Genomic DNA, 121,896 nt, shown 5'->3' on the forward strand with positions numbered 1-121,896 from the left:
CTTATCACAAAGCTACTGTATCAGGTGGGGCAGAGCAGACAGCAGACTGTGGAACCAGTCAAAGTGGAAGTTGCTCAGTCATGTCCGACTCTTTGCAAACTCATGGACTGTATAGTCCATGTATAGGAATTCTCCAAGCCAGAATACTGGAGTGGGTAGCCTTTCCCTTCTTCAGGGGATCTTCCCAACTCAGGGATCGAACCCAGGTCTCTTGCATTGCAGGCGGATTCTTTACCAGCTGAGCCACCAGGGAAGCAGAGGAACAGCCAAAACCAGCTCGCAAAGGAGATGTTCAAAGGCGCCAGGACAGGTGTCCGTCTATATAGAAAAAAAGTTAGGTTCTTCTGTCATTTCTCCATCGAAAATGAAACAAATCCCAGGTGGATTAGATACACAGATGTAAAAAGAACTCTGAAATTTTTAGAATATAGTAGAATATCAGCATAAGGAAAGATTTCATTTTTAAAAGATATCCAAAAACACAAAACTTTGAAAAGACAAAATGGACTTTCACTTCCAAGAAGATGAAGGAGGTGTATTTCTCCTTAGTTTCCCACTAAATACAAGGGAAAATTCTAGACACTATATAGAAAAAATAAACATGAGACTTTTTTTTAACATGAGACTCTTAAAAAAAGTCAAGAGAAGAAGGCAGAGCAGCTAGGGACCCCAGGATTCAAGGAATGATAAAAGTAGTGGACTCCCTGGGTCTTCTTTTTGACTCATATATCCCAGAATTGGGAGCTGAAGAAGCTGGCAACCCAGAAATGCCAACAGAGGAGGCAAAAAACATTCTAACAAAAGTCTGTTCTCTTTAGCCAAAGGAGCAGGAAAGGGGTAGGCTAGCAAGACAGAAAACATTTAGACAATAAAAGCTCTATTCGAGCCAAACACCACAGAAAAAAACCGTGGCCCTACTCCTACCCATGCTGGCGAAGGCCAAGTGGGGGGCCTAGACTTCCACCCTCAGGAGGCTGTAATAAGACCCCCCAATATCTCCACTGGGGAGGGCGCTGGGACTTTCATCCCCACTGGCCAGTAACAATGCACCACCCTCTTCCTCCAGCCTCACGGTATCAGTGGAAACTACTTGGGAACCTAGACTTCTATAAATTCCCACCCAAGTAAGAAGCAGCAGCCTCTCCCCTTCCCTGCTGGATGGTGTCAGAGGAGGACTGGTCAAAGTCAGAACTTTATAATCACTGCTCAGCAGTGGCGAGGCCCACAGAACTAGAACTCCAGATCTTTGCTGCAGTGTGCAGGGTTTTCTCTAGTTGTAGCAAGCGGGCTCCAGAGCGCATGGGCTTAGCAATTGCATTTCAGGGGCTTAGGTGCCCCATGGCACGAGGGATCTTATTTCCCAGACCAGGGGTCAAACCCAAGTTCCCTGCATCGGAAGGTGGATTCTTAACCACTGGATCACCAGGGAAGTCCCCATTTATGTAATGTTCTTGAAGTGACAAAATTTTTTAGAGAGCAGATTAGTGGTTGCCAGGAGTTAAAGAGGGAGTTAGGACATAAAGAAAGCAGATGTGGCTCTGAAAGGGTAGCGTGATGGATCCTTCTGGTGACAAAAAGATTCTGTATTTGACTATATAAACATCAATATCCTGCTTGTAAGATTGTAATATTATTTAAGATGTTATCATGGGGGGAAATATGTATGGGTAAAGGGCATAGAGGATCTCTCAGTATTATTTTTAACAACTGCATATGAATTTACAATTTTTTTTTTAATGTTTTAACCTGCCCCCGAAAAAAAGAAATCGGAATTAGAATTTTAAATTTCTGTACAATAAAAGGATACCATAAAGAAAGTAAAAACGACCAACCACAGCCTGGGAGAGAGCTTTTTCAGGGCATACAGTAGCTGAAGCGTTCCTATCGAAATGTATCAGGTACCCTAAAACAATAAAAATGGGTTGAGGAGATAACAAGTACTTTACAGAAAATCTGAACAGCAACAAACATACAAAAAGATGCTCAACCTCCCTAGTCATCAAGGAAAAGGAAATTAAAGCAACGTGAAAAACACGTCTGCCCACCAGATTTGCCAGCAGTATTAAATGCCATACTTCTTGAGGGGGATACCAAACCACCATGGACTTAGAAGCTGGGGTCCTGCAGGCACTGGTGCCAAGAACAACTTAACTCCCAGTGAGGTTCTCTACCAGGAAAGGCAAGGTAGGAACACCCAAACTCTCCAACAGCTGGTGTTCACTGCACCCTGGGTGGAGGTCTTCTCCTGAGACCCTTATAAACTGCCCCAAATTAAAAGCTTTTCTTGAAGCTCTTTTCTGAGTTTTTGTTTGCTAGTTTGTTTTTAACTATCTCCCAGTTTCTTAACTGTCTGTGCTTCTGTACCCCTTTTACAGTTTATCACTTAATTTTTAAAATTTTCTGGGTCTTCTGTTTTATACTATCTTAAACTGTAACATTAGAGTTTCTTTTACTGTCCCATAGTGCTTTCTCCAATGGCCTTTTCCTTTCTTATACATAGTAATTATTATTTAGTAAATGGTGCAGCTTCATCAACACCCCACAAGACTGTACGCTGTGGAAGGCAAGGGCGGGGATGCAATCACTGATGTGTGCCAAGCTCACACCTAATACACGAATGGAGAGGATACAAGAGGTGTTTTTTTGTTTGTTTGTTTAAATCTTGTTCCCATGTCTTCACTCTTCTGTGCACTTACTTTTCTATTTATTAGATCCAGACGATCTTTTACTTTTCCGATCCAATTCTCCATTTAAACATTCTCAGCTTATGTGAAAACAAGCCAACAGTATGAGACACACCCTTTCCTAGCAGGAACACAGGCTCAGTCTGCTATCTGCGGACATATGACGACACGGGGTATCTGGTTCATGAGCGTGACTAAGTGCTCTGCATTTAGCAAGCGGGCAATGACCAGGGCACAGCTCCAGCTGCTGCTATGTGCTGATTTTCCATGTTCTGGGGAGAAAGGGTCTTCTTGAAAGTTGGCCTTGCATCGTTCTGATACTGGCTTCCTATAAACAAGGGTCAGTCTCCCTGTGCTCGGAACTTGTCAGGCTGGATCCAAACACCAGGATTAGGACATCCCTCTGGGAGGTTTTTCAGTCAGTTCAGTGGCTCAGTCGTGTCCGACTCTTTGCGACCCCATGAATCGCAGCACGCCAGGCCACCCTGTCCATCACCAACTCCCGGAGGTTTTTAGACAGAGTCATATAGTAGGTCATCCAGAGGTGGAGGCACTACAGAGATCCTCCTCCCCATTCTTCGGAAGCAAAGCCTAAAGAGAGGTAAACACTCAACCATGGTCACATACAGCCTAAGGTCAGAACATGGTGGGAGGAGAAGGTGCCCAGGAGCCAGAGAAAGACTGTGGTCAGAGGCATCCAGCCTCCTTGACACAGCTGCTCATTTCAACACTGCACATGCACACTCCCAGGATACCCTCCGGACCAGGAAATGCTAACAGTAGCCCAAGAATACGTCTTAGCTCAACTCACCACCGTGTGGCTGATGGAGGCTGCCGAAGCTCTCCTGCTGAGACGTGGGTAGTGGCTCTGGGTAACGTCCTCCTCTGTGCCAGCCCCTAGTGCAATGTCCACCATCGAGTCTGAGCTGAGCACTGCTCCAGACCCCAGCAAAGCCCCTCTGTGAAGAGGGCCTTCCCAGAGCCCGGGGGAAGCCCCTGGCACTCTGAACACCCGCTCGGCCAGCCACGGCATACAGTGTGGGAAAGGGGCACACTTCCTTTCTCCAGCTGTGATGCTGGGGACTCTGCAGTGATGGGCAGAAACAGAAAGCCAAGTTTTCAGCAGCTGTCTACAAAGTGGTGTCCTTTGTGAACCAAAATGCGTCCAACCTGCCTTGGAGGCAGGTGCATTTCAAGTTGACCACATCAGGCAGCAGGGACACAACTAGAGAATCAACAGCAATTACTCGATGACAGACGAGGGCCCCAGACACCGGAGGCAGAGTTCACCAGGAATGAATACTTCTGGCCTCCCTCTTGTCACTAATCTCTATCTCTAGGCAAATGAAGCACGTGGAGGGGGCAGGCAGAGCATCCTGTGACCCTGTCCAGACACACCTGGATCCCTGCGAACTAGAGGACCTCCTCTGGAATTCCAGCCCCAGCAAGGAAGCAGTTCTGTTCCACTAAGATTATCTCCCAGACCTCCAAATACCGCCAACACAGAGGAGGCTCAGGCAATAGAAACTTTCCACTCAAAAAACTCGAGGAACAAATGCATACCTGGCACTAACACAGTTCATAGTGAACTCAATGTTTCCTCACATGCAGGAAAAACCCACAGAGAATGAAACTTTAAAATATCTTAACTAACGTCTCTGAGAGAATGGCTCCCTACTAGTTTTTACTTTCTAGGAATGAAGGAAAAGTTGCGGGATTCAACCCATTATTAAGCACACAAAATGAGGCAGAGGCAGCCTACCCCACCGCTGGCAGGAACCCCCACATCTCCCACAGCTAGTTAGTTACCTAAAAATACTGGCTCCACCGCCCAGTTGCTACCATTCACCACGGTAATTAAGACATGTAAGGGAAAAAAAAAAGACATGTAAGGAAAATGGGATTTGTCTTTTTAAAACCGAATGAAAGTAATAACATCCCATGACTTTACTTTAAATGGTGAAAAGGAATCATTTTAACTGAAACCACCACTTTAGGTTCCATCCAGCAAGAAGGCTTTTGCCCAGACACTCTGAAGTTAAAAGTAAACGTTACATGTCTATTATTAATCTAAAAATCTGGGAAAGTTAACCAGTCTAAAACCGCTCAATCTGACTGCCAGCAAGATGTACTTAACACAATGTAAAACAACAGTGTGAAGTCACTGTTTATTTGGGTTTTAAATACCAAAAAGATGGGCAGATTCCTCTGCTCTGAGTTTAAGACAGGCCTTTTTCACACCTTGGTCAGATAAGGAAGGCGCTGAGCCACGTCAGTGGTGAAGACGCAAGGTGTCACCTTCAAATTGTTCACAGCGCGCAGGAGGCAGGAGAGGTTCCCCTGACCCGAGGCAGGTTCCTGTCTGGCCTGTGCCATGGGAGCATCACCGGAGGTGTGGGGGCAGCCTGGCAAAGACACCAGCAGGGAGCTCAGGAATGCACCAAGCGTCCGGGGCCACATACACAGCAAGAGTAAAAGTAAAGAAAATGAGGGAGGAAAAAATGACCACCTGTGAGAAGCAAGCATTACTCAACAGTCTATCAAACACACACTACGTGAAGGCCTTTCTCACCCAGAGAACTCTTGCAGACGTTCAGTGATCACAGATACCAAAAGCGGAGGTCCAGGAAGGGCAGTGGTTTCTGCTGAGGGTGGTGTGGTTTTCTCAACAAAGGCAGGAAGGAAGTACAAGTCTTCTACCTGGGCACAAACCCATTCAGGTGCAAACACATCCCAGAGGAAGGGGAGAAAGACAAGGTTCAGAAGCCAGGGCCAAATGGCCATTTCTCCACTAGACTGTGATTTCAAACCTGGGTAGATTTTTAACATCCTATGTAATACAGCTCACGGAAAAACCAGCTCCTGCTATACTCCACTGAACTCCATATGCTGCAGTTAAACATTACTCAGTACTCAAGTGCACACCGAAAACAATTAGGATGGTTAAGTTTTATGCTGTTTATCACAATTTAAAAAAAGTTAATGGTTAGCGTGGCAAACTTTGTTATATATATTTTACTACAATTATAAATATTTTTTGAAACTCCACATCACTCAAGAGTTAAACCAATTAGACTTTAGGAAAAACACTTATATGAGCCTTAGATCAACTTTTAATTATTGCTTAAAAGTGCCTCAGGCAAACCCCCTGGAGGTCCAGTGGTCTGGGCTCTGCGCTCTCACTGTCGAAAGCCTGGGTCCGATCTCTAGCTGGGGAACTAAGATCCCATAAGCTGTGTGGTACAGCCAGAAATCAATACAAGTGCCTCGGGTAAGGCTCCGAGGCTGGAAAAGGGTAGACCGAGCGCCCAAACACAAGGACCAGGCCTAAGTGTCCGTTTGGCCGCAGCAGCTGGACTTTGCAGGTGGGCAGAAGTAGTGGAGGAAGTGTGAGAGGTGGGGGCCAGACCCAGCAGAAACAAGGAGTGAATTACTCCATTCACGTACCCTTGTGGCATCCAAGAACCCAATTAAATTACAATCATCCCAAAACAGCCCAACAATAATTAACACGTCAGTGCATGTTTACCGACTACCTACCCTGTACTATGTGTGAGGCTTCATTTGCTACGCACGTAGTCTTTCCAAGTTGCATACAAAAACAGTCAATTAAGATTTACATACATTACTAATAAGAGGTAATAAATGAAATACTTCTATGTTATACACAAGAGGCAATAAACTAAGCACAAGTGTTTTTCAAGTAGGTGCTTACTAGAAAACACAAGTTGCAATGATACCCCAAACTTCCTCTGGCTATCCAACCCATCTCAGGACAAAGGTAGGGCTGGGATAACATTGTAAGGGCAGGATGGCTGGGACCTGTCAGGTCAAGGCTGGACGCCAAGAGTTGTCCAGAGAGGAAAGGCAGGAGCAGAGGTCCCCCTCCTGGAGGGGTCTGGGGCCACGTAGGCTCTGCCGCCCTCTCCCCCACTGGCGCCTAGCAGGCCCTCAGCGGATACCAGGGTATAGTGACAAGGTTTCCACTGAATCCCCAAAATGATCCACCAAGCACAAAGCAAATAATCTTCTGACTTCACACTTTGAGGGCTTCCCTTGTGGCTCAGCTGGTAAAGAATCCACCTGCAATGCAGGAGACCTGGGTTCGATCCCTGGGCTGGAAAGATCCCCTGGAGAAGGGAATGGCTACTCACTCCAGTATTCTGGCCTGGAGAATTCCACGGACTGTATAGTCCATGGGGTCCCAAAGAGTGAGTTAGACATGACTGAGTGACTTTCACTTCACTTCACACTTTGACGTTAAAAGCTGAGCTTTCTGATATTTGTTTCCATTGTTCTACAAAAGACTAAAAATAAGTACCCTGGCTCAAAACTAACATGCTAATTAGGCTTCAGTGAATTAAGGTTAGAAAAAGATAGTTGACTGCTGGCCTTCCTAACTGGCTAATCAGATTTCAGAACAGAGGAGTGAGATGAAATATTCGGGAGACCCCAGCCACTACCAGCTTCCCCCTCAGGTCCCCCATTCCCACAGCCCCCTTGACCCCGCCAGCAACCTCTCAATACAGGCGTCAGGAGCCAGACAGGGGAATCCCAGCCCAGCCCCTGGGACTGGGAGCTCTTGCACCTTCACAGGAAGATGCCATTGTTCTGGGTGTTTATCTGGGCAAATACGCAACCTTCAGCATTAAAGCTATGACCTGGGTGGGAGGTAGGAGAGAGGTTCAAGAGGGAGAACATATGTATACCAATGACTGATTCATGTCGACGCACAGCAGAAACCAATACAATATTGTAAATCAATTCTCGTCCAATTAAAAAGAAATAATTATAAAAAAATAAAGCTACGACTTGCTTTAGACCATAATCTTTTGGGGGGCCACATTCTTAAGTCCCGACCATCAAGAACATTTGAATCACGCCAGAAATGGCCAGATCAACAAACCTTGTTTACAAAAGGACAAGATACAAGTAGCACCCACTCCGTTTGCTCAGACTTTCTTGCTAGCAGAATTCCTTCCCTCCCACATATGGCTCTGTCCAACTGGGCTTTCTACCTACCTCAGCCTTGCCACAGCTACAAAACTTCTCTGGTTGGTTTTAGGGGTATGCTTCCAAAGGCTGGAGCAAAAAAGCCAGAAGATGGCCTTGCAGACTCTGGGAACCCCTGCGCTGGAAAGCCACAGTGACTGTGTGACCAGGCAGTCAAGCAATGAAGAAGACCAATGCTGAGAAGGTTATGCCATGCGTGACCTCAGAATCAGGCCTGGAGTGGAACGGACTTACATCCGGGTTGAACACAGCTGAAGAAACCCTTGAAGACGCCCTTGTCCTCACCTCCCACTGCTTCTACCTCGTTCTGCAGGCTTTAATCCCTCCCTGAGCACCAAGGAAGAAGTGGGTGTCCACTCAGTAGTAATTATTTGGAAATTCCTTCCTGACTTTTAGAACTCAAGGCTTCAAAGTTAAAAGCAAAAACAGATAAGGAGAGGAAAAATGCAGAGGACCGTCTGTCTTATCAAAAGGGTGCAGACACAATTTACCTCTTCCCAAGTACTGGGGGGACAGTAGAGGCTACCCCGTATCGTACTTTTCAGCAGTGGCCAGCCTTTCCTAATGTACAAAGGTGTTGTTTTCTTCTTCCAGAGCCGAGATCTTCTAAATTTCCAAGCTGGGCCACCATCAAGCAAGAGTGGACTCCCACAGCACGAATGAACAGAGATTCCCACCAGCCCATAGCTTCATTCTTCAGATACTCTTCACATATTCTTTTCCCAAGGATCTTCAACTGGCTTCTGATGCAAGCACCAAGGCACCCTGCACCCTTCCCAGGCTCTAGGTAAATCATTTGTGCTGGGAGCTAACTGCCCCTTTTATAAATGACGTTTATTTCATGTCTTCTCATTGTATACCAAAACCAGTGAACCTTAAAAGTTCTGCCGGCCTTAAGAACAGAGCTAATCAAGAGTCAGGAACCTCTGCATTTATCTTACACAGGGATAAAGTGGACATTGTGAGGGATTCATGGCAACACAGTCCTTCTAACAGGCTGGCCCCTCAAAGAACCACAGGGATAGCTGCTGCCCACCCATCAGAACGTCCTTGGTCAGGAAAGGAGACAGGAAGGCAGAAAGGTCACAGGCAAAAGAGAAAGTGTGAGTAAACTAGATGGAGCTCTGTTTCTATCTTCTCAGACCCAAGCTGCCCCCCGTAGAGCCTGACTGATAAGTGAGGACTTGGTCTCTGCCTCTCCATGTGTCCCGTCACCTAGTTATCCCTTGGTAAGATTTCTGTACGGGGGAGTGGGTGAAGCAGAAACAGTCAGGACAACAACCGACAGGAAGCGGAAAGAGTGCCCTCCACACCCTGTTCAAGCTGTTTATCCTAAGGCAGCAAGCTAGGCTGGAGACACTTTAGTGAGATGAGAAAATGGCCACAAAGACCGCAGTCCTCACTCTCTAGATGACTCTTGTAGGGGCCTTTCTGGGATTTCACTGACTGTTACAACCCAAGTAGATGTCTCACCATCAGCGTGACCCAGAACTGGACATGGAGCAAACGGAGCCTCGAGCTCCTTGGAGATGCTTCTCATCTGAAGGGAGAGAGCAGCCCTCCAGTCCTGTGCCACAATCACTGCCTGGATCACTGCCTGCTGTATTCAGCAAATGAGTAGAGGAAAATCCTGACTTCTTTGTGACAAAGAACAACCGAGAGTAAATTCACCAGTTATCTGGAGCATTTATCTACAGCGTAGCTTTTTTGTTTTCAAGTCAAGCTCTCTTTATAAACTCATGCTCCTCAGACACCTCAAGTCACTCAAGCTCTCTAAAGCTAAGAAGCAGGAAGTCACCCAGCACGCTCTTGACACCAGAGTTGCCACCTCTCATACCCCAAAGATTAGTGCAGCTGCAAACTTGAGCAGCGGTCTCTGAGAGGGTCCACCCTGTAAACGACCGCAGCTAGTTCAAAGAAGAGCAATTTAAAGCGTGCATATGTTTTTTGGTTTACCTGCAATGCAACCAGGGACCTCAGCTATCTCTTGCTTTTACAGACGATTAAGTGTTTGATTTTGACACTGACTGTGGAGCCAGGAAATCAACAAGGCCTGAACCTCAACAGGCACCTGAGACTCAGTGAGCACCTCACACAGGACTGAGGTGCACCTGCCTGGTACTGGTTACTCTTCTGCAGCTCACATCCTGCGGGATGACCCACAGCAACGAGTAGAGGGCCTGGGCACTGAAGCCTGTAAGGGGTTGCTTGCTTGCTAAGTCGCTTCAGTCGTGTCCGACTCTGTGCGACACCATAGACGGCAGCCCACCAGGCTCCCCCGTCCCTGGGATTCTCCAGGCAAGAACACTGGAGTGGGTTGCCATTTCCTTCTCCAATGCATGAAAGTGAAAAGTGAAAGTGAAGTTGCTCAGTCGTGTAGCTACCCCATGGACTGCAGCCTACCAGGCTCCTCCATCCATGGGATTTTCCAGCCAAGAGTACTGTAGTGGGGTGTGGGAAGAGGCACAACAGGCTTTAAAGGAATCACACCTGAAACATTCTCAAGGAGAATGAACATGTTCTAACTTCATCTACACCTCAACACCGGGGATGGGACAGGAAAGAGGTCAGTGGTTACCAAAGGTCGTAGCGGTCCAGAGTGGAGAGCTGCCAGCCTCCTAAATGCTGCTTCCTCGAGAAACCCACCCATCTCAGTCCTCCCTTAACAAATTAACCCTCCACTATGGTTTCCCTTCTTTATTAAATCCTCAGAATAGAGACAGCCCAGGGGCCGTATGTGATTTGTCCACATTGTCCTAACGATGGCACAGGAGGAACACAGGCTAGATCCAGGTCCTCCCACGACACCAGAACCCACTTGGGGGACTCTGTCATAGGCCACCTGACACTCTAGGACACACGGGCTTCACTGCCTCGATGGACACCGCCGTTACTCCAAAGCTCTGACAACAGGGAAGGGCACAGCCTCGTGGGGCTGGGCTTCAGGCAGCCCACAGCCCGGAACAAGGCTCCCTAGCATCGATGTTCAGGTATATCCTTCCTCTTCAGAAATTAGCTCAGTGGTTCTGCTAATTTCTCTAACAGTTAAGCAGAAATATATTATTTTTGAGCAGGTGAAATCTTTTATTTTGTTGCTAAAGTCCATCTCACTCTGTTAATGTCGTGTGTTTACTTGTTCCACTTACAGCAAAAATCAAGAACTGGAACTCTTTTATTCAGTTTGTGAAATGCCTTTATTGAACTGCAACAAGATTAAGTAACTGAATACAAAATTAGACTTATTTTAAAAGACTTTAGTAAATAAACATATGTACCATATGTATCCATATCCTGGTTTCTAACTGCTACTTTAACTAAAAGAAACCAAGGCTCCTTGTGGAAAGGGTTGACGACAGGCCAGGGAAAGAAACCTGAAACATCTTGCTGCACTGGAAAATCAGGAAGTGCTCAAACCATGATGAACAAGACATGTCAAAAGAACACAGGAGCCAGCCTCTGTGTTCCTGCTAGCCAAACCTGGGACAATCTGGGCCTCAAAATGAATAATGACAAGAATGGGTGATATCACACTAAGTTATCAATGTGAAATCACATACACAAAGCAATGAATGGAGGCGAGAAGGCTCTTCGAGTGAGATGACAATACAGAAGGAATGATGGTCTTAGAAGCATCACTGCATGCTGAAAGCAGAGGGTCCAAGTCTGATAAGGAACAGGATATTTACATAGTGTCCTCCCATGAATTACTTATTAATTGCAAAGGAAAAAATGGCAACTTTACAGAGGAAAAAACTGTTAGGTACCTTCCCAGCCAGGGCTGATCATCAGGACAAACCAGCATTGTGTACCTACTCACATGGGGCTGGTTATCAAAGACACTGTTGGACAACTGAGGAATCTAAACATGGAATGTATTAACAGATTAGACACTGTACCAATATGATATTTCCTCATACTGACAGACATATTGTGGTCATATAAGAGAAGATCCTTATTCTTAGGAAATACATGATTAGGTATTTAGGAGTGAAGGGGCATGGTGTTTGCCAATCACTCATAGATGGTTCAGGGGGAAAAAATGTATAGAGAGGGAAAAGAAAGACTATGACAAAGCAAAAAGGCAAAATAGAAACAAATAGCGACTCAAGGTAGCATATTTAGGAGTTTCCTGTACCACTCTAGCAATTTTTCTGCCAGTCTGAAGTTGTATCCAAATTTTGAGTTACAAAAATATAAGCTATGTGACATGAACATAAGTGCTAAGAGAAAGGAAGGTGGGGCATGGTCTGCCTCTCATCTCACGACCTCAGTTCTTCCCCGACAAAGCAGCAATGTTCGTCAGCAGTCGTGAGGCAAAGTCAGCAGTAGATGCGTTCTGTGAGCACTGAGGGCCTAAGCAACCCCCATCCGACCACTCACCTCACACCCTTGCACTCTGTCAACCAGCGCCCCAGGCCCCAAGCTCCGTGACTACGTGATTCAGAACACAGCCCACCAGGCCCCTACGTCCTCCTCTGTGAGGCGAAATGGGAGTATCTTAAAACCATTTCCCTCTAGAAACACCACAAATACAAAGTATACCAAAAAAGGACTTTGTTTATTTGTTTTAAAAGTGACTCGGATGATAATGGAAGAAAATGTCACACTGGGGCCTGAAATTACTACACTGGGCTATGTTTGCTCAAGATTAAAAATAGTTTCATCCTTCCTTCCCAGGAGCCTTCCCTCCTGGAGAGAAAAAACCCCTGACCAGACCTTCACCAAGTTCAGAGGCCCCAGAGCTAAACACAAGCTCTGGGCAGGCTGAAACCAGAGATTCCCAGTATCAGATTTCCCACTAACAATCCCCGGGCATGATAGAGAAGACACACAGTAAGCCTCGCAATGACGCCATCAGCTGTCAGGTCCTTTGGACTTACTGCAATAAAAGTAATTCACATGGAGGTGAAACAGATTTCACCAATATCCTACGACGTACGTACATGAGAGGCTGGGTTTCTTCAGTAGCTTTCCACAAATGACACATTTAAAGTATCTCTAAACACTTAAACTAGGACATCTCTTTTTATTTCATTCTTACAAAGTTCAAATGGAATCACATAGCTCCTAAATAATACTTTTTACACTTTACTAGAACTGGAAGACCTCAGCTCGAGTAGATCCACCTCCTCACCCTCTACTGCTGCTTGTGGCACAGACCTGTCCAAGTATCCTGCGTGTTCTGGTCTGAAGGGTGCTCTCTCCCTCTCAGACATGCATGCTTCTGGCAAGAAACTGGTGGATAAAATCCTAGATGTAGAATTGCTGGGTCAAAGGTTATGTACCTTACTTAGAACTGCTAGAGACTGGCAAAATACCCTTCTATGTACATTCCAACTGAAAGAGATGAGTAACTTTCCCCTTACTTTCACTAAAACTGAGTTACCGTTAAACTCCTTTATTAATAACATGAGATGGAAGAGGAAGGAGGGAGAGACTGGTTGAAAGAGCATGAGACGGCCTGCCCCCCTCATGCTGTTGGATTAATGGGCAGAGTGGGCAGCAGGTGTCATAAATTCAAGCTGGGAGTAATGGTGCTTCATAGTTAGCCAGTGTGGAAACAGGGGAGTGTGAGTGTCCAGATGACTAATGAATCAAAACATGGCACTGTTTTTCTAGTCGGACTTGACTACCTCAGGAAAATTGCTATGGAAAATTTACGAGCTAATTACTCCCAATAATAAGGTATCTGTGGTGCTCTCTGCTCCTATTGTGGGCCAGCCCTGGGCCAGGGTGCCTCTTGGGCCCATCCCAGAACAACTCTGGGCTCAGGGTAGTGGGGACACAAATACTAGTGCTGAGCCCGAGGAGGACAGGAGAGGGACACTAGAGGGCACTTGGGGGCTCCCAAGTCTAATCATCATACTGTAGCTTCACTTTTCTGAAAAACATTAACCTTTTCTAAATCGTATCACTGAATCTAAGTTTGACGCCTGTTGTCTTTCAACTGAGGGGCAGGGTCTCGGAGGAATGCTGGAGCCCAGCTGTCCTGGGAGTCACACCCTCCAGACTCTAGCAGCACTGCGGAAGAACCATCTGTCCCAGACCGGTGCAGCCATCTGGGAGAGGCAGTTGTGTATCTGAGCACCAAAGAAGTACTCACCAGTCCATTCCCACCTTCCTCTTGGATCAGCCTAACTTGTACACATGACAATTAATCCAACAGAAAGTGGTGCCCACCACAGTGATGGACATACCAACGTCCTAAGATGACCCTCCCAGCTCTACACCATGCTGGCTCCCGGTTCAAAAACTGCCGGCAAAAGCAGGTGACACAGGCAACTCGATCAAGATGAAGGGTAGACAGGAACCAGGAGCCACACTCTACCGTGAGGACAGAGAGGAGCAGGAAGCCCTTCAGCAGCTGCTGTGGCTCCATTACCTTTTACAGGAACACATTAAAATACTGAGGGATGAAATGACACGACGTCTGAGATGTGCTCCAAAACAGTGGCGGCTGCAGGGAGACGACAGTCAGGAGTGCAAACGCGCAAGACTGGCCCACTGATGAACGGAAGCTGATGGACGCTGGGGCTGGTGACAGGCCCATGGGATTCACATTACTCTGTCTTTGAGTGCACTTGAAATTCTCCACAAGACCACAAACAGGGAGAAGGGAGGAGGGTTCAGGATGGGGAACACATGTATACCTATGGCGGATTCATTTCGATATTTGGCAAAAGTAATACAATATTGTAAAGTTTAAAAATAAAATAAAATTTTAAGAAAAAATTTTAAAAAGACCAAAAACAAAACACAACAAAGGCATATCAAGAAAACTCCCAGCAGTTTAAATGTGAAGTGTACCTAAGTCACTCTTAGGTGTTAGAAGCCATGGAAAAGGATGGCTTTTTATCAGTATTATTCATGATAGCCAAAAGTTGAGACTACCCACATGTCCACCAACAGGAAAAGCAGTAGACTGTGGTATATTCATGTGTGAAATACTAAACAAAAGAGAACAAACTGCTGTACAGACCCACAACGATGTCAGAGACCTAGCATTCAGCAAGAAAAGACAGGCACCTCAAAGTACATACAGTACATACATACTCTATACCATTGACGTACATAAAGGTCAAGAAAAGTGTGAGACTTCACTGGTGGTCCAGTGGTTACGAACTCATCTTACAATGCATGGGATGTGAGTTCGACCCCTGGTGGGGGAACTAAAATTATGCCACAACTAAGACCCAACACAGCCAAACAAATAAAGGTCATGAGGAGAAAACTAGGCTCAAGACCAGAACAGTGGTTACCTCTGCAGAGATGCTGATTGGGTAAAGGCATTAGAGAACCTACTAGAAATATTCTATACCTTAATCTCAGTGGTCTATACATATATAAAACTGTCAAGCTGTACATTTATGATTTATGCATATTGCTACACGTAAATTTTGCCTCAGCTGTTTTTCACAGTGAGCGTTAAAAAAAAAAAAATTAAACACTAATAGCCAGCAGGCGATTCAGTGAAACAACATCTATAACAGAATAGATTTTCAAGAATGAGATGACTCTGCTCTGGCCTGGGACCATTTTGGTTGGGGTCTGCTACTTACCTGCCACTTGTTAACACTTGAGGTAAAAGCAAGGACTACCTCTAAGGACCTTCACTCTTAGGAGTGAAGGACACCAGAGCAGCCAACACCAGAAAACATGGCTTTAACTCCTGCTTCACCACCTAAGCAACTAGCCAGATCTGCGGTCTGGACCTCACCAAATTCCAAGGAATTCAATTCTTAAATGTAGTGGTACAGATCTCGAATACAGAAAATTCAGCACTCCCCTCCCCGCCATGCCCGCTGCTGACATCGGCTCCTTCCGGCAGCCCCTGAGCAGTGCCCAGTAGCCTCTCCAGCCCTTCCACCAGCACAGCCCACGCCTCCCTGACTCTGGAATTCCTTACATTCTCCTCCCCAAAGGACAACCCTCAGAAAACTTGGATTCAAGGCAAGAAAACAAAGCCTGCTCGGCCTCCTTAGGCCTAAGCAACCTTGATGCATACAGAGGATGCAAAAATCTGAATGCACCTGGCTTCAAAAGTATTTAAGTGTAAAAATAAATGGAATTTTTAATGTGTGACTTTAATGAAAACACCACAGGCACATGGGAAGTGTCATAGCAGGGGAAGGCCGGATCAATTCTGACCCATCAATCACAAGACACCTCTTCTCAGGGGCAGTTACCATCTGAAGGGTAATGAGCTTGCTATATATTGGGTTGGCCAAAAAGCTCATATGGGTTCTTCCATTACAGCGTATGGAAAAACCCAAACAAACTCTTCAGCCAACCCCACTCACAGGTAGAGGCCAGCCGTGAGCAGAGCCCTGATCCTCCAGGGCCTCATAGCAACAGCTCACCCGGCAGCAGCGCTCTGAGGTGACCACGTGGTTGGCCCCACACCAGACCCTGGCTCAGGCTGCTCATCAAATTTTGGGGGTAAGCTGGGGTGGGCTTCAGACAAGAAAGCCAGGACTAGTGGACAAGTCCCTGGCCCTGAACCCTGAGGCTACCCTCACACCGAAGCAACACTCACCTTGGCCCTCCACATGCCCCCCTCTCCAGCTGCCAGCCAACAACACTGGCAGCTGACATGCCTCCCCATCCTGTCAGGCGAGTCTCTGCACCCAGAGCTGGAGACCAGCAGGTGAGGCCACGACCACAGCCCACAAAGGGTCCCACTATCCTCCCAACCTGCGTGGCCTGATGGCGCAGATATGGCGAAAGACTATGGAGTCTGGCTGCTCTCTAAGCTCTGACCCCTGGGGCTGTGTGTGCCCTACGTGGAGAAGGCAGAGGCTCTGCCTTGGGGAGAAGGGTCAGTGTGGAGGAAGGAGAGAGGACCTGAGAGGGCCCTCTGTGAACCCACCTTGGTGAATTATGTTGTTTTTTAAAGTCATGACTCTTGTTTTGCATTTATTTATTTATTCACTAACTTTTGGCTGTGCTGGGTCTTCGTCCCTGAGTGCAGGCTTTTCTCTAGTTGCAGAGCATGGGCTTCTCATTTTGGTGACTTCTCTTGTTGCGGCTCAAGGGTTCCAGTGGGGCTCAGTAGTTCTGTGGTGCACGGGCTTAGCTGACCCGTGGCATGTGGCATCTTCCCAGACCAGGGATCGAATTCATGTCCCCTGCACTGGCAGGTGGATTCTTAACCATTGGACCACCAGGGAAGTCCCATCAGCGAATCAGACCAGAGAACACATCCAGCCTTTTCCCCTTGCCACACCTGTCACACCCATGCTGGGGAAACTGGTTTGACAAAGACGGTGGAGCCACTGAGAGGCTGAGCTGGCCTGACCTTTCCTCAGGCCCCACTGTCCTGCCACAGAAGTGGTGCTCTGGATCCCTGCCTATGAGCAAGATATGGAACAAAAGGAAAGCAAAGGCCCAAACCACCTCCGCCTTGCCAGAAGGCCCAGAGCTGAGGCAGATCGAGCCTTTAGATCCAGCTGCCCATTCACAGTAAACACAGAGAAGGGCGTGCTGCTCTGCACCCTGGGACACAACTGCTCACTCTGGACTGGGAGAGACCCCACAGGTCTAATGGCCCAGGTTCTCCAGCAGATAACTGCCAGGAAACAGGACAGAGCAGGGAAATATAGATAAAGAAACTTAAAACACACGCCAATTAACAAAACATGCACAAATTAAACTGCAGTGCCTAAGGACAGACATTTGGGAGAATAAAACTATTTAAAAAAAAAAAAAGTAAGGAAGCAGCTACAAAAGGACAGGATGGGGTCACCTTGGGAAGGAAGGGAAAGAGCAGGCTGTGGCAGGATTGGAGCGTGCCGAGAAGCCTCTGGGGGAACAGATAAAGCTCTTTTCTTGACCTTATAATTTACTAAGCTCTACTTTTTTTGAAGGGGGGTGGCCTTGTTTTCTCCATTTTTGTTTTATTTTTTACACTAGTGAAGTTTTTTCCAAGTCAAAAATATATTAAGTAAATAAGTAAGATGAAGTAAACATAAAACTGGGCTTCCCTGGTGGCTCAGCTGGTAAAGAATCCACCTGCAATGTGGGAGACCTGGGTTTGACCCCTGGTTGGGAAGATCCCCTGAAGAAGGGAATGGCTACTTGGACTGTAGAGTCCATGGGGCCGCAAAGAGTTGGACACAACTGAGTGACTTTCACTTTCAAACATAAAACCAGTCCTGGAAGAGCTTGAGGGCTTTGCGAAGCAGCATTTGCAGAAAGTGAACCGCACCAGGAAGCCTGGAAAAGAGAGGGTGGCCTCACAGGCAATTGGGAGGGGACCTCCTCTAATTCAGGGGTTCGGCCTTGGGAACCCCACTGGCGGCTCACTCTCTGCTGCTTGTTAAGCTGGCACTGCAGCCATAACTGGTTCCCCCGGGCAGGGTAAAGGTAGTGTAGTTTTTTTAAACTGGGTGCCCCCAAATCCCGACATGTCTAGTCATTAGTCCCTTCACAGCAGATTTTCCTGACTCCCAGGGCCTGAAGGGTTTTTAACTTGCTCCCTTGGCAAAGCACACCACCACTGCCTTTCAGGCCCCCCAACTCGGGGCGAGTCCACCCTCACAGCCTCTGTTTCTGTTCAGCTGGCTCTATCTATGCGGCCAGAAGTCTGTCACCTCAGGATTGGCCAAAGTCACTATACTCGTCTCCCACCGCTACCACTAGCTGACCTGGCCCATGATGGCCTCCAGTCCCCACCCCTCACCATCCCCAGACAGTAACCCCTCGCACCCTTGCTTCCTACCTCCTCCGATGACTTGGGGATTAACAACGCAAACAGAGCAAGGTTCCTCCACACACTGGGAGTGATCCTTTCCCTCCCGACCTCTTGCTAAGGCTCACGTTCCCTAAGTCCTCTCCCATCTCCTCTTGCAGCTTCCCCAATTATCCCCAAAGCACCCTCCCACACACACACATACACACTCTCATGCATATCAGCACCACACCAAAATGGCTCCCCACAGTCAACTCTGCCAACTCCCTGAAACTTCACCTTGAAGGCCCCGCCAGAATCACGACTAAGGTATGGCATCAGGGTCAGGAAAGAGCCCCACAGGTCACAGACACGTCAGTGTGCACCTGAATGTCAGCCTGGCTTTGAAAATAACCTATTACTGCCTGCCAGCTCTGTGAGGTCCTCTCCCCGATCCCTCACATCACACACCTTAAAATATATATACAAAATACAAATGACCTTAATCCAGTCACCCACAATCTCTTGACAGTTTTAATACTTTTGTGCTTCAGACAACCTAAATGAGCAGCCTAGCGAAGGAATGTGGACATCACTATGCACACCGCTGGGCATCCTGCTTTCTCCACCCCAGACCCAAATCTGAAATCAAACTGCCAAGGTCGATGATCCCCCTACAATGATAAGGAGTCTGTAGTGCCTGCAATAGAAATGGACTACTTCCACAGCAGGGTTTCCTTCTCTTGTCCTGAGCATCAACTCCTCACAGTGGCCTCCTCTGCGAGGCCCTTCCCTGACCCAGAGCTACTCTCAGGCTGGGAGAAGCCCTGTGGGCTCTGCTTCCTTTCAGAGGATTTAGTGACCATTTAGAGATTTTCCGCTCCCCTCTGGGGGGTATCAGGTCATTTTCTTATCTGATAACAGCCAACAGCTTTATCCTCAATGCCTCTAAAACAAAGGTCAGAGACCAAATGCCTTCACTATCTGGAAATCACCTGGAGCCTTCTCCAGTAGGAACCCACAGGCAGGCAGCTCCCTCTGGACACAGAATCATAAAGCCTGGTGCTTTCATTATCCGGAGGCTGGAACCCAATTTTTGTCTTTAGGATAATTATCCTCCACTCAGAAATCAGGCAACAGTGCCTGTACCCTTATCTTCCTTATACTCAGCAGCTCTAAGCTCGGTTTGTCCCTCAGGGAGTCAAGGAAGCCCCAAACACTTCAGGTTTCTAGGAAAGATGCTGACTTTACAGAGTAAGGTTCTGACATTCCAGACTAAATTCATCCTGCTGCTGCTGCTGCTGCTGCTAAGTCGCTTCAGTCGTGTCCGACTCTGTGCGACCCCATAGACAGCAGCCCACCAGGCTCCTCCGTCCCTGGGATTCTTCAGGCAAGAACACTAATTTTAAGACTTAAAATTCCTGTTCTAAAGAGTTCCAGCCCTACAGCTCAGCTGGACTGTATGTTCCAGCTACAGAAACTGCTACTGCCCAACATTCAACCAGGCGCGCCCACTGGCTCCAAGTCTCTTAAAATGCATCTGCTAGCTGAAAAGTCAGTTTTATAAGTCCCCTAGTCAAGAAGTCATATGGTCACATGGGGAAAAAATAAGTATATGTTAAAAAAGAAAATAAGCATACGTGTAGCCCTTTGAAAACCAAGGGCTTTTCAAACCAGGCATGCAGTGCAATTGAATATTCAGAGATAAATATACAAAAAAAAAAGGAAACCAAGCCCTTCTAGTCAATCAATTCATATGACAACCTTGCCAGGCTGAGCTCCTTCTACCACACTAGTGAGGCTCGAGAAAACAAGCTGGGCCCATCGAAGAATCGCCAAAGGAGCTCCTCACAAACACCACTGTCCAGCTACCAAAATCCTTGATCCTCAAACTATTTTTGTCTTTTATTCATCTTGCTGGGGCCAGTCCCTCCTGGATCAGCCACTCTAAGAGAGACAGCACAGCACGCAAAGCTCCACAGGTCAGCGAGCAGTCAAGCCAGTGCTGCCTTTCGGGAAGCACAGATGGGAGAATCCCATGGACAGAGGAGCCTGGACACAGAAGTCCACAGGGTTGCAAAGAGTTAAACATGACTGAAGTGACTTAGCACGATGTGCTCACAGCCTAAGGCTTTTTAAAAAAAATATATGATACTACTTGGTACACATAAAATATAATTACATATGTAAAATGAAACACAATTTAAAAAAAGCCTGAATCAATCACTTAGCCTAAGAAACATGTCCAGCCTTTATTAAATATTGGGCTTCCCTGGTGGCTCAGATGGTAACCAATCCGCCCGCAATGCAGGAGACCCAGGTTCAATCCCTGGGTTGGGAAGACCCCCCTGGAAAAGGGAAGGGCAACTCACTTTAATACTCTGCCTGGAAAATTTCATAGAGCAGCCTGTCAGGCTACAGTCCAAGGGGTTGCAAAGAGTCAAGATGCGACTGAGCAACTAACACTTTTTTTTTTAATTATTAAATACTAGACTCTCAAGTTTATACCAGAAAAAGGTACAAGTGTAAGAATAACAGGTACCAATTACGGAGAGGTGTAGGACTCACTACCAGAAAGTTATACTTTCTCTTCAGCAGCCTACGGGGATGAGATTCCTGATTTTCTTGAGGCAGCGGGGACAAGAGAGCTCAGGACCTCTGAGCTCTCTTGGTATATACCTGAGAAGGTATATTCCCTTCTCAGGCTCAGGTTTCTACTGCTGAGGGTACTCAGTGTTTTCACTGTCCAACCTCATCGAACTTGTACCACAGGTCCTTGCCTGTCTTGCTAAAAAGCAAGGGCCTTTAGTGGGTAGACCTCACCTCTTGGGAGGTCACGACCCAAGAGACCATAGCATGATGAGGCACTATCTGAAAGAACAACTCTCCTTTAGAAAACTCAGTATCATTTATAAAAAGAGCTGGCATCTGCAGTATTATCTCAGCACAGCAAGTTTTATTCCTTTATTTGATAAAAACGAGCGCCACTCCCAATCTTAAAACGGAGAAGGAAGCAGATCACTCTGCTCAGGTAGCAGGTTAAAATAGGCTTGAAAATTTTTTTTTTCTGTAATAAAAGAAAAAAAAACGTAGGAGGAAGGCAAACATCCAGGGCAATGCAAGTACCAGCTGCTCCTTTCACAAGACACTTCCCAGAAAACAAAGAAACTGTGCATGTTGAAGCATCATGGGAAGAATGGATTTTTTTTTTTTTTACTATGAGCAAGAACAATTTCAAATCGAGGCATTCGTGGTATAGTGGGTAGCTTAGCTGCCTTCCAAGAACAACTTCCAGGACCGTTCCAAAGTCAACCTACCTGGGTTTTAGAGGAGCAAATTTCTCAGTGGCCTTCCAGGCAATCAATATAGACCTCATGTAGAAAAGGCCTTCGCCAGCTCCAGGAAGGCCTGACTGGGCCTTCTCCATCTCCCGTTCCACTACCAGCTCGCTCAACTACCCTGCTCACAGAACCTGCTAAACAACTGCTGATGACAAACCTGGCTCCTTATCTGATGCCAACACCCTCGAAAGAGAAGCAGCCAGTGACCTCTATCTGTTCACTCTTTAAGTCTTTAAGGTCTCCTTTAAATCATTAAGTATCTCTTACATTTTTTTCCCAAGGACACACTGGCCTGGGGTCAGGAGAACTACCTGATGGGTAAGGCAGTTTGGTATCAAGAGAGAGCTCCCGTATCCAGAACAAACCTGTTTCTTAATAGGCTGAATCTCGGGACTTCCCTGGTGGGCCAGTGGCTTAGACTGCATTCCCAACGCAGGGGGCCTGGGTTCGATCCATACTCAGGGAACTAGATCCCGCACGCCACAACTGAGAGTTCTGCATGTCACAACCAGGACCCAGTGCAGTCAGATAAATTTAAAAACACACACACACATTTTAAGTTGAGTCTCTCTGGCTTCCCCTATCCCATATTCCAGCATTTCACATCTTCAACACCAAAGTAAGTTTTTCCCCAGCTCTACTGAGATACAACTGAAGGCCAGAATAAATTTGAAAAGCAAGAATCTAAGTCCAGTTTCATTCACAAATAGATAAATCCGATGCTTCCCACAACAAAGGCCCGGGGCAACTCCCCAGCCTCGTGTGACCAGCACTCAGTCACCCTTGGGAGCAGCAGGCCTGCCTCTCCAAATATGGCCTGAGATCTGCCGCAAGAGTGAGCTCAGCCCTGGAAAGGGGTCCACAAGAATGCTGACCAAGACATAACAAAATCAGAGCGCAGCCCCAAGGGCAAACAGCACCGGCACCGTGGCTCAGAGCACTCCTGAATGGCAGGGCAGCCTGTGAGGAAATGACGGCTCGTCGGGCTCGTGGCCCCCTCAGCATCCCGTTGCCACAGCAGACTGAAGAGAGGCCACGGCAGGCCGGACACTTAAGTGGAGGGCTGTGCACAGCCCACAATGGGCCCCATTCTCCCTGGAAGCGCATGGCAGGAGGGGAGAGGGGAGGCCGGGACATTCCTTCACCCCCTCACATGGAGGGAAAGGGCACAGGCAGCCCAGGGCAGCAGAGGCCTGCGGAAGAAGACAGCCTGAGCAGCCATTTTCCCTTCTAGCTGCGCTAGCCAGAAAGGACCCCTCCTGAAAAACCAGAAGGGAGTCCTAAGGTGCCAACTGATTAAGTCATGTGGATGAGGTGGCCTACACAGGTGTCCTCTCTCTGGTCAACAGTGTCCAACCAGAAGGAAAAAAAAAATAAACAAACGCTCAGGCACCCCACAGTCCCCGTCAGCCCAGGGCTCGTACTGCAAGAACAATCAATCTTTCCCGCTAAAGATTTCTTCCCAGTCCCCAGGAATCCAGTCACTTTATAGACTACTTTTAAAACTGGATAAAGCACATACTCAGACTGGCAAATGCAGTGTGTTAAGTCTGTACTATTGACCCTCCTGACAAAATACTGTGATCTTTTCCAGGGAAGCAGACACAACAGCTGGGAATAACACAGAGAAGGAAAGGAGACAGGAATTCTGTTATCTGTGACTTTAATGAATTCTGTTTTTAGATCTTTAATAAAGAGTTTCTAGTCTCCTCCTACCAAGTTTCTCTACTCAGGCAATTCAGTCTTCCCAACCTTGCTCAAAAGTCTAAAAATAAAAGACACTTAGTCCAGGATGCTTAACATAACAGGTGGGGCAAAGTTCTCGACACTTCCTCATTTCCCACAAGACCCAGAATGCCCCCCTGTTCAAGGACTACTCATCAGGCTAGTCTCTACTACTCAAAAATCCAGTATGTGAGGCTCCCTGAGGTCAGAGCAGATCCAACGCAAAGACAACCCACCAGCCCAAGCAGAACAGGATATTTACAGCGACGAGAGATGAATGCTTTATGAAAGCATTTCTTGTATAGTGAGGGCCCAGAAAATGGATGGTGTACCACGTGCTGATTAACAGCCAAATAAAAAGAAAATAGTATTTGCAATTCTATCATTGACTTCATCATTTTCCTTGGCAAAAACCAGCTAAAGAATCAACCCAGCCCTGGAGAACAACTAGGCTAATTAAAAGAGGCATTTCCGAAAACCAAGGCAGAACTGGTTCACTTCGGCCACAGACAGCCTCGGGAGCCTCCTTAAGTAATCCTTTATCAACCCCTGGAATTCCCGGGGGAAATGTTCCCAGTGCAGTGAGAAGTAAAACAGAGACAACTCTAACATTTGCCAAAACAGGCATCTTCCAACTCCACGAATTTGTTTCAATGCGTATACATTAACACCAGCTATTAGAAAGGACTCTGTAAGCAGTGCTTCTTATTTATGGATTCCCATACTCCATATACAAAAACTCAACATCCACAGAAATGAAGAGCAAACGCCAAAACAGACGAAAATGGGCACTGGCCTCTTTTTCCCTGAGTATGACACATCCTTCCAAGGGCTTCACTCGTCCTTAAGCTTCCCTCAACTGGCACACTCCCCTATACTTAGGGTATCTGAGGGCTGTGACTGCCTCAGGAATGAATCTGTGGCTACACATACCCCCAATGGCAGGGAATATCGAGTCTTGGCCTCCAGGCAGCTCCAAAAATTGCACACACATGCAAGTCACAGAAAAGAGACTAGGGAAAATGTACACAGTGCTTAAAAAATGACATTCAATACAAACCTGCCTCACTTGATGTTATAAATGGGCTCCTTCAAAAGTGTAAGTCACACTGCACTTTTCCCAAAAGTTTTATATTTAATATTGTGGAGGTAAGAAAAAGATTCTTAAAAAAAAAAAAAAAAAAAAACCTACGTACAAAGATGTCAACTGCAATATTATCTACTATAACTAAAGTAAGATTAACAACCGTGTAAGAACTAAAGACAGGTTAACCATCAGAAATGTTATATTTGTAGAACAATGAATACTATAATGCTGGGAGGGCAAAAGCAAGATTAAAAATTAAATTTTAACTCAGTAAAAGTGCTGCCCAAGAGCCATCTCTGGAGGACACCCAGGAATCAGGGGATGCCGGCTGCTTCTAGGGAGGGGAAGCAGTGACCGAGGGGATAGATCGAAGAAAGATTTCTTTCCCCTGTGCAAAAATCCTTTAGAATTTTTTGAGATTAACCATGTGTTGTTAGCATTAAAGAAGGAATAAAGTTGGGGAAGACAAGAGATTTTCCCCTTACTTTCGACTTTTTCATCGTCCGTGTTTCTTTTTTTAAATACATGTATTATTTAATACAGCGTTTGCCCCACTACAGTGTTTTAAAATTCCATGATCATTTTGCCAAGTACGTGATTATCCCTCCTCTTGCTTTAGCAGCAACCTCCCTTTCCAAGTACCTTTCTTCAAGCTCTAGTGCCAGGCTGCTTTAAAACCCTTATCTTAAGGGGACTTCCCTGGTGGTCCAGTGGTTAAGACTCCTCATTTCCACTGCAGGGGGACTAAGATCCCACATCCCGTGCAGCAAGGACAGAAAAAAAAAAAAAAAGCCTTATCTTCCTGGAGAGCAGAAGCCCTACAGGAAAAGAAGGAACCGATATTGGTGAATGTCCACAACCAAGGCGGCATTACATACACCACAACCACCACCTCCAAAGGAAGTGGGGCGTGCCACTCAATCTGCCCACACCACCAGTCACCCTTTATTGCCAAAGGATGACAAAGAAAATGAAATGTCTTCTGTAGAGTCAATCTAGGATCAAAAAATTATAAACAGTTTCAAAACATACAAAATTAATTTCGATGTCTAAAATTTAGACAGGGGTATTTTCAAAAATAATTAGCTCAAGAAGGTATAACTGAGAAGCAAAACCTAAACACTATTAAATGCATCACAGGATGTGTAGGTTAAAGACACTGTTATAAAAATGATTTTTTATATTCAGCTGATTATTCCCATTAGGATTCTACTTGTAAAATATAAATTAAGTCAACATACTGCAAAAGTTCATTCAGATTTACTTCATTCCAACACAGAACACAGGACAGTTTCATCAACTTAGACACACTCAGTTCATGATACTGTACCATGGCAGGCCATCCATCCTTCCACCCTGGACCTAGAGCAAAGCTAAGAAAATGCTTAGCTCTCTCAAACCCAAGGAATGGGAAAATAGGAAACCCTATTCACTAGGGCTAAATTAAGCCCTCTGGCTGGTGTAATTTTGTAAACTACTCTAAAATCCTATTTATAGAAATTGCTATCTGAGCAGTATCACTGACTAATGATCAGAGTGAAGAGTGCCGGTCAAAAGGCGAAGCAGGTTATGCAACTCAAAGGAAGACTACTTTAAATTAGTGCCCAAAAACATGGGCACACACAGACCTACTGGGAAATGACCAGATTAATTACCTGCATATGGAAAACCACCAACATCTTATTCTAGGACTGGAGCGTCAACCCAGGAACAGCAGAGAAAGATGGGGGCTTAAGCAACAAAACCGTAACACTGGAAAAGCACAGAAATACTCCTGAACGTGGAGGAGGGAGAAATCCTTGACCAATACACAGAGCACCTAGAAGCCCACACTACCTGTATTCTCACTCAGAGTTCCCTTATGGTTCAATACTCTAGTCCCCCTCTGGGTCCCCTTCCATGTTCACACCCGCATTTCTTACTTCTCTGATACTCTGGAAGCCTCCAGCCTCCAAGCCGTTACCCTCTTGCAGTCGCTCAAATCTAAACAAGGTACCCCGGAACCTGGAATATTGAGTCAAACTTCTCATTGCTGACTTCCTACATTGGTTAGGAAAAAAACTCTTAAGACGGGACTTCCCTAGTGGTCCAGTGGCTAAGATTCCACTCTCCCAACGCAGGGGGGCCGGGTTCAATCCCTGGTTGGGGAATAGATCTCACATGCGCCAACTAAGACCTGGCACACCAAGTAAAAATAATAAATAAACAAAATCTTAAAAAAAAAAAACAACTCGGAAGACCTCACTCTTATTCTTGCCCACCCGCAAAATCAGTCTATCACCACTTGCCATTCAGCTCGACTAGTTATGTGCCTCTTATCAAGAAGGCTACGATCAAAAAAAAAACCAACTTAAAAAGGAAGCATGGGGTAAAGGGGCTCTGACGTCACACCATCATGGGACACCTTTAGTTTGCCTTGCACAGGTCAAATGTGCAAGTCACTGGCAATTCTTTACCTGAAATCCAGTCTAAAGCTACATTACACCCACCATGATTCTGAGTATCTGAAAGTATAGATGCTTCCCTCTACCTACCAAGTGGGTCAACAAGTCGTGCTCTCTCGTTAAGTTTACCTCTTTTTTGCCCTGTTGCTTGCCTGCCACAGAAACTCAAGCCTTCCCCACTTCAGGCAATCTAGAGGCCCTTCTTTTTTTTTTTTTGGCCATGCCACACACCTTGTGGGATCTTAGTTCCCGGACCAAGGATCGAACCCAGTCCTCTGCAGTGACCCACAGGGTCCTAATCACTGGACCACCAGGGAATTCCCTAGGGGCCCTTCTTTATTCGGAGTTTCTCAAGTCCTTATCAGTGCTTGGCTAATGCAGCCTCATATCCTCATCTTTTCACTGTCAACCTCCTGCCTCAGTCTGTGGTAGATCCCTCCTGGTACCAGCAGCATTCAGGTCCCTAACATCTGCTGAACTGGCTCATCTTGAACCTTCTTCATCTCCACTGCCCTGCTGACCACTGTTCTAGTTCAGAGCCACTATCTCCCCAGTGGACCACAGCAGTAATTAACCAACCTGTCTCTAATCCAGCCCAACCTCAACATTCACAATGGGGGCTCACTTCTGAAAACCCAGAGCTGATCCCATCACAGTGTGTTTTGAGATCGCCAAGGTTTCCTGTTCTTCCATAACATCAAACTTCTCCATGTGGCCTTCTGACTCCAACTCAACCTTCCAGAACATACAGAAAAACAGCCCAGCCTTCTCCCCGCCCCAGCCCCTTTCCTCTGTTCACTTCTTTTTCTTCCACGCAATTGTGACCTTCTTGCCACCACTCCTTCACCAATCAAACCACTAACCCTTCTTGAAGGTCTAGCTCAAATCTAGTTCTCCCCTAAGGTCTGCCCTCTCCAGCCTAGGACCCAAGTTCATTGGCTTACTTTAGTACAGTGCCCAGAGCCACCAGCGCAGGGCTCAAGAAGGCTCTGATAAACCCTAGATTTCTGAAAATAGCCCCTCAAAGCATGTTCCTGGAGCTCCATGTGGGATCACTGATCCCTTTCTCATATCATCCCAGCATTCTGCCCACCACCAAACACCTGGGCTTGGTCTTTGCCAGAGAAGGACCCAACTGAGACCATTATTAGTCTGATACAACACAAACACAGATGGGTATAGCCAAACGTCCAACCAGGGTTCAAATCCTAAATCCGCCACATGACAGCTGTGTGACCTTGGGAACATTCCTTCATCTGTGACTCAGTTTGCTAAGCCACTGGAAAGGACTCTCAGAAGCATTCACAATAGTGCACGTAGAGCAGAAACTCCGAAGGCCCTAGACTGTGCTGGTGTAGATCCATCGCATCACTGATCTAGAGCTCAGGAAAGGCTGGAATGACTGTGAGGTTAAAGGACTGAACATGCGCTCATCTGCCTCAACAAGGATGAACACGTATCTATTTACTTCAGGGGTTAATATACCAGCCCTGCCCAAGAAAAACTGCGATGCTCCCAGTTCAAGTGAGAAATAAGGTTAAGATTAACCAAAAAAAAAAAAAATGCTATGCTTCTCCTTTCGTAAACAACAACCCCAGTCTAAGTGGCCCAAGGGTCCCTCCAAATTCCACCATATTCAATGTTCAAGAGACACTAGCAAATTTACAAAAGAGGTGATTTAAAGCCTTGGTCATGTTAAATATTCTGGCCCACACATTCCTGAATAGAGCCTCCTCCCCCATCACAGCTTGGAATTCCCTTTGCTCAAACTTTTCAGCCAGCCTCCTAGGCTGGCTCCTTCACCCTCATCTGTCCTCTAAGGGTTTAACTCAGAGCCCTAGGTCCTTTTCCCATCCTCTCCTGCACCACCTATGTGGCCACCAACAAGACCTTTCTAAACATAGGTCTGGACCACACCACTCCACCGAGGAAAACCCTTCCCAGACTCTGGCACCTTGAATTTGAAGTCTGAATTCCTTGGCACAAGAGAAAGGCCAGGGGCCCCCACCTCTCAAGCTGGAGGACTCACAGGTGCTATTTTAGGCACTCATGTACATGTGGTTCCCTGAGTCGGGACCTTGCTGTCCCCCAGCTAATTTCTGCTGGCCCTGCAAGCCTTGGCTCAGGAATTCCCTCTCTCCTCAGGCTCCCAAGAACCATCTGAGCACACTGAGTGGGCAGACACTATCAATCACAGGTCCTCCATCCCCCACTGCCCACCATACTGACTTCCATAAGGGCAGAACCAGGCTCTTTCTTAGGGCTGGATAAAAAAAATTGTTAGGGCTTTTCTGGAAAAGTATATGGACAAATCTCAATGAACTTTTTGGCCAACCCAATACATGGGTCCCCTGGACCTACCACAGAATCTGGTAAGTAGTGAAGTCAAGTATTTGTTAAATAAATGAATGTACTCTGCCAAATCACTTTTTCAGAACAGTGAAGGCTGGCTCTCTGCCTCTTTCAACAGAGGTACACAGCAACACAAGCTTTCATGTTCCAATCAGATGTCTGTTGCTCAAATTGCATTGCTTGCGTCTCCTTTCACACAGTATCCTGCAAGCCTTCAAGAGGCTCATCGAACTCCCTCCCCAAATCTCACTGCTCCAAGAAATGGCTCCTCAATCTCCTTTAAGCACGCATGCCAGGAGCTCTGATTACTTGGCTCCAAGGCCAGCAAAGTTCAATTCAACTTCTCCATATTCAAACTATGCCTCCCATGTTGAATTCTTTTTTTTTTTTTAAGAAAAAAGCACATCCCCAAATTACCTCTCTCAAGAGCTAAGCATAGAACAACCTGATAAAGTTACAACAACCCATCTACACCAAACTCCCAAACACCTGGTAGCACATTCAACTCTTCCTCTGAACTGATGTCCTGTAAACACCACCTCCCTGCACAGAAGTCTGGCTTCCAAGCCAGGAATCACGTCTACTCGCTTATTTAGGGAAGCAGCAGGCCGGGCTCTTAAGTTAGAACTCTAGGCTATAACCGTGCTGTCCCAGGCCGTGTAGCTCTCACCAAGGCCAAACTTTACGGTCACCATTAAAACTCATTCTGAAGTTCACAGGTCTTAGAGCTTCTCAAGTCATAGAGATTAAAATATGCATTTTACATCAGCAGCTGAGATGGTGTGAAATTAACTTGAAATTTACAGCAGAAGCCTTCTAAACCCAGAAAGCCATTTCTCCGAAGACATTTTTCCAAATATTCCTGCAGGTGAAGATCGTTTTCCAAAGACTAAGTGAAAAGGTGAAAAGGTAGCAGCAGGCTTCCAAAGAAGCCCAAGTATGTCTGTGTGTGAAGGGGTGACCCCAAGCCTCTGAGCTCAGGCTCCGGCGGCTGCGGCGCCCTTCCCCGCCTCCTGAGGGGGCTCAACGCCCCAACCTCGGGATCTGGCCAAGCTGGGAGGCGCGACCCTCGGTGGAAGCCCGGGAGGCAGTCCGCAGGCCGGCCGCACACGCCCGCGGCCGACGCGCAGGCCCCGCGTTCCCGGGAGCGCGGGCCGGGCCGAGGCCTGGCCCATCGCCGCGGCGCGCAGCCCGGGCCCGGACTCTGGACGCCCCCAGCCTGTGCCTGAGGGGCCGAGAGCAAGGGGCGGCTCTACCCGGGCCCCGCCGCCGCCTCACCCGCAAGGACGTCCGCGACCGTGTCCCCGCCCCGGGCCAAATAGCGAGCAGCAGCAGGTGTTCCTCGGGAGGCTCCGCCGGCGACGGAGATGGGGGGCCTGGGCTGGCAGGCTCGGCGGCAGTGCACGGGCGGCGCACTCACCGAGCGCCGCCGGGCGGGCCGCGGCAGGTGCTCGCTCTTTCCGGCCGCGACACGCTGCCGCCGCCACTGCTCCCCGGGGACTCGGCGCGAAGCTCCCGCCTCCGCCGCCGCCGCCGCCGCCGCCTCCGCCGCCGCCGCCGCCGCCGCCGAGCCCCAGGAGCGCGAGCGCCGCACCGCAGCCTCCGCGCGAGCACGTACCGGGCGGCGAGAGGGCGCGGAGCGCAAGGGCGGGGCGCGCGACCGAAGCCTAGCAACCCCCTGACACGCGAGTGCCGCAGCCAATCCCGCGGCCAGCTCCGCGCGGCGCCGACCGGCAGTCCCCGCGACGCCCGCTTCTGCCTGCGTCGGCCGCCCCGCAGCGCGCCGCACCCGCGCACAGGCCCCGCCCCCGTCCGCGCCGCTCCGCTCATTGGCCCGCCACGCCCCCGCTCGAAAGGACACGCCTCCATCCTGGAAATCCCGCCCGCGGCCCGCCGGGTCGGTCCCTGGGACACGCCTCGGCCCGTCCGGGTTGCCCAGAGAGCTCAGGACTAGCGGTGGGGGAGGGGCTCCCCACCCTACCTCAGGCATTTGGGCGTCTGACAGACATCCAGCCTACCCGGGTGGTCAGGCTGGATAACTTGGCCCGGCCGCAACTGGCCACCCATAGACTGCCTTCCGCCTTCCTGATTTCCTTCAAACTCAGATCAGGTTATGTGTAAACCAAGAAAACAATCAGGAAGCGTCCTCCAGATTGGAACGATGATGGCCCCGTTGCCCGACTCTTATATTGATGGGGAAACTGAGGCGAGGGCCGGAAGAACAGGAAGCCGGCCCCTCTCCGGGGGGCCTAGCCCCCAGCAGGCCGACGCGTCCGGGAAGCGCCTCAGGCCTGACCCTCCTCCATCCTCCTCCTCCTCCTGCCCTGAACACCCGGAATCCGATGCCTCCTCAGCCGCCAGAAATAGCTCTGACCCGCTGGCACTGGTCACTCGCTCGAGGCCCCACATTCTTTCAGGGAGTTGGGTGAATAAAGGGCTGGGAGTTACTGCTGAGGTCTGTCTCCCTTCAAGGAGAGGGTCCTAAAGACTCTCACTCTCCCCAGGGCTTACCTAGACCCACTATCTCAAAGGCCCCAGACTCCACAGATAAGGGATGACTCTGGGGATGTGACCTGAGGTGGGCTCTGTTCCCCAAACCCTGTTCAGGATGGTTCCATCCCCTTCTGGGCCCGGGGCCAGCCTGGAATTCCAGGCCCGCACTCTTGTCAGCAAGTACATTCTGAACACAGAACTGGCTGCTGCCTGCCTCGGATTCCTCCCAGAGAATCCCAACAGCTCTTGGTCTCCCCTGCTTTCTCCCCCTCGATAGGGAGAACTGGAAGAAGCAAATTTCAGAGAGCAAAAAGAACGCCTTGTCTCCAGCACACATACCTGTTTGTGATTCTTTATACTTAAATGCAGAGGCTCCAAGGTTCATTCACTGGAAATGAACTGGAAAAAGAACTAAAAACCGGGAAAAAGTCCCAAATTCCCTGATCATCCCTTGGATGTTAAGCCTGAAAAATGGATGGCCTCTCAAATCCAGTTTTAAAACTCTGCTGCTTCATAAAGGCTAAAAATGCAGGGATTTATTCAGGTTTATAAACAAAATACATTCTTTCATTCACTCCTTCAGCTTACAGAGTTTCCCACCCACCCAAAAAGGCACACCAGACACTGCTTTGCAGCTTGAGATTCTGCTGGGTATTTTAGTGTCTGACTATATAATTACATATATGTGTGTGTGTGTGTGTATGTGTGTGTTTTCCCAAAACAAAAGACAGCAGTGAGTACAGGCCTCATCCCTCATAGCATCTACACAGAAGCTGCTGTGTGTGTGTGTGTGTGTGTGTGTGTGTGTGTTAGTCGCTCAGTCATGTCCAACTCTTTGTGACCCCATAGACTGTAGCCCACCAGGCTCCTCTGTCCATGGGATTTCCCAGGCAAGAATACTGGCGTGGGTTGCCATTCCCTTCACCAGGGGATCTTCCTGATCCAGGGATCGAACCCAGGTCTCCTGTGTTATAGGCAGATCCTTTACCATCTGAACCACCAGAGGAGCCCAAAGACTACTAGCTGCTCTTTGGTCCTCACTGACCAGCAGTGGATGCTAGAGTAACAGTCCTTCTTCATTTTTGGCACTGGTCGTGCTAGATGAGGCACCAGGCTTCAATCTGGCCTCCAGAGTCCCAGCACCCCATCCATGCCCAAGCTCCCCCAGAGCTCCAACCAAGAGAAGGTCTCGCTACCTTGACTAGCTGATGCCAAAAGGTGGGATAGGCCCTTCCTAGTCCTAGGAGGAAAGGAGCAACAGCCAGAGTTTGCCTGAAACCCTTACAGCCAAATCTTTCCAGTCCTTGCTTCTCCAGGTTTGGGGCTCATTGGTGATGCTGTGGTCCCAGGCTGGCTCTGATGCTCTTCCCTTCCCCCAGTCCTCCAGCCTTGGCAGATCCTCCCACAAGGCCAGAACAGCTGCAAGCCTTGGGCCTCATTGCTGGCTTTCTTATTTTTGCCTGGAGGTGGGGTTCCCCCAACCTCCTATTCCTTCAGGCCCCGAAGGTAGGGGGCCTGGACAGCCAGCCTCTTGGGGCCTAGCCAGTCCGCACTGGAGCCCAACCAGCCCACATGGAGACCACCCCAGAGTAAGAAGGGAGGCCGACAGTCTTCATGGGCCCCTAGGTTGGTCAGGTGCTGTAAAGTCAAGGCCCTGTTATTTCCTGGAGTCCTGAAAGTTGAAGCCTTTCCCCTCCCGGGGGTCTCACGGCTCACCCTAGGGCTCAGCACAGGGTCCCCAGTGACTCACCCTTGGGAGATTATACTGGAACCCCAGCAGTGCCTAAGCCATCGTAGGTCAGGCCTGGTATTCACAGCCAGTTGGAAAGCACAGCCAAGAGTGAGGCCCAGGGCACACCCAGGAACAGCTGCCCAAAGGCCCCACGTGGTATGCGCCCAGAGAGAACTGATCAAGAGATGGAGAATGAGACCCTTCAGGCGTGACAGTCGGCCCTCAACTCGCCTGGCCGTATAGCCTCCTGTGCATCCTCCACCCTCCACTTAGACCCCCAGTCAGAGGCTTTGGGAAGATTATCAGATTAAGTAAGGTTTGTCTTCCGCACTAGATTAAGAGCCCTCAAGGCCAGTTACGTGCACCTGCCTGATCCCAAGTCGCAATGATCGCCTAACATCACGCGCGTAATAGAGGCTCAACTTCTGTTTGGGAAGGTAGGAATCAGGGAGTGCTGGCTGCCTCTTGGTTGGCAATTATTCCCCAAAAGTCTAAGCCTTGTACAAGGCCCACAGCAAATGACCCAGTGCTTACTTGGGGCTGATATGATTGAAGCAAGGGCTTTGGTTCTAGCTCAAGTGAAATCCAGCAAACATCTACCTGGACCAAACTTTCTTCTGGTCCTAGGCTTCCAGACCTTTATTATTCTAGCATATTCCCTAGGAACTGAGGGCCAAGGGCCAGTGCCCAGCCTCAGACTTTTCCAGAGAGAGGGAGGCTGGTATTCCTGATACTCCCCCAAGGCCCCCAAGGAGAAGAGAAGGGGTCAGTGCTGGCTGAGGGTGGAGGCCCGATGATACAAATGCTGGGCCTGCAGGCCTGCCGGAGGCCGTGGGCTTGGCGAGCAGGAACAGCCAAATCAGAGCAAGGGAGGGGTCCCTTTTGTCTGGCTTTAACAGAAGGCAGATTGTCCAGCAGCTCTGGCAGAAAGAAAGGGCTGATAAGTTTATCCGGGAGAAACTGCCAGTAGGCGTGTTTGCTGGTCACTACCAGCCTTCCCAGAATGCAGTTCCTACCCTTGTAGGACCCTCTACCACAGCGCTTCCACCTGACCCCTTCATACGTGTCTGGCCAGGGCCTTCCTCTAGCCAGCCAGGTAGCTGGCCTTCCAAGAACACGCCGTCCTGTGGGGACAGGAACTCCATGGAAAGGGTGAGGGTTGGTCGAATGAATGAAAGTCACCTCTCGGGACTTCCCTGGTGGTCCAGTGGTTAAGACGTTGCCTTCCAAAGCAGGGGATACCACATGCCTCCTGGCCCCAAAAAACAAAGCATAAAACAGAAGCAATATTGGAACAAATTCAATAAAGACTTAAGGAAAAAAAAAAGTCACCTCTCCCCTGGAAGGACACATGTCTGCTGCCCTTTCCCTTAGCCACATTCCACTCCTTTCTGACTCAGGGATAAGATAGTCCCCCAAGGCCAACTCTGGGTGATTATTCTCAAAACGCTGGGCTTGTGGCCTTGAGCACTGGACTAAACACCAGATTAGTTCTCGTCTGGCCGAGCAGCCAGTGGAGGCAAGCAAAGCTGAAGGACCCATTTGTTAATTCCTTTCAGTCACTGACCCGCTAGTCCCTAAACCCAGAGTCTTAGGGGAAGTCGCTCACATTCTTTTTTTTTTTTTTTTGCCACACTGAGTGGCTTCTGGGCTCTCAGTTCCCCCACCAGGGATCGAACCTGTGCCACCTGCAGTGGAAGCTCAGAGTCCAAACCACTGAACCACCAGGGGGTTTCCACCACCCACACTCTTCTTGTTCAGCCAGATTGAGAGTCCCTTCCCCATGCTTAGTCATATGTCCATGTCTGGCTCCGAGCTCAGCCAGAGTTTCTCCAGGACAGAAAGACCTCTTATTCTCAGAGGAGGCCTGTGATCTGGGCTTGTGCTTGTCATCAGCCTGGGCTCCTCTCAGTGGCCTCTTAGTCAAGAGACATTAATAGGCTACCCTACAACCATGGGTTCTGACTCTGCACTCATGGCTGATGTGTATGTCCTTAGAACACTGGAAAGCATTGAACCTCTAGTGGACAGATAGCCTTTGCTCTAAGCTGTGTTGACACATACAGGCAGAGCCCCTGGGAACTTCACCTGTGGTCTGGGAAATCCCCAGCATTGCGAGGAAGAATAAGAGGGATTCATCCAAACATCTTGAGGGGCACTAATAAACAGTGGGACTTCCCTGGTGGTACAGTGGATAGGATTCCGCCTGTCAATTCTGGGGACACAGGTTCGATCCCTGCTCTGGGAAGATTCCACACGCCACGGAGCAACAAAGCCTGTGCGCCGCAACTACCGAGTCTGGGCTCTAGAGTCCACGAGCCACAGCTACTGAAGCCCTTGTGCTCCACAACAAGAGAGGCTGCAAGAGAAGCTTCTCAGCAATGAGAAGCCCACACACCGTGCCAAAGTGTAGCCCCTGCTCGTCTCAACTAGAGAAAAGCCCACTCACAGCAACAAAGACCCAGCACAACCAAAAAATAAATAAGGGTAAAGAGCGATGGGACTTTCCTGGTGGTTCAGTGGCTAAGGTTCCATGTTCCCAAAGCAAAGGGACTTGGGTTCAATCCCTGGTCAGGGAACTAGATCCACATGGGGAAACTGAAGATCCTGCATGCCCCAGTTGAAACCTGGCACAGTCAAATAAACTCAGTAAATATTTTTTTAAAAAGAGAGAGAATGTTAGCATATCGGCCAAATCTCCAGGTGTGTCCATATGAGGAATAAGCCCCCGCTGGGACCCAGAGCTAAGTTCACTGTGTGACCTGGAAGAAGCTACTTGCCTTCTCTGAGCCTGTCCCTCATCACCAGGTGCCCTCCTATGTGGGCTTCAGACCTCCTGTTCACTGAGAGTGATAAAACAGCACTTTTGGGGACTGAGTCAGAACCAGTGTGAAACATCCATCAGTGTGTTGTTGATCCGCAGGTATCTGCTGAGCCTTTTGTATGCTGGAAACCCAGCAAAGGACAGAAGGAGCAAGCTGCCCTTGTGGGACCCAGATTCTAGTGTAACAAGCTCTACAGTAAACAAAAATGTAGTCATCAGGGGATGAGAGACCCGGGAGGGGCCAGGATCTGCTGTGTGCTACAGCTCATCAGGGACGCCCTTTCTTCGAAGGCAGAGGCCACAGGAGGTGAAGGAGGGAGTCCTGGGCGATTCTAAGGAAAGGCCACCGAGGTGAAGGCACAGGAGAAAGTGGCCAGACTGGTCTGAGGAAAACCAGGCGGTCACCATGGCCTGACCAGTGAATGGAACACAAAACAAGGGAGAAAGAGTGACCGGGGATTGGGGGAGGGGGGAGGTAGCCGGCGCTGGAGCTGCACTGAACCAGGCTAGGCTTTGAAAGAAGTACAGGATCCCAGAAGCCAGCAGCAGGGAAGCTGGAGGTGGGAGTGAGGAGGAGGCGAGTGGGGACCGTGCCCTCAGGCCTCCTGGAAGGAATGCAGTGGGGCCAGGAAGGAGCGGGCAGGCGGCAGCTTGGCCCCAGCCCTGGAGCCCGTCCTTCCCCTACGTGGGAAAGGAGGTGGGTGAGCCGGCAGGGATGGGGCAGAGATGGGGGTCCCTCGGGGGAGGGGCGCCAGGCGCCAGGGAAGTCAAGTCAGAACAAGTGTTTAGAAAACAAATTTCTCCCTTTCCTTGCCTCCACCTTCCACCGGAATGCAGCGAGGCCAGAGAGGCAGCAGCATCCTCTCCTTCCAGCCCCAGAGAAGGAAGGATGGGGAGTGTGCATGCCGGTGGGGTGAGGAATGGCCTGAGCAATTCCTGTTTTACCCTACAGGCTTTAGGAGACATCCTGCAGAGCCCACCAAAGGGCCTAGAACCTTCTCCCTGAGGAAGGGAAGCCCGTGGACTGGGTCCAGGTGAAGGCGGGGAGAGAATATAGGAATAGGGGAGGATGTCCCCCCCAAGACAGGGGGGCGATACCCACCCCCCACACACACACACACCCGCCCACCCAACTCCCCTGGGACTGTTGCCAGACACAGCTTGCAGGAGGCCCTCAGGACACGCGGGGTGTCACCTGGCAAATGCACAAGGCTTCGGCCAGCTGTCCCATCCATCTCTCTTCCGCTCACCACTCAGGACCCATAACCTTCAAAGGTCCCTCCCTGCAGCTGCCACTTGGCCAGAATGGATGGAGGGCCCGGTTGGGGTCACCCGGAAATGGGCAGGAGAGGATCTGTATTCATCGGATGGGTTCCATTGCCTGAACCTAACAGGGGACCCCAGGGATCAGGAAGGCCTGGAAAGGGACAGGTTGGGGACTGGACTCAGTATGGGCCCTTGAAGTAAGAGAGTCCCCAGCTTGAAGCCAGGGCGCTGGACCTCTGGCTGTGGGCACGACTGGCTGTAAGCATGGCGGTAACTCTTTGCACCCTGACAGGACCTAAGAGCCCTACAGAGACCCATTCATGATCCCTGGAGAATTTTTACAGAAAAGGTAAAAAGAAACATTTCCTCCCCATCGCAACTCTGTGCCCCTAAGTGTCTGAGGGAACGTGGCAGCTGGAAAAACACAACAGCGGGGACCTCAGGTGGAGAGACGGCTGCTCCCAAAGGGGAGTCTGGACCTCACAGAAGCGCCAAGCAGCTGCTCCTCTCAGGCTGCGGGGCCCCAGGACAGAACACTGGCCTCAACTGACCCCCTGGCTGCCCACTGCCTGAAACTTCCATGTACCCACCCCGCTACCCAGACCCTCAGCCATTGGTTCAATGGCGGTGGTGGTCCTGAGGCCCTGGGGTTGAGGTGAGCAGACGAGTGGGATAGCACAGGCCTCATTCCTGCACCTACAACCGCTGGGACCAGCCTCACTCCCCCTTAATTTCCAATCCACAGGAGGCAGTTCCTGGCCTGGGGGTGGATACCAGGCCTACTTGCTCAACATCCTTAGAGCTGAGGCCCCAAGGGCCAGGGGCACACAGGCAGGGGCCCTGGCACCTGCCTCTGACTGACTGGGACCTTGGGCAAACTCCTTTCTCTCCATGACCCATGGGCCGGAGCTTTCTGAAAGACGCTGGTTGTGGTTGTCTGCTTTCCTTCCTAGAAGAAGGGCCAAGGCACAGGTAAAAAAACAGGGAGTAGGGAGGGGGAGGATTCTAGAGGTTTCCTGAGGGAGCTAGTGCAGCCCAAGAGAATGGCCTGGGCGGTGGGTGGGGGGGAAACAACTGGAACACGGAGGAGATCCTTTGGCCATGATCCCCTACCCCCAAACTCAGCCCAACCTTTCCTTTTCAGAGTAATTCCAGTTGCCTCTGAAAGCCTGGAGCCAGGCTGGCCACTGTGGGCAGCAGATGCTGCGCCGCCCCCCCCCGCCCCGCCCCCCCCACCCCCCGCCCCCGCCCAGGCCCTCCCACTCCTCACTGGCTCTCTACCTCCGTTCCCACAGTCCAGCAGCCAGGGGGCTTCTTCACCTGCTGCTGCCCTGCGTCCCTCCCTCTTCCGGGCCAGCAGCTGTTCCCTGACAGCTGGATCAGAGCAGGACACTGCCTCCCGCTGAACCGCCACGACTTCCTCCTCCCCTGCCCCGGTGGCCCTGCTAGCCCACCCACAGCCCTGTGGTTCAGATGTCCTTGACCTAAAATTCTGGGGACCCGTCACAGCTGTGGGCTGCCTGCTGCTGCTCCCAGGCTCCTCCAGGGCCAAGGTCCCCTTGCCTCCTTGTCGGCCCAATGGTGAGGTGCCAACCCCCACCCTTCACATCCCCCTAGTCTTCTTGGGCCTCGGTCTCCCGAGCACCTTCTCCCATAAAACCCCAGGGGAACTTCCCTGGTGGTCCAGTGGCTAAGACTTCGTTCTCCCAGTGCAGGGGGTCCGGGTTCAATCTTTGGTCAGGGAACTCAATCCCACATGCCACAGCTAAGAGTTCACATGGCACAAATAAAATCAACGTGCTGCAACTAAGACCTGAAGCAGCCAAATTAAAAAAAAAATAAAAATAGACAAATAATTTTTAAAATCCACTGTGGCGTGCCAGGAGGGGGCGCTGTGGGGCCGGGTCCACTGCTAACTCAGCCTTTGAGCGGCAGCCGCAAAGTCCATGGGGTCCCTAGGAGTCGGCCACCACTGAGCGACTTCACTTTCACTTTTCACTTTCATGCATTGGAGAAGGAAATGGCAACCCACTCCAGTGTTCTTGCCTGGAGAATCCCAGGGACGGGGTAGCCTAGTGGGCTTCCGTCTATGGGGTCGCGCAGAGTCGGACATGACTGAAGCGACTTAGCAGCAGCAGCAGCAGCAGCAGAGATCATCCCTGGGACAGACAGAGGGCCTGTGTCCGGCTATGCGCTTCACCCTGGGAATCTATAGGACTGGAGACAGGGCCTGGCACTTAGAAGGTACCCAGTAAAATTGGAATGAGTGAATGAACACTTGATGGAAAGTGAGGTCTCTTCAGTTCAGTTCAGTTCAGTTCAGTTCAGTCCCTCAGTCGTGTCCGACTGTTTGCGACCCCATGAATTGCAGCACACCAGGCCTCCCTGTCCATCAACTCCCGGAGTTCATTCAGACTCATGTCCATCGAGTCAGTGATGCCATCCAGCCATCTCATCCTCTGTCATCCCCTTCTCCTCTTGCCCCCAATCCCTCCCAGCATCAGAGTCTTTTCCAATGAGTCAACTCTTCGCATGAGGTGGCCAAAGTACTGGAGTTTCAGCTTCAGCATCATTCCTTCCAAAGAAATCCCAGGGCTGATCTCCTTCAGAATGGACTGGTTGGATCTCCTTGCAGTCCAAGGGACTCTCAAGAGTCTTCTCCAGCACCACAGTTCAAAAGCATCAATTCTTTGGCGCTCAGCCTTCTTCACAGTCCCACGCTCACATCCATACATGACCACAGGAAAAAACCATAGCCTTGACTAGACGGACCTTTGTTGGCAAAGTAATGTCTCTGCTTTTCAATATGCTATCTAGGTTGGTCATAACTTTCCTTCCAAGGAGTAAGCATCTTTTAATTTCATGGCTGCAGTCACCATCTGCACTGATTTTGGAGCCCCAAAAAATAAAGTCTGACACTGTTTCCACTGTTTCCCCACCTATTTCCCATGAAGTGATGGGACCAGATGCCATGATCTTTGTTTTCTGAATGTTGAGCTTTAAGCCAACTTTTTCACTCTCCTCTTTCACTTTCATCAAGAGGCTTTTGAGTTCCTCTTCACTTTCTGCCATAAGGGTGGTGTCATCTGCATATCTGAGGTTATTGATATTTCTCCCGGCAATCTTGATTCCAGCTTGTGCTTCTTCCAGTCCAGTGTTTCTCATGATGTACTCTGCATAGAAGTTAAATAAGCAGGGTGACAATATACAGCCTTGACGCACTCCTTTTCCTATTTGGAACCAGTCTGTTGTTCCATGTCCAGTTCTAACTGTTGCTTCCTGACCTGCATACAGATTTCTCAAGAGGCAGGTCAGGCGGTCTGATATTTCCATCTCTTTCAGAATTTTCCACAGTTTATTGTGATCCACACAGTCAAAGGCTTTGGCATAGTCAATAAAGCAGAAATAGATGTTTTTCTGAAACTCTCTTGCTTTTTCCATGATCCAGAGGATGTTTGATCATGATCCAGCAATTTGATCTCTGGTTCCTCTGCCTTTTCTAAAACCAGCTTGAACATCAGGAAGTTCATGGTTCACATATTGCTGAAGCCTGGCTTGGAGAATTTTGAGCATTACTTTACTAGCATGTGAGATGAGTGCAATTGTGTGATAGTTTGAGCATTCTTTGGCATTGCCTTTCTTTGGGATTGGAATGAAAACTGACCTTTTCCAGTCCTGTGGCCGCTGCTGAGTTTTCCAAATATGCTGGCATATTGAGTGCAGCACTTTCACAGCATCATCTTTCAGGATTTGAAATAGCTCAAATGGAATTCCATCACCTCCACTAGCTTTGCTCGTAGTGATGCTTTCTAAGGCCCACTTGACTTCACATTCCAGGATGTCTGGCTCTAGGTCAGTGATCACACTATTGTGATTATCTGAGTCATGAAGATCTTTTTTGTACAGTTCTTCTGTGTATTCTTGCCATCTCTTCTTAATATCTTCTGCTTCTGTTAGGTCCATACCATTTCTGTCCTTTATCGAGCCCATCTTTGCATGAAATGTTCCCTTGGTATCTCTAATTTTCTTGAAGAGATCTCTAGTCTTTCCCATTCTGTTGTTTTCCTCTATTTCTTTGCATTGATCACTGAAGAAGGCTTTCTTATCTCTTCTTGCTATTCTTTGGAACTCTGCATTCAGATGCGTATATCTTTCCTTTTCTCCTTTGCTTTTCGCTTCTCTTCTTTTCACAGCTATTTGTAAGGCCTCCCTAGACAGCCATTTTGCTTTTTTGCATTTCTTTTCCATGGGGATGGTCTTGATCCCTGTCTCCTGTACAATGTCATGAACCTCAGTCCATAGTTCATCAGGCACTCTATCTATCAGATCTAGGCCCTTAAATCTATTTCTCACTTCCACTGTATAATCAGAGGCCTCTTAGAGCCTTAAAACTGTGCTGGAGACCCGGAGCCTTCTGAAGAGACCTCCCAGTGAGTCCAATTGGCATTTTGGAGCCCAAATCTTACAAACCAACATATCTTCAGAGACTTCTAGCCTCCTACAGAGTAAATTTGCACTCCATTCTACACCACCCTGGGCTATAGGGACCTGCCCCAAGTGATCAAGATGCCCCTGTCTTGGATCTTCCCTGGTGGTCCAGTGGGTAAGAGTCTGCACTCCCAATGCAGGGGGCTCAGGTTCAATGCCTGGTCGGGGAACTAGATCTCACATGTTGCAACTAAAGATCCTGTATGCCACAACTAAGGCCTGGCACAGGCAAAAAAAAGATTTGCCAGTCTCACCGCTTTCCTTCAACTCACTGCAGAATGCCACCTGCCTGGGCCCCTCTTCCTCTACCTACTCAAGTCCTGCCTAGTCCATAGAAGAACAGCATCCACAAGCCTTCTCAGCACCTGACTCCCTATGTTTCAGGGAGACCTCAGGCTTCTGGAGGACAAACATACCCCCGATAATGACAGCTGCCATCGCTGACCTCTGTCCTGCACCCTGGACGTGCAAAATCTCACTTGGCCTCCTGACAACGCTCTGCAGAGGCTATTATTGTTGGCCCCGTGTTACAGGTGCAGAAACTGAGGCCCAAGGATAGAGTCACCAGAGGTCACGCAGCCAGTAAATAGCCAAGCTGCGGATCTGTGTTCACTGTCATAGCCTTCACTGTGCCTAGTCCAGAATAAGGAGCTCCACTGGCGCTTGCTGAATGAGCTGTTATTGTTGTTCAGTCGCTCAGTCATTTCCAATTCTTTGCGACCCCATGGACTGCAGCACACCAGGCTCCCCTTATGAGTGAGCAGATGGATACAGCTGGGTCAAAACCTCAACTCCCAAGAGGGAGGGCTTTCCAGACTTGGAAGAACAGGCCCAGGTCTTTGTCTTCTTCTCCCTTTGTTTGCACGGCGTCGCCTTGGTGGGGTCTTGACCGTGTTGAGTCGTGGGAGTGATCAGGGACTAGGGAGGGCAGGGAGAAATCAGTGAGGAAAAGGCAGAGGACTCTAGGTTCAGCCAGCCCCTTTCAAAGGGCGAAAAGAGGGACTTCCCTGGCAGTCCAATGATTAAGACTTTGCCTTCCAATGCAGGGTGCAGGTTCGATCCCTGGTCAGGGAATTAAGATCCCACATGCTTCTTACATGGTCAAAAAAGAAAAAAAAAAGTATCCCCAAGTCCTTTACTGTTTTCCCAGACATGCAAGAAGGTCAAAGGCAGAGAACAAGTCACAGCCAGGACAACAGAGAAGCGTGTGTTGCAACTCCCCTGGGAAAGCTGCAAACAAGGAGGGGGGCATCAGGCGGCCTGGTCCGGGCTAGGAGTGCACCTGAAGGAGAGGTCACTGAAGCTGGGTCTTTCCTGCTGGCTTGGGGAATTCCCAGGAGGGCTTCGGCCGCATCAGAGCCGGTCCAGGCCTGGCCACGTAGATGAGAATGGGGTAGAGGTGACTGCCTGAGTAGGCCCTGCTGAAACTTGCCTGACTCCAAACAGAAGGTTCTGGGATGGGATGGAGGGTGGGGGCTGAGACAGAGGAGCTCAGGGAAGGAGGGAAGGGAACTGACCGGACAAACCTCTGGGCAGCCTCCTGTCGGTCTCGCATTGCCCAGCACTAGAGTCATCTCGTTCCAGATTCCTTTCATAATGGGATAAAATGTACCAACGGTGAGGCCAGAGTGGGGCCTGGTGGGGCCCAGTGACTTCAGTGTCAAGAGAGCGGGTCCCAGGAAAGCCAGGGAAACACGGGAAAGCATTCCCTGGCTCCTTGTCCCTAGCAGCTGCAGGAAGCTGCTCCAAGTGCCCAGCTGTACCCAGCAGCTCCCAAGGACTAGAGAAAGTCTTATTTCCTGCCACCCCCTCCTACCATTGGACACAGGCTCCCTGGATGAGAGAAGCTGTGTCCTCCACAGGCCCCAAAGGACCTGGGGCTACTGGCCAACCTTTAGGAAGAAAGTGTAGAACCAGTGTGCACACCAACTCTGGGAAGTGGAGACCATGGATTTCATTCCCTGTGGCAGAGTCCCCAGCCTTCCTCACCTCCGTAATCGGAAAAAAACTATCGACACTTTTCCCCAAATACTCCCTAAACGCACAATCTTGCCTCTCATTTAAAAAGATCCAGACTTCCCTGGTGGTCCAGCGAATAAGAACCTGCCTGCCAGTGCAGGGTACATGGGTTGGATCCCGTTCAGGAAGACCCCCAGGTGCCGCAACTACTGAGCCCCTGTTCTAGAGCCCACGCTTCACAATAGGAGAAGCCACTGCAGTGAGAAGCCACACATCGCAACAAAGAGTTGCCCTGCAACTAGAGAAAGCCCTGGCAGCGGCTACCCAGACCCACTATGGCCAAAAATAAATAAATAAAATAATTTAAGAAAATACAGAAGGCCCTGAACATCCTGCAGTGCTTGCAGGCCCTCCAGGCTAGAAAGCCCTGCAGTGTGCTTAAGGTCAGAGAAATGCCAGTCTGGTTCCGCCCCAAGTGGCTGAGCCGTGGGCCAACTCCTGGCCATCTTGACTTGCACTGCCCTCTAGAGCCTGAGAGGCTGGACCAGGGAGACTCAAGGGGCCGGTCTGCCATGCCACCTCTTTGGAGCAACTTCAAATTATCTTATTGGAGATACAGTAAAACAGCCGTCCGCAAAGTTTTGGGCATCAGGGACTGATTTCATGGAAGACAATTTTTCCACGGACTGAGGGTGGGGGTGGGGGGGATGGTTTGGGGATTATTCAAGTGCATTACACTTACTGTGCACTTTATTTCTTTTCTAATGTTGCCGCTGGTCTAACAGGAGGTACCAGTTCTCAGCCCAGAGGTTGGGGGCGCCTGGTGCGAAAGAAAGGGCAGCTTCAAACTCAGCTGAGGACTTTGTGCTGCACTCACCAGGGCTGGACTGGTTACACTTACACCCCAATAGAATCTGCTGCCCGCTTGCCTGGTTCCAGATGGGTCTGGCCACCAACCTGTGGGCCTCTAAGAATTCTGGAAGCTCTGAATGCTCATTTACACACACACACCCATCAACACACCTCCTGGGGTTTTGTTTTATTCCTTTCGATTATCAGCTCTATCAGTCAGCCAGTCACTACCTTACCTGAGCACCTATTATGTACCACGCCTGAAGCTAAGCTCAGTTTAAATCATGCCTTATTTCTGGATCTTGCCTGAGTCTCAGACCCTCCCAACCTTCACTGCCCACTCAGCACAGCCTTCCCAATTGGTTCATCTTGAAACTGAATCCCTCATCTACTCATTCAGGGCTTTGGGTGTGGTCACCTTTAAGCAGAGCCTGGCCTTGTTAGTCACTTTCTTGCCACAAACTTTCTTTCCTGCTGCCAATCAAAATGCTGAACCCAGGGTAGGAAATGGGGAAAGAACTATTGTCTTCCCTAGGGTCCAGGTGGCCTGTTTGTGTTTTTTTTTTTTTTTTTTTTTGCCACGGGGCTTGCAGCATCTCACTTCCCCCTTCAGGGATGGAACTGAACCCGGGTCACAGCAGTGAAAGCACCAAATCCTAACTACTAGACCACAAGGGAATGCCCCTGAAGGCTTTTAACAGAAAGCCTAGCTGAATCGTAGCAAGACTGTGTTGTATGCTTTACTTGCTGTTTTGTTCAGAGTGCTTCTCACTTGTAGACATTATATGTAAGCTGATTTATTTGTCTTATCTCCTCCACAAGAATGAATATTCTATGAGAGGAGAGACTTGTTCACTGCTGTATGCCCACGTTAAAAAAAAATGTGCTCAGTTTGTATTTATTAAATTACCAAAATCATAGAGTTGAAGCCAGATTCTGTTTACAACACGGTGTCCTTCTGCCAAAACTGAAACCCGGTTTGGCCACTCATCAGTTATATAGCCTAGGGCAAGTATTTCAACCTTGCCACTCATTTCTCTTACCTGTAATATATAATTGTGATTTCTACCTTGAAGGGGAGTGGAATGAAGGAAGAACACAAGCATAAAGAGACCAGTGCCCTTACTTAGTAAATGCTAAATGTTAGTGGTTGTTATTACTGTTATTATTACGATTCTCCTTTGTTTACTCAACATCGCTAGGTGCTTTCCCCACCTGGATCAGAAACTTGATTGTTATTGGAGACTGTGCCATTAGACAAGGGTACCATTCATTCAGCACAATTTTATACATACGGACTCTTTCTGGAACCCCAAACATTACAAGCAAGAGCAGCTTGTGTGTGTGTATGTGTGTGTGTGTGTGACTGGGCAAGGTATTCCCTGGTAGTTCAGTGGTTGGAATTCTTGGCTTTTACTGCTGAGGACACAGGTTCGATCCCTGGTCAGGGAACTAAGATTATACAATCTGCCAAGGCTGACCAAAAAAAAAAAAAAAAGAAGAAGAAGAAAAGAATGATAATAAGGATTTGGCAGAGGGCTGGGTTGTAGGATACTCTTTGAGACAGTAATTTCCAGAGTTCAGGAGTAGACCAGGCAAAAGGGAGCCTGGCATAGTCTCCTTGTTTTTGATTATTGATAGAATTCTTAATATGATAGTTACTTTGGTAATACTAAGAGATAAGGTATGAGAAAGATTTTTGGAAAATTGAGGGTCCAAAACACAGGTAAGGAATAACGTTCCAGAGCCCACCTCCACCTTATATCCCCTCCACCAGCCTTGAGTCCAGGAGCCTGATTCTCATGGGTGCATTACCCATCATTCCCCACCAGATGGCGGTGTTGTCCCTATTATGTCCGAGGGTTGCCAGCAAGGCGCTATGTTCATAGTTGGTGATGGACAGGGAGGCCCGATTATGGGGGCGATTCAGCTGTGACGATTCATTGGGTCAGTCACAAAGAGTCGGACATGAGGGCTGAGAGATGAATGATATGAAAGGAACGGAAGCAGGGATCGTGAGGGCTAGGAGAAAGGAGAGAGAGTGAGCAAACAGAGAGAATATTGAGTGCAAACAGGTGGAATAAACCCGAGCCGGGGCTGGGGGTAACGTGGAATAGCCCGAAAGCCAGGGAGAGAATAGAATGTTGGAAGATAACGGGAGCGAGAGCCGGGGGCAGTTAAAGAGGTCAGAATGGATGATTTTAAGGAAGAATAGGATTTGGGGAGGGCCAGGAAGTTTGCATTATGGGGAAACGTTTGACTTGTTGCTTATTGTTTTTTGAAGCAAAGGACATTTTGGAAGTTTGAAGTGTATGGTTGATTAAACTGTAAGAATATTGATGTCCTTATTCTCTAAGAATATTCCTTCTCTCACAGCCATGATCTAACACTTTATAAACCCTAGAACAGCGGATCTCAAAGTTTTTTATTTTGAGAACACATACACTCTTTTTAAAAATTTTGAGAACACATACATTTTTTTTTTTTTGCCTTCTCATATTTTGCCTTTCATATTCTTTCTTTCAAAAGTTGCTTAATCTCCAAAAACTTGCTGCCCTAACATCTAACCTCTTGACCTAACATCTTTCTGTCTGCACTATACAATGAAAATACAAACTAAATGAAAACCAAAAAACAAATACAGTGTAAAATTTTACAAATAACAAATCTGTCCCAAAATATACTTAAATAAAATATGCATTTCATTAAGGGATCTACTGTGCATTCTGGGAAGCTTCATAACATCTAGGCAGGACCAACATTCGTGGAAGGAGCGAAAAGAATTTGCGTGGAATCACAGTTTGGAGCGTGTTTCTGATTGCCAAGTTTGAAGGCAAACTTCTTTTTTATTTTTAATATATGATTTTTTTAATTTTTGGCTGTGCTGGGTCTTCACTGTTTGCACGGGCTTTTCCCTAGTTGCAGTGCGCAGGCTTCTCATCGCAGTGGCTTCTCGTGTTGCGCAGCGTGGGTTCTAGGGCGAGCGGGCTTCAGTAGCTGCGGTGTGTGGGCTCAGGTGTTGTGGCTCCTGGGCTCTAGAGCATAGGCTCAGTAGTTTTGGTGCACAGGCTTAGTTACTTCTTGGTATGTGGGATCTTCCCAGACCAGGGATTGGAAACCGTGTCTTCTGCATTGGCAGGTGGATTCTTTACCAGTGAGCCACTGCGGAAGCCTGGAGATAAACTTCTTAATACGCGATCCATGGCCTTGCAGTCTGCTACTCCTGTCATCTGGCCTAACGCTTAATGTAGTCTTCAACTTTGTTCCGGAAGTCCTCCTTGTCCCACAAATGATGTTCTGCAGCTCCAATATTTAGTGGATCATCGAAACTCAAAATATTAGTAAACAGTTTAATCCCCAAACAACATCCTTCCGTGTCCTCGTGGGAGTCCAGCCAGTGCCCCAAAAATGTTGAGAACATTGAGTTTTCTCTCAGTAAACTTAGGGGTATTTCACCTGTCTCTGTGATGTTGGGGGTGCCAAATCCTGGACAAGCATTTCACTTTGGGAGGCAGCATGTTGTATGCATCAGAAACTTCAGTTTCAAACTGAAATTTGCCACCCTGGTAGTAACCCTTATCCGGAGTGACAGCTGAAAGCGATGGAACTTGTTCAGATTAGGAAAACGCACTTTGCACGTACAAGGTAAATTAGCTTCAGCTTCTGCCGCCTCTTTAACAAGCAGCCTGTCTCACGGACACCCACCGAGTGGAGTCAGAGGCTGTAAGTGGCACCCAGGACTCTTTGAGACCACCACCCTGCTTCAATTTGCTTGGTAGTGAAACATCGTTGTTGGTTTTTCAAAGCTGAGCCCAGCTCTTTGTGACCCTGTGGACTGTAGCATGACAGGCTCCTCTGTCCTACACTCTTAAAATAACTGAGGACAACTCAAGAGAGATTTTATATGAGTTATATCTCTCTCGCGTAGATGTTTATGTGTTCGAAAATAAAACAGGAAACTTTAAACTTTTTTTTAAGCTACACTGCCAGGCACATGGGAATCTTAGCTCCCTGTACTCTTCAGGTCGTTCAGTTGTGTCCAGCTCTTTGTGACCCCATGGACTGTAGCCCCCCAGGCTCCTCTGTCCACGGACTTTTCCAGGCACAAATACTAGAGTGGGTTGCCATTTCCTCTTCCATGGGCTCTTCCTGACCCAGGGATCAAACCTGTGTATCCTGCTTTGGAAGGCAGATTCTTCACCACTAGCGCCACCTAAGCTCCCTGAGAAGGGATCCAGCTTGTGCCCCCTGCTGGGGAAGGGTGGAATCTTAACCACAAGACAGGAAAGTCCCTATTTACTTATTTAAAATAAGCAACAATATAGCAGTAGACCTGCCCTACAAGAAATGCTAAAGGGAGTCTTTCAGGTTTAATGGAAAGGACACAATGTAACTTGAAACCATCATTGAAAATAAAGTGAAGTGGGTCCCACTCTTTGCAACCTCATGGACTGTAGCCTACCACTCTCCTCCTTTCATGGGATTCTCCAGGCAAGAGTACTGCAGTGGGTTGCCATTTCCTTCTCCAGGGGCATGTTCCCAACCCAGGGATTGAACCCCGGTCTCTCGCATTGTAGGCAGACGCTTTACCGTCTGAGCCACCAAAACCTCACTGCTGCTGCTGCTGCTGCTAAGTCACTTCAGTCGTGTCCGACTCTGTGCGACCCCAGAGACAGCAGCCCACCAGGCTTCCCCGTCCCTGGGATTTTCCAGGCAAGAACACTGGAGTGGGGTGCCATTGCCTTCTCCGTTCCTTCTCCTAGTTACCATTAAAGATTATGACTCTCCTTGAATGGAATGATTAACAGTTAAATCACTATGCTAAATGGTAAAGGTGAACACTCCTCTCTGAAATGAAAATCTTTTACAAAGCAATACCAAAAGCATAAGACAACTTCCAGTTACTACCAAAGACTGAAAGAATAATTCACCACCTGATTAATATACACGCTGAAGACACAAACACTATCAGCTGAAGTATAGTCTTAAATATGCATGCAAAAACCTAACTAATTTGCATACAGTGTTGAAAAAGGGCTTTCTACATTCAGTTATGTCTGGTAAATAAGCCTTGTTTTAAGACATGGATTTTGTAAATATGGTTATTATTGAGGTCTCCATCTCTTTGGGAATTAAAGGATCAACGTATTTTTTAGAAAGAATATGTAAATCATAATAATAAAACTATAATAGTATTCAGTTATAACTATGGCTTCCTTGAACCTTTAAAACAATTTTTCCTTAAAAAATTAATCTGAAACAAACTGAACTACATGTTTTCAACATATACTGATCTTTATCATGAATTAAATACTTCCATTGTAACTGTACTTCTAAGACAGACATTTCAGGAATGGTATGCAACAAATCCTATTAGAAATAAAGACGATATTCAATGAATAATAAGCCATTATCACTAAGATCTGATTAATTTTTAGTGCCTTTTTTATCCTGACACTTTTCACTGGGAGTTCAGTAGTTAATTCTAGAGATGGATGTTCATAAAGACTGAACTTGTTTGTTGATCTTGGTTAGCTATTCCATAAACTCCTACAGACTTTAAACATCATCAAATATCTACCTGGAGACAGAATCAAATTCCATGGGTCAAGGGCTCAGTCCCACAAGACTGCGCTCCACTGCAGACAGAGGTCACAAGGCTAGGTTGTTACCTGTGCTTCTGATTAACTGGCTACATATTGAGTTTACAATAACCCTCTCCAACTTATGCTGCCAATCTCAAATTTTGTCACCTGTACTTCTGACCCACTGGCTGTACATCTGAACTTCCAAAGCCTGCTTCTCAATTTCCATTAATTTGCTAGAACAATTCACAGAACTCAGTGAAACATCTTAGTTACTAGATTACTGGTTTGTCCTAAGAGGATTATTAAAGGATACACATCAATAGCCAGAAGAAGAGATACAAAGAGCCAGGCATGGGAAGGGGTGTGGAGCTTCCATTCCCTCTCCAGGCACCACTCTCTGCCCATCTCCACATAGTCACCAACCCGGAAGGTCTCTGAACCCTGTCGTTCTGGGGTCTTTATGGAAGCTTCCCGTTACATGATTGATTAAATCATTGGCCACTGGTGACTGACTTAACCTCCAGCCATTCTCCCCTCCCTTGGGGTCTGGGAGTGGGACTAAAATTTCTCCTGCAATCAGCCCCCACCCTTGGGTGGGACCCAAAAATCACTTTCCCTAAAGGGTTTTCAGGATTTGAGGACAAGAAGCCAAGTATTATCCCATTGCTCTTATCTCTCAGGAAATTCCAAGAGTTTTGAAAGGTTGTGAACCAGAAACTGTGGGTAAAGATCAAATATATATGAGAAATATATATTTCGGTCATTCAGATGACATATATAGTATTTTTATTATGTATGTATTGGCCATGCTGCACAGTTTGTGGGATCTTAGTTCCCTGACCAGGGATTGAACCCAAGCCCTTGGCAGTGAAAACAGTTGCATGCTCAGCTGCTTTGTTGTGTCTGACTCTTTGTGACCCCGTGGACTGTAGCCCACCAGGCTCCTCTGTCCATGGGATTCTCCAGGCAAGAATACTGAAGTGGATTGCCATTTCCTTCTCTGGGCGATCTTCCCAACCCAGGGATCAAACCCACATCTCCTGCGTCTCCTGCATTGGCAGGCGGATTCTTTACCACTGAGCCACCTGGGAAGCCCAGAGCTGTGAGTCCAGTTTTGACCACTGGACCGCCAGGGAATTCCCCAGATTGGACTTTTTCCCAGATTGGACTTTTTTTTTGTATCTATGTATACATATAGATACATACTATCTATATGTATCTATAAGAGACTCACTTTAGGTATAAGGGCACAAAGAAGTTGAAACTAAGGGGTGGAAAAATATATTCCATTTGAATAGTAACCAAAAGAGGGCTGGGTGGCTCTTTGATTGTAAGGCAAATTAGACCTAAGTCAAAACAGATTACAAGAGACAAAGAAGAAAAATATTAATAAAAGGTACAAGAAGATATAACAGTTATGAATGTACATACATCTTACAACAGAGCCCCAAAATATTAATATATGAAGCAAAAATCGACAGAATTGAAAGGAGAAATACACGGTGCTCCAATAATAGTTCAGTATTCCACTATCAATGATGGATAGAACCAGACATAATCAATAAGGAAATGGAGGACTTGAGCAATACTATAAACCAACGAGACCTAACAGAGAAGTACAAAACATTTTATCCAGCAATACCAGAATACACATTCTTCTCAAGTGGTCGTGGAACATTCTCCAGAGTAAGTCATGTGTTAGCCCACAAACAAGTCTGCTGCTGCTGCTGCTGAGTTGCTTCAGTCGTGTCCGACTCTGTGCGACCCCATAGACGGCAGCCCACCAGGCTCCCCCATCCCTGGGATTCTCCGGGCAAGAACACTGGAGTGGGTTGCCATTTCCTTCTCCAATGCATGAAAGTGAAAAGTGAAAGTGAAGTCTCGCTCAGTTGTGTCCGACTCCTATGGACCCCATGGACTGCAGCCTACCAGGCTCCTCCGCCCACGGGATTTTCCAGGCAGGAGTACTGGGGTGGGTTGCCATTGCCTTCTCCACAAACAAGTCTAGATAAATTTAAAAAGATTGAAATCACACAGAGTATTTTTTCCTTTTTAGTCATAATGGAATGAAACTAGATATCAATAAGATAAGGAAAACTGAAAAAAAAATCTTATATATGTGGAAATTTAAAAACATACTGGAAAAAAAAACCATACTGTGTGCTGATTAATTTTATACATCAATTTGAAATGACCAGGGAGTATCTAGATATTTAGCCAAGCTTTATTAGGTGTGTGGGTGTGTGTCTGAGGGTGTTTCTGTGTCAAATTAACATTGGTTTATTTCTTTTCTCTCCTTTTTTTTTTTTTTAGTTTTTGAGATTAATATTTGAATAGATTGAGTAAAGCAGATTACCCTCCCTAATATGGGCAGGCCTCATCCAATGAATTGAATTTCTGCATAGAACAAAAAGGCTGAGTATAAAAGGAAACCCTCACATCTGATTGCTTGAACATGAATTTTTTTTTTCCAGCCTTTGGGCTATGACCAAAACATCAGCTCTGTTAGGGTCTCCAAGCCTGTCAGCTATTGGACTGGAATTTATACCATCAGCTCTCCTGGTTCTTATGCCTTCAGACTTGAACTAGAACTACTCATTGGTGGGACTTCCCTGGTGTCCAGTGACTAAGAGTCAGTGGCGCTCCCAAAGCCTGGGATTCGATCCCTAGTCAGAGAACTAGATCCCACATGCTGTGTTAACTAAAAAATAAAATAAAATGAAGACTCCACACACCACAAGAAGATCAAAGGCCCTGCCTGCCACAACTGAGACCTGGCAGAAGCAAATAAATAACAATAAATTATTTTTAAAAGAAGGACTATACACTGGCTCTCCTGGGTTTCAGATCTGCCAGCTGCAGATCGTGGGAGTTCTCAGCCTCTGTACTCATGGGAACCAACAGTCTGTAAGTTCATAAACTTAATCTTTCAGTTGAGCTCTCTCTCCATACATATATGGTGCAGAGGCAGCTGTCTACTGGAGAGATATGACGTGAGACTCATCTGTGATGAGGGTCCTCATGGGTCTGCTGTCAGAGCTGAGTCCTGAAGACCACAACCTGCCTGTGTCCTCTTGATTCTCAGGAGGCCTATAGTCCTCTGGAATGTAGGGAAGCCACTGCTCCAGTATGGGGCAGGGAGTGCTGCTCCCTAAAGGGGAAACCCTCAGGAACCTGGAAGGACCCAGGCGAGGAGTCTTTAGTCTGAGTCAAAACGGAGATAGCAGGGAGCAGTCTGGAAAGCCCAAGGTTCCAAATTACAATGAAGGAGGGAGGGTTTTCTGTCACTGGAGGCCTCTAGGTCTGGGCTGGGAAGGCTCAGCTCCTCCAGACTGCTCCTTGGACTGGCCTGGAATTGTGGTTTTGTGTCTGTTTGATGCCCCACTATAAGAATTCTATGGGCTACACTGGGCCTGTGTCTCTTGGAGACCTCACACAGATAAGGCCCGGGTCACCAAAGGTGGAGGGTTTGTCTGGAGGGTTCTGACTTATAAGGAAGGAATGCAAAAGAGGCTCTGGTTCCAGCTCTACTCCATACTGCTTTCTTGGCTTCAGAAATCATTGAACTGTGTCTGGCCTCAGCTTTGTTATGGCCTCCATAAAGCAGGCTTAACTGACAATTTCTGGGGCATTGTTTCACGGGTATCTGGAAGGATGGTGATGATGATAAATATGACGGTGAATTTTTTTATTGTTGAATTATGTTCCTTGAGGTATAACTTACTTTTGTTTGTTTTTAAATTTGTTTATTTTTAATTGAAGGATAATTGCTTTACAATCTTGTATTGGTTTCCGCCATACATCAACACGAGTCAGCCATAGGCATACATATGTACCCACCCTCTTGAACCTCCCTCCCACCCCTTTTTTCTTATTATTATCTTATTTTTTATTTCTTTAATGAGGCTTTTTTTTTTTTTAACAAATCAATATTTATTTATTGTGGCCCTGCTGTGTGGCCTGTGGGATCCTACTTTCCTGACAAGGGATTGAACTCAAGCCCTAAGCACTGGAAGCCAAGGAAGTCCCAAATGCAGTATAATTTATATATAATAAAATGCACATATATTGAGACTTCCCTGGCAGTCCAGTGGTTAAGGTTCCATGCTTCCAATGCAGGGGTGCCAGGTTTGATCCCTGGTCAGGGAACTAAGATTCCCACATGCCCTGTGGGGCAGACAAAAAATTAAAAAAAAACAAACTTTTTTTAATGCACATATCTTAAGGATTGTTTAATGAACTATGACAAAAGTCTAAAGAAATACAACTACAGCCAATCAAGTCATAGCCCTAGGGAAAACTGTTCTGATTTATATTATTCTACATTAATTGTCACTTTTCTAGAATTTCACATAAGTGGGACCATACCATATGAACTCACTTGAGTCTGACTTCTTTTGCTGAATATAGTACATTTGAAATCTAGTCGTGGTGCTGTGTATAACAGTTGTTCATTTGTTTTTTATTGTGGTAAAACATACATGACATCAAATTTACCATTTATTCATTTAACTGTATACATACTTCATTGGCCTTATGTACATTCATAGTGCTGTGTACTTCTCACCACTATTTCCAGATTTTTTTTTTTTCATCCATCTTCAACTAAACCTCTGTACTTGTTAAGCAACAACTCTGTATTTCTCCCTCCCCAGCCCCTGCAACCTCTATTTAACTTTCTGTCTCTCTGAGTTTGCCTCTTCTAGGTACCTCACATCAGCGGAATTATACAATATTCGCTCTTCTATATCTGGCTTATTTACTTAGTGTAATATTTTCAATGTTTATCCATGTTGAAGCCTATGCCAGAACTTAATTTCAAGGCTGAATAATTCCATTTTGTGTAATTACACTATTTACCCATTCATCTGTTGATAGACAAGTGGATTTGTTCATTTCTTTTTATTGTTGAATAGTATTTCATTGTATGGCTATACCACAATTACCTAATCTGTTCATTTGCTCATCTGTTGGACATCTGGATTATTTCCAAACTTTGGCGATTATGAATAAAGCCCTTGAATGGACGCTTAACTCATTTCTCTTGGGTAAATACTTAAAGAATGCAATGGCTGAATCATATTTTAGGTATAAATTTAGTCCATAAAAAAATGGCCAAACTGCTTTCAAAGTGGCAGGAAATTATCAGTGGATAAGAGTTCCACATTCTCCTCAGTTTTTTTTGTTTTTGTTTTTTCTTAGTACTTTGGCCACCTCATGCAAATCTCCTCAGTTTTTAATTGTAGCCTGTCTAGTGGGTGCAGGATTGGAGAAGGAAATGGCAACCCAGTCCAGTATTCTTGCCTGGAGAACCCCAGGGACAGAGGAGCCTGGTGGGCTGCTGTCTATGGGGTCGCACAGAGTTGGACACGACTGAAGCGACTTAGCAGCAGCAGCAGCAGTGGGTACAGGGAAGTTCTAATTTGTATTTCTCTGATGAATACTCATGTTAGGCATCTTTTCATGGGCATATTGGCTATTTATCTTCTTTTGTGAATTATCTCTTCAAATCCTTTGCCCTTTAAAAAAAGGGGGGAAGGGCAGTAAGGGGAAGGGAAGTAATATCTACTTCTGCAATCAACATCATGCTTGTAACTTTACGCGCTAAATTAAGTCAGCCCCGCACAGAGGCAGAAACGGAGTAAGGCTTCAGGCGCCTAGAGAGTTTAGCACAGATTCTATCCAGACGGCTAGGCCGTTCCTGGGCGTGGTCTGCGGCTGACCTCTACGGTTCGCTCGCTCAGTGATTGGCTGAAGGAGCACTTCCGCAAGCACTTCCGAATTCCGGCCCGCCCCGAGCATCGTTGACTGGCCGGGCTGGCCTAGCGCGAGTCCTCTCGGGAGTTGTAGTTCCTGAGGCCCTGCTGAGGACGCCGGGAAGAACCATTGGGCAGAGGCCAGGAGCGGCGGTTGTGAGTAGTCGCGACCGCTGCCACCATGTCCCGCGTGTCGGTCCCCTGCCATGTGAAAGGTACAGTGGCCCTGCAGGTGGGCGACGTGCGGACCTCCCAAGGCCGGCCTGGTGTGCTGGTCATCGATGTCACCTTCCCCAGCGTCGCGCCCTTCGAGGTGAGCAAGCCCTGTGGGCGCGACCGGGGCTCCTGGGCGGGGCTTATCTGGGAACTCGGGCGTGTCCCAGGCAATGAATCGTTTGCTGAAAGCCTCTGCGGTATCTCGCCCGTAATAGTCAGTTAACCATTTCTTTACTCCTTTTGTTAACACATATTAGAGTGCAGTTTCCTCTTCTGTTCATTTCAACATCTCTCCCCCATGTCCAGAACGGTGTTAACACGGAAGTGCCAGAATAGTAGGCTAGGTGCTCGAAATAACAGTTTTGAACCAAACAGAGGTGCGAGGTGATTTTGTCCCTGGCCACTGGCTAGGTATCATTTGACAATGAATTACCCCCATACCTGCTGCCTGCCCATTCCAACAGACCCTGCTGTTCAACTCAAACTTCATCAGGATCTTCCCAGTGGCTGCAGTTTCCAGACTCCAGTTACCATGAGTAACTGGACACCTCAGGCCCTCAACACAGGACAAAGTCCACTTTCTAATGGCCTGACGTTCAGAGCCACTTTGTGTCTTTGCCCTCCTTGCCTCTCGGCCCCACCCACTTTGTTCTGTAGTGTATGGTTCTTACTCAAGCTGTTCCTTTCTCTAGGCTGGGAGACTTCATTAAAGTGCCCAACCCTGGTAATCCTGATTCAGTAGTTCTGGGGTGGAGCCTGTACACCTATGCTTCAAAAAATTTTTCCTTCAGTATTTTTTTTTTGGCTGCATCATGTGGCATGTGAAATCCAAGTTCCCTAACCAGGGATTGAATCCCAGCCCTGGCAGTGAAAGTGCCGAGTTCTAACCACTGGACCACCAGGGAATCCCCTCCTTGATTAATTCTGATGACTATGCAGTGATGAGAACTACTGTAACTAGGCTGAACCACTCTCTGGCACAGGCATGTGCCAGGTTCGCTTCTTGGTGCTCCTTTGTATGCGCTACTTTTACATTTTCTACCCTTTGACCGTCCACTTGAGGAACTCATCTGTACATTTTCTGACTCCTCTAGAGGTAGGTAGGGCTCTGACCTCTGGCAGCATCAAGGACATGCGGCAAGACCTGAGATCATGGTTTGTTAGCATGATGTGCTTATTTAGACTGTGAGTTCTTCTAGGAAAGCAAAGCACCTGTGGATTCTTATTGAAATTGTTAGATTGGTACAAGAGTCCATTCCTCAGTGGAGGAAGAGGTGGTGCTTTTGAAACCCCTCCAGCCCTGGACCCTGGTCTGATTTGTTTTGGTGGGTTGTGTGTGCCCTAGTTGCAGGAGATCATGTTTAAGAATTACTACACAGCCTTTTTGACCATCCGTGTTCGCCAGCACACCTCAACACACACTCCAGCCAAGTGGGTGACCTGCCTGCGGGACTACTGCCTGATGCCCGATCCGCACAGTGAGGAGGGAGCCCAGGAGTATGTATCGCTGTTCAAGCACCAGGTCAGCTGGGACTCAGCGTGGCCAGGGCAGCCCAAATGAGGGCTCCCAAGGGGCCTGGGGTCTGGGCCAGGATACATGCGCGAAGAGGGGTGGGCAAGGCTGGTCTGGGCTGTGGTTCTTTGGTGAGTGCCTTGGAGGAACTACTTTTTCTTCTCCAAGGCCTGGGGAGAAGGCCCCTTGGCTCATTGCTGGTTGGCTCCTGGGCAGTGAGCTGGGGCCTCTCTGGGTCCTTGTGTGTGTGTGTGTGTGTCTGTGTGTTTATGCGTCAGATGCTGTGTGACATGGCCCAAGTACTGGAACTGCGCCTGATTCTGCGACAGCCATCACCACTGTGGTTGTCTTTCACGGTGGAGGAGCTTCAGATCTTCCAGCAGGGACCAAAGGTGAGTGACCAGCTCAGAGCTGTTGGCTGGCCCTTTCTCCACGGGGCTCCTAGCTATGGCTGGAAGGCCTGGGGGTGTGGGTGGCAGTGGATGGGTAAGGATGGGGAGACTCACAGGGAAATTAGCCAGGTGGGAATTCTGGAAGCTCATGATGAGCGGTGAGGGCATGCCCTCATATTTCCTGACTTTGGGGGCTACTTGCCTCTTTCATATCTGGAACTTTCATGGACCAGAATCTGCTTCTGACCCTTGTCTTTATGGGGCTTCCTTCTGCAGCAGAATTTAGGCAGTTTATGTGCCCGTGGGTCCTGAAAAGGATTTTCTCAGTGTCTGGGGCTCAGTGGCCCTTCTTCTGTCGTCAGGACCTTGGGCTCTGGTTCCAGGGCTCTCCTACTGTGCCCTTCTCAGGGCAGTACCCTTTGCTTTGCAGAGCCCTTCCATGACCTTCCCCAAGTGGCTGTCCCATCCAGTGCCTTGTGAACAGCCCACTCCCCTTCTTGAGGTAAGCCCTCGCCCTGGGTGAGAACCATGTGTGAACAGCTTTGGTGTCCAGCACAAGCCCAAGGGGACACCTTTCTGCAAGAATCTGGGGCTGGACCCAGGGCCCTTGGTTCACCCTGTGGGACCTCCCTTCTGGGATCTGAGGCATCTCTGTGGGGCTGGGCCACCTACTGCACATCAGGCCCTATCGTCCTGTTTTACAAGTCATCTGGGAATGTCAGCTGGAGGGCCCCACAGCCCCGCTTGGCCTCTCTGGAGTTCTGAGGGCACTGCTGGGGAGAGACCCATGGCCACTGACCCCTCCTTCTGGAGCAGGGTCTCCCAGACCCCAGCAGGGTATCCTCCGAGGTCCAGCAGATGTGGGCGCTGACAGAGATGATCCGGGCCAGCCACACCTCCACAAGGATCGGCCGCTTTGACGTGAGTGATCGCTTCCCTGTGAGTGGCTCCCTTTGGCCTGAGTGGGTCAGGTCTGATGGTCTTTTGTGTTGCAGGTGGATGGCTGTTATGACCTGAACTTGCTGTCCTACACTTGAGCCGTGGCTCGTCAAGACGTTGGCCGTCCGTGCCCACCTAGGCCCAGTTTGGACCCCCATCAGAGGCTGAAGTGCTGTCCCCATGCATTCCAAGTGTTGCCTGCATGCACCTTCTGTCAGGACCACTTTCACAGAGTCAAGATTCCTGGGGGCTCACTGTGTTGCTTTAGCATGAGCTCCTAGAGGGGATGCATTCTGTCCTCAGCTGACTGCAACCCGAAACTCCTCCTCCTCCCTAAAAACACTCCAGTTCTGTTACTAAGAATCCCTCTGTACCCTCTGTTTCTCTGCCAAGCTGCACATTCCTGTCTTCTGCCTGCTCTCTCACCCCAGAGTGCAGCGGGCTAGGGTCACCTCCCAGAACCTTGGAAGTTGGCTAAATTAATAGCTTGGAAGCTTGAGGGAGAAACAAGAACCCCATTTCTTCCTTCTGCACCTCCTAATGGTCTCTCTCCCTTTGTGTTATGCCCACAAAAAGAAAAAATTCCTGTCTAAACCCTTCTGCTGCTCACCTTGGGAGCCACACAGGGCTGGGAAGTGGGGCAGCCTGAGTCCCTTGGTCCCTGAGCTGGCTCCTGGATGTGTGTTCAAATGGGTCTGTCCACCTATTGGGTCTGGGCGGGTGCCTCCAGCAAGGCTGGGGCCTGAAAATGAGTCCTGGGACTTGGCTGCCATCTGACGGAGCCCAAAGCATATCCTTGCCCCTCCTCCATTCACCCCCTTCTACAAGCCATGCTCAGAGTGATGAGGGATCAACTTTGGTGGGGTGGTGGGTCTGGGTGAGGGTTCTCAATGGTGCTTTTTGAGAAGCTGAGGTTTCCTACAACCCCAGGCCAGCAGTTGAAAAAGACAGGCTGTTTTCTTATGAGAAAATCCTGCTTCTCTCTGGTTTTTCGTGGCTTTCTTCTGGCGGCTATTGGGAGGCAGTTCGGCAATGTGTGTTGGACCTGGCCAACTGGATGTCTGTGTGGTTCAACAGCTTTCTGGGGGAAGGTCAGCCACCTTTTGTGGTCACCTTCTGCTCTCCACCATCAGAGTTCTTGCAAGTGGAATCTGCCTGCAGGGTCATTGACTTAGCCCCATTCAGCTTTTGCTAAGAGGGTAACAATCGCAGTCTTGTGCTCAAGGAGTAGCAGCCCTCAGTGTGTATGGGTGGGAGCGGGGAGGTCCCTGGGATGGCAGACCTCCTGCACAGCTGTGTCCCCAGCACAGGGCCTAGTGTGCAGCAAGATCAATAAATACCTGTGGAATGCATCCCTGTGCTGGCTATCTATGTTCGCCCAGGGAGAGAGCAGGAGACCCTCCCAGGAGGCCAGGTTACAGTGGTATTCCACCTACCAGGCTGGCTCCACCCTCCTGTGCCCTCTCCACCCCTTCCCCTCCCCCCAGGTGACCTTACATGCCTGTTTTCCCAAACTGGTAATTCAGGCCTTTCAGCCCTTTGCAGTACTTTGGCCCTTTGGAGGCAGGGCGGTCAGCCCAGGGAGGTCTAGCCCCCAGCTCTATTTTTGGCTCTGATCAGATGGAAGAAGAGCCTGGGGCTATTTTCCTGCTAGAGGAGTCAAGGCACTGTGTGTGCTAAAGCCCCGCCTGCCCTTGGGGCTGCCCACTCTCTCTTGTAATTCCCCCAGGGCGGGGGGAGAGAGACCTATTTAAGCAGGGCCCGGACTACATCTCCCAGCGTGCCTGGCAGAGTGGTGGCCTCTGTGCGTCGGCTGTACCAGTTGTAGGCAAACATGCAGCAGGCTAGGAGCATGGTATCCCGTCTGAGCTCGCGTCTGCAAGCTCTGGCCTCGGCCCCATGCCGTTCGCTCAGTTGTGCGCAGGTGGGCCGGAGGCTGCTGGGTTGTGTTGCCAATCTTGGAGGGTGGGGGAGGGGAGAGGGCTGGGGTCTGGGGCCTTGGTGGCACTGAGCCTGGCCGCCCGCAGGACGTGCTCCACAGGACACCGCTCTATGACTTCCACCTGGCCCACGGCGGGAAGATGGTGGCGTTCGCGGGCTGGAGCCTGCCCGTGCAGTACCGGGATAGCCACGTGAATTCACACCTGCATACACGGCAGCACTGCTCGCTCTTTGACGTGTCCCACATGCTGCAGGTGAGCTGGGGGAGGGCGCCGACTGCCAAGCCTAGCGTCCTTGCCATCCACAGCTGTGCAACCCCTGGCCTTTGCTGGGAGCTGGATACCCAGAGCAGCCCTCTCAGAAGAGTTCGAGGTCTCGACGGTGTAATAATGGACTATGGCCAGACCAGTTTAGAGGGTCTCCTGCTCATCTCCCCATTTCATCTTTCCAGCCTGCTCCCACTTAGGGGTACCTCAACGTCCCGGGGGTTGCTGGGGCTACCACTCATTGTCATCCACCATTCTGGATGTTGGTTTGGAAGAAGGGGTATTTTAGGAGGGTGCCAGGCCCTTTCAAGTTCCCTAACTTCTCTCAGCGCATCTCTTGAATTGGCGGATGTGGGGGAGTTAAAGGGGGGCTTCTGCCTCTTGCAGAACAAAAAGACTAGTCAGGCACTTTGGCTGAGTTGGACCCGGGCCCTCGGGGGAGGGAAGATGCTTCCTTGTCCATTGCCTTCCAGACTAGCTACTGCAGTGACCTGATGCTTTTTGATCTCTTTGCCAGACCAAGATATTTGGCTGTGACCGGGTGAAGCTGATGGAGAGTCTAGTGGTTGGAGATATTGCAGAGCTGAAGCCAAACCAGGTGGGGCCCCTCTTTTATTTCTGCTCAGTGAGCATTCTTAGATATGAGCCAGCAAACCCATCTGAGTCCTGGCTTCAGGCCTGGGGGCACAGAGCTGGAGCAGACATAGTTTCTCAGGACCTGTATTCCTGGGGGATGGAGTACCTACGGGGCCTGGGCTGACCCAGCTTGCTCCCTGCACCGCCATTTCAGCCCTGCACATGAGGCTTTATGAGTCTCTGGTGGCGGGGTGGGGCCAGGGGTGGTCTGCCTCACACTTCACCTTGGCCTCTTGGAGCTGGAGGCAATGATGCTCCACTTTGATGTTAGGGAACACTGTCGCTGTTTACCAACGAGGCTGGAGGCATCTTAGACGACTTGATTGTGACCAGCGCCTCCGAGGGACACCTGTATGTGGTGTCCAATGCTGGCTGCAGGGAGAAGGACCTGACCCTCATGCAGGTAAGCCCCTCTTGTTGTGTTCTAGGTACCCTGTCCTCCTAATTCACAGAGTTGCATCCTTGTCCAGGACAGACCTGGAATGGATAAGGGGTTCAGACAGTGACTGTGTGAAAGAAAGCAGGCCAGTGGGCACTCCAGTGTTGAAGAAGTGGGGGGCAAGTAGGGAGGTGAAGCTGATCCTGGCCCCTAAGTGAGCATCCTCTGGTGAAGATGGAGGGCTGGAACCTGGTGTTAGAGCTTGCAAACCAGGGCTAGAGTCATCCCTACCATTTAGTAGTTATATGACCTTGGAAGATGAGAGCCCACTGTGCTGAGCTCTGTGGCACCTGGCCCACAGCAGGTGCTCAGGGAAAGGGATCCCGGAGCTAATGGGATATTTCTTTCCTTTCAGGACAAGGTTAGGGAGCTTCAGAACAAGGGCAGTGATGTGGCCCTGGAGGTGATGGATAATGCTCTGCTAGCCCTGCAAGGTAAGTGGGCCAGGCTGGGCTTGCAGTTGACTTCTGCCTTCCAGGTTTCCTCTACGGCTTGGCATGAAGGCCATGCTGGGGGAAGGTGAGGGTGTTGGAACCTAATTCTGTGTTTGGTATCATGCCTTCCTTATACCTGCCATGAGGCTCTGTGGGCAGGAACATCTCCTTCCATCTACAGGGTGGGGCTTGCTCGGGGCTTGTTCTTATCCCGGAGGGCTGTGATCCAGCTCCCTGGGGGCACTGGGACCCGGACACTTGGTTACTGGCTCCCTGGACCCAGGTCCCACTGCAGCCCAGGTGCTACAGGCTGGCGTGGCTGATGATCTGCGGAAACTGCCCTTCATGACCAGCGCTGTGATGGAGGTGTTTGGCGTGTCTGGCTGCCGTGTGACCCGCTGTGGCTACACAGGAGAGGACGGTGTGGAGGTTTGTCAAGAAGCGGGCACGGGGTGGTGCCGGGCACTGGACTCTGGGGCCAGCTGCCCACCTGCTCTGTCTGGTGTCCCTTGCAGATCTCAGTGCCGGCAGCGGAAGCCGTCCACCTGGCAGCAGCTCTGTTGAAAAACCCTGAGGTGAAGCTGGCAGGACTGGCAGCCCGGGACAGCCTGCGCCTGGAGGCAGGCCTCTGCTTGTATGGGAACGACATTGATGAGCACACCACACCAGTGGAAGGCAGCCTGAGCTGGACACTCGGTGAGCTGGGCTAGCACTCAGGGAGGGGATCCTGAAGGCTGGAGGGACCCTCACTGAGACCAGCCCAGGACTGCTTCCAAGGCTGTGTAGCCTAGAGCAAGGGACACAGCCTCCCTGAGCCTTCATTCTCTGAAGGTGCCACAGTGGCTTTGCCCAGTAGAGGCTGATGACTCTCAACAGAAGTGAGGTGGGCAGGTGAGCCTTCAAGACCAGGGGCAGGAGGTGGGTGACTAACTGCACTGTAGGGGAAGGAAAGGAATCAGGTGCAGGGGGTCCTGAATGAAGGGGCCTTGATGCTGGATGGATGTTGTACAGGCGGGCATGCTCAGTTGTGTCCGACTCTTTGCGACCCTAAGGACTGTAGCCTGCCAGGCTCCTCTGTCCATGGAATTTTACAGGCAAGAATACTGGAGTGGGTTGCCATTTCCTATTCCAGGGCATCTTCCCAACCCTGGGATCAAACCCGCGTCTCCTGCACTGGCAGGTGGTTTCTTTACCACTGTGCCACCTGGGAAGCCCTGGAGGGATGTTACTTGGGGTCCTTGTTGCTGGGACCTTCTGTGGTCAGAGGTCTGATGGACGATGGTTTAAATCTATTGTGTTACGCTCCAGGGAAGCGCCGCCGAGCTGCTATGGACTTCCCAGGAGCCTCGGTCATTGTTCCCCAGCTGAAGAGCAAGGCACAGCGGAGGCGTGTGGGGTTAATGTGTTACGGGGCTCCCGTACGGGCACAGAGTCCCATCCTGAGTCCAGAGGGTACTGTGATCGGTAGGTGGACCAGGGAGGCTGGAGAGCCTTGTCCCTCCCCTAGGAGGGCGGGGGCCCTGGGCTGGCAGGGGGGTATTGACACACGGCCTCTGCCCGGACAGGTGCTGTGACCAGTGGCTGCCCCTCACCCTGCCTGAAAAAGAATGTGGCAATGGGTTATGTGCCCTATGAGTACAGTCGGCCAGGCACCCCACTGCTGGTAGAGGTGCGGCGGAAGCAGCAGCCGGCCGTGGTCAGCAAGATGCCCTTTGTGTCCACAAACTACTACATCCTTAAGTGAGGATGGGTGGGGGACGGGGCCTTTCCCTCCAGGAGCCTCACACTGAAGGGCATTCTACCAGGGGTTAGTCAGGAAGCTAAGGCAGAAACACACCCAAGGTGGGTGGCTAGGTGGATGCTGGTTCTTGTCTGGGTGAGCGGGGACACACCACCCGTTGCTGCCTCATCCCGTTGCCACTGTATCTTCAAGAGCGCATTTCTGAGTGATGGACCAGCCCACGTGCCATTGACCCCTCTCTTGCCTGCTGGAGAAGATTGATTCTGGTATCTCATCCTTCCAAAAGGCTCACTTCAAGGGGAGAGAAAGCCTGCCCAACCTACCTCACCACGGTTTCTCACACTGCAGTGCCAGCTACCTCCTCTAGTTCACTGGCCATGAAGGCAAGCCATTGGCTTTCTCCGGGCAGGGGTGTGATTCCCGACTTATAGAGGGTTGGCCCAGGAGGGCTGCAGGGCCCATGTGTAAACTTGGGGATGGCTGAGGTGGGCATGGATCCACTCTTTCACATTCTCCAGTTGGCCCAGTCTGCTGCCCAGTAGTCAGCCACGCCAGGCTAGGCTCACCAGCTGTTCTGAGTCCCAGGGCTGCTGTGGACAGGCTGGGCCTCCTCCCCGGCTTGCCTTATCCTGAGCTGACCTTCACCCCTGGGACTTATTATTGGACTCCACAGACTACTAAAAAATAAATAAATAAGTGAGCTTCCTTCTTGTTCTCCAGAGTCTCTAGCTTCATTGTTCTCTGTCCACAGACTTCCTGGGGGTGCCAGTCTAATGCCGGCCTGCCTGGCCGAGGCTCAGAGTGGGTTCCCCTTGAGACAAGCAGCTCTATAAGAACTAAAGGGGTGCCCCTATAGGACACCATCACTGCTGGTAGGAAGCTGGTATCCCCTCTCCACCTCTGCAAGTCTGGGTGCTCAGGGGCAGCGGCCCCCAGGGTGTTCCCTCCCCAGTTTCTGCTGTGCATGCGCACTCCGTCCTGTCTGAATAACCACACACTTGATGCACTTCCAGGTTTAATAAGCCACATCCTCAGTTGAGCCTGGGGTGAAACGTGAGACCGACTGTGAGTGTGGTGTTTGTTGTCAGTAGGCGGGCCTGGGGCTGCAGAACCATCATCCCACCACCAGTCCTCATGCACGAGCTCAGCACAGCCCTACTCCAGTGCACACTCCAAAGATGGGCTAGGCTGCCAGATGGCAATGTGACATTTACCAGAGAGGAAGCAGGCAGTGGGACACTGAGATAGCTGCTAGCCCAGCAGAAGCAGGCAGACGTACGACCATCCGGGAGGGAGGCTGGTCCAGGCCCACACTGCTCATCTGGAGCTCGTGTGGCCCACTGTGGAAGTTGCAGGGCTGCTTAGCATACGGGCAGGATGAAGCTCCTCTGGTCCCGGGTAAAGATGGGAAGTGGGGAGGCTGCAGGGCACAATGGGGTTGCTCTGCACTAGCTGCTTAGTTTGTCCCTGTGACTGGCAGGGCACAGATGCACAACCCCATGGGCACTTAGGCAGTGGGGGTGGGAAGTCACCCCTGAGACTCACCCTCTTTCAGGTACCCAGCTTCCTTCCGGGAGGGATTAGGTGGATGAGTATGATGCTTGGGAAAGGAACTTACACAGCCCGACTCCCACCTGGAGAGGTCAAAGGAGGTGGGTGTTTGGTGCCTCCATGTCTGGAGGGTGCCAGCTGCCCCCTGTCTTATACTAAATGGACAGCTAAGTAGCCACAGAATATAAGGCTGTGTCCAGGCCAGGATTCCCTGGCTCCCTGCCAGCAAAGCAAAAGCAAAGAAATACAGCAACCTCAAGGTTCAGGGGAAAACAGACCTGCCTGAAAAACCTCAGAGGTGATCAACCTCAGGATTCCTCTCAGGGACAAATCTCTACAGGATCACATCCCGGGGGATGGGAGGAAGAACAGGAAGAAGCCAAGACAGAAAATGGACTGTTGGCCTCCCCAACCGCAGAAGCTTCTGAGCTGACCCCTGAAGGGAGGAGGAGGTCTTCTCTCCTTAAGGCACCCAGATCAGGGTAGAGGCAAATTCTTTACTGGCCCAATGCCTGGGGCTGCTGAAGGCAAGGCCAAGGGCAGTGGAGGCCCAGCCCTGCGAACACTGGGGTACACCCTGCCCCCAAACCCATCCCTTCTGCCATCGTCCCTGGGGTCTGGGCAGCAACAGGACTCAGTGTGGGAGCCAGGAGACCCGGTGATACCCGTGGAGACCCCTCTGCTGGCTTCCCTTATTCTCTGTGGGTTTTGAGAGGTTCATTTGCTGCTGTTTCCCTGAAAATGACAGAAGAGAAGAGGAGTTATTCCATGGACAGTACAACAGTCTACTTATGGGGGCTGAGCTGGGCTCAGTAAGGCCACACTATAACCTAGATCTCTCTGCTGAACTTCCACAGCCCTCACTGTGGTGGGAAGGAGTCCCACCTTTCACCTGCAGGCTTATTCTTCCTCCTGCTTCTCCACTTTGTGCATGGTGCTCCCATCCTTCACGAGTTGCCAGGGACAGAAAGCTGTGCATTGGCAGGCCTCCTAACTGGCCTTGTGCCCTCTCTATTGGATAGGGTGTTTCAAGTCCCTCCACGCCTTCATGTTTGACCTCAGACGTCACAGCCTTGTCTATCCTTCCAATATGTCACCCTTGTTCTTGCCTCCGGGCGTTGTTCTGTCCATTCTCTTTGCTTGGTACACCGCCTTGCCTTTGCTCTCTGTTTAGGTGTCTGACTTGGAAGACACCTGCTCTGACAGCCCTCACCTCTGCACTGCTGCCCGCCCTTCCTTTAAATCTCTAGCTCCCCGTCTGAGCAGGGCCTGGGTTGTTCTTCTCTGGACCCAGTGGGGACCCTGCCATGCGGTAGGAGCTCAGAGATCACCTGAATGAATGCTCTAACTAGTGACTTCATGTTTTACACATGAGGAGCTGATCCTGAGGAGGCCAGTCGGGGCACTAAGGACAGAGGGTCCTGCCTTTCCAACTGAGGGGCTTACAGTGGAGTGGAATCCTACAGACTTGCCACTTCATCTCTGAAATTGTGACGATAATACCATCTGCCCCACAGGTTACTGAACAGGTTATGGATGGCTATAAAGACATCAGTGTCATGAAGCCTGAGGTCTATTGCAGGCCCTGGAATGTGCTGCGAATGCCACTAAGCTGGTGGACTACCTTGAGAACTCCCTTTCCCTGTCCTCAGCTCAGGAGTGGCTTCTGCCTACTAAGCGCATGGAGTAGAAATCAGAATAGATTTACTCACCAGGAAGGGAAATGCGTGGAGCCATCAGGTGTGGATCCATTCTGGCCGCCCAGACCTGGGGGCAGGAACACATCCAGAAATGCAACAGGCTGGGGGTGGGCATCCGAGCAGTTATCAGCCCAGGTCAGAGGTACTGTTTGCTGGACAGAGTAGTGGAAGCCCTAAGGGACTAGTGGTATTGTCTGATGGGGGGTTCAAAGGAATTTATACGTTATGGGTGGACTGGTGGGGTTTTCGGTGTGAAATGAATGTTGACATGGGTCAGGGGTACAGCATTAAGTTGTGATGAGGTTCTCAAGGGATCAGTGGTAATCTGGGGGGGATTCGGGAGAGCCCAAAGGTACACTCTATGGCGGAGGGGGTGTGGCCGGCCCACGGAAGCTGGTGGGGAGTCTCACCTGGGCGGTGATACAGCCCGGTCACCGTACTCCCGTAGAACCCCCACGCCAGCTGGATGCTCAGGAGACTTAACACCAACCAAAACAGCAGCAGCTTGAAGAGAGTCACGCGCATGTCTTGCGCCTCCCACTCCCGAAGGAACTCGCTGCCGAGGGCGCCCAGCGCGCCCAGCACCGTGGCCGGTAGAGCCTGCAAGGACTGCCCAGACCAAGGTTCCGCCATGACTGGCCGGCGCCTCACCCGGGGGACTGTCACTGTTGTCCCCACTGCGCAAGCGTCTGGTCTTCCGGGCCCAGGTCCTCTAGTGCGCACGCGTAAACCTAAGCAAGGCGCGTCTACCTCGCTTGCGCGAAGAGTTGGCAGTTTGGGGCGGAGTATCAAAACCGCGCACGCGCACCTAGCCCCACCCTACTAACTTAAAGGATGAGTGACTAGAGGGGTATAAAATAGCAACCAGGTCTTTTATAGCCCCGGAGTTCCCGTGATGCCCCACGCGGCTGCAATGATTGGTTAAGCGCCTTGCCTTTAGGGTGTGGACGCGCTCCTGAGCAATCGTGGCTGAGCAGGGAGTGCGCGCGCGTGCGCGGGGCCGCGACTGGGCCCGGCTCGAGCCCGCTGGGCACGCGGGGGCGCGCACGTCGCTCCCCGCCCTCCCGCCGCCGTCGCCGCCCGCTCTTGGTTTCTCGCGCTCCCCGCCCGTCGCTCTCCGTCGGTTGTCTCGTTAGTCAGCCGCCGCCTCCTCAACCACCCGCCGTAGTCCTCGAGCTTGCGACTCGAGGACAAGCGTCCTCAGCGCGGAGAGGCCGGACTCGGAGTCGTCGCCTGAGGTGAGTGAGACGGTTCCCTCCTAGCGCCGCGGCGCCGCGGGCCCGCCCGCCCGGCACTCTTCCGGCCGCCCGCCGGCCGCCGCCCCGCCGCGGCCGCGCCCCACCTGCTGCTCTTGGCCGGCAGCACCAGCACCAGGACCCTGGCCCCTGACCCCGACTCCAGGCCGGGGACCCAGGCCCGGCTTCCCAAAGCGGCGGCCCCGCCCGCGCAGTCCCCGGAAGCGCGCCCCGCGGCCTCCCGCGCCCCTTCCCCCGCCCGGCCAGGCCTGCTAGAGCCCAAGCCGCCCGCCCGCGGTCCCCGTCGCTTCCTCTCTCTCGGCCGAGCCGGCAGGGCGGGGGCTCTGAGCCGGGCCCCACGACCCGCCGGGCAGCCGGCCCCTGTGAAGCGCGCGTGGCTGTCGGAGTTGAAATGGGAAAGAAACTCTTTACAACTCCATTTTGGCTTTTGCATTTAATATGAAACATGAATCACCGTTTTATACTGCATGAAGTCCAGTTATGTTTTGGGTATTTTCTTTTTTAATGCAGTATTCTTTGAAATTTTGTAAGTAAAGCATAGTGTTGAAATCTTAGAGGTTAGGATTCTTCGGTATTGAAGGGAATTTTCCGGTTGAAAGGAACATTTTTTTTCATGATTTAAACTCTGTGGGATCACAATAAAGTAATAATTTGCTTAGTCTAAGTTGCTACCTTGATTAGGAATCAGCTAAACATCTGTGCTTAGTTACCTATTAGATCCAGTTACAAGTTCATTAAATGGCACTATTTGCAGTCAGTTTGGTCAAAACCATGTTTAGTAGTTTATAATGGAAAATTGGCATTCTTTCTACCTGGAGTTGGTTCACTCGTGTTTCTTAATAGTCCTGATTTAACATTTTTACCTCTGTTGGTAACTTATTTGAATCTTTCTGTGTTTTAAGTCTTTTAAAATAAATCTTTCTTGCAGGTGTGTAATGGGATTATATTCCTGCCAGATCTGAAGGGGGGAAAATACTTAAAAAAAAATTTCTTTTAAATGTTGTTTGTGGTGAGAATTTTTCTGCCACTTAGTGTCGCACACCCAGATGTGTAATGTTTATGTACCATTGCTTGATTGTCACTTTAGACATGGCTCAATTGCGAGAGATGTTGTTTTGAGCATTTGGCACAAGTGACATTGTTTGGACTGAAATACAAGATTAGTTCTTAATTGTAAAGGACAATTAAGAAAGATCTCTTTTGATAAATTGCCTGAGGTAGTTGTTTTTTTTTTTTTTTTTTTTAGAGCACTGGTGGGTGGCTCTTGGAGACATAAAATGTGTAAGATTAAAAACAAACAAAAATATATATAACACGGAATTTGGTTTTAGTCAACGTCTAGCCCTAGATTTAAAGCCTCTGTTCTCATAAAAATCCATACTAGAGGCAAGAAGAGATTAGGAATCCACTAATTTTTTTCATTGATCAAGAATTTTAGACCTGAAAGCAATCTTCAGGACTTGTATTCCCAACCTTATTTGCAGATGGGAAGCTGAGTCCCAGAGACTTAAGTAAATTTCCCACAGTTGTATGTCTAGTCAGGTGCCAGCCAGAACTATTTCTCTGTAAGATCTTCTCCATGTCCTCCCAAACAGCTTGCTTAGAGTCAGCTAAAAGTCAGGACTTTCAGCTTATTCCAGTGCTTCTCCTTTTATGTATTGCTGTTTTTTTTTTTTTTTTAATGTATTGAGAGAATCTAAAAGTTTTTTCAAGCAAAGTTCAATTCTTTAGCTTTTCCTCTCCTTTCTGTAATTTGGATGGTCCTATAGCAGTTGATTGAAATAGGTAAATGAATATACAGGGTCTCTGCCTGGTGTAGTTTCTGGTTTTAGATGTTATGGCCTTTTCGAGGGACCCAACTTATTCCAGAGGCAGGACCAGGCTCCCCTGTTCCAAATCCAATGTAATTATGCCCTGGTAAGTTCTAATAGGCAACTGTGGGCTCTTGATTTGAGGTGGGATGGGGAGAAAAAGCATATATCAAGAATATAGTTTCATATGTATGTGGTAGTGGTTTTGCTGGAGTGTTTTCAGCCCTGATTCCTTGTTTGTCAGTTAACTCTTTTTAAAAGTTTAACCTGGGAGACTTCCCTGGTGGTTCAGAGTTAAGACTGCAGATCCAGTGCAGAGGGCACAGGTTCAATTCCTGGTCAGTGAATTAAGATCCCAGATGTTTCATGGTGTGGCAGAAAAAAGTTTAACCTGGCTATGTGGGGGTGTAAGTTATTAGGAGAGTAAAAACATAGATCTTCAGGTGTTTCTTGTTCAGAGGGTGGAGTCCAGGCAGTGACTGGAGGAGGTGGGTTGCTACTTTGTCTTGGAGCTGAGAGATTTATGTTAACTTTGCCAGAAGAAAGACTGATATTTTCAACTTTTAAGAGCACTAATTTGGATTTGCTGGGCTTCTATAGATAGCACCTCAGATTTAATTGCATTGTGGCTGGTAGTGATAATTTTAAACGTGATTGAACATAATCAGTGGATTTTATCACATATTTGTAGTTTAAAAGGGAATTAAAAAGAGAAAAAAGGAATTAAGGGAATTTCTTCTTCCCTTACCACTTAGTTTATACCTTTATGCTTGCACTTTGACATTAATGTAACCAAATTTTAAACTTGTGTTAATGTATCTTCCTATAGTCTGCTCTCTGGGGACATGCTCACTGTTAAATACTTGTGAGATTAATAAATTAAAATTTTCAGGACAGTTTGAAGTTAGTAATTACTGTAAAATTCCTATTTCAAGTGACTCATTTTTAATCTGTGGTGCTGTAGTATTAAATAAGGGCCTTGTATACTCATAATTATGGTAGTCATGTGACCAAAAATCAGATAGACATCGAAGCTGCTCATTCTGAGTGTTGGTCTGAGTTTATTGGTGCTTCCTCCACATGATTCGAAAACATTTTTATAGCAAATAATCATCAAAAACATGAGATACTCTTAAATCTGAGCCAGTTTGTAGTTGATAGCAGAATGAGGTTTTTTTTTTTAAGAGGATGAGTAAAGTAAATGTGCTTAAGCATATTTATAATAGCATCTTAATATTCCAGGAAAGGGAAAGAGAACACAAACAGCCAGTGAAATAAGTTTGCAGTGTAGTGAAGGGAAAAGTAGGAGGTAAAATGAAATTAGAGAGGTGGGCAGGGACCACATCATGTAGGATCTTTTAGGACATGGGACATTTTTGGATTTTTTATTTTAATCATCAGATATTTTTTTTAAAAATGAGGATGATGATACGATCCTACATTAAACAGTTAGAATCATTCACCAAGAGCAGGGGATATGTCTGAATCCACTCTGCCTTCAAAACAGTAAACTAATACTGCTCATTTCTGACAAAAGTATCAGAAGGATTTCATATTATTAATGTCTTTAGCCTAATAACTTCAGCCTATGTTTTTGAAGCCATTGGCTTTTGGACAGTTGTCTTTTAGCCTGCAATGTCTCTGTAATGCCTGTATTAAAAAGGAAATGTAATTTGATAAAGCAGGTCATTCAGATGTTCATGGTAGGCTGGGTGGTAGGCATACAGGTGTTCAGTGTAAAATTCTTTTACCTGTGCTGTGTGTTGATAATGCTGTGTGTTGCATGTCTATAATTTTGGAAATTTTACATAAAATTCATCTGCTTTTGATTTTAACTTTCAAAAGGGCAACATTATAACATTCAGAAAATAAGGTTGATACTGTGCATTTTGTTGAGTGAAAGAGGCCAAAACATTTAAAAGTGGTCACTTTCATGGTATGTTGATTAAAATTAAATTCTGCATTTATTCCTCCTCTGGATTCTGAATTACTTACCAGGTCTTTGTGCAAACCCGTTTTACATCTTGTGCTTTGTTTTTCTCCCCCATGAAATGAATAGACATAATTCCTGATTTCGTTTTATTTTGTGTGTGTTTTTATAGTGCCTTTCATCTGAGAAGTTCAGGGCACTTTGTAGAACTTCTGCCATACAGGCCGTGGGTCTTGCAGCACATTTGTAAGGTATGTAAATAACTTTCATTCCTCTTTCTCCATGGAAGAGAAATTATTATGTATTACATATTAACGTAAGTTCTAGGGAAATGTCGGTGCAGTACTGTTTTGATTTTCTTTTCCACCAACCTTGAGATCTTTATCTTACTCCATAACTTTCCCCTCTGGTCTCATTTCCCTATGTCTCTCCATACAATACTCCTATAACTTCGTTTTTCTCTTCTGTTCTACCAGTATTTCTTCCTTAGTTGACAGTATATTTTCTAACCTCTTAATCTTTAAGATGTGTTTACCGCATTTTACACATACTTCTCTCACTTCTGTTTCACTCTCATCTTAATTCTTTTTTAATGTCTTTACGTTTTCATTTTTTCTATAGTTTGGTCACCTTACACACATCTTACCACAGCCTGTGCTATGGGTATGTCTGATTGTCAATAAAAAATAATTCAATCAGAGAATGAAGATTGGAGGATAATTCTTCCTCTTGCCAGAGGAGTCAGCAGTAGTACTGGTTTGAGTGGGAGCGGTGTTAATAGCAGGTGTAACAGCCCACTCTGGGGCTATTCAGGTATTTTAAACTGATTACAAATAAAGAAAATAGAATCATCTAATTTAATTGATACCAAGTATCCTGATTTGGTACTATTTTGACTACCTTTTCTTGTTCTCCTTGGGTCGGAGGGAACTCTATATATAAAGAAGAGAGCTGTTAAGAGGATGAATATTCTCTTTTGGTGAGATGGGCTACCTGGCAGGGAAGTCACATAATGGTAATGGTTTGGGTTGGCTTTGAACTTCTTAGCATGGTAAGAGGAATGGCCAAGCTAGCTTGTCATTTTTCATTCATTGAAGAAATAGTTCCTCAATAGCTACTATGTGCCAGGTGCTGTCTTGGGACACATTTGAAGAAAACAAAGGCGGTCCCTGCCCTCAGATAGTTTTTTCTTTCTTTTACATTGTCTTCTTTATTCCTAAAAACATTAACATTTTGAATCATTTCATCTGCTTTTCTCAGTATCACTGATGATAAAGTAGAAAGCACATCCAGGGTTAATGGTCACAAAAACATTAGTAGCACTGCCCATTTGTATTCTAGTAGGGAATACTGATGACCTATGGCAAGAGATTAGCCAGTGCAACTGCTGGACATAGGATGACAGCTAGACTAGCACTGCTCGGCATGATGCTCTGTTGCAGTCCCATGAGGCTTGAAATTTCTCCTTTCAGCAGATTTGAGTGATGCTTTAAAGTGGTTTGATTGATGGCCTCTTTTTAAAAAAGGACACACTATGTTTCAGGGTTTTCTCAGTTCAGTTTTTACATTATTGAGTTAAAAACAAAAGTAAAGTTATGCTTTTGCTCTGTAGGTTTGCTTAAATCAGAATTTTTTTTTTAAAAACTGGGAAGGCTGATGGCCCTATAATTACAAAAGAATTCTGCCAAAGATGACCTGCCTGCCTGTCTAGCTAGGTATCCATCTGTCTTTAAGCAGATTATTTAATTTCTTTGAAACTCAGGACCTACATCTGTGAAATGAAGATTCCCTTTCATAGGAATTTTAGATGAAATAATATGTGAAGAGCATAGTGCTCAATACATGTTAATTTTCTCCGTTGGTGGAAATACTTGTTCTAACTCTGGTAGATTCTTCAGGTGTATTTTTCTTCTAGGATATCAGTGCATTGAATTTATATAGTGACTGTTTGCTTTCAGAATGATGAGGATTTTGATAGGAAGCTTAGTTATATGAATTTCTTTACTGCTGCCTGACCGTATAGGAGAAGCACACGTTTGTTGTTGTCTTTTGTTTGTTTAACTGTAGGAGTTGGTATGTTGGACTAAGGTTTCACCATCATTTTTATACATGTTAACTGACATCGTGAATAATAGTTTGGTAAACATGAGACCATGTTAATCACAAGTTGTCTAGATTCATTCTTGGGTTGTAGTAGCGATTCTGCCTTTATCTGACGATGTAATCATTTAGTTTTACGCTTAAGCATCAGTAAATAGTAGCAGCAGAGATGGCACTCTCCAAGAAATGGACAGAAAAGTAGATCCATGGGGTGGAGATTTTTTTCTATTACTTGCTGCCACTGCCTTTTATAACTGAAGGGGTTTTGAACAATATCTAATCCATGCCAACTCATACACATTCATGTGTCTAATTGTAGCTGAAGAATCTTCAATCACAAAGCATTTATTTATCCTGTACGAACTATATGCAAACTTCATTTATCTTTCAGACTTACTCTTTAGAAGTATTATTTTCCATTAATTAAGTGTTCTCACTTTGCATCCTTACCATAGTCCCTAAGGCTGCTGCTGCTACTGCTAAGTCGCTTCAGTCGTGTCCGACTCTGTGCAACCCCAGAGATGGCAGCCCACCAGGCTTCCCCATCCCTGGGATTCTCCAGGCAAGAACACTGGAGTGGGTTGCCATTTCCTTCTCCAATGCATGAAAGTGAAAAGTGAAAGTGAAGTCACTCAGTCTGTCCGACTCCTAGCAACCCCATGGACTGCAGCCTACCAGGCTCCTCCATCCATGGGATTTTTCAGGCAAGAGTACTGGAGTGGGGTGCCATTGCCTTCTCCGGGAAGACAGTATAAAGGGCCTTAAAAAATAGAATTATCATATGACCCAGAAATGTCACTTCTGGGTTAATACCCCAAAGAATTAAAAGCAGAGTCTTGAGATATTTGTACAGGTGTGTTCACAGTAGCATTATTCATAGGAGCTGAAACAGGGAAGCAGCACAAGTGTCTTCTAGCCAGTGAATGGATAAGCAAACTATGCTATATACATACAATGGAGTATTATTTAGCCTTAAAATGAAAGGAAATTCTGCAGTGTGCTACAACATAGATGAACCTTGAGAACATGCTAACTGAAATAAGCCAGTCACAAAAAGACAAATACTATATGATTCCACTTATATGAGGTACTTAGAGTAGTCAAAACCATAGAGACAAAGTGGAATGGTGGTTGCCGAGGGTTGGGGAGGGGTGAAGAATAGTCGAGTAGGGGAGGGCAGTTAATGTGCAGTGGGTATAGTTTTAGACTACAAGATGGAGAGTTAGTGGATACACTGTGGTGATGGTTGTGCAACATTATGACAGTATTTAATACCACTTAACTGTACGCTGAAAAATGGTTAGGATAGTAAACTTTGTGCAGTCCTTCTCTCAGACTTCGGGCTTCTGTTGGAGCTTTAAAGGTATTTTAGGGCAAGTGGGTTGGTAAAGTGTGGATATTCAGTGCAGAGCAGAAGGGGTTGAGCTTGAAAACAACAAGCCTTTCTCACATCTCAGCCTCCCAAGGTTCTCACTTCAGAGAAAACCTTTGTACCTGTTTCCTGTATATAAACCAAGTAACTGTTTTATATGTATCCTTCTAGTCATACTCGGTCCCTTTTTTATATAAAGACTAATGCACATCCCACTGTTATACATCTGTTCTTTCCCCTTAACAATATGTCTTGGTAATTATTTGACAAGATAGTTGAAAGTATACATTGTGGAAAATAGTTTGGCAGTTCCTTAAATAGCTAAATATAGAATTACTGTGAGACCCAGCAATTCCATTCCTAGGTATATACCTAAAAGAATTGAAAACAGGTACACAAATGTTTGTACATAAATGTTCATAGCAGTCCTATTCAAATAGCCAAAGAGTGGAAATAATCCAAATGTGCGTCAACAGGTGAATGGGTAAACAGTGTACATACATACAATGGAATATTCTTAGCTATTTTTTAAAAATGAGGCACTGATACATGCTGTAGTATGGATAAACCTTGAAAGCATTATGCTAAGTAAAAGAAATCAGACACACAAGGCCACATATTGTATGATTTCATTTATATGAAGTGTCTAGAATAGGTAAATCCGTAGAGACAGAAAGCAAATTGGTGGCTGTAAGGTGTTGAGGGGAGGGGAAACTGAGGAGTGACTGCTTAATGAGTATGGGAGTTTCTTTGGTGGTGATGAAAATGAACATGTTTTGGAATTTGGTAGAATTGGTGGTTGCACAATATTGCAGATATACTAAACATTACTGAATGATGCACTTTTAGAAAGTTAATTTTATACTATGTGAATTTCACCTCAACTAAAAAAATTGTTAAAATATATGTTGAGGCCTGATCCTGAAGAGTTTTCAGTTTGTTAGTTGTGGAAACTTGAGAAGAACAGTGATTTTTGGGCCAAAATGCAGTGTGCCTGGCTATGCAGTGTCATTGCTGAAACATCTGAGCAGGCCATGAGCAGCTTGGGGCTCTTGCTTCATTTTCCTCTGTGTGTCATTTCTCAAGTCAGGCACTGTCTTGGGGACAATGTCAGTGGAGAATTAGGTTGCACAAAGTCCAATTCTGATTCTGTGCATTTATTTAAAGTTCACCCTGAAATATTTACATTTTGAAGTCAGTGATACAATGATCCTATTAGGAAGCCAGGAGGTATGTTCTCTCCCAGTATTTCTTGGCCCCCTACCCTGCAAAGAATTTAAATCTGGGATGATTCCTTGTTGGCAGTGTTTCGGAGGCTTTGTCATTCTCCTCTGCTTATGTACCTTCGGCCTGCTGCTTTTGGTCTCCAAGGTCCCTTGAACTGATACTGACCCTTGGCAACTGCTTGATCAGGATGGCTAAATAATACTGATAGTACTAGGCTCAAGCTCATTCTGAGCAAATGGACAGATGGTAGTTTGGGCCTCCTTGCCACCCAGTTTCCAGTGTAGTTCATAAATGCATTTGTTTTCAGTTTACTTCCCCAAGTAGTTACTGGTGTTTCCAGTGTGCTCAGCACAGTCCTAGATATGGGTGAACCAGATTGTTGATAAGACAATTTCTGCTCATTGCATTGAAACATAGTTTCTTCCTTTGACTTAAGGAAGAAGTTTGTATTATATTCATTTGTATGTGTATTTTAACAAAAAGACCAAAACAGCAGTGTGGAGAAGGGAGTGCTTATTATGAAAATCTACACTTGTTTTCAGCCAGGTTTATTCTTTGAAGAAAAATCTGATTCTAGTTTGGTTGTTACTTTTAGGACTATCTGAAGGAAAGCCTGTATTTTGACTTTTATTTTCAGTTTTATAGCTCTGATAGCTTTGCTTCAGGAGAGTGCATTGCAGAGCATCCTGTAAACATTCATTTGTGTGTGTTTAAGGACAGGAAATATGGCTCGTGTAGAAAAATTGAGATCCTAAACCAACATAGTATCGTCGTGTTCTGGATAACTGAAGCTTGCATCTTTAAGCTTTACAACTTGTTTTATTCCTATAGTGAATATCTTTTTCTCTCTTTGTGTCTGGGCCTTAAGCTTTCCTGTGTAATGAGGTTTCCTGTGTAATCCTTTCCTCCTAAAGGATTTTTAAGGTCTGTCCTTAGAGTATGTTGAATTGCTTTAGGACTCTGGCCTGGCCTGAGTGGCACTTCTCTGCCTCCCCATTTTACATTTCTAAGCCTGATTTACAGGGTTTTCTGCTTCCCTGTCATAGGCTACACCTCTTTCTCACTCACGCATGCATTTTCGTAAACTACTGTGCACTTAGTTGCTGCCCAGCTAGAATTACGGAGTTGGCTAAAATAAGAACAAATAAGTTCATAGGGAGGATTTGAGTTTTAACACTCGTCTATAGATAATTGCAGTTCCTGATTTTATGAGGGGTTTCTATATTCTTAAATTACAACAACTGTGTCTTAGAAGGTAGCTCACCACTGGTGTACACAGCTGATCTTTTTGTAACCATTTGTAACCATTTTCTTAAAAATTTGTATAGAGCAAATTGGTTATGTAAAGTTTCTTTGTGAAATGTATTTTTTCATATTTGTTATTTGAACACTTAATTATTACATGCTTGGGCCTCTGCTTGTCCAACAATGATGAATAAGAGATGTGATTCTTAAACTAATTGGAGTTTGGCAGGAAGAAACTTTGGAGGGGTGTGATGAGTGAGGTAGAGAGAAATATTACGGATTCAGAGTACTTAAGGGGCCTGATCTAAATTGGGTCAGAGAAGGCCTGAGAGAAAGTGACTTAGCCTTAAGTATGAGGTTATCTAGGTGGGGAAAGGGTGGATGATGTACATCCAGGGGAGAGTGAAGAAAACATGGCTTAATATCCTGAATTACAGGATATTGTTTTGGCTGAGGGTGGTTGTATGCTTTGGGTTTTATAATTTTATGTTAGTGGTTTGGGAGTTGAAGTTTTTTCTTATCTGCAATATGACATTTTGTACCCATATTTCATCCAAAATATTTTTTACACCTCTTGAATTGACACTATTCCCTTCCATAGAAACCAACATTGACAAAACTTGGATAAAGTTGGGGGTAAGTTATTATGTACACTAGGATCATTGTTCTTCATGATGAAATTCACAGGATTTCTATGAGTCTTAAATTTTCCTTGTAAAATTTCAAGTTTAGTTTCCAAAAGACTAGACAGTTTTGGTTTTATAATAGTAATATGTACAAAACTGATTTGTAACTTAATTAGAGAAATAATATAAAATTTCAACTGGATTACATAATTGAGGCACAGGGATGCCAACAAGGTAAGTCTTACGAACTCAACTTCTAATCTGTTGTGTCCTCTGTGTTTAAAATAATGAATGCAGTACAAAAGTAAAAATTAAGTCATGTCCAAAGCTGTGCTGGTGTTAAATGCTTTTATTTCTTGGGTGATTGAGAGGTTGTAGAAAGCTTACTGTAGTCATCACTGTTTCTTTTATGCAACTAATCCCTTTGAAGAATTACGAGGTAAAATAATTTTCTCAAGTATGCTGAGTTAGTGATTTTTTTTCAAGCTGTGATTATTTTCTCTGCATGGAAATTTATTCATTATCTTTCCAAAATATTGTAAAGATCTTGATCCAGCAGAAGCAGTACAGTTACTCAGTTGAATTATTTCTACTTCTCTTTCTTGGCTGGAGAACTGTTTTGTGCCTGCTTATAATGAATGTTTGGCTAATAAACGTCTGTCTATATAATGCATTCATTATAATCTGGTAGCATTATCTTAAAAGTCTTTGGTGGCTCCTTATCTGCTAAAAACTGTGCACAGAGGCAGATTTCCTGTGAGTCTAAGAAAAAAAATTTTGTAAAAATGTGTGGTCCCTAACCAAATTATCAAAATTATTTAGCAAATTTACATTGTAGCATTCAAATTGCTGTCTGCCCCTACAGTTTAGCTTGAAGTCATAACTCAGCCAATCCCCTCCTCACCTAATTTAAAGCCTGTTTTGTTTTTATATCAGGAGGCGCTCAATCTATTTCCCTGAGATAAGAGCATGGTTATTGGTCATGGAAAAATCAGACTTTAGTGCATTACAAAAGGTGCTTAGAAAGTATTAATAGGAATGTGATTGTGTGTTTATAGCAGATTGACATTGGTTAAGGATTTCATAGTTGCCATTCAGAAAGTTATAAAAATCATAGACTCATTTGATGGCAAAACCTAAACTGAACTGGTGAGAAGTTGTGTAGTCTTCATCCAACTTGGTGTGATTGTTGATTTATTTTACTGAAGAACTGTTAACCCAGTGTGTGTGTTACAGAATATTTGGCATTTGTACCATATTGCCTTTCTAAATATGAAAAATTCTGAATTTAGAAACATCTAACCGCAAGACTGTTGGTTGAAGAATTGTGGATCTGTAGTTCTTGGCAGTGAGGGAAAAGCTAAGTCTTTTTCTTTAATGGTAAAGGAGAATGCAGGATGAAGTATGGATGGGATATGCACGTTGGAAAAATAATTATTTGCTGAGCTGGTTAAAGTTTCATTTTAGGAAAAATATTCCTTTCAGATCAGGCCATGTTATAAACTGTTCTTCAAATTCTGGACAGATAGAATTTGAAGGGACAGAGTTGCCGTTTGTATAAAATAAGACCTAAATAATAATGACACACATTTATTGAACATTGACCTATTTTCCATATATGGAAGCTCTTTTTGTATAATATATTATTTAATCTTTATGATAGTCCTGTTTGAAAGGTTCCATTCTTCACTTGACAGATAAGGAAATTGTAAAGGGGCACAAAGCTAGTAAGATAACTTCCAGGTAATGTAGCTCCTTTACTGCTACTGTAAACTGCCTTTTTTCTACTCAGTTGCTTCCTATAACTGGAAATTAATTTCGCGAAGAACCTTTTCTTTGGCTAGTCTGTGTGGGACCTGTCCATGTAGTGAATATTTCTCATTTTATGTAGTAGTCCATATAGTAGATGCTGTATGCTTGTGAGACACACCCAGGATGGGACTCTGATTTTGAACCCCAAAAATAATGTTTGGTCAAATAACACTGATGAGAGTGTTTTGGGTTGGGAGGGGTGGTGGATCAGAATCACTGGGATGCTGAGAGCTTGTGTCAGCTGTCCCCTTCCTGAATCTGTGGATGGTGGAAGGGTTAAAGTGCATGTGCTTACACCTTCCTCCAACTACAGTGAATTATCAGGATTATTCATAAGGTAACATAACAGTGGACATGCACAGTTTCCAGGCCTTTTCCCCTTCTGCTTGGAAGGACTCAATAGAATGCAAGGAGGGAATGCTTATGGGCCTTAAAACATGTACTGAATTAGGGAATTTTTCATTTTAGGGAAAACACCACTATATTCAGGTAACCTTGATTCTGCTTTAATTTATGGAAAAAATAAATTTCTTGTATCTTCAGTATTTTAGCTATTATTAACAAATTATTTCTGATCCCCTATAATGAATCTCTTCATCCTGGTTGAACACTGATGCCCCCTAAAATATTACCAGAGCATTGGGCTTTTGCTAAAGGCCTTTTGCCATACCTCATGTGGTAAGATAGACATTTAGCCCTTTTTTCTCCTTTTACGGTGTTGTTTCATGCACGAATGTAGGGGCTAGCTACAGTTTTTATATACAGTGGTTTGTTAATTGTAAGTCTTGTTTGAAAAGAAATAACTTCCTACTTGAAGAATGAGACTTAAGACTAATTCAGGAAAGCAGGCAAGTAACTAAGAGGAAGTAAATTTGAAGGGTAATGTCTATTTTTAGTAACTTGGGCTTTTGAAGGTTTCCTTTCAAAAAGTTAGAAAATTAACCCTTTCTTATACCAACACATTTCTATCTATGAACTTAGGAAGGCTACGTTTCTTATTAATTCATTTGGTGAACACATTTCTGTTCAGTGATATTTTTGACCTTGCTAGGGATTGTAGGGAATATAGAAATGAAGATGGTTATCCCTCACAGATTTGACTCCAGCCTTCTCACAGATACCAAAACCTGTAGATGCTTATATCCCTTATATAAAGTGGTATAGCATTTGTATATAACCTGTGCACATCCTTCCATATACTCTAAATCATCTCTTACTCTAAATCATCTGTAGATTACTTATAATACCTAATACAGTGTAAATACTTGTTCCTTAGTTTACATGGGGATTGGTTTCAGGACCTGACCTGAATACCAAAATCTGGATACTTAAGTCCCAGTTAGTTGCATTCAGCCAACCATAGGTCGTGTGGTGGTATCGTATTTATTGAAGAGCCAAGTATAGGTGGACTTGGGGAGTTCAAGCTTGTGTTGTTCAAGGGTCAGCTGTAGACATAAATTCAGTGTATCACCGACTGAGCTATGAGGGAAGCACAAATTCAATGTAAATGATATATAAATAGTTGGAGGCATATGGCAAATTCAAGTTTGCTTTTCGGAACTTTCTGGATTTTTTTTCCCCCCGAATATTTTGGATCCATAGATGAAGAACATATAGATAGAGGGGGACCGTAGAGGGGGGCTGACTATGTATTCTTTATTTTTTCTTTTAAATTGGAGCTTACAAATAATAGTATCCAGTAGTGAAGCATTGGCTGTTGTGTGCCGGGTGTTGTTTATTCTAAGTAGTTTCTTGTGTTAACTGAGTAATTAGCACTATCTTATGAGGGTAAGAGCCATTATTTTCCCCATTGCCAGATGAGGAAGTAGAAGATCAGAGGAGTTGAGTAACTTACTCAGAGATTGACAGTTGCTTTGTACCCTAGGCACCTGATTTCAGAAGCCTTCTCTATCAAGTGCAGCGCATCAAGTGATGCAAGCTTACACAGTCGTTTGGGAAACAGCTGTAAGGGTTTGAAGTTAAAGAAGAATTTGTGCTAGAGTAGCCAGGGTGTCATCTCTGGGGAGGGCGTAACTTGGCCTAAAAGGAGATAAAGAGGAGTGTTATGAGTAGTGTGAATCAGCCCTTGGCAGTGTTCAACTGCTTGAACACAGATAATCTTGTTTTACCTCCTTGTAGGGAAGAGAGGGTGGACAGTGTTGGTTAGCCTAGGGAAGTTAAGTGAGAGAGGAGCAATATACTTCTGTTAGATTCAATATACAGGAAGTCAGATACCAAGATGTGGTCTTACACATGTGCTGCTTTGCCCCCCGCCCTTTTTGCCTAATATACTACCTAGACCTTTCCAAGTCAGTCAATACTAAAATTCATTAATCATTTTAAAAAACATAGTACATACATTTCATGTTGCTCAGTTGCTAAATTGTGTCCGACTCTTTGCAACCCCATGGACTGCAGCATGCCAGACTTCCCTGTCCTTCACTGTCTCCTGGAGTTTGTTCAAACTCATGTCCATTGAGTCGGTGATGCCATCCAACTATCTTATTCCCTGTCGCCCTCTTCTCCTCCTGCCCTCAATACTTCCCAGCGTCAGGGTCTTTTCTGGTGAGTCGGCTCTTCATAACAGATGGCCAAAGTATTGGAGCTTCATCATCAGTCCTTCCAAAGAATATTCAGGGTTGATTTCCTTTAGGATTGACTGATATGATCTCCTTGCTCTCTCAGGAGTCTTCTTCAGCACCACAGTTCAAAAGCATCATTCTCAGCCTTCTTTATGGTCCAACTCACATCTGTACATGACTACTGGAAAAACCATACATTTTATAGATTGAGACGGTGCAAAACAATGTATGGTTCCTAGAAGCAACCATTAAGAATTTCTTGTGTATTTTTTGAGAGAAAGTCTGTGTATATACCAGTGTTCATTGTCTCTGGTGAATGTTAATTGTGTCTCTCTGCCAGGTTCTGTTCTGTATATTTGTACATCCCACTAATACACAATGGCATGACTGTAAATACTTAATATCTTATTTTTTTAAATTTAGTCTTATCTTTGAGATCAGTCATTAACAGATCTTTAATGGTTGTATAACATGCCATTGTCAGTCACTTCAGTCAGTTCAGTCGCTCAGTTGTGTCCGACTCTTTATGACCCCATGAATCGCAGCATGCCAGGCCTCCCTGTCCATCACCAACTCCCAGAGTTTACTCAGACTCCATCGAGTCAGTGATGCCATCCAGCCATCTCATCCTCGGTCGTCCCCTTCTTCTCCTGCCCCCAATCCCTCCCAGCATCAGAGTCTTTTCCAATGAATCAACTCTTCGCATGAGGTGGCCAAAGTACTGGAGTTTCAGCTTTAGCATCATTCCTTCCAAAGAAGTGCCAGGGCTGATCTCCTTCAGGATGGACTGGTTGGATCTCCTTGTAGTCCAAGGGACTCTCAAGAGTCTTCTCCAGCACCACAGTTCAAAAGCATCAATTCTTTGGCGCTCAGCCTTCTTCACAGTCCCACTCTCACATCCATAAACGACCACAGGAAAAACCATAGCCTTGACTAGACGGACCTTTGTTGGCAAAGTAATGTCTCTGCGTTTGAATATGCTATCTAGGTTGGTCATAACTTTCCTTCCAAGGAGTAAGCGTCTTTTAATTTCATGGCTGCAGTCACCATCTGCAGTGATTTTGGAGCCCCCAAAAATAAAGTCTGACACTATTTCCACTGTTTCCCCATCTATTTCCCATGAAATGATGGGGCCGGATGCCATGATCTTCGTTTTCTGAATGTTGAGCTTTAAGCCAACTTTTTCACTCTCCTCTTTCACTTTCATCAAGAGGCTTTTGAGTTCCTCTTCACTTTCTGCCATAAGGGTGGTGTCATCTGCATATCTGACGTTATTGATATTTCTCCCGGCAATCTTGATTCCAGCTTGTGTTTCTTCCAGTCCAGCGTTTCTCATGATGTACTCTGCATATAAGTTAAATAAGCAGGGTGACAGTATACAGCCTTGCCGTACTCCTTTTCCTATTTGGAACCAGTCTGTTGTTCCATGTCCAGTTCTAACTGTTGCTTCCTGACCTGCATACAGATTTCTCAAAAGGCAGATCAGGTGGTCTGGTATTCCCATCTCTTTCAGAATTTTCCACAGTTTATTGTGATCTACACAGTCAAAGGCTTTGGCACAGTCAATAAAGCAGAAATAGATGTTTTTCTGGAACTCTCTTGCTTTTTCCACGATCCAGCAGATGTTGGCAATTTGATCTCTGGTTCCTCTGCCTTTTCTAAAACCAGCTTGAACATCAGGAAGTTCACGGTTCACATATTGCTGAAGCCTGGCTTGGAGAATTTTGAGCATTACTTTACTAGCATGTGAGATGAGTGCAATTGTGTGATAGTTTGAGCATTCTTTGGCATTGCCTTTCTTTGGGATTGGAGTGAAAACTGACCTTTTCTAGTCCTGTGGGCACTGCTGAGTTTTCCAAATATGCTGGCATATTGAGTGCAGCACTTTCACAGCATCATCTTTCAGGATTTGAAATAGCTCAACGGGAATTCCATCACCTCCGCTAGCTTTGCTCGTAGTGATGCTTTCTAAGGCCCACTTGACTTCACATTCCAGAATGTCTGGCTCTAGGTCAGTGATCACATCATCATGATTATCTGGGGCGTGAAGATCTTTTTTGTACAGTTCTTCTGTGTATTCTTGCCATCTCTTCTTAATATCTTCTGCTTCTGTTAGGTCCATACCTATGCTATTTATACATACTTAAATCAGTCCTCAAAAGGGACACCTGAGTTGTTTCTAATCTTTTGTTAATGTATTAATAATAAAGCTATTGCTGAAGTAGACATTCTTGAACATAAGTATTTACATCCATGTGAATATATATATGAGATAAATTCTTATAAGTAGAATTGGCTGGTTCAAGCAATGTATATGCAGTTTATTATTTACTTATTTTGACCACCCCTTGAGGTGTGCAGGATCTTAGTTCTCTGACCAGAGATCGAATCCATGTCACCTGCAGTGGAAATGTGGAGTCCTGACCACTGAACTTCCAGGGAATTCCCAATATGTGCAGTTTAAATTCTAATATTGCCAATAACCCTAGAGAGAAGTTGCTCTCTCCATTAATAGTGTGTTCTTTTTATGGCTTAATCCCTTTACTACTCAGATACTGAAATCCTTCATTCCACTGGGGTTTACAGTCCATTGATCTTACTACCCTTTTACTGCCCTTCAATCTTCTTCACTTCCCAATTTCCTCCTCAGAGTTCATAGTTCACTGTAGTCACCTCCTTTTATATATTTTTAACTCATACCCTTTCTCACTTTATCTTATCTGGCAAAACCTCGGCCCTGGTTGAATCCACCTCTTCATTTATTCTACCCTTTCACTGATTGTCAGGAGCAGGAGAAAGATATGCTGACTGGTCTCATTTTGAACTCAGGATCCATAACCTCAAAAGTGGCTCTTTCCTAAGTTAAACAGTGACTAGCCATCCCACTAAGATTCCTTAGTCCATTTATTTTCAGGACAATATGGCGCTACCTCCTTAGCTCAAACCTGTTTCCCTTCTCCAGCCTCACTGTCAACCAGTGATCTTGCCTCTTCCTTAATTGAGAAAATGGAAGCCATTAGAAGAGTCCACCACTGCACCTACTTACCTACACTTGGCTGTTAGGGGCTGCTTCCTCCTCTGTTCCCGTGGCGTGGTCCTTTGGGCGTCCATAGTTCATTTCCAGGACTAGCCTCCGCTTGTGTGCTAGTCCCCTCTGATCTCCTCAGAACTCTGCTTTAGCACTTTTCCCCTCCCCTGCATCAGTTCTACATTCGGTCTATTGATGAGACCTTCATACCCCACCTAGCAGCCACAGAGGCAGGGAATGTAGTTTTTATTGTTGGTAGCCATTTGACCAGGAAAGAAAATGGCTGATTTGAGGGAAGCACTGAGCAGGGTCTGCCACACTTTCCAGACTTTTCTTCCCTCTTGCTGGCAGCAGTTTTATTGAGATATGATTCACATGCCATACAGTTTACCCATTAAAGGTGTATATAAGTCTGTGTGTTTTAGTATATTCGTTTATTTGTGGAGTCAACTTTAGAACACTTTTATCACCCTGAAAAGAAACTCCTGTACTCTCCAGCTGTCATCTTCCAGTCCCCCTATCACTAGTCCCCAACCTTAGGCAACCACATCTCTGTAGATTTGCCTGTCCTGGATGTTTCAAGTGGAACCACATAATATTTGGTCTTTAGTGACTGGCTTCCTTTATTTAGCATAAAGTTTTTAAGGTTCGTCCATACTGTAACATGTATTTTCTAACTTGAAAGAGCATTTTATCCTGCCTTCCTCAGTGCCCTCATCTCCGTCTACCACAGTGCGGCCAGTGTAATCCTCACCTTGGGCCAGTTGAGAGGTTTTTACCCCTGTGCTGCTGGAGAACCGATGGCTGTGTCTGTGCCCTTTTTGCTAGTTGTATAATATGGAGCATTTCCTTGAAATGCTTTTTCTCTTGGTGCTGGTTCTGTCATAGCTTTCTGACTTCTCTGCTCAAAAATCTGACTTCCTCATGTCCACCTCTTTCGTGTTGCCAGCGATCTCTGTGGATGGATAGATCACTGTCTCCCTATTCCACACACTTGAAGGCTGTGCTGTTTTTACCTGGAATTAGAACTTGGTCTGAGTGCCAGTCATTTTCATCAGGTTGGGAGAAAATGTGCGTAGGGTTAGGAAAAAAGCATTCCAGACCCTCACCATGGTCTTCTCATTTCTACCCTCATTTCACCTCCTAGCTGTTTCTCATGCTGTTGCAAGGCTCTCTTTGTTAGTCACAGATCTGATGGTGCCATTCCATTGGTTTTCTCTTGTTTACAGAGTAGAAGTCAGGTTGCCATAAATGACATTCTGGACCTTTCAGTCTAACCATCACTCATCTTTCCAGTTTTATTGTCTCCTCTCTGACTGCTTTAGTTTAAGGTCATTTGCTCAGGCTGTTCCCTCATGTTAAAAAGTATTCTTGAGCCACCACCTCTCTTCTCAGCTCCTCCCAGGGGACTAATCCTCATTCTTCCAGGTCTGGGTCAGATGTTAGATTTTGTGAAGCCCTCTGGCAGAATTGCTTGCTTTTCTCTCCATTTAAACCAGAGAGCATAACGCTTCTCTTAAACGTTTAGTTATTGTGGTGTTTTCTATAAGAGTGTTTTTCAATAAGTCTGCTCTCTAGCACCTACAATAGAGAATGGCCCATAGAAAACTATAGGTTTCGGTTAGACTGATCAAAGGTAAGGGAAATAAGAATTGAGACAAGGCCACTGGATCTGGCAGGGATGTGATCACCATTGTGCTGCAGTAGTAAGAGTGTGGGTACTAAAGGATGTAAGAGTAACTAACTGGGGATTGGATGGGAGTGCCTTCTAGAATTTATCTTTAAATGACCTGATACTTTTTCTGTAATGTTTTCCAGAAAAATCTGTAACATGAAATTATCCTTGTAGCATGCAAAAATACAGAACACTGAATAAGAATCTTGTGTCTACCAAATAGCCGTGGGAGAATTGTTTAGAATCATTGTGTCTAGTAGACTTTCTGTGATGATGGATATATTATGTATCTGTCTGTTCATACAGTACTCATATGTGGCTGATGAGCGTTTGACATGTGGCCAGTGTGACCAAAGTGAGTTTTTCAATTTAATTAAAATATTTAAAAAATTAGTCACATGTGACTGTGGCTATCATGTTAGGTGTTGAAAGTGTAACAGTACCAGTTTTGGGAGTAAATGCAAACCAAACATTCTGTCTCATATATTCATGCTTCAGGCAATGACTCTGCTTCTCTGAACATATTTTTTCATTGTTTTTGTATTCCAGTTGATAACTATTGTTGAAGTCTTTGACATCCTTCCTGCTTATGAATAATTTAGATATGAGAAAAGTCTTACTTAAGCATGTTGAGGAGAGCTTCACTAGTACTTCTTTCAAAGTCGGGTTGAAGTCAAGTTTTTATTTCTCTTGTGTAGCAGCCCATGTGGTAAATTATATGGTGGCTTTCGTTCATTCATTCAGCAAACACGTGGAGAGCCTACTAGTGTCTGGCTTGGCCTTGGTCATCTAAAAATGAATAAGACTGTCCCTGCTCTAAGTTAGCTTTCAGTCAGTAGGAGGAGTCTTATTTGTGTCTGACTCTTTGCGACCCCATGGACTACAGGCCGCCAGGTTCTTCTGTTCCTCTGTCCAAGGAATTTTCCAGGCAAGAATACTGGAATGGGTTGCTATTTCCTACTCTAGGCGATCTTCCCAACCCAAGGGCTGAACGCACATTTCCTTTTGTCTCCTGCAAATTGGCAGGCAGATTCTTCACCACTCTGCCACCTGGGAAGCCCCTTATTTAAGTAAGAATGATAAATAGGTATGAGGATATATATTATAAATATATAAAGGAGATTGTGTGGCGAAGGAAAAGGAAATGGAGGAGGAGATCAGGAAAGAAGCAACTTTGTCATCTTGAGAGGTAAATATTTGATAGAGAAGAGGTAGGGAGGCTTCTTGGGCAGAAGGGAAGTGTATACAGGACCAGAATAGGCTTTTACTGTTTATAGAATTTTATCATGGTGCAAGTGTTAACGCAATAGACCTAGAGTGGATTGGACTGTTTACACCTTTAATGTCAGAAGGTTGTTGGAGAACGTTGCTTCTGCAGTGCAGTCCTTAAAACCCAAGTGTGTGTCTGTGGGTGACCTTGTGATCCAGGATTAAATCTCTGAACTTTGATCCATAAACTGATTTTTCTGTCCTATGACCCTTCTTACCTAATTCTAGATAAAGTCCTTGTTCCGTTAACTTAATTGCTTAGTAAAGCCAACTTTTTAGGAAGTTATGCGGAATTGACTGTTGGTATATAAACATATATAGGTGCTTACTATATTGTCGTTGAAATGTCTCATGAATACTGAAGGTACCTTAGTTCAAGCATCTTTCTACTTGCCTTAGTTCTAGATAAAGTGTAAATAAGAACCTGCCAGACTACAGTCCATGGGGTCACAAAAGAGTCTGATGAGACTTAGTGACAGCATTGTTCCAGATAAACTGTAATTAAACTATGTTTCTTAAAATCCCATATCAGTGATATTTGCAACAGTTGTTCCTGCACTCACTTGTCACTTTGGGCTCTTTGAAGAACTGCTCGGTAACTTTTTCACTGTTAAGTAAATTTTTCACTTTGATTCCCCATTTTCCCCTTTGATTATCTCTTTCATATTAATAACCTTGACTTGTTTTTATTTATTCCTGAAAGAGTTTTATTTAGTTTTTCTAAGGCTGCCATTGTAACTCTTCCTTGAAATCCTGAGCCTCGGATAGGCCATATGTTTTCCCAGTCTAACTTTTGTTTGATCTGTATTTTTTTGTTACATGTTGCCTGTTCCAAAGTGAAACAGATTAGATTTCCTAAATCCTGACAGGAGCCCTTAGCCTGATTGCCTCTGATAGCCAGCCTGTGGTCACTATAGATAGAAAGGGAAGCCTCCTTTTCTGATGGTATGGGGAGGGAGGTGGGAGGGGGGTTCAGGTTGGGGAACACATGTATACCCGTGGCAGATTCATGTTGATGTATGGCAGAACCAATACAATATTGTAAATTATTAGCCTCCAATTAAAATAAATAAATTTATATTTAAAAATTGATTTGCTTCTGTCTTCTAAATCAGTGTGAAGACTGGAGCCTACTGGTCACCTTTTTTTTTTAATTACACAAAACATAAAATTTACCTTCTTAGCCTTTTTTTTTTTTGTAATTATTTATTTACTGGTATTGGTTAACTCAATACCAGGAAAACAAACAACCCAATCAAAAAAGTGGGGAAAAGACCTAAACAGACATTTCTCCAAAGAAGACATACAGGTGGCTAACAAACACATGAAAAGATGCTCAACATTGCTCATTGTTAGAGAAATACAAATCAAAACCACAATGAGATACCACCTCACACAGGTCAGAATGACCATCATCAAAAAGTCAACAAACAGTAAATGCTGGAGAGGGTGTGGAGAAAAGGGAACGCTCTTGCACTGTTGGTGGGAATGTAGATTGATACAGCCACTATGGAAGACAGTATGGAGATGCCTTAAAAACTAGGAATAAAACCACCATATGACCCAGCAATCCCACTCCTAGGCATATACCCTAGGTTGAAAAAGACACACTTATCCCATTGTTCACTGCAGCACTATTTAGCTAGAACACGGAAGCAACCTAGATGCCCATGGACAGATGAATGGATGAAGAAGTTGTGGTACATACACACAATGGAATATTACTCAGCCATAAAAAGGAACTCATTTGAGTCAGTTCTGATGAGGTGGATGAACCTAGAACCTATTATACAGAGTGAAGTGAGTTATTATACAGAGTGAAGTGAGTCAGAAAGAGAAGGATAAACGTATTGTATTCTAACGCTCATATATGGAATCTAGGAAAATGGTTCTGAAGAATTTATTTATAGGGCAGCAGTGAAGAAACAGACATAGAGAATAGACTTATGAACATGGGGAGAGGGGAGGAGAGGGTAAGATGTATGGAAAGAGAGTATCGTGGAAACTTAAATATAAAAATATTTATTTCTTTATTTACTTGGCAACTCTGGGTCTTAGTTGCAGCTTGTGGGATCTGGTTCCCTGACCAGGGATCAAACCCAGGCCCCTACATTGGGAGCTCGATGCCTTAGCCCCTGGACCACCACGGAAGTCCCGTCTTAGCCGTCTTTAAGTGTACAGTTCAGGGGTATTACATATTAATACATTCATGTCAAGAGTTCCAAGGTGGCTTCATGCTTAAGATTCCAGGCTTTCATTGCCCTGCCCCAGGTTCAGTCCCTTGGTGGGAAATAAAGATCCTGCCAGCCAAATAAAACTCACATTGTTGTGCACCCGTCACTGCCATTTATTCCCATAACTCTCTTCATCTTGTAAATCTGAAACTCTATACCCATTTAATATTAATCCTCCATTCTCTTGTCCCCATGGACCTAGGCAAACACCACTCATTCCCCTTTGTATCTTTATGATTTTGACTAAAACATAAGTGGAATCATATATTTATTTTTTTGTGACTTATTTCAGTTGGCATGACGTCCTCCATGTTGTAGCAGACTGCAGAATTTCCTTCCTTCCTTGAAGCTGAATAATTCCTTGTATGTATATATACCACATTTTACGTGGCTGCACTCGGATTGCTTTCATGTTTTAGCTATTGTGAATAATATTGCTATGAACTTGATTGTGCAACTATCTCTTCAAGGTCCTGCTTTTCAGTTATTTGATGTATATACCCAGAAGTGGAATGCTGGGTCATATGGTAATTCTGTTTATAATTTTTTGAGAGGCCTCTATACTGTTTTTCGTAGAGGCTGTAGCATTTTACATCCCTGTTTAACACTTGTTTTCTTTGTCTTTTCTAAAATATTGGCCATCCAAATAGATGTGAGGTGGTCTTTAATTGTAGTTTTGATTTGTATTTCCTTAATAATTTGTGATGTTGACCATCTTTTTCATGAGCTTATTGGCCATTTGTATATCTTCTGTTGCCCAGTTTTGAGTTGGGTTGTTTATTTTTTTGCAGGAGTTCTGTATATATTCTGAATATTAATCCCACGTAAATTAATATTTACGTGGTTTGTAAATACTTTCTCCTGAAAAGTGGGTCATCTTTTTACTTTCTGATGGTGCTCTTTGAGATACAAAAGTTTTTATTTTTGATGAAGTTCAGTTTAACATTTTTTTTTTTTTTACTGACTTTGTTTGTAGTGTCATATCCAAGAAATTATTGTTAAATCCAATGACAAGATTTTTCCCCCGTATTTTAAGGTTTTTATGGTTTTCCTCTTTTACCTATTTGAGTTAACTTTTTTTATTGTATAAACTCAGAATGGACTTTTGCATGTGAATATTCCAGTTCCCCCAGCACTATTTATTGGAATGACTGTCCTTTCCTTATAGAATGGCCCCTTGTTAGAAATCAACTGACCATATATGTGAAGGTGTACTTCTGGCCTCTTCTATTTGTCTGAATGTCTGTCTGTATACTAGTGCCACATTGCCTTTTGGTTTATTCCCGTAGCTTTGTGGTGAGTTTTGAAAGTAGGGAATCCTCCAACTTAATTTTTCTTTTTCAGTATTGTTTTGGCTATTCTGAGTCCCTTATTTCCATATGAATTTTAGGAGCAGCTTCTTAATTTCTGGCAAAGAACCCTGCTGAGATTTTGATAAGGAATGCATTGAATGTATAGATCAATTTGAGGAGTATTGCCACCTACATTACATGACCACAGATGTCTTTCCATTTATCTAAATCACCTTTCATTTTTGCAACCCACTCTCCCAACTTTCTTTTTTTCTATACTTGTACCCAGAAACATAGGCATTGAGTTAAAGGTAAAGAAGCCTTGTCTTCCACCACTTTATAGAAAATAAAAGGAAAATTGCCAGAAATAGGAAGCAGTTAAGTAATACTTTTATAGACTGTTTCCTTTATATGAACACATCTAACTCTCATAACAGCCCTACGGGTTAGAGTCTATATTTTTATTTTACAGAAAAAGAAATTGAAGCACAGAAAGGCTAACTTGTCCAGAGTCACACAGCTAACCAGTAAGGGGCAGAACAAGGCACTGAACTAATAAACAAATTTGTTCCACAGACTGTATTTCTAAACACGCTCTTCTCACCCTCCTCTCTGCCCCACAAGCATCAAGAAGCAATCCTGCAGGTTTTAGTATCCTTTTCTCTTGCCTCTTCAAGCAAATCTTGTTGATATTGTGAAAGAATCAGTTAATCTGTAACTCAGAGTGATTGATTACTCTGAATCATTTCTCCTTAACTGAGTTTTTTTATATATTTGATCAAAAGTCTTGGGGTTGTAAACACTATAATTCACATTTCACCATCTTTCTATCCTTTTTTATTATTTTTTTGTACACATTCTTTTTAGACTATCATTTACACACCAGAGGAAGAGAGCTACCAAATGTCAAGTACGTTTGAGTTGCTGTAAAGTCATTGATTTAGTTCTAGTGTATCTTAGTCTGTTTACTCTCTTTGGGAGACAGATGATGTCAAGCAAGGGTAGCAGCTTTCTGACTTTCAGGAAGCTCTGCTACAGTTAGACTGATAAGTGGTGGCCAGCTCTTCTCACACTTCTTTTTATAAGTCTCATGATTCCCTCTGCTTACTACAGCCTGTTTGCACTCCTGCCTGTCACGCTTACCTTGTTGCAGTGTGGGAGTGGTCCTTCAGACATTTCTCAGCTGCTTCCTGCACTTGGGTAGGTAGACTACAACAATGCATTAACATTCAGTTCTCTCCATTTCACACAGCAGTCTTCCGAGATTTCCTCATGTTTGTATAACCATGATGTTGACTCACTTTTGTCTGAGTAGCTTCCTGAAGGCTTTCTGGAGCTGTTTTAGTGCCTTCAGTTTAGTATGCAACATTCTGGAGTCTTCTAGATTAAATTGAATTGAAAATTAAAAATAACTGCGAACTGAAGGTTAGCAGGCAGATATTGTAAGGCACTCATGAGTGGTTTAGTTCTCCCTTGGTTTTTTTTTTTTTTTTTTTAGTCTTTAGTCTTCAATTAATGAAATCGTCCTATTAAGGTGACTGTCTCAGCCTTCAATTAATGAAATTATCCTATTAAGGCGACTGTCTCGGCCTTCAGTGGTTCTCAAAAGTGGTCCCTAGATTAGTGGTGTTAGCATCATATGGAATTTGATAGAAATGCAAAGTCTCAGCCCCTACCACAGAACTACTGAATCTGAATCTGTGGGAGTTGGGTCCATTAGTCTGGGTTTAAACAAGCCCTCTGTCCAGGTGATGCTGATGCAAGGTACATTTTGAGAACCTCTTAATCAGTGTATGTGCTATAGGAGTAAAATGAAGCACCATTTACCAGTTACCCCAGAGTAATTTTTACTGAATCTAAGTCTGAAATAGTTTTATTTGCTTCTCAGTGATTGATAGTCTGACCTACTCTGTTACTCTTGGCTTCTGTTAAAAAAAAAATTCAGTCTATATCTTCGTATGTTTCATAGCTATCTTATTTCCCTAGTAAAATTAAATTTCTTAGTTCAAAGTAATCATTTTTCACAAAAGCAGCTTTGTAAAATGGCCAGTAAATTCAGGAAAAGGTGTTCAACACCATTAATCATCAGAGATGTGCAAATTAAAGCACAATGGGATATCACTACACACCCACCAAGTTGGCTGAAATTTGAAGAAAATCATTGAACGGAAAGCACTTACTGCTTGTGGGTGTGTACAACTACTTTGCAAAGCTGTTTAGTAGTATGTACTAAAGCAAAACCTTCTCTTAGGTATAAACCCACAAAATTGTTTAGTAAATATACCAAGCCATGTGCAAGATTTGCCGTAACAGTATTTATTCCTAAAAGGCAGAAATCATCAGTTAAGAGCAGAATACAGCACAGCAGTGAAAGTAAACCAAATGCTATTGAAGCAATCTGGATGAAATCTCTGAAAGATTGTTAAAGTAACTCCAAAGAAAGTTCAAAATCCAGCAAAGAAATTTAAACCCAGCGAAAACCAATCCACAAGGAAAGAAACCAGACTAGTCCAGGAATGACTTAGGAGGACGGAGACACAGGGACCTTCTGGGATGCTGGCTGTGCTGTTGATTGTGGTGGTGGTTACATGGATATGCTCACTTTGTGAAATTCCTTGTAAAAAATTTTTTTTTACCCACCACCCCCAAATTAACTTCTTACCCTGTACTTTGTTTCAGTTTTCGTTATTGCCTCCCACTGACATCTCAAGACCTTTTGAGATTTGGGTTTTTTTCTTTTTTTTTTTTGTAACCCCGCCCCCTTTTTTTTTTGCATGTACAATTTAAGTTGAGAGTTATTGAGAAATAGTCAAGGAAGGTTCATCTCTCATGAAGTAACCATCTACTAGGTATTTATTTGTGTTTTCACTTCATATATTATTACTATACTCTTGGTTTTCCTCACACCTAGCTGACAGCATGACCCAAGGAATCAAAAATTTGTATTAAAAGAATTGATTTGGGGGAAGGGGGCTGAATTTTTTTTTAGAAAAGCAGAATGCCTGCAGGCTTGTGTGTTTGCTTTCATTCCCTCTGAGAAAATGACTTTCCCTCTTTGTAGGGGTTCTCGCTTCATTGTTAAAGTTTTTTAAAGAATCAGGAGTAAGGCTGTGGTATGTATTCAAGGGTTCCACTTGACTCCATTTGTGTCATAAGGAAAGGTCCTTATGTAGACAATCTGGTAAAGCCAGAGAACTCTGGAATAACCTAAATTGTCTAAGTACACCTAGGTTATAAGGTTTAAAACTCAACTAAGATTTAAAACTCTTACATATAAGGCCTTGAGCAGAACACATCTCCCAGAGATATTACTGGGCATCACTTCATGTCTTCTGCTGCCGAATCTGGGCTTTCACAAGGAGCTTGAAAAATTCTAGCTTGTGGCTTGAGTAAGCCGATTATCTTGCTGCTACTTTGATGACTGCCTATGGGATTTTCCAGAAAAAAGTTGGAATGCTAGACCCTGGCCTAGACGTCCTGTGCAGTAAGACCTCAGGGTACTTTATTTGGGGAGAACTCCTATAGATCGTGCCCGGAAATGAATTTCAAGAAAGCTTTTTTTTTCTGCTAAAGGCTACTAGTAATATTAAATGGCTGTTGCCAAATTAGTCTTCCATTACCCTTCAATACGGAGAAGGTGATGGCACCCCACTCCAGTACTCTTTCCTGGAAAATCCCATGGACGGAGGAGCCTGGTGGGCTGCAGTCCATGGGGTCGCGAAGAGTCGGACACGACTGAGCGACTTCACTTTCACTTTTCACTTTCATGCATTGGAGAAGGAAATAGCAACCCACTCCAGTGTTCTTGCCTGGAGAATCCCAGGGACGGGGGAGCCTGGTGGGCTGTCATCTATGGGGTTGCACAGAGTCGGACACGACTAAAGCGACTTACCAGCACCAGCACCCTTCAATAGCTCTTGTCCTGTGTACATGGAGATGGTTTAAGTTGCAGGTTTTCTAAGTAGATTCTTGCAGAGACCTTAACCTGGGCCAAATATTTATCTCATCTCTTTGAAGAAATGTAAATCACTCTGTAAGACATATGGAGGTGAAGCTGGTTAGTTAGATTTGGGTTCCTAATGTTTTGAGGTTAAAGATAACAAACAGTAACAGAATTTTGTTGAGTGAGTAATTCAATTAGAAAGAAACTTGACTTAGTTACCAAAGCAAGCAAAGTTTGGGTTAAAGTTTCAGATTTTGTATCTGAATCAAGTCAACTTTTAATTTTGAGAATCTGTCATTTACACCCAAAGAGCTCTCTTTTTATTGCTTTATAAACCCCAGGTTCCCACAGCCCCCTCTTGAAGTTCAGTTAATTTGCTAGAGTGACTCACAGCTCAGGAAAATATTTAACTTACTAGGTTACCAGTTTCTTAGAGAAAGAGCAGCCAGATGCATAGGGCAGGATATGAGAGAAGGGGCATAGCTTCCATATCCTCTTTGGGTGTGTCACTCTCACACCAGTCTGGATGTTCTCTGAACCGTTTGGGTTTGGGAAGGGCTTCATTATGCTGGTATGATTGATTAAATCAACAGCCAGTGTTGATTGATCAACCTCCAGCAGCTCTTTCCTGCTTGTGATGGGAGGTGGACTGAAAGTTACAACACTAATCCCCTGGAGTTTACAAAGCAACCTAATTCTCCTGGCAATCAGCCCCCATCCTTAGGGATTTTCCAAAGTCACTTCATTAACTTAAACACAGGTATGATTGAAAAGCGCTTGTTATGAATAACAAGACATTTTTCACCCTGATCATTCTGGAGCTATTTCAGGAACTAAAGCTATTTGAGGACAAAAGACCAAATATTGTAACAAATAACTCTCCATTGCTCATGTCACTTAGAAAGTTACTAAGGTTTTAGTAGCTATGTGCCAGGAGCTAGGACAAAGACCATATATATATTTCTTGTAAGTCATAATATCACAGTTATGCATTTAAAATAAAATAGTTAAAATGGCAAATTTTGCTATATATTATCACAACTTCTAAAAATACTGTAAAATGCCAAAAACTATTTTGTACTTTTTTCCAAGCTTAATTGAGATATAATTGACATTGTATAAACTTAAGGTGCATGCTATTAATTTGATACACCTAAATTGCAAAATGACTACCACCAAAGCATTAGCTAACGACTGCATCATGTCACATAACAACCATTTTTGTGTGTGAAGTGACAGCATTTAAGATTTATTTCCTTAGCAACTTTCAAGTATATGATCAGATCAGATCAGTCGCTCAGTTGTGTCCGACTCTTTGCGACTCCATGAATCGCAGCACGCCAGGCCTCCCTGTCCATCACCAACTCCCGGAGTTCACTCAGACTCACATCCACACAGTCAGTGATGCCATCCAGCCATCTCATCCTCTGTCGTCCCCTTCTCCTCCTGCCCCCAATCCCTCCCAGCATCAGAGTTTTTTCCAGTGAGTCAACTCTTCGCATGAGGTGGCCAAAGTACTGGAGTTTCAGCTTCAGCATCATTCCTTCCAAAGAAATCCCAGGGCTCATCTCCCTTAGAATGGACTGATTGGATCTCCTTGCAGTCCAAGGGACTCTCAAGAGTCTTCTCCAGCACCACAGTTCAAAAGCATCAATTCTTCGGCGCTCAGCCTTCTTCACAGTCCAACTCTCACATCTATACATGACCACAGGAAAAACCGTAGCCTTGACTAGACGAACCTTTGTTGGCAAAGTAATGTCTCTGCTTTTGAACATGCTGTCTAGGTTGGTCATAACTTTCCTTCCAAGGAGTAAGCATCTTTTAATTTCATGGCTGCAGTCACCATCTGCACTGATTTTGGAGCCCAGAAAAATAAAGTCTGCCACTGTTTCCACTGTTTCCCCATCTATTTCCCATGAAGTGATGGGACTGGATGCCATGATCTTCGTTTTCTGAATGTTGAGCTTTAAGCCAACTTTTTCACTCTCCACTTTCACTTTCATCAAGAGGCTTTTGAGTTCCTCTTCACTTTCTGCCATAAGGGTGGTGTCATCTGCATATCTGAGGTTATTGATATTTCTCCCGGCAATCTTGATTCCAGCTTGTGTTTCTTCCAGTCTTGTGTTTCTCATGATGTACTCTGCATATAAGTTAGAGTATCATAATCTATAATCATTATGCTGTACCTTAGATACCCAGAATTATGGAATTCAAGTGGATAAATTGTATGTGAATTTTATTTCAATTGAGATATTTTTAAGAAAGATTTTATATGTGTGTTGCTCACACATATATCCACTATATAATGCACACATGTAATGCATACTGTAGAATAGCTTCTTTTCACGTGTGTCGTGTTCTCCCTCTCCACTTGCCCCCTGACAGTTGGACACCACATGCCTTTCATTGGGTATCAGTACAGGGTTTCTGTGACATGTTTGCTTAGTAGACCTGGCCTGATTTATATGTTTACTGGCAGAAATTTAGGCTAATGGAGTTTGATTGATTTGTAAGGCTCTTCAGCAATGAGTAAATCCTTTGTTGTCAGTCCCAGTTGCACAAGTTACATTTCAGTAACCTCTCCAAAAACTGGGTACCTCGTGCTAGAACAGTGTTCCAGTTTTGAAAATGTATTTTAATAACTTAGTGGCCTTTTACTCAGTAAAATAGTAACTCTAAGCTTCTTTTCTCCTTAGTAAAATGAATGATAATTATACCTGCCTCTGGAGAAGTTCAGAATAAAATCAGTTCCTATCAAATGTATAGCAAGTGATTTGTGATACACCAGTGAAAAGGACCATGGTGGCTGATCAAACAGTGTAAGATCTGTTGTAGTATAGTGTATTTTGAAACTTACAACACTGTATCATTAAAGGGAGAACCAGAAGAATGATTAGCGTAGTGTGTTTTTTGAAGAAGTTGTGTGTCAGGTCATGGGGTGAGGCAGACATGGAGTAGCTTCTGATGAGCGGTAGGCAGCACTGTCACTTGTGGCAGTGAAGTGTCTTTCAGTGGTTGTCCTCCAAAAGCCCAAGCCTCTGATGGGCCAGTGAAGTCTGCCGTGGACAGTGCTTCATCATCAGTACCAGCAGAAGAGTCACCCTTGAATGCGGCATTGGTCCAAGTACTTAAGACTGTGCCAGCCAGGATTTGCACATTACAAAAAAGATATTCTTGCCCTCTGTTCTCAGTGCTGTTAAGGGAGGATGTTTATGTGCAGACAGCCCTTATTTCCTCCTGTGGAAGGAAGGTGGTGGTTTCCCAGAAGGGTGACCTCTTGAAATTCACTCCCAGCACTGCTGCTCAGCAGCACAGCCAGTCCTGTGCTGAGTCTTTGAACAAATAAAACAGAAGTTTCCTAATAGAAACCGTACAATAGGAATTAATATTTTTTTAGTTGTATTTTATGTTTTAACCACTAAATCATTGAGTGCCAGGCCCAGACAGCCCCACTGTGTGGCCTTGTTGAGTTCACCTTGTTGCTATAACTTAAAGTATCAAGTCTCTGGACACAGTCAGAAGGCCTAATTGGCTTTTTTGATGTGGTTATCAGTAACTTTGTGAATGAGACTATATATGGAAGACTGTGGTTCTTTCCTATTGCCTATAGAATAGTAACTGTTACCACAGCAAAGCAACAGGAAGATTCCCGGGAGGTCCAGTGGGTAGTACTTGGTGCTGTCACTGCCAGGGCCCTGAGTTTGATTCCTGGTCGAGGAACAAAGATCGCACAAGTCGCCTGGCATGGCCACAAAAGCAAACAGAAAACCCCCCAAACAAAAGCAGTGCAGCAGAGCCAAGGCAGACTCCACATCTAAGTCAGTTTAGTTCAGTCACTCAGTCGTGTCCGACTCTTGGTGACTCTGTGGGCTTCAGCACGCTAGGCTTCCCTGTCCATCACCAACTCCTGGAGCCTACTCAAACTTGTGTCCATCATGTTGGTGATGCCATTCAACCTTCTCATCCTCTGTCGTCCCCTTCTCCTCCCGCCTTCAATCTTTCTCAGCATCAGGATCTTTTCAAATGAGTTAGTTCTTCTCATCAGGTGGCCAAAGTATTGGAGTTTCAGCTTCAGCATCAGTCGTCCCAATGAACATTCAGGACCGATTTCCTTTAGGATGGACAGATTGGATCTCCTTGCAGTCCAAGGGACTCTGAAGAGTCTTCTCCAACATCACAGTTCAAAAGCATCAATTCTTTGGCGCTCAGCTTTCTTTATAGTCCAACTCTCACATCCATACATGACTACTGGAAAAACCATAGCCTTGACTAAACAGACCTTTGTTGGTTTTTAATATGCTGTCTAGGTTGATCATAAGCTTTTCTTCCAAAGAGCAAGCGTCTTTTAAAAATTTCATGGCTGCAGTCACCATCTGCAGTGATTTTGGAGCCTCCCAAAAATAAAGTCTCTTCGCTGCTTCCATTGCTTTCCCATCTATTTGCCATGAAGTGATGGGACCAGATGCCATGATCTTAGTTTTCTGAATGTTGTTTTAAGCCAGCTTTTTCACTCTGCTCTTTCACTTTCATGATGAGGCTCTTTAGTTCATTTTCTGCCATAAGGCGGTGTGCAGTGTTGTCTGCATATCTGAGGTTATTGATACTTTCCCCGGCAATTTTGATTGCACCTTGTGCTTCATCCAGCCCGGTGTTTCTCATGATGTACTCTGCATATAAGTTAAATAAGCAGGGTGACAATATATAACCTTGGCGTACTCCTTTCCTAATTTGGAAACAGTCTGTTGTTCCATGTCCAGTTCTGACTGTTGCTTCCTGACCTGCATCCAGATTTCTCAGGAGGCAGGTCAGGTGGTCTGGTATTCCCATCTCTTTAAAAATTTTCTACAGTTTGTTGTGATCCACACAGTCAAAGGCTTTGGCATAGTCAACAAAGCAGAAGTATTTGTTTTTCTGGAACTCTCTTGCTTTTTCCATGATCCAGTGGATGTTGGCAATTTGATCTCTGGTTCCTCTTCCTTTTCTAAATCCAATTTGAACATCTGAAAGTTCATGGTTCACATATTGTTCAAGCCTGGCTTGGAGAATTTTGAGCATTACTTTGATAGTGTGTGAGATGAGTGCAATTGTGCAGTAGTTTGAACATTCTTTGGCATTGCCTTTCTTTGGGATTGGAATGAAAACTGACCTTTTTCAGTCCTGTGGCCACTGCTGAGTTTTCCAAATTTGCTGGCGTATTGAGTGCAGCACTTTCACAGCATCATCTTTCAGGATTTGGAAGAGCAACTGGAATTCCATCACCTCCACTAGCTTTGTTCATAGTGATGCTTCCTAAGGCCCACTTGACTTTGCATTCCAGGATGTCTGGCTCTAGGTGAGTGATCACACCATCTTGGTTATCTGGGTCATGAAGATCTTTTTTGTATAGTTCTTCTGTGTATTCTTGGCCACCTCTTCTTAATATCTTCATGTAAGTCAAGGTTACCTTAATTTGTCATTGTTGTGGTTGATGTTGAGAGGTTGCAGCAACCACTGATACTACCGTAGTTCCCATCCTGGGAATTTTCGAGCCCTTAAAAATCACAGGGCAGGACTGGGCCCAATATACTTGGTACACTGTCCCCTGTGAATAGTAATCTCTAACAGCAGGTATCTTTGCTGTGGTGCTACTTGGCTTTCTGATGGCATTTTACAGGGCTGTTTTCAGATGTGAAGGATCCAACTGCTATACAGTGGTGGTAGGAAGTATGTACTTAAAATTGGGGGCTTTTGTTTTTCCAGACTTTTATAAACTTTTTATTTTGTTTTGGGGTATAGCCTATTAACAAAGTACTTTCGGGTGAACAGTGAAGGGACTCAGCTATACATATACATGTATTCATTCTCCCCCAAGCCCCCTCCCATCCAGGCTGGCACATAACGTTGAGCATAGTTCTGTGTGCCATGCAATAGGTCCCTGTTGGTTTTCCATTCTAAATATAGCAGTGTGTACATGACCTTCCCCAAATCCCTAACTATTCCTCCCCACCCCCACCCCCCCAGCAACCGTAAAGTTCCTTTTCTAAGTCTGTGAGTCTCTCTGTTTTTTTTAAGTAAGTTCATTTGTATCATTTCTTTTTCGATTCCCCATATAAGGCATGTCATATGATATTTCTCCTTCTGTCTCACTTCACTCAGTATGATACACTCTAGGTCCATCTATGATGTGGCAAGTGGCATTATTCTTTTTAATGGCTGAGTGATATGCCATTGTATATATGTAGCACATCTTTATCCATTCCTCTGTTGATGGACATTAAAGTTGCTTCCATGTCTTGGCTATTATAATCAGTGTTTATTTTAGCATATTTTGTCAGGGAGGTTCAAGGACAGGAAGGTAAGGTGGTAAAAAATATCAAGGAGAATCAGGACTGGATTTTGTGAAGGTAGGTCACTGGTGACTTTTGAGAAAGTTTCAGTAGAAGTTTGGGCAGAATGCACATTGGTAGAATTTAAGCAAGTGAATGGGTATGAAGCAACTGAAAATACATACCTTTTCTTTGAAACAGACCAGAGAGAGGAAGGTTAATAGAGGAAAGCATGGATGTGGGGAGATTCCCTGTTTTAAAATAGGCACCCTGCACTTTATGGTGGACTGGAAGGAACCAGTAGACAGGAAAGATGAAGGGGGTGTGTGGGATACCCCAGGTGGCAATACTCTATAAATTGAAAGGTGCTGGAGGCCGTAAGGTTAGGCCTGGGCAGGAGAGACCTTAGTAGGAGTAACTTGCTCACTGCATTCCTCTGTCTTATGCCAGACCCTGTGAGAGATGTAGAGATTTCCCATAACTCCTCTAAAGAAATATACACTCACTTGCATGCTATTACAGGTGACTTAAATAGATATCTTACAGCTGATTGTTACTGGAAAAACAAACCTCTACTCAAAATTTTTAAGAATTATATCTGAAACAATTCAGAGTCTAGAAAATAACACATCTGGCAGAGAGACTGCAGAGAGAGCTCAATATGATTTTCCTTCTCAAGCTGGCAAGCCATCTACTTGAAAAGATGCTGGATTATAACAACATGGAAAGGAAAGATACTAGAGTAAAAAAAAATTCCTGGGTCATTTCAGGAAAAAAAGTAGTGAGTTTCATTTTCTGATGTTTGTACTCTTCACATCTTGTCAACAACTTCTGGTTGTGTTGCCAGACTCCCAGCATCCCAGAAATCACCTTGTAATTATAGGCTTTCATTTTCATTTTGTCCCATAATCACTTGTGATTTATCATCAGTAGAAGCTGAATGGTTTTATATTTTTCCTGGGCAGAATATTCCCTAAGGGAAATATTCAAGAGCCTTTTTGGTCGCTCCCTGGAATTTTTATTTTGTGTGTCCTTAACTGTATTTGATTTACAGGAATTACTTCTTAAAAATTGAGTACTTTCTAGGAAGGATACTATTCAAAGATGGCAGTCTTTTTTAATAATTTAGGGAATTACAGATACATTTTGTTTGCATCCTATAAGGTCCTGATTGCTGGACTTTGGGCATACACCAATACCAAGATAGGCCTAGGAGGTAAAATTGTGACATGAATTTGAGAACATAAGAAAAAAAACAGAAAATGATTTGTGAATCCTATCAAGATGTTAGCAGTCAGACTGAACATAGAGGAAAGAGTTTTTAAAAAAGGTAAATTAGCGTCTGTGCCCTGGATTATTTCATAGGAGACTGAAAATGAAGTAGTCTGTCTCTCCTTTTTCATTGAAAAAATGTTTTGTTTTTGGATTTTCTTAATACGTATCCCACACCCCCCTTCATCACTCCTGTCTATTGGCTCCTTCTTTGAGTCTACCATAAAGTGCAGGGTGCCTATTTTAAAACAAGGAACCTCCCCACGTCCGTGCTTTCCTCTACTAACCTTCTTCTCTCTGGTCTGTTTCAAAGAAAAGGTATACATTTCCACTTGCTTCATACCCTTCACTTGCTTAAATTCTACTACATGTCCACTCAAGTATGGAGCCACATAGGGCTGTGAAGAAATAGAAGCTATTTCCTTTGCTCTGAGGTGATTTGCAGTCTGGTTGGAAGACAAAACACAAGTGAATCAAGTAGGAATCAAAAACAAAAATGGAGGGATATAAGGAGCTGAATGGGTGTCAGAAGTGCTGCTGCTGCTGCTGCTGCTAAGTCGCGTCAGTCGTGTCCGACTCTGCAACCCCACAGACAGCAGCCCAACAGGCTCCTCTGTCCCTGAGTTATAGTTTAAAGGGCTAGTCTCTATACAGTACTGTTTTCATTGTGTGGTCCTATGTTTTAAAGAATTGTATTGAACACATTTCCCTTTTATGTATATGCTGGTTATTATGCTTGCATTAGGAGTATTATCCCTAATTCTTATTTTGCTTTTTCACAGAAAGTAAGTCTTTAACTATTACTAGATAATATTGTGACTTGGTTAAAACTTCATAATATATATGTATATTCTTAGCCAGCCACATATTCATTGCACTACACCACATGTTCTCAGAACTCACAAATGAGCGACAGCAGCGTCAGCCCTTCGCATTACAGAACCTTATGAGTTTATGTGCATTAAATTTTAAAGCTAAATTTCCTATGTTTTCCAGACTAAAAAAAAATAGTTTCTGATGTTTACTTCATGTATGTACCCCAATGGATTGTGTCACCCACTCCAGTTTGAGAAACGTTCCCTTGAGACAGTATGGTTTTGTCAGTGAATGTATTGTTGAGGATTAGTTTGACTATAGATAATGGGGACCTGAAAAATACTACCTTAAACAAGACAGTTATTTTTCATTCACATAAAAGAAGTATGGAAGTAGGCAGTCTTGGGCTGAGATGGTGGCTCCCAAGATATCTGGGATCTAGGTGCCTTCCATCCTTTATTCCTTCAACTCCAGGGTGTGGCACTCATATTCTAGGATGACTGTTTAGAAAGCAGCCGTGACTCCAGCTTTAAGCAGCAGGAAGGAGGAAGGAGATGAAGAAGGGCAGGGACTTCCAACTTTAAGGAAGATTTTCTGGAAGTCCCACAGAATACTGCTGATTACATCTCAGGGGCTAGAAGTTTGTACCTGGCTGTATCTAGTCTAAGGGAAACTAAGAAATGTCTTTTAGCTGGGCAGCAAAGTGCACAATTAAAAATTGGAGTGCTGTTCTAAGAGGTAATGGTGAGAGTTCGGGTTGACCTCTAGGCTGTAGCAAGTGGAGGTAGGGAGTCTTCATACTTTTCCTTTTTTTGGTAACAGCTTTGGTAATATCCACACACATTATAATTCACCCATTAAAAGTTTACAATTCAGTTGTATATAGAATATTCGAGTTACATAACCATCTGAGAATCATTTTGGAAAAATTTATCACCTTATAAAAAACCTCACTATTCTTTTGGTAGTCATTCCCTATTCCTCCCTCCTCTAGTTCCCTTCCCCTGGAAGTCACGAGTCTGCTATCTCTGCATTTGCCCGTTCTGGACATTTCATATAAATGGAATGACACAACTTGTGTTTCTTTGTAACTAGCTTCTTTCACAAATTGTAATGTTTTCAGGGTTCATCCATGTTGTAGCATGTATTAGTATCCCCCCACTTCATTGTTGAATAATATTCCATTGTGTAGATAAATCACATTTTGTACATTCATCAGTTGTTAGATGTTTGGTTTGTTTCTACTTTTTGATGGTGATGAATAATGCTGCTGTGAACATTCATGTAAATTTTTTGTGTGAATACATTTTTATTTCTCTTGGAGTTATGAGTAGAATTGCTGGGTCATAGATATAGCCAGATCCTTCGCCCAGTTTTAAATCGGATTGTCTGTCTAGTTATTATTGAGTTGTAGGAGTTCTTTACATGTTGTGGGTCCACATCAACCTTGACTGCAACGAGAGATCCCAAGTCAGACCACCAACCTAAGCTGCTTTTTTCTTATTCAGTTGTAGGAGTTCTTTATATATTCTGGATATAGGTCCCATATCATTTTCTCCTATTCTGTGGATTATCTTCTCATTTTCTTGATGCTATCCCTTGAACCACAAAAGCTTTAAAATTTTTTATGAAGTCCACTTTATCTTTCTTCTTTGTTTCTTGATATTTGTGAATACACTGTTCACAATACATTGTGAGAAATGTATTTTTTAACCAAAAGATGGAAGCAACCCAAGCGTCTGTTTGCAGATAGATGGATAAATAAGATGTGGTATATATCAGTACATACAATGGAATATTATTCAATCTAAAAAGAAAGGAAATTCTGATACATGCTACAAAGAGAGGAAACCTCTAAGACATGCTGAGTGCAATAAACCAGTCACAAAATGACAAATACTGTATGATTCCACTTACCTGAGGTAGTTAGAGCAGTAAAATTCATAGAGGTAGACAGTGGAATGGTGGTTGCCAACAGTGGAAGTAGGGGAGATGGGGTGATAATTGTGTAATGAATATAGAATTTCAGTTTTAGAAGGTGAAAAAAGTTCTGGAAATGGATGATGGTGATAATTGTACAACAGTGTTGAATATATGTAATGCCACTCAAGTATTTACTTAGAAATTGTTTAAATGGCAAGTTTTCTGTGTATTTTACTGCATTTTAAAAAATATCTTGTAGTTTTAGCTCTTACATTTGGGTCTGTAATCCATTGTGAGTTAATTTTGTATATGATGTGAGGTAGTGTTCTAACTTCCTTCTTTTGCATGTTATCTGTTCAGTTGTCTCAGCGCCATTTGTTGAAAAGGCTGTTTTTTCTCCATTGGATTGTCTTGGCATCCTCTTTGAAAATTTACTTGACCCTAAATGGGAGGGCTTATTTTTGGATTCTCAAATCTACTCTATTGATCTATGAACGTGTTAGTTGCTCAGTCGTGTCTCTTTGGGATCCCATGGACTCTAGCTTGCCAGGCTCCTCCATCCATGGAATTCTCTAGGCAAGAATACTGGAGTGGGTAGTCATTCCCTCCTCCAGAGGATCTTCCGTCCCAGGGATCGAACCCAGGTCTCCTGCATTGCAGGTGCTCTTTACTGTCTGAGCCACCAGGGAATTGTTTATTGTTTATATCTTTATAACAGTGCAATACTGCCTTGATTACTGTACCTTAAATAGTAAGTTTTGACATCAGGAAGTGTGAGTCCTTTAACTTTGCTGAGTCCTTTAACTTTACTCTTCATTTTCAAAATTGCTTTGGCTGTTCTGAGTCCGTTGAATTTCCATTTGCATTTTCTGATCAGTTGTCAGTTTCTGCAAAGAAGCTGGCTCAGATTTTGATAGATCGTAAGAGTCTGTAGATTGATTTGGAGGGTATTGTCATTTAACAGTATTGGCCTTTAGTCCTTAAACATGAATGTCTTCCCATTTAGATCTTTTATTTCTCTCTATATTTTTTAAAGTTTTCAGAGTATGCTTCATGCTTTTTTGTTACTTATTCATATTTTATTCTTTTTGATGCTGTTGTAAGTGAAATTGCTTTCTTAATTTCAGTTTCAGGTTGTTCATTACTAGGGTATAGAAATACAATTGATTTTATATGTTAATCTTATATCCTGTAAATTGCTGAATTTATTATTTCTAATAGCTCTTTATAATTTTACTTCTTTTCCAGTCTGGATGTCTTTTATGTTGTCTTCTGCCTAATTGCCACAACCCCCTTAGAAGTGGCAAGAGTGGACTTTCTTGTTTTGTTCCTGTTCTTAAGGAAACCTTTCAATATTTTCACCATCAAGTATAATGTTAGTTATGGGGTTTTAGTATGACTTTTTGATGCCACGTGGAAAGGTGTTACTAGCATTTTATCTTATATTTTTCGTGTGCTAATAGAGTCTTGTGCCCCGTGGGCAGAAAGTATGTGCTATAGATTAAAGCTATCATGGATTCTCATGCATTTAGACAACACTTTTGTTTTGTTTCAGCAATGGCTGCCATCCGGAAGAAACTGGTGATTGTTGGAGATGGAGCCTGTGGCAAGACTTGCTTGCTCATTGTCTTTAGCAAGGACCAGTTCCCAGAGGTGTATGTCCCTACGGTGTTTGAGAACTATGTGGCAGATATTGAAGTGGATGGAAAGCAGGTGAGTATACTTTTCAGAATAACTGCTACTGTTTTTTATGTTAGGCTATTCATAGAGCCTTGAGAGAATTAGGTCTCTTTGTCTCTTCAGTACATAACAACAAAAAGTTAAAATGAGAAATCTGTTCTTGCCTTTTTAGTTCAGTTCAGTCGCTCAGTTGTGTCTGACTGTTTGCAACCCTGTGGACTGCAGCACGCCAGGCTTCCCTGTCCATCACCAACTCCTGGAGTTTACTCAAACTCATTTCCATTGAGTTGGTGATGCCATTCAACCATCTCATCCTCTGTCGTCCCCTTCTGCTGCCTTCAGTCCCTCCCAGCATCAGGGTCTTTTCAAATGAGTCCGTTCTTTGCATCAGGTGGCCAAAGTATTGAAGTTTCAGCTTCAGCATCAGTCCTCCCAATGAATATTCAGGACTAATTTCCTTTAGGATGGACAGGTTGGATCTCCTTGCAGACCAAGGGACTCTCAAGAGTCTTCTCCAACACCACAGTTCAAAAGCATCAATTCTTTGGCACTCAGCTTTCTTTACAGTCCAACTCTCACATCCATACATGACTACTGGAAAAACCATAGCTTTGACTAGACGAACCTTTGTTGATTTTTAATATTCTGTCTAGGTTAGTCATAGCTTTTCTTCCAAGGACTAAGCTTCTTTTAATTTCATGGCTGTAGTTGCCATCTGCATTGATTTTGGAGCCCCCAAAAAGAAAGTCTCGCTCTTTCTGTTGTTTCCCCATCTATTTGCCATGAAGTGATGGGACTGGATGCCATGATTTTAGTTTTCTGAATGTTGAGCTTTAAGGCAGTTTTTTCACTCTCCTCTTTCACTTTCATGACGAGGCTCTTTAGTTCTTCACTTTCTGCCATAAGGTGGTGTCATCTGCGTATCTGTTATTGATATTTTCCCCAGCAGTCTTGATTCCACCTTGTGCTTCTTCCAGCCCAGCATTTCTCATGATGTACTCTGCATATAAGTTAAATAAGCAGGGTGACGATATATAGCCGTGACATACTCCTTTCCCTATTAGGAACCAATCTGTTGTTCAGGTCCAGTTCTAACTGTTGCTTTCTGACCTGCATGCAGATTTCTCAGCAGGCAGGTCTGGTGGTCCCATCTCATTAAAAATTTTCAACAGTTTGTTGTGATTCATACAGTCAAAGGCTTTGGTATAGTCAGTAAAGCAGAAGTAGATGTTTTCCTGGAACTCTCTTGCTTAGTCCAATTTTATTCATTTTAAATTATTATCATCTAGATTATGTCCACATTCATGCGTATTTCACATGAGGAAGCCTTAGAATATTTGTTCTTTCCAGCTTTTTTTATATTTGAAATTTAGTTTGTTGCCAAATGGTTAATACTAAAATGAACCTTTGTATGGATGGTTCTGTCATAGTATTTCATTAAGTGCTGAAGTTTGAGATTACTAGGTCAATGTGTTCTTGCTGATTATGCTTCTCAAAGGGTTGTACGGCTCTGTACCACCAACAGTGTGACATTTAAACAACATGCTCACATTTAGGTTTTGGGTTTTTTTTTTTTTTTTTAATGTCTTTTGACTTTAACATGAACAGGCTGCTGCATTTGCTTCAGTTACTTGTCACTGGCGGTGAGGACAGTGTTTCCTCCTGTCTGCCCTGAAAGCCCACCAGCAAGACTGGAGCAAAACTGCTGAAATTAGAATTGTCTCTCCCTCTTCTCCTCCCTTTTGTTGTCAAAATAATATCCAGGTCCCTGTCCATCTTTTGAAGAGAAATGAAATTCTCATTGCAAATGGGTTAGCTGAAAAGAAAAGTAGAACAACGGGCTATTTTCCAACACAGTCCTCTTAGGCATTCAGTCACATGTCTCATGGTGCTAGCACCTAATTTATTGGCTTCCACAATTCTGTCTTCTTTCTTCCTTCTCCTGTTCTTGCTTTCCTGCTGTCCCTTTCTGTCCTAGTACTACCTAACCTCGTTTTGTGGGACTGTGTGTGGAAAGCACATTAGGCCAGCTGCTTCGAATTCTAGGGTTCGTCATTACAGGATGCCTTGATACTTCTATGACCATGAGTAAGCTGTCTAATCTTGGAGCCACTTTGATTTGTAAAGTGGTTTAAGCCGTTTTACGGTTGACAGCAAGGGTCTGTGAAGTGACTGAAGGCATTTGGAAGCACCAAAGCACTTGACATATTGGACTGGACAAGAACATACTCAACACCCCCTATTATAGTGTCCCCAGTAGCCGTGTGGGCCACAGTGGCTGCTCTCAGGCCATCAGGAGCCCCATGGCGCCCTTCTGGTCACGAATGGATGAAAAAAACCACAATGAATTCGTGCCTAAGAGAACTTTGTCTGGGTCCTATACCCTGCAGGTAGCCCATAAGTGTTGCCAATTCAACTTTCAGTCAGTTCTCTGAGTGGATGCTTGGGTACAGGTTTCTGTGGGCTTCATAGGAAGATTGGTTTTGTGTAGAGACAGGGCCCAATTCTGACAAGCTGTTGAAAATTTGGGCCTGCTGTCACATACCAGACCTCTTACCCAATTTAGATAGGCCCCCCCCCCCGGACCCCCCCCCCCACACACACACACATACACAGAAAGACCCAGTGGCTTGAAGGAAACAAACAGGTTTAGGTTGGTGTTTTCATAGCACATTTCTCAAAAGGTGTATTGAATGTATATTGTTTATAAGTTTATATTGTGTATATTGTTTATATGTTTATCTTGTCATTTAGAGAATGACAGCTGTTGGTTGCTATGTGTCTGCAGTCAGAAGTTGGGAAAGTCTTTTCCATTTGTGGCAGTATATGTTTGGGGGGTACTATTGGCTCTTCTGTCCTCTTGGAAGCATCATCTTTGCCTTGGGGTCTTGGAATGACCAGGATCTTTTTACCCTTAAGAAGTATAGGGATTTTGACTTACAAACCTTGAGGAATGATCAGTGAATATCTTTCTTGCTGTGCCTGACCCTGGCAAAATGAAAGCCCTTGAACCAGGGAGAGGAACCCTGAAAAAAGGGTACTCGATCTGGAAGAGGGTATCATATCCTAGCTACCTACCTCAGAGCAAGTCAGTATCCCAGGGTGAGAGAGGGCGCCTCGTGCGAATGTTCTCATAAGAGTATGCACCCACAGATCCCAGGGAGCCATCCAGGATTCTAGGTGGTTATGGGCCAGGGAATAGTTGTGCCAAAAATGGAAAGGCCCTGACGTGAGACAGGCTTGGCACCCTGGAATCATTTATCAGGAGACAGAGTTAGCTCTTCTGTCTGACTGAATGCTCATGAGGTGTGGGGGTGCCAGGGGAGTGGGATTTGTGAGAGAATGAGCTGTAGCATCTTGAGGTCAGACCAGTTGTGAGGGTTGGGCATCAATATATTATGGATTCCTGTACCAAGCTGATGGTAATATGCGTGACAGAGGCACAGTGGGACTTGAAGTTGTGAGTGACACATCCTGGGGCAGAGGTTGAGGGTGGAAGAAATAATTAGCCATCAACTTTAAGGTAGGAATAATATTTAGATACTGAACACTCTGAAGGTGTTAGGAGGAGAAGGCTACTCGAGGCATTGGAGGGAGAACTCCTTGGGCCACAAGAGCTAAAAACCACTGTGACTGTAAGAAGTGACTGGGCTGAGTACAGTCCCTGACAGGCGTGGGGGTGGTGGAGTCCTGTCCAAGTCCAGGTGTCTGCCCTCCTCCCACTGGAAAGTGAACAGGTTCCCAAGGTGAAAGGAGTACCCCCTACCTATATGATGCTTTTATTGAGACATTTTTTTTGAGCAGTAAAAGCAGAGCCATAGGCCTTTCCTGTCAGCTCAGACCTTGCCCAACACCCAGGATGGTCACTTTTCTTATCCATCAATTCAGATACAATCTTGTTTCCTCATTGGAGCAGAGTGATGAGACAAGGTAAGGAAATGGTTGAGTGAGACTGTATTAAGAAAAGTTACTTGTTCTGGTTTTTCCCTGTCTTGCCTTGTATACCTGGTGGGATGGTTCATTCACTTTCTTTCCTCTGTAGAATGTTATTTGTGTACTTATAAGTACTTATAAGCTACAAAATTACTTTTGACTTGACACTAATAAAACTGACCATTTTTGTATTTTACTATGTGGACAGTCTATCATTTGAAGGTACAGTGGTTTCACTTCTTCTGAAAGTAAGTAGTGGGATTAACCTGCACTCTTATGTTCATTTTTCCTGTCATAGGTAGAGTTGGCTTTATGGGACACAGCTGGGCAGGAAGATTATGATCGCTTGAGGCCTCTCTCCTACCCGGATACCGACGTTATACTGATGTGTTTCTCCATTGATAGCCCTGATAGTTTAGGTGAGTAGCCCTGCAGCCTGACGTTTGTCGCTGCCTGTGTGGTGGTCAGTTTTTGGTTTCTCAGGTCCTTTCTGGACATCAAGTGGCTGAAAAGCATACATGAGTTTCAGAGGAGATCATAAGTGGCCAGAGTCCTAGAGTCTCAGGACTGTAGACCCTGAGCCCTGAATCCCTTTTCAGCTTTGGTCTCCCTTGACTGCCATGTTCACCTTGTAAAGTAGGTGGGTTCCAATAGAAAGCTATTTTTTGCCCTCCTTTCTTTTTTTAAAGGGGACAGGGGTTGGGGGTGGGCATGCAGCATGCTCTGACCAGGGCATTGAACCTGTGCCCTCAGCAGTGAAAGCACGGAGTCCTAACCACTGGATATCCAGGGCATTCCCCAAAGCTATTTTCTGGACTGAGATTTGGGGAAGGCTTTTTTTGGGTGTCCACATCTTTTTTCAGTACTTAATGTTGAGCCTGCTGCCTCCCAACATCTAGACTGATGATTTGCTGATTCCTAGTGGTGTTTTTAAACCCCTGCTTTAGCCCTTTTTTATATAAAGCCCCTCAGCTAGTGGATAGAGACTTAAACCTGACATTACACTAGCTCAGTTGGTCACATGTTACAGAAGCTGCTTTCCTCCAAAGGAAAAAAAAATGTGTGAAAGATGCTGATCTCTTACTCTGCAAAACAGCACCGGGGCCTGAAACAGAACTTGCTTTCGGTTTGTACTAAAGATGATAAAACGTCTTGCTCGGTGCTGTGGTGCCCTGTTTTAACAGGGCAGTGGATGGGGCAAAGACACTGTCATTATTACCACAGATGACAGTTGAGGGCTGGCTGGTGGCCTGGGCTGTTCCTGGGGGGTTAGGGTGGAGTGACTCTTTGTGTGTCCTGCTTGTACTCACGTAAATGACAATACTGAGGGGTGCTCTGAGACTTAGATCCGTTTGCTCAGCGTCATGCAGCCCAAGGAACCAAGTTGAGATGGAGCCTCCTGTGTGATACTTCCCAGGACTGAGACTGTGGGTACTGCCTGCCATTGTCTCACTTTGGTTCAACAGTTGTGTTTTAGTTTCGGTTTTCAAATTAATCTGGCTTCCTTTGGTGGGACTCTGCGGAGGCCCTTGAGGCTGAACTTTAGAGAGAAAATGGACACCTTCCATTGAAACACACACATGATGAACTTTGCCTAAATCCTGTAGGAATGAGGAGTGTGCACCCTTTGCCGCCTCATCCAGGGTATAATCCTTGAGGGACAAGAGTACCTTCAGAGCAAAATATTACTCTTATTCTGTCTTACTTTTTTTTTGAACACTGTATATCTCCTGGTCTCAAGAAATCTTCTGCTTTTGACCTCTTGTCTGTTTACTATGACTTGTTTTTTGCTATCCCCTCACCCAGAGAGCAGGTTCTAGGGAGGAACACAGAGGTAGAAAGCAGAGGGAGATTGAGCTCCCTCTCAGGATACACCTGGGGGTGGGGTGGGGCTGATGCTGTGCCTTCACTGGTGGTCTTGGCAGGAGTATCATAGGTAGGTAGGGCCCCTTTGCTGACCTGAGTTACCTTAGTTTTGCCAAGGGCCTTTTAAAAGTTCTCTCATTTTGGCTAGGGAGTAGCAGAGAATTCCACTGGTAGTTTGCCCCGGTAAAATGTGTCTTTGGAACTCAAAGTTTATATCAAGAAAATGAAAAGCTAATGTCAACCAAACATTGCAGTTTGCTTTTTATGTATCGTTGGATGTTAGACCATAGCCCAGAGTCTGGGTGTAGAATAACAAGTTTGATCAGCAATCAGAATGTTGGTGTGCAGGTTTCAGCCCTGTTGCTGGCCGATCCTGTGTAAAAGGCCAAATAGTAAATAGTTTCGGCTTGTCAGCCGTGTGTTCTCTTGTTGCATTTCCTGAATTTGCCATAACTACTCAGCTATACTGTTGTAACACAAAAGCAGGCATAAAAAATATATCCATGAATGAGCTTGGCTCTGTTCCAGTAAAACTTGACTTATAAAAGTAGACTCTGGATCTAGATAAGAATTAATGGAATTCACAAGGACATCCAAAGCACTCCACTGTAAATCTGTGTAAAGTGATGTGTCCTGATATGATCAGATTACTTTGAGGGTAGGAGCAATTATAGGTGATTGCCATTACTGAATTAAAAGGTAAAAAAATTAAATTTTAAAATTATTCATGAAAAGTGAACATAAGAGAGGCAGTTCATTTTATTTTACATGTCCTGGATTCTGGAGGTGGGGAGACTATTAGAGTAATAATTTTGTATGTTTAGCAAATAATTATTGAGCACCTACTTATAGAACCTATATTCTAGATGGAGACAGAAGAGCCAAAATCTAAATCTGATAGCAGGAAAGGTTACAAATAACATTCATGGTGGTGGAAATGGAATAGGCTGTGGTAGTATGTAGTGTTAGAAGATGACCACATGCTGCTGGTCAGGAGCCTCACTGAAAAGGAGACCTCTGAGCATAGGTGAGAGAGGCCAACAAAAGACTCCCCAGGTGGAAGGAAGGAGTCCAGTGTGCTGTACTGTACAGAGAGCGAGGGTTGCAGAGCCATGTGGTTAATGGTGTGGACCTCTCCTTTGATCATGAGAGAGATGGGAACTCTCAGATGGTTTGAACACAAGAGAGATGTGTGTGATCTCACCTACTCTTTAAAGTGATCACTGTTGCAGCTTCACTGAAAACTGACCACAGGGTGCAGAGCCAGGAGCAAGATTGACCACCCAGGCTGTTGGGCTTCAGTGTCAGATATGCTGGCCCTTGTGTCTTTATTGCTCTGCGGTTCTTAAGGACCCCTTTGTTCTAGAATAAGGCTTTGAGTTTTAAGTTGTAACATTAGTGATTGACTGTAGCTGCTGTAGCTGCTCTAGCAAAGGAGGAAAGTATCTGTCTTGGCTGAGGAGTGGAGCATTGAATTGAGTTTTCTGACCTTACTCATATAATTTCTCTACATTCTAGCCAGAAGGCAGGGCATCTTTCCATATTGTAACTCCTGCCTTTTGGTGTTGAAGTCAGAGAGTGAACAGTTTACGCCTAAAACATAGTGCCAAATTATGTTCAGTACCATTTAAATGATCATCATACTAAGTATGCTGTACACATTGAATCAGAATAACCTCATGTGGAGTCTTAGTTATCTCCATTTTGTAACGTCATCCCTGACTCTGAGATGCTCAAGGTGGTGGGTGTGGGAGGTTGAACTCAGGCCACCTTATCTAAATTAGTATTGGCAAGAAGCTGCAACTGGTCATGATTCATTTTCAGAAGCCACTGAAGCCCTTTGAAATTCCAGTAACCCAAGGGTAGGTCATTCTGAAGGCCCATGAGTAAGGTGTAGAGAAAGTGTGTGAACCCTGGGCTAGCTGTAGCCACAGCCGCAGAATGGGGACTCCTGTAAGCTGTGGTCAGAATCATCCAACAGTGACGTGGATGGCTGGCCGGTGGGGCAGGGGGCACCGTTGTGGAGCCACCCCGTGTTCTGAATCCTTTGCTCCTCTGTAGCCTTCACCTGGCACCACCTGCAGGAGATGAGCTCCTTGGTATGACTGAGAAAAGCTGGTGATTTTGTGCTTAAGAGAAAGGGGATTAGATTTTGCCTTTTTCATGGTTTTGAAACTAGTGAAATTCCATTATATGTCCAGCATGATTCTGAAGTTTCTTCACAATTTAACTAGGGCTTCTGGAGATTCTTCAAGATAATTATATGTATTTTGCTGCTTTCAGAAAACATACCAGAAAAATGGACTCCGGAAGTCAAGCATTTCTGTCCCAACGTGCCCATCATCCTGGTTGGGAACAAGAAGGATCTTCGAAACGACGAGCACACAAGGCGGGAGCTGGCCAAGATGAAGCAGGTGGGTCTGGGGTGGGGCTCTGTCTTCTGTAGCATTGGGGACCCTGGACCCACGATGGGAGATTCAGGGAACGAGGCAGAAACCCACATAGGCCAGGCTGTTTCAGAGAGAGTCCCAGAAGCCTCTGTCTGTGCCTCATGGACTGGGGCCTGCACAGAGGGTCCCTGAGGCTCCCTAGTCCTGTAAGGTGGGACCTCTCTCGTGCAGATTGCCTCCCTGAGAAGGGACCATCACAGCAGTAGTCAGTGTGTCAGATGCAGGAGCTTTATCAGGCTCTCAGTCTCCCTGTCCAGTTATTACCTTTGTATACATGAGGCTAGAGATAAATTGGTGGCAACTGAAGGATCAGGCAACCTGGGAGTCCAAACAGAGAGCCCCTAATAGCCTTTTAAAAGTGATGGGGCTGACACCTTGGCTTCTGAAGTCTTTCAGCGGAGTTAAAATGCTCTGCACCTACTTACTATATGTAACACTGTTAACTAAAGTGCTCTCTTCTCTTTGCTAGGAGCCAGTAAAACCCGAAGAAGGCAGAGATATGGCAAACAGGATTGGTGCTTTTGGGTACATGGAGTGTTCAGCAAAGACCAAAGATGGAGTGAGGGAGGTTTTTGAAATGGCCACGAGAGCTGCTCTGCAAGCCAGACGTGGGAAGAAAAAATCTGGGTGCCTTGTCTTGTGAAACCCCTGCTGCAAGCACAGCCCTCATGCGGTTAATTTTGAAGTGCTGTTTATTAATCTTAGTGTATGATTACTGGCCTTTTTCATTTATCTATAATTTACCTAAGATTACAAATCAGAAGTCATCTTGCTACCAGTATTTAGAAGCCAACCATGATTATTAATGATGTCCAACCCACCTGACCCACCAGGGTCCTTCTGACACTGCTCTTAACAGCCCTCCTCTGCACTCCCACCTGACACACCAGGCGCTAATTCAAGGAATTTCTTAACTTCTTGCTTCTTTCTAGAAAGAGAAACCATTGGTAACTTTTGTGAATTAGGCTGTAACTACTTTATAACTAACATGTCCTGTCTGTCATCTATCAGCTGCAAGGTACTCTGGTGAGTCACCACTTCAGAGCTTTACTCCTTTTAACAGATTTCATTGGCATAGCTCTGGGTGGCTATCCAGTTTTTTGAAAATGTGCTCAGCCAGAAAGGCCCAAATCCACGCAGCTGTGGTAAAGTTACAGTTCTGTGGTTTCATGTTAGTTACCTTATAGTTACTGTGTAATTAGTGCCGCTTAATGTATGTTACCAAAAATAAATATATCTACCCCAGACTAGATGTAGTATTTTTTGTATAATTGGATTTCCTAATACTGATATTTGTCATCTTCACAGAAAGTGTATTGGTTTTTTTTTTTTTTTTAAAGAAAGTGTATTTGAAAATAAAGTCAGATGGAAAATTCATTTTTTAAATTCCCGTTTTGTCAGTTTCTCGGATAAAAGATGGCCATGTCCCCCCATTTCGGCCCCACATGTTCCAGTACCCCCTTCCCCAGAGCTGGGCTAAGTAAGTAAGAATTCAGTCTTCTGCTTGAGGCACTTAGACACTCAGAAGGTGGCATAACCTGTCTCACCTGGACTGCAGGGTCTGGCTCTATAGTTCACAGTGCTCTTTCTTCTCACTGTATCCAGGTTCCCTCCCAGAGGAGCCGCCAGTTCTCTTGGGCGGCCCTCAGTTTCTCTCTCCTCTCCAGCTGACTAAACTTTTTTTCTGTACCAGTTAATTTTTCCAACTACTAATAGAATAAAGGCAGTTTTCTAAACTTCCTGTATCCTGGTGTTTGTGTTGCTCTCTCCAGGGCTGGGAGTGGGAGGATGAATTCTGCCTAGCTCACCTTTCCTTCAGGGGGCAAAGTACCAGCTTGCCCACCCACTCCCCCAAACCGGCACTAACCTGACTTCAGCCAAGGAGGTGGGAATGAGTCTTTTGTCACGTTCAAGTTCAGAGGCGGGTGGAGTAGGGAATACAGCCTACTGAGGAGTAGGAGGTATTCCAAGCAGTCATTCTTCCATACAAATCTCAGGAGTGTGATACTTTACTCTTCTTACTACCTGTCCATTCTCAGTGTCTTTTACTGGCAAGCCTGAGCTCCAGATGAAGTTGACTAGGTACGAGGATGGTCTGAAATCCACTTCAGTCTCCTTGGCCCTGCATGCTTTTGGGCTCCCCTCCAGGAGTCTGGAGCAGGGCCTTAACAGTGACCCCAGAAACCCTGTGTAAAGGCAGTGCTGCGCTGAGGGTGTCAAAGTAGGCGGGAAACCGGAGGCTAGGATGAGAGCACAGTCTAGGGTAGCGCCAGAATGCAAGGTTAGGAGAAAGCTGGCTTTTGCAGTCCCATCCCTGACTGCCTGCCCCCTTCTCCGCAGCACTGCCCACCCTCCTGCAATTTAACCTTCAAAGTTCCCAGACGCCGCCAACTGCACCATCCCCGCGCCTGCCAATAGGGCTCGTTCTTCAGGAGTAGTGATACAGCACAGGCGGGGTGGGCTGTGCAGCCACAGACAGCACACGCTCCTGTTGCTGGTCACCCTCCCGGGGCTAGGTGCAATCCCTGAAGAACCACTGAGAAAGAATCCGGAGCCCGTCTGGGCCCTGGGCGGGAATCATTCGGGCCACTACCGCAGTGCCCGCGCTGCACTCCCTGGGCTGGACCAAACGCGCCCGCGCCGCCGAACGGTCTGGGCGGTGTCCGCATCCGGCACGGCCGCACCCTCCCGCCCCGTGGGCCCGCAGCTGGGGGCCGGAGGCCGGATGAGGCGGGACCCAGGCAGGGAGGAGCCGCGGCCGGAAAAGTGCCTGCACCACGTGACCCCCCCGGTCGCCCGCCTTTTAAAAGCAGGCGCTTCCCGACCCCCTTGTTCTTCAAGTCCGCGGCGCTCTGCTCTCGATTCGGAGACGGATACCATGTGCGCCGCTCAGCGCTCGGCGGCCGCCCTGGCGGCGGCAGCCCCGCGCACAGTGTACGCCTTCTCCGCGCGCCCTCTGGCCGGCGGGGAGCCCTTCAACCTGTCCTCCCTGCGGGGCAAGGTGCTGCTCATTGAGAACGTAGCATCGCTCTGAGGCACAACGGTGCGGGACTACACCCAGATGAATGACCTGCAGCGGCGCCTTGGACCCCGGGGCCTGGTCGTGCTCGGCTTCCCCTGCAACCAGTTTGGGCATCAGGTGCGCCTAACCGGGCGGAGCGGGGGTGGGCGTGCTACCCGGGTTAGGAGCGCCCGCTGGTGCTCCGCCGGGTCCCAGGGCGCGGAGAGGCGGGCCTTCGCCTCGCAGCACTCCGACGCTTTTCCCGGCTGAGGTTCAAATCCACCCTGGAGTTACGCAACAAAGGTCACAGTCGGGTGACTCATGGAAAACTCCAGGTTTGCGGTTAGGCTTCCCTTCCCCCTCGCAGCCCTGGTTCCCAGCTGCTCTCCCCTCTCGCAGGAAAACGCCAAGAACGAGGAGATCCTGAATTGCCTGAAGTACGTCCGACCAGGCGGCGGGTTCGAGCCCAACTTTATGCTCTTCGAAAAGTGCGAGGTGAATGGCGAGAAGGCGCATCCGCTCTTCGCCTTCCTTCGGGAGGTTCTGCCCACGCCAAGTGACGACGCCACTGCTCTCATGACCGACCCTAAGTTCATCACCTGGTCCCCGGTGTGCCGCAACGACGTCTCCTGGAACTTCGAGAAGTTCCTGGTGGGCCCAGACGGTGTGCCCGTGCGCAGGTACAGCCGCCGCTTTCTGACCATCGACATCGAGCCTGACATTGAAACCCTGCTGTCCCAGGGGGCCTCTGCCTAGGGTGCCCCTCCCACCCTTGCTGCTTGGCGGTCAGCGCTGCTCTCCAGGGATTTTGCCCATGAAGGTGTTCCCTCTAAACCTACGTGGAGGAATGCCTGATGTCCAGGAAAATCCCCTGAGGTGGGCGCTGGTCCTATCCATCCCAGCCTCCCCTTTCCCAGACCACAGCTCCTCATGAATAAAGTGCCAGATGTGAGCAGAACTGTGTGTGTCCTGTGTCATTGTCAGTGGGGGACACCTTTCCTACTAATCTCATTGTCCTAGGGCTGGGAGCTTAAGCCCCCATTTCTTAGCTGGCCTTACCTAGCCAAACATGAATATTCCAACACTTTGTCTGCAGTGGAATCCACTCTTTCCTTTGTGGGAATCCAGGCTTCTCTCCCAGTGTTTCTCCCTCTGCCAAGACATTCAGCAAGGCCATCCTGAGGCCCTGTTACAAAAGAAAGTCTTT

At 45.8% G+C, this 121,896-nt stretch overlaps 6 protein-coding genes and 1 pseudogene across 11 annotated transcripts in view; 4 read left to right on the plus strand and 3 right to left on the minus strand.

The window, feature by feature from the left end:
* DAG1 (dystroglycan 1) overlaps positions 1-31,109 on the minus strand; it is a 48,682-nt gene extending 17,573 nt beyond the window's left edge. The window contains exons 1-2 of one of the 4 annotated variants that reach the window (XM_061396879.1): positions 30,934-31,067; positions 3,496-3,769 (exon numbers count right to left, since the gene is read on the minus strand). In XM_061396879.1, the coding sequence (XP_061252863.1) occupies positions 3,496-3,717 (222 nt within the window). In that variant the 5' untranslated portion in view covers positions 3,718-3,769; positions 30,934-31,067. The other 3 variants (XM_061396877.1, XM_061396876.1, XM_061396878.1) reach the window with 3 other exon arrangements.
* A 17,046-nt stretch (positions 31,110-48,155) lies between these two features.
* On the minus strand, positions 48,156-56,319 carry LOC133234955 (NEDD8-conjugating enzyme UBE2F-like; annotated as a pseudogene).
* Positions 56,320-56,349: 30 nt separating this feature from the next.
* On the plus strand, positions 56,350-60,685 carry NICN1 (nicolin 1, tubulin polyglutamylase complex subunit). Of its 3 annotated transcripts, none has more exons than XM_061397604.1 (6): positions 56,353-56,586; positions 57,895-58,011; positions 58,281-58,394; positions 58,825-58,896; positions 59,211-59,315; positions 59,390-60,685. In XM_061397604.1, exons 1-6 carry the CDS (start codon positions 56,455-56,457, stop codon positions 59,429-59,431), a joined length of 582 nt encoding a protein of 193 aa, XP_061253588.1. In that variant the 5' UTR covers positions 56,353-56,454; the 3' UTR covers positions 59,432-60,685. The 3 variants fall into 3 exon arrangements, with proteins under 3 accessions (XP_061253589.1, XP_061253588.1, XP_061253587.1); XM_061397603.1 differs by having other exon boundaries at positions 56,355-56,586; positions 57,835-58,011; XM_061397605.1 differs by lacking the exons at positions 59,211-59,315; positions 59,390-60,685 and adding an exon at positions 59,100-59,204 and having other exon boundaries at positions 56,350-56,586; positions 57,835-58,011.
* Positions 60,686-60,786: 101 nt separating this feature from the next.
* AMT (aminomethyltransferase) lies at positions 60,787-65,495 on the plus strand. Its single transcript, XM_061397592.1, has 9 exons — positions 60,787-61,257; positions 61,361-61,528; positions 62,058-62,138; positions 62,448-62,579; positions 62,971-63,049; positions 63,333-63,478; positions 63,565-63,745; positions 64,358-64,513; positions 64,615-65,495. Exons 1-9 carry the CDS (start codon positions 61,168-61,170, stop codon positions 64,791-64,793), a joined length of 1,212 nt encoding a protein of 403 aa, XP_061253576.1. The 5' UTR covers positions 60,787-61,167; the 3' UTR covers positions 64,794-65,495.
* A 297-nt stretch (positions 65,496-65,792) lies between these two features.
* On the minus strand, positions 65,793-68,767 carry TCTA (T cell leukemia translocation altered). Its single transcript, XM_061397611.1, has 3 exons — positions 68,452-68,767; positions 68,054-68,108; positions 65,793-67,076 (listed from the first exon to the last, which is right to left on the minus strand). The coding sequence occupies exons 1-3, from the start codon at positions 68,672-68,674 to the stop codon at positions 67,034-67,036; spliced, it is 321 nt and encodes a 106-aa protein (XP_061253595.1). The 5' UTR covers positions 68,675-68,767; the 3' UTR covers positions 65,793-67,033.
* A 420-nt stretch (positions 68,768-69,187) lies between these two features.
* Positions 69,188-119,424, plus strand: RHOA (ras homolog family member A). Its single transcript, XM_061397607.1, has 6 exons — positions 69,188-69,279; positions 73,211-73,289; positions 109,315-109,472; positions 113,671-113,791; positions 117,522-117,652; positions 118,158-119,424. Exons 3-6 carry the CDS (start codon positions 109,317-109,319, stop codon positions 118,329-118,331), a joined length of 582 nt encoding a protein of 193 aa, XP_061253591.1. The 5' UTR covers positions 69,188-69,279; positions 73,211-73,289; positions 109,315-109,316; the 3' UTR covers positions 118,332-119,424.
* Positions 119,425-120,484: 1,060 nt separating this feature from the next.
* Positions 120,485-121,647, plus strand: GPX1 (glutathione peroxidase 1). Its single transcript, XM_061397602.1, has 2 exons — positions 120,485-120,827; positions 121,089-121,647. The coding sequence occupies exons 1-2, from the start codon at positions 120,567-120,569 to the stop codon at positions 121,443-121,445; spliced, it is 618 nt and encodes a 205-aa protein (XP_061253586.1). The 5' UTR covers positions 120,485-120,566; the 3' UTR covers positions 121,446-121,647.
* Positions 121,648-121,896: the final 249 nt, after the last annotated feature.

Source organism: Bos javanicus, chromosome 22 (assembly GCF_032452875.1).
Source record: "Bos javanicus breed banteng chromosome 22, ARS-OSU_banteng_1.0, whole genome shotgun sequence".
In the NCBI taxonomy this organism is placed as follows: domain Eukaryota; kingdom Metazoa; phylum Chordata; class Mammalia; order Artiodactyla; family Bovidae; genus Bos; species Bos javanicus.

Coding starts and splice junctions, on each gene's coding strand:
- RHOA (XM_061397607.1), top strand. CDS start 109,317: ATGGCTGCCATCCGGAAGAAACTGGTGATTGTTGGAGATGGAGCCTGT. Junction 113,792..117,521: donor TGATAGCCCTGATAGTTTAG/GTGAGTAGCCCT, acceptor TGCTGCTTTCAG/AAAACATACCAGAAAAATGG. Junction 117,653..118,157: donor AGCTGGCCAAGATGAAGCAG/GTGGGTCTGGGG, acceptor TCTCTTTGCTAG/GAGCCAGTAAAACCCGAAGA.
- AMT (XM_061397592.1), top strand. CDS start 61,168: ATGCAGCAGGCTAGGAGCATGGTATCCCGTCTGAGCTCGCGTCTGCAA. Junction 62,580..62,970: donor AGGACCTGACCCTCATGCAG/GTAAGCCCCTCT, acceptor CTTTCCTTTCAG/GACAAGGTTAGGGAGCTTCA. Junction 63,050..63,332: donor TGCTCTGCTAGCCCTGCAAG/GTAAGTGGGCCA, acceptor CCCTGGACCCAG/GTCCCACTGCAGCCCAGGTG.
- TCTA (XM_061397611.1), bottom strand. CDS start 68,674: ATGGCGGAACCTTGGTCTGGGCAGTCCTTGCAGGCTCTACCGGCCACG. Junction 68,109..68,451: donor CGGGCTGTATCACCGCCCAG/GTGAGACTCCCC, acceptor TCCTGCCCCCAG/GTCTGGGCGGCCAGAATGGA. Junction 67,077..68,053: donor TCCACGCATTTCCCTTCCTG/GTGAGTAAATCT, acceptor TGTCATTTTCAG/GGAAACAGCAGCAAATGAAC.
- NICN1 (XM_061397603.1), top strand. CDS start 56,455: ATGTCCCGCGTGTCGGTCCCCTGCCATGTGAAAGGTACAGTGGCCCTG. Junction 58,395..58,824: donor TCTTCCAGCAGGGACCAAAG/GTGAGTGACCAG, acceptor TTTGCTTTGCAG/AGCCCTTCCATGACCTTCCC. Junction 59,316..59,389: donor CAAGGATCGGCCGCTTTGAC/GTGAGTGATCGC, acceptor TTTGTGTTGCAG/GTGGATGGCTGTTATGACCT.